This window comes from Camellia sinensis, chromosome 13 (assembly GCF_055761805.1).
Source record: "Camellia sinensis isolate YWXY chromosome 13, ASM5576180v1, whole genome shotgun sequence".
NCBI classification, from domain to species: Eukaryota; Viridiplantae; Streptophyta; class Magnoliopsida; order Ericales; family Theaceae; genus Camellia; species Camellia sinensis.
The window spans coordinates 26,133,580-26,277,758 of NC_138973.1; the positions used below are offsets into that span (position 1 = coordinate 26,133,580).

Below are 144,179 nucleotides of genomic sequence, written 5' to 3' on the forward strand. Positions count from 1 at the left end.
GGTTGAGCCCTTAATGAAAAGTGAAGATGAGCTCAAAAGATGGCCATTTTCAGTTAGGGCCGGAGCTTGAAACCAAAAGGAAGTGAGGCTTAGAAATAGATCAAGAAAAATGGTCAAAAGGGTAAAAGTGTTACTTACCCTTGAAGATTCAAACTTTTGTTGCTTCTTGGATGGATTTGCAGCTTCTTTAGCCTTCAAGAATCCTTCCTTGTTGCTGGAAATGAGATGGTGGTGGTAGAGCTTGGTGGTGTAGAAGGAATGATGGTTAGGGACTTAGGGTTTTTTCAAGAATTGAGAAGGAAGAAGATGGAGTTGGCTATGGAAGCTTGAAGGAGAGTTTTTCTAACCCCAACAAAGAACAAGGTTTGCTTGCTATATAGGCCAAAGAAGGGGTGTAAAGGTGGGGGAAAAGGAGGGTAAAACTCCTCCACAAAATATCCCCCGGATACAGATAATATCTGGGGAATATTGCCCCACAGTTGTAAAGTGCACATTGCAAGGAAGCAGGCCGACCCATTACTTTTGCTGGAGGTGGCCGGCCGGCCACACCCCCTAGCCGGCCGGCTAGGGGTCAAAAGGGTCAATGTGATTTTCTGGCCGGCCAGCTACTGGAGAGGTACCCCTATGTGTGTACAACACAACCATGTGGTTAAAAGTCCAAGAAAGTGGGCCCAAGGGGTTCAACATTGGCTCGGAAAGAGGGGGTCAAAAGGGTCAAGTTGAATTACTGGCCGGCCATGAACTTTTAGTGGCCTCTCATATGTGTACATCACAGATATGTGGTTGAAAGTTCAAGAAAAAAGGTCCAAGGGGTTCAACATTAGCCCGGAAAGAGGGGGTCAAAAGGGTCAGGTGACCTTAATGGCCGGCCACCAAATTTTAGGGGCCTCCCAGATGTGTAGATCACAGATATGTGGTTGAAAGTTGGCAACACTACCCCTAGGGTGTTCAACATTAGCCCGGAAGTTGGAAAAACGGGCGCCGGGAGGCTCTGGAGGAGAGATAACTGGCTGCTGCAACAATTGCTGGCCTCCCACCCTTCAGTGACCTTCCCCGTGATAAAACAGAGGTGCCTACCAAAAATGAGCAAAAACCGATGCAAAACGAATGTTCGGGGGCCAAAACACGCAGCTCGAGATCCCGAAAATGGGCTGTTAAACACCGAAAGTGGCGTTCGGCCACGAAGTGGGTTTCTAGGACCCCAGTGTCCCTCAAAAGGGAGCAAATAGGAAGTATGCCAAAAATCAGAGCAATAGGAGATGGTTAAGCGGTCCCGAACCGAGGCACACGGCCTGACGGCTCCGAAAACCGGGAACCGGGCTCCGAAATGGGCAAAATGGCCTACGGCCACCAAATGTAGCCTACGGACATTGAGAGATGGTCTATGGGACCTCTCCCTCCCCTCAGGAAAAGAAACAGAGAAAACCAAGTCTGGTTCGCAAACCGAGACAAGGCACAGAAGAGGGTTCGGAAGTCTGCAGGCAGGGCTCACGGCCGCGACTCTAAGACTTCTGAACAAGCACGATATGCAACATCACCAAGCGCTCAATCGGTGACGTCTGAGTCTTAAGGTCGGTCAAAAATGGGGTGTCTACAAGGTTGATGAGATGGAAGGGCCACCACAGTCTCCTGAGTCTGACTGGCTGGTGGTACCTCGGGCTGGTTTGTTTCGGTCAGGAAGGCCCTTACAGCTCGTTTCTTGGCCATCTCCTGCTCAGCAGTTAGAGGGATCAAATTGATTTGGGGCAAGGTTGGGTCCGGTTCAGGAGAGGCTTCCAACAAAAAGCCAGTCACCTTGGTCTTTCGCTTACTACTGTGTCTGTACGTCGGTTCAAAATTCAATACCTCGGCCCAACTTCGATTTGGATATCGCAGCGCGGTGCGAAGAACATTCAAGTTGGGGTAGCTGTATTGGGACTTGAGAAAGTTCAAATCTGCATGAAAGAAGATAACAGTTAGTTTGGTTCAGGAAGTGAAAGCCGAAGTAAAGAAAAACATGCAATGAAGCCGAGGTAACCCTACCTGCTACACCTTTGTTCCAATTTATTCTGTGGCCAGGGATCTGGGCTTGTTGGTCCTCAAAATTCCAAATACCCAGAAGAAATCATCATCATTCACGTCTTTATCCAGGGTATTCTTTATTATTTTTTCACGCCGGTGCCTTATTCTTAAATAGTAAACCCAGTCATCTTCGGCCGATCCTATGGAGTATTGATGGAAGAGCTCGGCTAGACCGAGATTAAGGCCAGCCCGTCAGTTTAGCTCGGCAATGCCATTTATTATGCGATAAGAATTGGTGAAAAGTTGGGTAGGGCAGAGCTTGGTTTGTCTAAGAAATTCACAAAGAAGGGGTTCTACAGGGAATCGCAGACCGCACTCTACGATGGAAATAACGTTAAAAGGGACAAAGCCTTGTTTTCCCCAGGGAACGGTGTCTAGTTCGGCAAGTGAAAGGTGGATATCATCCGGAATTTGGTAATCCTTACGGAATTCGGCTGTGGCCCCTGGTGAGTTTACTAAAAACCTATATTTACCCATTGATTATTAAATTATCAATAAATTAGCTGAAAGATTAGCTCAGTCAAGAAAAGGTGCCTAGTAGCTCGGTTGAGCAATCAGAGGAGTGCCTGGCCAACCTAAGTCTGCAAAATAAAAAAGAAAGGTGTTAAGCACTGATCATTAGACTGTGCTACAAAAAACAAGGGCAAGATAAATGAAGTCCTAGATGCTATCAGTTTTTAGCTCAGTTTGAGCAAGGGGCTTTTTAGCCCGGTTGAGCCTTTAGGGCAGCATTCTTAGTTCGGTTTGTACTAAGGAAGTTGGTTTAGCCCCAAGTTGTAGCTCGGTCGGAGGTTAAGGCTTTCTAAGTACGGTATTGCACAAACCTAGTACGGTTTGATTGCTCGGTTAGATGAAGCTAAAGGTACATAACCTATGGAAACTACAAGTATAGTGTGGAGTTATAGTTCGGTTGTTAGGTGCAGCTAGGCATGCAACCGAGGCAAACAAATTTTTAGTTCGGTTGAAATGTAATTTTGGATCAAAATCAGTGTTTCTCAGATTATTCGAGGTTCTACTACATGGATTTTTCCCTGAAAAATAAAAACAAAGATGGAATATGTGTTTTGCAAAAAACATACAAACACACATATTATGTGTTGCAAGCAAGTGTGAAATCAACAAAAAGGAAATCAGTTTGAGCAAACATACCAGTTCAAGGCGAAGGTACTAAAGATGAAAGTAATGGTGGCAGAAAACACGAACTCAGCAAAATGCAGGGTCAAGCAGGAATGGAGACTCAGAGAGAGAGAAGAAGGTGAATAGTACGAGTAAATGATTCAAAAAGTAGGGTTTTGGTGAAAAGCTCAAGTTTTGGGCGAGACTGTTCAAATATCGCGAGGTACGAGGGCAGCGTGACAGCTGCACTAGGCCAATAAGGGTGTGCCACGTGTCCTTGGAATAAGAAGCGGTTCAGTTACAAAGATTGAAGTGACGTTTTTTGACCGGGCATATTAAAGTAGCGCAGTGTGAGTTTAGCTTGGTTGGAAGGCTGAAGTTTCTAGCCCGTTAGAAGGCTAAGGTTTTTTAGCTCGGTTGACAAGCTAAAGCTTTTAGCTCGGCTGGTGACAGGTAATCTCTATCATGCTGCGCAGATGGAATTAAGGGGCAATTGAGAGGGTAATTTATGTGGAAATTGGGCCGAGCTAGGTGATGGGCCGTTCTATGGGCTACAGTGAGAAGGATTGAGTAAAAGGGCCTGAGAGTTAGCCCGGTCCCAGAGAGCCTTACAGTTAGCCCAGTTCCAGAGAACCTTGCAGTTAGCTCGGTCACCACGGTCGGCACGGTGACAGTTAGCTCGGTCAAACCATCTTGAGCCAAGGTATTGTTGGCTTCTGCTTAGGACCTTGCTGTTAGATAGCTCAGTCCAAGCTCATTGTGGATAGCACGGTTTCAGACAACCCAGTTGGAATATGTCAACCGAGGTACAAGCGCAGTGAAAGGAAGAAGCAAGCTAGTTGGAGCTTGGTCTAGTCTGCGGCTTTAGCGTGGCCATGTTATCTCGGTCGTATTGACATCCAACCATGGTAAAACCATCTCACTTGGTTTAAGCAGTGAGGGGGGTGTTGAAGGATAAGCATTATCTTTTAGGAATGTGATTCCTATGAGGAATCTATATGGAGGAATAAGAGTCCTGCTAGGATTGTGCCACACGGAACCTATAAAAGCTCATAACATCACCTATGAAGAGGTAACACAACTTTGATTCTCGAATACACAGAGCTTTTGTTTATTTGTCTATTTTGCTGACTTAGGCATCGGAGAGGTATCCGGCACATACCCGCTGGCTAGCTCACGTTTGTGTTTTCAGGGAATAAAGCGACGACGTTTGGAAGAGCGCGGACTTAATCAACAGGATTATACGAGAAGATTATTTCTTGCTCGCCCACTATCGATGATGAGAGAATCTTCAATTCTCATCAGAAAGACCACAACGGAGCAACTGGAGATGCGCCAGAGCGATTGGGCGAAGTTTTTTTTATTGATTTTTGTGTTATACATTCATTCGTTATTTTATTACCCTCAAAACCACCCAGAGCTTCGATTGTAGTAATTATCTCTCTCTAAATATATATATATATATATATATATATATGATGTATATATGTGTTCAATTTGTTTTTGAAGATCAATATGACATTTCTATCATTCAAACCCTAGAATTCAACCAATTCGAGCTATTTGATCTATATTTGGTTTAAATTTTCAAAAATTTTCATGAACTTTTTTTTGTTTTTTTGGGTCAATTCTGGGCTTTTCTTTCATATACTTATGAAGTACCTCTAAGATTATTTTTAAATAGAAGCAACAGATAAATAGGTGCTAACAAACAATTTTACTGTCACTGAGCCTTACACGACCTTTTGGCTTAATTTGTTTGATATTTATTTTTTGGTATATTGGATTTTTTACCAGTTGAACTGCACTTTGTTTTTGGTTTTGTTTTCTAAATTATGAATTTACTTTTCTTTCTTTTTTTTTTCTTTTTTAGAATTTATGATCGATAAATGTAACTATTGAATGATTGCCTTTATTGCAGTGGATTTTGAGGTTGATAGTGACACCAATGGTGAAATGAATAGTAATAGAGACAGAATCAAATTCACCAATAACGCAGGTCAATCCAAGATCATCATCTCTTTCGTCTTCTAAATACAAAGGTTGTTCTTCATTGTTCTCGAACACACACACACACACACATACACAAGATCTGTGATCTCAAACATACACACACTAGATTTGATGATTTGGTTTTACGATTGTTTTTATCTGTTCAAATTTGAACTTTCAATACATTGTTATTGTTATTGTTGATAATAATGATAATGATGATGAAACAGATAAAATACATATATGAGATTTGATCTATGCAAATCAAATTTTTGCAGCTAAAACAAATAGGGAGAGAAAAAAAAAGATGTGGAGAGAGAAACAAATAGAAAAAGAAAAGAGAAGTAGATAGAGGAATAGATAGAGAGAAACTTTGAAAATGGTGTGAATTTGAACAGATAGAAAAAATAAATTATAATAAAATTTGGACAGATAAGGGTAAACATTTTGAACAAATAGGAAAATTTTTTAACAGATAGTCAATGAAAGTCAACAGATAAAAAAAATCAACAGATAAATTAAGGGGTAAAATTGAAAACAAAATGTCCTTTAAAACTAACAAAATGACTTCTTACTAAACTATTTCACAAATGGTAGATCTTTCACCAACAAAAAAAATCCATTAGAATTAATGCCTTAGACACTCTCTAAATTGGATTTATTATCAATTTATTCTAAATTTTATCAAAACATGAATATCATTAGAGCTTACACACATGGTGTCGGGTCGAGTGATAGATTATTCAAATTTAACTTGAAAATTTAACAATTTTCAAACATGATGAATCGATTCCAAACGAACTAAACATGAGTTAAACTTGAATAGTTTAATTTTTTATAATATATGTAAGTTTATTGAGGCAAATAGTAAGTTTATAATACATGTAAGTTTGATTTTTTTATAATACCTGTTAGTTGATTGAAAAATAACCTTAAACAATTATTAAGTATTTACATAATAAATAATATTAATTTGCATAAAATTATATATATAACACTAACTAATTTTACGTACTCCTTCTGTTCTAAAATATTAGTCTCTTATATGGGTGGGCGCGGGTCAGTTACGGTCATGAAACCTCCAATCCGCCATCCGTTCGTCAGATTGGCGGATTGGAGAAAATCAATTCACAACCGTCCGCTTATCCGGCAAATGTGGATTAAGCAGATTGGCAGATGAATGCGAATCGGTTTGACGGTTTAATTTTATAAATTTTCAACATAATTCAATTTGTACACTTCCTCAATATAAAATGAAAAATAAAAAATAAAAGTATTACAGTCAATGACTTAAAAAATTATTACAATCATTGTATGTCTCATCCAAAGAAAGAAAGTTTGAAATTTTAGAATATTACAATCACTGCATACATCATCCACATATTACAATCACAGCATGCCTCATCCACATAAAGTATTATAATCTATGGTTCTTAACATATATTCAAACCACCAAAATCATTAACAGAGCAGTAGTAGAGATTGTATGCCTCTGTATTGTTAGATATATATCTGTTTTTGAAAACAAAAACCAACCAACATATATCATATTTTTATTTATTATTTTTAGAATTAGATTTAAAAACCAAAAAATATATTCAAGTTCAAAACTCTTTTTGAATAGAATATTTAAACTCCTTTTCAATTGAAAACACAAACAGAATATCTAAATAAATTGAAAACACAAAGTCTTACAAATTACTAGGGTGCTTACGGTTTGGCGGTTTAGTTGTGGTCAAAGGAATCTCAAATCCGCTATTCATCTAAAACTAGGCGGATTGGAAAAAATCAATCCGCAGCCGCCCGCTCATCATCACGCATTCGTCTAAAATGCGGCGGCTCAGTTCAATTCGGTCGGTTTGGGCTGATTGGTATATCCGCTGCTCACCCCTCTCTTATTCCATTTTTTATTGTCTCAAAATAATAGTCCCTTTTCAAAAATTAAGAACTAAAGTAATATAAATTTCTTATTTTACTCTTCTTTTACATTCATTAACATTAATATTTTTGAAGTATAATAATTGTACCACAAAAAAAAATATGAATTTTCCAAAAGTGACTAATATATTGGGACAGATGAAGTAATGATTTTCATATATATAACACTAAAAATTTTGCATCTTAGATCTTTTCACATTAATTTTTATTTTGATATTTCATCAGAAGTAAATATATATTAACTATGGCGGGGCCAAGCCGGTTTAAAAAGGGATTATAAATTTCAAATCGTGAATCAAATCAATTCATAGCCTTCGTTTGGCATGTAAGCTAATTTGTTTTTTTGGCTAAATTAGTCATAAAAAGTCAATAAAATAAAATGTCACATCCAAATCATAATTATTTCACTTTTTTCTCTCACAAAAGTTAAAAAAACTAAAAAGCCCAACCCAAATGAACTTTTTAATCTTGCGGCCTCATTTAGGAACAGGTGATTTTAGTAAGTTTTTGATTTTTTACGAAAAGATGTGCAGAAAAGTAGAGAGAATGATGTGACATCTTATAGTGACTTTTTTGGCTAAAATAGAAGGTTGTCAAATGAGGCTGACAAAAAACCAACTCACTTCCCAAACGAAGCCATAGTAAGCTAGTGGATCAGTGTAGATTGGGTAATTTTAACGGATTGACCAATATTTTATAGGGGCCTACTTTTAGCTTAGGAAGCATGGAAATTAATGTTTACTTTTTAATTATTAATTTTTAAGTTTACAAAAATTGACACCAAATAACCCTAGTGTCTTAGGGTCTGTTTGGTTTGTATTTTGAGATAAATTTTTAAAAACAAAAATTTAGGGAGAGAGTTTAGGAATTTTTTTGATTTGTTTGGTTGTATATTTTGAAAATAGTTTTGAAGTTTGAGAGCTTGGGATGATTTGATATTTTGTTGTAGTTGAGTAAATATGTGTGAGAGAAAAAGTGATTGAGAATGAGAGAGAATAGAGAAAAATTAATTGATTAATATGTAATAGAGAGAAAAGTAATTTGAATTTTTTTTGAAAAATTTTAGGGCAAACTTCACTTTACCTCCCTATAGTTTGAGCCATATTCGGATTACCCTCTTGACATTCGAATGTCACCACATAACTCCCTTGTGGTTGGTGGACTAAAATGTACCGTTCACTTTTCCATCCAAGTTAATTGGCTGTGTAGTTCAAACGCCCATACAAAAAGTAAGTTACATTTTAAGACCAAAATACCCCCAAAACATCTTTAAATTTGCAAAGGCATACCATGGGTCTTCCTCCTTCTCTCTCTAAAATTACAACCCAAAACAAAAACCTAAATTAATTTAAACAACATAATTTCTATCAAAAATTAATGTGTGTATATATATAATCTGTAGCTATATATATGTATATATTCAAATCAACAAACCCAATGTATATATATGTATATATAATTTGTATTCTTATCCAGCCACACTTTCTGCATATAACCCAAATCAACAAACCTCCACAATCAAATTCACAAGGTTACATCTAATTCAACATAAACAAACTAAGGCCTGTTTGGTTTTAATTTTCGAAGTTAGCATCAATCACATTATTAGATCTGAAGGTTTTTTTTTTTCTTGAGCTCATTCTTAAATTGAAAATCAAACCTCATAAATATATAATAGTGAATATATACGTATATATACACTTCATAAAAACATATATTTTTTTATATTTCTTTTAATATAGTTTGATCTTAATCGTCTTAACAGATTTTAGAAATATATATCCCTATATATATATATGCAATTTGCAAGTTTATATATGTGTGTGTGTGCGCGCGCGCGCGTGTTAAAGTTGGTAGCATGAAACTAAATCAAGTGTTTTGTTGAATGTAAGTGGAAATTTGTTGAATGGGTATGAAGGAAGAAGAAAAGAACGAAAAGAAAGAGAGAAAAGAAGGGTATAACACTTTTGGGTATGATGAAGAAGAAGAGAAGGAAGAGCGAGAGAGAGAGAGAGAGAGAAGGGTATAACTGTCAATTTATAACTTACCCTTCTCTCTCTCTCTTTCGCTCTTCCAGAAGTTAATGTGCATTTTAGTCCACCAACCACAAGGAGGGGTTATATGATGATTTCCGAATATGAGTAATCCATATCCGGCCCAAACTACAAGAGAGTAAAGTAAAATTTATCCAAAAATTTATATCTAAACATGTTTTAAAACACAAACTAAATATACCCTTAATTTTTTGCATTTAAATGAATACACAAGCCCACTTAAGTAAATGCAGGAGCTTTTAAATAGATTAAAATATATTTTATTTTTTACACTCACTTTATCTATATTTTAAATTTTATACTTAAAATAAATAAGTAAAGATGGGGATCAGCTAACCCATTGCTAATTACGCGGCGCTGATATTCACCATTTGATGCGTTCAAAATGTACTAGTAAGATCGTTTTCAATGATTTATTCATTTTTTTATCAAATTTAAGTTTGATAAAAATCACTTTACTTGATTTGAGTTTTTTTTAAATATTTTTCAGAAAATTATATTTTCTTGTTTTTCGTATTTTTTTATTTTTATTGAATTTTTTAAAATATTTTAAGCAATATTTTTAATTTTGAGACACACTTAACATAAATACACTTAAAAAATATAATTTTCGTGAATTTTTTTTAAAAAAATTTACTAAATACCAAAAATATAAAAAAAAATTATGAAAATTCAATATATTTTTTGTATTTTTGCGTATTTATTAATTTTTTTAAAAAAAAATTCACAAATATTTTTCTTTTTAGATATATCTAAATAAGGTACATCTAAAAAAAGTAAAAAAAATACTTAAAATTTTAAAAATATTTACTAAAAACAAAAAAAAATAAAAAACAAAAAATTCAATTTTCAAAAAACTTAATTAAAAAAACTCAAACATGGTTTCATTAGATTATTATCAAATCAAGGATATCAAAAATCTTTAACCAAATTGAAGACGCCTGTGAGCTTTCATCAAATTACTGTTCGTAGATGTTAGATTTTCACCACCGGATGTCTCACCAGATGTCCATCTCTAGGTAAAAATTTGTGAAAAAATATAATGGTCGGACGACTAGCCAGACATCCGCTCAGTCGTCTGCCCAATCGATCAATGTTTCGATGAAAGGTCAAATTCTACCGTTGAAGCACTTGATATCAAATGAAATTTTAACTCAAATTTGATAATAATAAAAAAAAATAATAATAAAATAAACAGCTAGAGATGCCCTAATATTTTGATGGATTCATTTTGTAGATTTGTTCAGATTAAAATCTTTTATTCTCATTAGTTCAAATTTTTAAATAGTAAGACGAAAACACAGTGACAACAAAATCAAAAAATAAATTCTTAAATAAATAAATAAATAATGGAAAAAAAGTATTTTCAAATACAAGTTTTTACTTTTTTCTCTCTCTACCATCTTTAGCCACCCTTCGCTGTTGTCAGCACTGATTGTCTTTCGATGACTCCGTTGACTAGCTGATAATCACTGTGACATTTAAAACATCTTTGTATATCAAATAATCTTTTTATATAAATTTACACCGGCTTGTTGAGCCGAGCAAAGCCCAGTAGGGCTCATGGCTTAGGACCTAGCAATGTGAAGACATTTCACACACTTCGACCAAAGCACAAAGTGTTGAGCCGAATGGGGCCATGGGTATCCGACGATGATATTGGACTGGGTTGGAATTACGCTAGGTCAAGGAGCATTTAGCTCAGTATTAGGCCAAATGGGACTGTAAGTATCCGATAATGATATTGGACCAGGCAGGAATTAGGCCAAGTCGAAGAGTATTTAGCTCAGGTGAAGCTTAGCACAGATCCTCAGTTCGTTACTCGATTGCCTTTGGGCTAAGATGAGTGAGGAGTGGCTAAGTGTGCAACGACTACAGGAGTAATTGGGATGAATGCGTTAGCCCAGCCCGATTGTCATTTGAGATTAATTTGTACAAACCTACAGGGTTAGGAAGCTTGAAGATAGGATTTATCCTTACGAAGTAGACTCCTAGCCTTGTTTGTCTAGGGTTATAGGGAGGAGATTGGGTTTGGTAGTGACGAGAAAATTGAGGGGTGTTTGTTTTGAGAGATAGGGAGGGGATTAGTAATCTCTTGGTACTAGTAACGAGGAGGAAGTGAGATTGATAAGGAGGAGATAGAAATGGTATTAGAAAAATAGTGAGAAGATTAGAAATTTTTTTATTTTTTATATATTGGGAATTTTTTTTTAAATATAATGTTTAATTTTTTATATTTTTTTATTTCTTTTATTATTTTATATAAAAATAATTTAACAATTCCTCACTATCAATCCCCTCACTAACAATCCCCTCAATATTAATTCCTTTACTATGAATCTCCTCCATTCTATCTCTGAAAACAAACGAGACCCCTAATGAGTTGTGTTATAAGTGAGAATTATAAACCCACTATAACTCTACTAAGCTAGAAACGTAAAAAAAACCACTTGGTTCATTGAGAACAAAATAATGCAATTCTAGACACTCAGACTTCCAGTGCTCCCCTGATATTGATCCTAAAGCTAACTTAGGCATCGAAAGAGATTTTTCTAACACACAGCTATATACACCCACCGGTAGTGATTTGATCTCCATTTTGGATATTAAACGGTGTCATTCACAAGGATCTGGATTTGAGCTCAATTACGAGGTGTTCACGTGCAGAAAAATTTAAGATTTGTACGATAACTTCTTCTTCTTTTTTTTTTTTTAAATGAGAACTCAGCCAAACAATGTGACTATTTTTATTTTTTTTTCACTATATTATATTTCTTAGAATTTATCAATTCATTGAATCTAGACCGTTGGTAAGGAGTCCGAATCCTCGGCCGCACAACCCTGCAGCCATCCCTGCTGCACCCCAAAACGACGTTATTTTGGGAGAAATTTCAATTTTTTTAAAAAAAAAAAAAAAAAAAAAAAAGACAGAAACCAGAGGGGGGAAGAAGAGGGGAGAAGAAGGGGAAAGGCAGATCTGAGCAAACCAGAAAGGGAGGAGCAGAAGGAAGGCAGCTAGCCTTCACCCACCGCCATCGCCGCCTACCTACTCCTCTCTATCTCTTTCTCCTTCAACATTGAGGCTCCGATCCAGCCCCCCTCCGTCCTCTCTCTCTGCAAAAAAGAGCCAAAAAGATTCAATAACCCACTCATCTCTCTCCTCACTCTTCTTCTCTAATCATGAATCAACAACCCACTCATCTCTCACCTCACTCTTTTTCTCTAATTGTTCTGACCAAAGTTTAGATTATCAACCTGTGAAAGAAAAAAAATTAGAACTAGTTAAAAATTATACAGACACATTCATCAACATTTATTTCTAGTTTGATGCTTAAATTTTAAAATAAAAAACCAATAGAAAAAACCCCAAAATCAGTCGAAAAAATCCCATCCACAAAAAATAGATCCAGTGAGGAGTTAAACTACTTGTTTGAAGGAGGAGGTGTCTGCTTGGACGAAGGTGGTCGAGTACGGGTTGTTGGGTTCGGATTTGGTAATGGGTTTGGGTGGAGGTTGGTGGCTGAGACCATTGCTGCTGCTGCTACTGCTTGTACTGTTGGTGCTATGGCTGTTTGGAGATGGGTTTTGATTTTCTTGGAATTTTGATAGGTTTTCCATTGATTGTCTAAAGAAAAAAGGGTTAAAGAGGAAGAAAAAGTGAGAGGGTTAAAGAGGAAGAACAGGTGAGAGGGAGATGTAACCGGTCGTCCTCTCTCTCTTCTTCCCCCTCTGGTTTCTGTCTTGTTTTTTTTTTTTTTAAATTAAAATTTCTCTTAAAATGACATCGTTTTAGGTGTGCGGTAGGAATAACGACAGGATTGTGCGATTGAAGATTCGGACTCGTTGGTAATATTATAATCCATGTCTTTTGACGGAGTCCGGATCTTCTGCCATACTATCCTGCCGTGGTCCCTGCCGTGGTAAAAAACGACGTCGTTTTTTACCAATTTTTTTTTTTTTTTTTTCTCGCGTTTCTTTTATGTTGCTTCAGAACTCAAAGAGAACCCTAGTGTTGCTTTAGAACTCAATCGGATTGAGAGTAGAGGCCAAACGACGAGGAGAAGAGAGGAGAGGCAGCGGTGAGGCAAGGGGAAACGACGGCGAAACGACGGCGACGAGGTCCGTTCGTCTTCAGGATCATTTTTCTCAGGTCCGTTCGTTATTTTGATTTATGTTGGAATTCCTCATTTTTTCCCAAACAAATTTGATGTTAAAGCAAAAAAAAATTCCCAAAAAAATGAGGAATGAAAATTTTCCTCATTTTTCTCAGGTTCGTTCGTTATTTTGATTTATGTTGGAATGCCTCATTTTTTCCCAAACAAATTTGATGTTAAAGCATGCCGAGTATAACAATGTGTTATTTCTGTTGAATTTTTGATGGATTTGTTGTTGAAACAGATGTGTTATTTCTGTTGAATTTTTGAAAATTTTTGTTGATTTGGTGTTACAGAAGTGTTATTTGTGTTAATCTGTTCAAGATTAGGAACACCTTTGTTAAACTGTTATTTGTGTTAGGAACACCTTTGTTAATCTGTTCAAGATGTGTTATTTGTGTTAGGAACACCTTTGTTCAAGATTAGTATAGTCTCATCATGCTCACCATTTGACTGCTGAATTGTTGATTTGGTGTTACAGATGTGTTATTTGTGTTAATCTGTTCAAGATTAGGAACACCTTTCTTAATCTGTTAATCTGTTCAATTGGAATAATGACATTAATCTGGGTATAGTCTCATCATGCTCACCATTTGACTGCTGAATAATGAGAGATGGTGAGATCTATTTGACTGCTGAATAATGTGAGATGGTGAGATGTGGAATATATTGTGTAATCTGGGATCTCATCATGCTCCTTTCATTTTTTGTTCATTTTTTGTTAATCTGGAATATATTGTGTTAATCTGGGATCTCACCAAATTGAGCATCACTTGATTTTGTTCAATGTTTGAGACTGCTGAATATATTGTGTTGGCCATGAACAGGCACTGTAGGGTTGGCCATGAACACCTTTCTTTTTGTTCACCTTGATTTTGTTCAACTCTAGTGATTCCAGGAAGGTCCACCATTGTAAGATTAGGAACACCTATTTTGTTTGACACAGGCAACTGCCCTGTTTATTCATGTTTTCAATTACCATTGTCATGTTTTCTTCTTTTTTTTTTGACAAACTATTGTTTACATGCATTGCCATTATAGATCAGATATCCAATCCAAGTCCTGCTGTCAAACAATCCAAGTCCTGCTGAGTCATGTACTGGTCTATATTGGTCCAATATTGATCAAACAGTCCTGCTGTCAAACAGTACTTCTCCAAAGAAATTATTTGATCTATATTGGTCCAGACCAAATTCAGGACTCATTCTGTTGCCATATAAAAGGGAAAAAGTTTGATTCATGTCTCTCAAAATGATAGCATACTACCATATGAACTATATTATCATAGCACAGTTCCTCTATCTCACATGCATCTTTGTATGTGACCTTTTTATGATTGGATTTCTTTTGTAGTTACTACCACTTCATTTGATTAATTTTCGCTTGTAGTTTGCAGCTTCTATGCTTCATCTAGGTATATCTCTTGCCCTCATATTATTTGTTTCCTGATTTTTTAAATGAAGTTTAATTTTAGATGGATGATTCATACTCGTTTAGGGAATTATTACATTATAATTTCATGGCTAGTCTTGTTAATTTACAATGAAAGTGAGTTTGGATGTAAACACATATACCAAAATCCATGTTCAAGGTTTATAGAAAAATTTGCATGAAATCATTCACAGATAGCATACAGTAGTGCATGCATACTAAAGATTGATCTAGCTATTTCATTAACTTCTGAAATCTAGCAGCTTAATAATTGTAAGTAGTATAAGATTGGGCAGATACCTAGTTGGTTTCAACTTCTGAATTGCAATTGCTATTGTTATATACTTTAGTAGTCAATTTAGGTTCATGTCATGCAATTTCCATTTTACTAATACATCTGAATTGCAATTGCTATTCTTAATGGACTGATTGTAATTGTGGAAAATGCTCTTACTAGGATCATGTCAATGTCAATGGGTTCAAACATTGATACTGGATATTTGCAAAATCATAGATGCAATTGTGGAAAAAAAACTGCAGTGTTCATATCAGAATCAGAGAAAAATCCAGGGAGGCTGTATTTCAAGTGTGCAACTAGGATGTGCGAGTACTTTGGATGGGGACCGGCTTCGACTGGGAATGCATCAGATATCCAAAGGAAAAGTAAAGCTACTTATCTGAAGAATGAAGATGAGAGAGGCTATGATTATGATGTTGACAAACTCAATCACATTATAAATAGATTGGAACGAGTTGAAGCAAACCAAGAAGCTATGAAACTGTTTATGTTCACAGCCATTGTGTTGATTGGTTTTACCATGCTAATAGCACTACTGAAGTGAATGTAATCTTTTAGTGATGCGCTTAACCTTTTTTTGGTGGATGTATTTGGGTAACCTTAGTGAATGTAACCTTTTTTTTTTTTTTTGGTGGATGTATGTGGGTTTTGAATGTTGTAGACCTGAAACTATGAATGTTGATATGTAAAGTTTAATGGAATTACCTATGTTTGACGAATGTGATGCATCCTTAAACTATGAATGTTGATATGTAAAGCTTAATGGAATTACCTATGTTTGACGAATGTGATGCGTCCTTAAACTATGAATGTTGATATGTAAAGGTTAATGGAATTACCTATGTTTGACGAATGTGATGCGTTTCTGTTTTGTTTCTGTAAATGACATTATAATGTTATGGACAGATCTCATTATTTTATAATGTTGTGGACAGATAGATCTCATTATTTTATAACGTTGTGGACAGATTTCATTATTGTATATTCTTATTATTGGTCAGGTCGTACTTGTTCTTCACCAAATCTGTCGACAACATAAGACAACCAAATCTGTCCACAACATAACCGAATCTGTCCAAAATATTATAAATGTATCCAAATCTGTCCAGAATCCAAATCTGTGCAGACAACACAAAATAACACAAACCAAAACCAAATCTGTCCAAAAAAACAAAAAAAAAATGGTCCAAATCTGTCCAGATCATTCCAAATCTGTCCAGAACTTGATAAACCTTTGCAACACAAAATAACACAACCAAATTTGTCCAACATTTATGACACCAAATCTGTCCAAAACTGTCCACAACATTATAAACCTGTGCAACACAAAATAAGACAACCAAAACTGTCCAAATCTGTCCAGATTATTCGACACATGTCTAGAACAATATAAACCTGTGCAACACAAAATAACACAACCAAATCTGTCCAACATTCATGACACCAAATCTGTCCAAAATAAAAGCAAACTATCCATAGGATGTCCATATCATTCCAAATTTGTCGACAACATTATAAACCTGTGCACTACAAAATAACACAACCAAATCTGTCCAACATTCATGACACCAAATCTGTCCAAAATAAAAGCAAACTATCCATAGGATGTCCATATCATTCCAAATTTGTCGATAACATTATAAACCTGTGCACTACAAAATAACACAACCAAATCTGTCCAACATTCATGACACCAAATCTGTCCAAAATAAAAGAAAACTGTCTAAATATGTCCAGAGCATTATAAATCTGTCCAACACAAAATACATCTGTCCAAAACAAATAAAGATAAAATAAACTTCTCAGGGATGTCCATCTACATGACTGTCAGCAGGACTATGTGACGCTTGCGAGAGATGGACTGCAAAGTTTTCAACACTTGTACCTCGAAGCAACCCCTGAAAAGATGTGTGAGTGGGATACACAGAAGGCATTGACTGAGGCGTGTTATTTCCCTGCAATACACCAAACCATGTATTCAACTTCAATTACAATGTATACTACATTTTAAATGTAAACTATGTCACTAATTATAACTCACATCATATGTACCATACGTAAGAGGAGGACCACTTGTACCACCCATAAGAACTTGAGGTCGAGGTTGAGATGGAGAAATGTAGATATCATGACGATGATCCTAAATTAATACCCATGACGAAAAACAAAAAAAAAAGAAACAAATATTTTAAATTAATAACCAAAATTTTTTAAAAACTAAAGAAACATCATTGAACATTAATATTACCTTATTATAATTAATACCCATGACGAAACGAGGTTGTGATTGAGAAAAATTTACACCAAGACCATGATCCTAAATACAACCAATAGAAACTATGTAAACAAAATATTTAAATAAAAAACATGGTCATTATTTAACATTTTCTTAAAAACTTGCACATAAAAAACTATTACCTGATTAGAATTACTACCCATGATGAAACGCGATTGTGATTGACCTTGGCAAGTATAAATAGCAGCACTGGACTGCATTGCCAGACAAACCAATTAAAGATAACAAGAATTAAATGCCAAGGAACCCAACTTGGGAAGTGTAAACAGTAATAAGGTTGTGATTCACGCATGAATAAAACTACCATCCATGATTCAAAAACTAAATACCTGAATAGAATTACCACCCATGACGAAATGAGGTTGTGATTCACCTTGGGAAGTGTAAACAGTACCACCCGACTACATTGCGAAGCAAACCAAGTACACATAACAACAATTAACCATATAATGAACAAAGTTAATGAAATTAACTCATCAAACTAACCATATGAAGACCACATTACTATTAAATATTACCTGAATAGAATTATTACCCATGCGGAAATGAGGCTGAGATTCACATTGGGAAGTATAATCAGCGCCACCCTACATACAACGAAAAACTTTAATGAAAGTGGGTCATTACTAAAAAAAATCAATGTTTTAGTTTACTAATCTACTGTATTTTAATTGTATGCAATTTTACTAATCTACTGTATTTTAAAACTAACCATATAAATACGACATTACTATTACATAATACCTGAATAGAATTACCACCCATGACGAAATGAGATTGCATCCTTTTCTTCTTTGCAATAGCTTTTTCCATCCCGCCTTTGATCCTCCTTCTCCCCTTAGTAGTTGACTCTCTTTTCTTCAGTCCCTTAGCTTGGATTGGACAATCTACTTCATCACTCTGTGGGCATGCGTTGCTTGACGAATTTCTCAAATCAGTTACCTCCACTTGACCACAACTGTGGAGACTTAATTTGTCTTCAACCATTACACTCAATTCTTCACCTTTTGAAACTAACAACTGATAAGTTTCTTCACTTTCAGCGGCTCTACTCGCTATTGCTCTAAACATGGTCATTAATGACCGATATCGGTCACTTTGATGTAATTTCACATCAGCCGTCATTTCATACCCACGCCTATCTTTCACTCGTTCAGCCCTTGCTTTTTTAGTCCATCGTTTGAGTATATATTGTGGAGGAAGTTCCGTTGCATTGAATACATCTCTAAGCACCTTGACACAATGTCGACATAGTATGCCCTTCACTTCAAACTTCTTGCAACTACAACTCAAAGAACCCCCTCCATCCATTGTCACAATCTTATCTTTTTTTCCATCGACCATTGTTCTTATTGTGAATATGGTCCTCTCACCATCATGAATAGTGCCTATAATGGATGTTTCAATGGACTGCACATACTCATTTTGGAATTCCTCAAATATTGTTTTCGTGTAAATCTCTGCCACTTGCTTTAACATCACAGTTGGAATTGAAACCCTCGGCAATTTTTGGGACAAATTATACTCGGCTTCCAATTCCTTATACCTCTTCTCATAAAGCACCCTCTCAAAATGCATGAAGAACTCCATCAAGTTATGGTCACAATTCAAATAATCCTTCAGAAATGCATTAAAGGATTCACTAAGTTGAGTAGTACTCATTCCAGCTGCCCAAGAATTCCTAATATATGGCCATCCCCATTTCTCCTTCACGCGAAAAGTCTGCTCCAACCAATGATTGTCGAATGCATCATACTTATCAAGCATTTGGTCCCACTGTATTCGGAATTGTTCTTCATCATCAATGTCATGCATAAATTTTGAAAACACAGCCTTGACCCCTACATCATCAAAAACAGAACTTACATGCTTGACAGTATTTTGCATCAAATGCCACGTACAAAGACGATGGTTTGTATCGGGCATGACAATTGGAATGGCCTTAGCCATCGCAGCATCTTGATCTGTGAAAATAGTTTTCGGAGCTTTGTTTGACATTGCCTCCAAAAAAATTTGAAACAACCATGTAAAAGATTCAGCAGTCTCATCATACATCAACGCTGCACCGAATATAACTGTTTCTCGATGATGATTAAATCCAACAAATGATCCAAAAGGTCTATGCTCGTTATTTAGTTTGTAAGTAGTGTCAAATGTGACTACATCACCAAACTGAGCATAGTCCATGATCATTTGAGCATCAGCCCAAAATATATTACTTATCTGCTCATCACAATCTAATTGGACTGCATAAAAAAAAGATGGATTTTCCACAGTTTTCTTACGAAAGTAATGCAACACACTACCCGCTTCCCCATATTCCAAATCTTTTTGTCTCTTCGATCTTAGGTAATTTTTTTGGTCCAATTTGGTGAAACCAAGTGATGCTCTTCCACCAGATTCCCTACCAAATAGTTCATAAGCAGACCTAAGAGGAATTCCAGACTGTGAAGCTAATTCTACTTCAATTGCTTGGGTGGTAGATATTTTTCTTTGGGAAGGCAACATATGAATGCAATCTTGAGGCACAAGATTATGATTATGATGTTCAACAAAATCACAAGCAAGATATTTTCCTGAAATTCTATCCAACTTGATACTAAATCGGGCACCACAACCACATCTTACCTCTTGTCTTGGATTTTTGACAAGTGGATCTCGTTTGTCAATACCCCGACTTCCTTCTTTGTAACATACAAACGTACGTGATGTTATCTCCTTCGTATGTTTGTTCTTGTTTGCATAGGCCTTCCTAATACTAAAACCCAACTTTCCCCCGTACGTATTGTAAAAGTCATATGCGGCTTGTTCAGAGTCAAATGGCATTCCCACTTTCGGCTTCCAACCACAATCATCAACAATATTACTTTCTTCCATTACCTACAATTCATATATATAAACCACATTTATATAAATAAACCACATTTACCTACAATACAAAAATCTAAATTTGAATTAACAGATTTTTCAGGAGCTAATCAGTTGCGTGCTAATTATAGAATGGATGGGGCTGGTGTAGATGACAAAACATCACTGTTTCAGAGTATGACCTTCAGTGATGGTGTTCAGGAACCATGTATTTGGTCATCTCCTGGAGGGATTCATAAAATCAATATAGGGAAACGGATATTCTGCAATAGATCTTTGAATATGACAAGTATTGTTGCGGTTGGTTTTGACATGGATTATACTTTGGCTCAATACAAACCTGAAACTTTTGAGTCTCTTGCATATGAAGGCACTATCAGAAAGCTGGTGTATGATTTGGGATACCCTCAAGTTCATGCATAGCCATGGTTTTGCATAAAAATTGTATGCACAACACACTTATCTTCATGCTCTGCGTAAGTGATTTCAAATGAAACTTGTCGATTCTGATTTTTATCTAAAAATGCCATTATGCTAGACTGACATGTTAGTTTTAGTATAGATTTAAGGACATATAATGGGTACTTTCATTATTTGATTTGATTTTCACCTTATGTCTGTTATTCTATAAAATTTGCTTTTCTTTGTCAACCATGTTTTTTGTATTCATTTAAATAAGTTTGAACCTTATGCCATGATAGGTAATGGTCATACTCAAGTTCCTTTGGTATTTAGTTATCTGTTGTTCTGGCATGGACTTTTGATTGGAAGTACATGGTCAGAGGTTTGGTTCTTGATAAAAAGAGAGGCAACATATTGAAGGTAACTGTTTGGTTCTTGAAGGCAACTGTTCCTTTGGTAAACTTTCTTAGTTGGAAATTTTTCTCATGACTTAATTAAATACATATCAATGAATCAATGTATAACATATGAAATCAGATTCAAATCAATGAATCAATGGGTTCCTTAATCTGAATCAATGGGTTAAAAAATCAATGAGTCAATGAATCAATGGGACAAAATCTGTATCAATGAATCAATGGGTCAAAATCTGTATCAATGAATCAATGGGTTAAAATATATCAATATATATCAATGAATCAATGTATAACATCTGAAATCAGATTCATTGATATATATAAAATCTGAATCAATGAATTGATATATATAAAATCTGAATCAATGAATCAACATATGAAATCTGATTCATTTCATATGTATAACATATGAAATCAGATTCAAATCAATGAATCAATGGGTTCAAATCAATGAATCAATGGGTCCCTTAAAAAATCTGAATAACATTTCAACGGGTTAAAAAATAAAATCTGAATCAATGAATCAATTTATAACATTTCAGATTTCAATGCCTAAAATCAATATAGAACCATCAATGAATCAATATATAACAGCAAGATGATGAAATATACCTCGCTGTCGCCGCAATGTCGCCTTCCCACCATCGCATCGCCGCCGGACTCACCGTCGCCCACGGTCCTTTGCTCGCCATCGCGTTGCTCCTCCATCTCCGCCATCTCTTTCGTCTCTCAGTTCCTCTCTCAGTTCGCGTTAGTTCAGTCGCCTCTTTCAGTCGTCTCTCGCGATAACTCTCTCTCTTCTGCTAGGGTTCAGTCACCTCTCACGATGCCTATATCTCTTTGCTAGGGTTCACTAACTCAGCAAAGGCTAAGAAGACGATACACAGAAAGAGAAAAGAGGGGAAAGAGAAAAGGGGGGAAACAAGGGACTGGGTTTTTGAATTTAAAAAAAAAAAAAAATAAAGTAAATAAAATGGTCGTGGTATACAAAACGACGTCGTTTTGTATACCACGGCAGGAACCACGACAGGATAGTATGGCAAATGATCTGCACTCCTTTTGACGTGGGATCAACTAATGCCAATGACATGACATTTTGAAGTTTCTTTCTTTTCTTTTCTTTTTTTTCCTTATAGTATACTACTCAGTGCTATAGCGCATAAAAACAAGATGCCCACTTTTTGTGCCTAGTTTTGATAATAGCTCATGAATTTGAGGATATATTTTTAATTACACAAACGTTGAAAAGAGTCATAAGTATTATATTGTTAGTGTCAAAAAAAACATATAAAAACTATATCAAAATTTATTGATATGTCTCAAAATATTTTGAGATATGTGAAGATTATATTAAGATTATAAGCCTCCGTTTAGGAAGTGGGTTGATTTTTTAATTTTTTAATTTTTTTTTTGACTATTTTAGTCTGGGCTAAAAAATTTAGTTTGGGAAGGACTTTTTAACTTTTTAACTTTTTAATTTTTTTGATTTTTTTTATGAGAGAAGAGTGTAATGATTATGGGTTGGATGTGATATTTTTGTTTGTTGTGACTAAAATAGCCTATTTTATCTTTTATGACTATTTTAGTCACAAACCAACTTGCCAAACACCCCCTGAACATTTTGTTGTTTTCCTTTCAAAAACAAAAACAAAAACAATACCAAATAATTACATGCCCTCTCCTATTTAAAAGACTTTTATAATGGTGCACAATCAGAACATTTTGACTTTAAGCCCCGTTTGTTTTGGGTACATTGGATGGAAGGGGATTAGGATGAAAATATAATTATTTAATATTGTGTTTGTTTGTAGAGTTGGGAAAATAAATTAGGATGGAAGAAGAAATATAGATGGAGGTCGAAAGGGGAATTGGGATAGAGCAAGTGAAGGTGGTATTAGAAAAATAGTGAGGGCATTAGAAAATTTTTTATTTTTTTATTTTTTATATATTGAATTTTTTTTTAAATATTAATGTTTAATTTTTATATTTTTTTATTTATTTTATTATTTTATATAAAAATAATTTAACAATTTCTACACTAACAACTATCATCAAAACAAACACAATTTACTTAATCTCCTCACTATCAATCCTCTCACTAACAATTCTCTCACTATGAATCATTTCTATTCTACCTCTGAAAACAAACGGGGCCTTATTGTCTTAGAAACGGCTAGTATTCATACAATATAAGTTAGAGAGAGAGAGAGAGAGAGAGCGTTTTATATGCTTATATTCCTTTAGACACTCAATTTAATAAATAAATAGCTATACTATATTTTGATCATGAAAGAGAATCCAAGATCCCCACCACTGAACTACCAACATTTAGTTTGCCAATGATAGTAATACTTCAAACCATATAAAGATTAAATGCAAATATAAGGCATATAGATCTATGCATACATTTATATACATAATACATGTAAAATTGTATATCTGCTTACATTGCTGGAATCATTTTGCACCCTATGTAATCTCTAATCTCTTCAACAACCAAGGCACTCAGTCCCACACATTGTGAAGCATTTACCTTTACATAACAGATATCACTGTCAGATGCATATTCATAACCTTGCATCTCAAGCACTGAAACATTACTTGTGAAAGCATATAAATTTCATTACACAACCAGTCTATAGTAGAGCAGTGATTCTAACTTGTATCTGCACTGAATCGATCATAACAAGAAGCAGCAAACCACAGTAATGATGTAAATCTGTATAGAGAAGACCAAAATGTGATAGTAGACGATCGAACGGTTGGGTCTTTAAGATCGCATAATCATAGTTCGATCATGCACTGAAACCCTTTTGAAGAGAGCTCCGATGACTGGAAGGAATGGTGATGCAAGCTTGCGCTGAAGCCTCAGCCATCTGATCCTTCTGGATTCCAGCATTGCAGATGTTAGCAATGGAGCGCATGTGCTTCATTCCATATTGGGATAGTGATCCACAATGTGTCTCATATGTCCTCACCTGCAAAAGCGGCAAAAATACTTGGGCTATGTTTGGTAGAGGGGAAAACAAAGGAAGGGAAGGGAAAACAAAATGCTTGGTTAGGTAGGAAGAAAAGGGAAGAGAAATTTTCTTTACTGGTTGCAAGAGAAAGTTTGGGAGAAATTTAAAATTTGTTGTACCTCAAGCATTATGTATTGAACCTCAATTCAAATTTAGGATTTCTCTTCAAAGCCAGCATGTTAAAAAACTCTATCAGATCCCTTGTAATTATATAAAGTTTGCCCATCAAAATTGCTTGTATGTACAAAGATTTTATTGAGCAGAGGGAAAAAAAATTTACTTACTTTCCTATATTATTTTATTTTTCTCTCCTACCCAGTCAACCACTACCGATGAGGCTTAGAGGGTGGCCTCTGAATCTTGAGTTTACCATCCTGAGGTGGGTCCAAAGGGCCCCTGCCTAGGACGCATTCTCAGTCATTAAAAAAAGATCAACCAAAGAAGAAAAAATATTTTTTTAAATAAACATAAAAATTCCCTCCTCTTCCCTTCTTTTTCCTCCTACCAAATATACCACCACCTCTATAAATGTTGCTAACATCATTATTGAGAAGCTTTCCCATACAAATCAAATGGGTTCTTTAATGGAGCAAAGTAATATATATATATAGTGATTTAGATAAAATGGGAAAGCATAAATGGTGGTAAAGAGTATGCTGAGAACTGAAATTTACCAGAGTTTTGAGGCAATCCCAGTCATCAACAAGAGGCTGCCCTGCAGGCCTCACAGTTTGAAGCAGCTCTGAACCCTTTTCAATTCCAAACAAAAGCTTTCCGATCATATTCATACTATTGTCTATGTGCATTCTATGTGACATTGCCTCGACAAGCTCCTTCTGAGCTTTAAGTTTTCTGGGAGAGCCTTCTCGAGCCTTTTGGAACTGTCAACATTATAAAAAGTAGAAAACCCAAAGCTGGTCAGATGATGAAAGGAAGAAAGTTCATTGTTCTACAACTTACAGATTTTTAAAAGCATGCATAATAATTCGATATGGTACAGAAAAGGTTGTACAAAACCTTGTGCCAGAAATGTAAAAGATCAGCATCACGCTGGTTAACAGCTTTTGATCTTGAAGATGGTCGCAGGACGTTGTCATCCACAAAAGTGTAGTTATCATTTGCAGGATTTGTGCCCATATACAGGAAAATATGGTCTACGCTAAGGCCTAGATCGCCATATTGCATGACATGAGAACCATAAGCAGAATTGTCATTTGAAGTTCTATCTTTAACCTGCAAAAGCAATGTAGTATAAAATCAATTTGAGGGATTCACAAAAACCCGATACTCCTCTATGCAATATAGATTCATGGTAACAAACATCAACTACTTTCAAACTTCTTTTAAGATGTGTAACGAGCTTTTACTAATTTTTTTCAAGAAGTGTTGTATATCATTAGCTCTTACCAGTTCATACTGCTGCCGCAGAGTTTCTGTCCGCAGGTTGTGGATGTCACTGTTCACAAGGTCAGAATTAATTATCACCTTGCAGAAAATTTAAAATATAGAAATAGTGCATGACGATTTTTATTTTCACATGGTATAACATCTAAATATTGATGATGGGGCCAAGCCAATCAAGGCAGAAGTTGCATGAATGGTGTTGATATAACTCAAGTCAGATGCATACCATCCAGCTACATATTGATGGTTATTTTACTTGTAATATAAAATTATCATTCCTTTGTTTGAGTAGAGTGGAATTGTGAATCAACTCAAAACATGTAAATTGAATTTCTGTGTCAAGTTTCCAACAACTCAGCCAAACCGCAAACAGATAACTACCTTCAATTTCCAGAGCTGTGCATTATTAGTAAGATTACTTATAATATTGGTTATCGTGATCCTCATATTAGTTGGGTGCTTATTTTTTGTTCCTTCCTCAATGACAGAACTCGGAAAATCAGAAAAGTAATGCATACCAGTCCTCCATCCAAGCAACACTATATAAGTCACCCAAACAGGTTTCATATTCTACAGGAGGACTGGGATACTCTCCAGGGCAGTAGGTTCCCCAGCTACTCTCTTCTGCATTGGATGCTGTGGTTGCATATATATTTAAACCTTCAGGAAGCAGACCCTCAAAGATACTCCCAGACTCACAAGCTTCAAGATAAAATACCTGCAATTGTACAAAAAATGGTCCAAATTTTTTTTATTTCACCAAGACTAATGTTAAAATGCATTTAGCAAATGATCGTAAAGTTGTAACTTACCAAGCTTTTGTAGGTCCCAGAAGCATGCTTCTTTTTCAAGACATCAATCAGATTGTCTGCATAGATATAAGGACTGGTAGGCATCCCTGAGAACATATTCACAAGATGAATACCAAGCCGTAAAGAATTAGATAATTATCTAAAAGCCTAAATACACCAAAGATCAAGTTCAATAGAGAAAAATAGTCATCCAAAAACCTTAACCTTCTAAAAATAAGAGTGATAATGACTAGATACACACAAATATAGGGCACCCAATAATTAAATTATATTACATTTTTCTTCTTTTCCAGTGTATTAGCAGACAATTCTGAGTTCACTCCTATGTGCAAAGTACAAAAGACAGATTTCAGGTTTGACATAGTCTAGGACCCCAATACCTAAGCCAGATCTTAACCATAGAAAACTGCTGGCACGGACAGAGCTACATAGGGTCCGCGGGGGGGGGGGGGGGGGGGGGGGGGGCGCATCTTTTTTTGAAAATTACACTTTTACCTCTAATTAGAAAAAAAAAAAAAAAATTCACTTAACTCCCTTTTAATTTTCAAATATGTTTCAAAATCTTTATATCTCATCTTTCTTTTCACTTTCTTTTTAATAAATTCTTCATAATTTACCATTATAAATGTTTAATTTAATCAAAATATTCTCTTATAATTATTTCTCTCCCTCTCATTTCTCTCTTGTTTTTCTCCAAATCTATCTTTTTCTTTTTTTTCTTTTCTCTCCTTTCTTTTTTTTTTTTTTGTATGCATGTTATTACATTTTAAATTGTGGTTATCATCATAACTAAAATAGTAAATAAAAAAAGCTTCGGTTAATTAAAACATATCTAAGGCACATAGTTTTGACATCACGTTGATCTTTGGTCATTCTATCACTAAATGAAAATTGGATTTGGTTAAATTTTGTATTTGTCATCACTAAGACTTAATGGTGCCCCCATGAATTAAAATCCTGGCTCTGCCACTGACTGGCGGTGATCATGATCAAACTTACTGTGTACTTCCAAATAACTTACTTTTACTGTCAAGAAAAATGCAAGGGATCTTTAACAAAATTAATATTTATCATCAAAATTAGAGCCTAGGTGTATATATTAAAATCTTAAATTCCTTGCCTACCAATAACACGGTGAAAAAAGGAAATTTTATTTTCTCTTTTTCCCCCACTTTGCCAGATAAGTATAACAGAGAGGCACCAAAAGAGATTGAAAATGGGAAATTTCTAGACTGGAAAATTCCAAAAGTATCCAGTTTGCAATTTTCTGAATTGATGAGGGGCCAAGATATTTGAAAATCTTGTGGTTCCTTAGTTGCTCAAATATAGATATAGACCAATAATCAATTTAAGCTAGCTGCCAGCGAAATGCAGATCGAAAAGCATTTATGAAACAGCAAGAGAGAGTGCTACTAACCAAGCACCCCAGGACCCCCATGATCCGTGTAATATATGAAAATATGGTCATTTGGACCACTATCCACAACCTTTCCACTGCCCCCTGTAAGTGCAGTTTTGTTTCCAAGAATAACGGCAAAAAAGTTGTTGACAGTAACATCGTCACCAATATAATCCTGGTCACATGAAAATCTACCAAATGAGCGAGAAAGAAGCAAAATTTCATGATTTCACAAGTGGGGTAAGGTATGAAAAGATACAAACCTTTGGCACTCCACCGTATACATCACTACCATGTGGGCTGTTAATGATGACTCCAGGCCTGGGGTTTTCTTCATTGAAAGCAATGTCATCATACATGAAAACCACAATGTTCTCATCTTTAAGCCCACCTTTCTTCAGGAGTTGATAGGCATGACAAACATCAGCCTGAAAAGGAAAAACCAATCAATTAAGGGAAAAACACATATGTAGGAGACAATTTACATTAACCACAAAAATAATCTTCACATCATGTAATATTTTTGAGTACAAACATGCAATCAGATTAAGCTGTAGACAGAAGACATAACACATATGTACATACATATATATGCCGTACAATTCATGGTATTAAACCATGAAATAAATAGAGTTAAGGTTATATTTTGATCCCCTTCACCAGTCTTTAACTTTGGTCTCCCTCTAATTATTCTTAAAAAATATATATATATATATATAAAAATAAATAAACTCTAGCATCCATTACTTTTATTTTTTATTTTTTATAAGCAAGTAATTCATTACTACTTAAAACAACAATCGGTTTCTTCCTCCATTCCACCAACATCATCAACAAACAAATTGATTTTCCGATGAGCTGATTTTTTTTTTTTTTTTTTCCTTTTTATATAAACAACAACCAACTATATGTGCACTCCATACAACAAAATATTACTCAGTAAAGAACACCCATTAAATTACTCCAAAACAGTGGCTGTTGGTTCTTGATACCAAATTAGTACCAATCCTTATTAGGAAGTGGAAAGAATCAGACAAATTTAAACAGTGTTAAGTCAGACAAAAGCATACATAGAAAGCATATAATGGTATAATTAACATAACAACAACATCAGTAACAATGTCTCATTATATTAAATACAGATAGTGCAATGCTATCACCAAATATGCTGTGTAGCAGTATTCAATGGAGGTTCACTAACAAAAGCTATCTATAAAAACCAAGTGGCCATCCAATTAAAAGGAAAAAAACAAAACAACCATCAAGTTTCTAACCATGGGACCCACAAAGAGCTCAACTTTATTCGAGGTCCGTTGAGCATGACTTAAAAGTGGTCCTCCCATATACAATATAATTAATACCCATGATCAGTGATAGTTTAAAAGATCAAACTTCTCTAAATAGATGCTAAATTATCAAAATGCTATGGAAGTAGATTGAATCACTTATTATCTATATTTTTTGCACTTCCAAACATAGGTCTTACCTAATATGGAGTTTTTGTGTTTGAAAATTAAACACTCAGCACCCAAACAAATGTACTAGGTTCAGCCTTATTTATTTAAAATTATGCAAACCCAAAAAATGGAACAAAAGTTTTGGAGTTTTGTTTAAAGCTTCACCACTGAATATTTTCCTCCACACCCAACAGAATTAAATTTCACAGTTTCCACAACAATTTGTCCAATTAGTTTGTAGAAAAAGAAATACAGAAATCTACAAGAACAACATCAACAATACTTCTACTTTTTGTCTGAAATAATGAAGTTCATAATAATTATACCGATTCAAGCTCATTTGATCAAACAAACTGCCTACAAAATCATACATACAGCAAATAAACGTTTAGAATTTTGAATCCTCTGGGTCATGTTCTTCTGGTTCCAAAAGTTTCAGGATAATTCAAAATTTAAAATAAAAAAAGACAGGTTTTTCTTTTCCCACCTTTTCTCAGCAACCAAACAAAACATAACTGGAAATTAAAATAAAAAATAAGACAAACAAACAAACAAAAAAAGTAAGAAAATCACCCAGCTAATATCGAAACATAAGTAACAAAAAAAAAATACTGAAACCAAGTGCTTAAATTATGCATATAAACCATAAATAACCCTGATAATCCCATAATCGAATGTAAAATCAGTAATAAACACCTAAGACTCAAAGATCACAAACACGAACAAAAATTAAGATAGTCACTCCAATTCAAATAAGATTTTTTCTTTTCCCGCCTTTTCTCAGCAACCAAACAAACCGTAACTGGAAACTTAAATCAAAATTAAGACAAACAAACAAAGTAAGAAAATCACCCAGTTAATATCGAAACTCATAAATAACAAAAATAAATAAATACTGAAACCAAATCCTGAAATTATGCATATAAAATATAAATAACACCGATTATCCACATAATCGAGTGTGGAATCAATAATAAACACACAAAAATTAAGATAGTCACTCTAATCAAATAAATTTTTTTTTTCCAGATGATTAAACTCAGATTAGTTGAAAAGCGTGATCACCTGGTGCCTGTAATTCCAGTAACCACTAGATCCCGCAAGAAGAACCGCCCATCTCGTCCCCACGGAATCATCATCGCCGTCGTTGCTATCATCGCCGGAGAAGAATCTGGAAGTTTCCGACGGTAATCTGATCATGTCACGGCCATCGACGGCGATCGAGGTGACGAGAAGGAGGAGGAGCACGTCGGTGGAGAACCGAGTCATGGCGTTTTCCGGCGACTGGTGGTGTGGTGTGGTGTGGTGTGGTGTGGTGGGAGGAGAGTTGGAAGAATGGGTGGGCTACTTAAAGGGTGTGGATGGGTATATGATAGCGAAGATTGTTTGACTTGAATTTAGTAATCGATATAATTCAAGGAATTTTTAAAATTTATAATATAATTAATATGTAAAATAAATAATGATGTCATAATTAATATTAGTTTGTGCATATATCGGTCGAGTTCGGATCTTCGGTCGCACTTCCCTGTGGCACTCTCCTGTCGCCCTCCAAAACGACGTCGTTTTGGAGGGTTTTTTTTTTTTTTTTTTTCTTTTCTTTTTCTTCTTTCTCTTCGGTCTGTGTCTGTGTTTGGTTTGGTTTTTGAAGAAAACCAGAGGAGAGGAGAGGAGAGGGGAGGGGAAGAAGAGAGAGAGGAAGGGAGAATAAGAGTTGAAGCAGGAAGAGGACGGAACCCACCACCATCACCACCGCAGAGGACGGAACCCACCACCATCACCACCACGGCAACTCTCAACTTCCTCCTCCTCTCTCTCATCTTCTCTCTCTCCTCTCTGATCTTACCCCTTTTTTTTTTTACACAGCTTAGATTTTGGGTTTGAAATTTGTTCTTGGGTTTGAGCTTGGATTTTGGGTTTGAAATTTGTTTGTTGAAATCAATTTTTTTTTACCAATTTCAAATCAGATTTTTTTTTCCTGGGTTTGTTGATGATGTTTGTTGAAATCTGATCCCCTGATTTGAAATCTGAAATCTGATTTAATGGGTTTGAAATCATCAACAATCTCTTTTTTTTAAATCTGATTTCATTAAACTGATTTAAGAAATCTGTGTAAAAAAAAATCAGATTTCATCAACAATCCCGTGATTTGTAAAAAAGCTGATTTTTTTTTACCAATTGGGATCAATTTCTGTGTAAAAAAATCTGTTTTTTAAATCTGATTTCTAATCATCAGATTTCATTAAGCTGTGTAAAAAAAAATCCCCTGATTTGAAATCATCAACAATCCCTTTTTTTTTCTAGGTTTGTTGATGATGATGTTTGTTGAAATCTGATTTTTTTTTACAGATTTGAAATCTGAAATCTGATTTAAGAAATTGATGAATTGGGTTTTTTTGAATTTGGATTTTGATGAATTGGTTTTTGTTCCAGATTGCTTCAACTCTTCTTCTCCCTTCCTCTCTCTCTTCTTCCCCTCCCCTCCCCTCTCCTCTCCTCTGGTTTTCTTCAAAAACCAAACCAAACACAGACACAGACCGAAGAGAAAGAAGAAAAAGAAAAGAAAAAAAAAAAACCTCCAAAACGACGTCGTTTTGGAGGGCGACAGGAGAGTGCTACAGGGGAGTGCGACCGAAGATCCGAATTCTATACCGGTCTGACTTTGATTGAAGGGGTTGGATGACGTGGAATGTTGATAGCCGTTGATTGGAGTAGTTTCTTTATGATTGGGCTGTGTAGTGGGTCCTACTACGATAGCCTTTCATTTATTGATACAACCATATTACAATTATTACCATTACCATCTATTATCATTATGTGTTTTTTTTTTTTAACTATATTATCATTAGTTCGCTTGCTTTTGCCCATGATGTGAACCATGATTTATTTATTCATGCATTTTTACATAACTTTATAATAAACAAAAAAAAATTAATATTAAAAAAAATTATAAATATGAATTAGGATAAGAAAACTATTTTTTGGTAGGAATTATATAAGTAATTTATAGTTTATTTTGATTTAAAAATTTATGTTAAATTATTTGGTACAATTTTTATTTATAATTTATTAGGGAGCTTAAATAAACTCAAAAAAGTTGATTTTTCGAAAATCCTCATTTAGCATGTAACACTTTTAGTTTAAAAGTTAAAAAATTATTAAAAAAATTAAAAAAAACCTATAAGCACATTTTTCCGTAAAAAAACTCAAAAGTCATTCAAAATATACAAGTTTTGTTTATCTCATATTTTAATCAAAAGATCAAAAAATTACTAAAATAACATGTTCTCAAAGAAAAAAATGCTTTTAACTTTGGAAAATTGTGATAACTCAATCCGTACTATGCTTAATTATATATGTGATTATGTATTTGATATGAATTTACAAGTTTAAGTATGGAAAATATGTGAATTTTGAAAAATATCTATTAAAAGTAGGAATATCTGTTGTAATTGAAACTTTGAACTGAAATTGAAAACCGTAGAGGCACGATAAACAAAAACTGACTTTATATCTATGATCAGCATGATTTTTAGAGCCTTTAATGAGATTTTGAAAAATTACGATTCATAATAATTAAATTGGAATTTTAAAGCTAAGTCACATATATGTTGGCCTCTTGTGTTCCTTATTGTGCTTAAAAGCTCCATAGTGTGAATTAGAGAGAAAGGAAGAAGAGGAAGCTACAGATTTGAAGGAAATCAAGGGAAAAACCATAGATTTGAACTAAGGTATTGAAAATCACTCACAAACTTTGATTCTAACTTATCTTTGTCAAGAAATCAAAAAGAGATTAGGGGTTTGAGCTAGGGTTTTGAGTTGTATAGTGGTTTGAGCTTAAGGCATGAGATTGAACCATAATCTCTCCATCTTTGTTGATTTAAGTCCATTTTTATGATTGACCCATGAAACAAATCTTAGATGATCTATGGAAACAAGTTTTGTTGTAAGATTATTCATGGTTTATATACTTTGAATTTGTTTATGTAATGTATGAATATGGGAAAAAGATGAGACCATGGAATTGTTGTTGATGCAAGATTGATATGTTTAATGTAGAATTACACTTGTATCATGCTTAGATATCATGTTTTCAAGTTGTTTTTGCATGAATTTGAGCTTGGAAATGAGTTGGAAGGTTTGGCCTTTTTGGCCATTTTCGGACTGTCTGAGTTTGCCCAGATCGCAGAAGCGGCCACGGGCACCGCTCCGCACGAGCGGAACATGAAGAAAAAAAGAAGTTTTGATTCTGTTTCTTGGGCGCACGAGCGGCCGGTTTTTCCGCTCAAACGGATTTGGGCCGCACGAGCGGTGAAGACTTCCACTCATGCAGAACCTCTGTCTCAGCCTAACATCAAAAAGGCATATCTCCTTCATCCAGACTCCGTTTTAAGCAATTATTGAGCCAAAATTCAAGCCCAAGAAGTCTAGTTTCTAATGGTGGTGGTCTCACATCCAATTTCTAAGTACACAAATAGATATGCTCAAATTAGTGAAAGCTACTTATTTTCTTTTAACTATTTCATGCCAATTCCTATCCTAACTTAGTTTCCTTTTGCTTCTTGCTATTTCCTTAAATCTTAAATAAGTAAGCATGATATGTTCAATGAAAAACGTATGAAATTATTTTAGGAAACATTAATTTAAGTCATGAACATTTAGTGTCGTTTAAGGTACATCTTTGGAACATGCTTTGTACGCGGTTCACATGTAGAGAAAATTAGCATTGAACGCTTGAGAGAAATTAAAGAAAAGTGTACGAATTGAAACAAATGATTTTTCGGATGTGTATGCGACATGTTTTGTGTAGGTCGAGCATTGGAGGCAACGCCACAAGACCAAACGCACTGTGAGTAGTAATATAGTACACTTATACTCTTTGTTGCGTATCTTGAATCATGAACGATGATTGGCGCCAACATTATGAATTGATTGGAAATGATGAAACTTCATTGATATTATATGACATGTGCCAAATGATTGAGCCTGAGGCCGCTTGTTAAAATAATTGGGCCCGGAGCCGCTTGTTAAATGATTAGGCCTAAGGCCGCTTGTTAAATAATTGGACTCGAGGCCGTTTGTTAAATAATTGGGCCCGAGGCCGCTTGATAAATGATTGAACCTGAGGCTGCTTGTTATATAATTGGGTCCGAGGCCGCTTGTTATATGATTAGGTCTGAGGCCGCTGGTTATGATTGGGCCCGAGACCACTTGACATATGATTGGGCCCGAGACCGCTTGTTATATGCTTGGGCCTAAGGCCGCTTGGTTTATATGATTATGGATATTGAGAGAACCTTATGATTATTTACTTACATTGTTTTACTGTATTATTACTCATTGAGTTTCACTCACCCAATTTTATATATGTGCATGTAGGTAATCAGCAGCATGGAGCACACCTCTAGAGTCAGCTTCAGGAGCCTTTTGTGACCCAATCGAGTCATGCCTCCGAGACGGAGTTTTGTCTTGGCTCACACCACACTTTGGCCCTATTATGTTTTTGCTTTCATGTCTTGGGTTGTAAACATTATGTACAATTTTCCTCTGGCTCTTATATTTTTGATGGGTATGTATATGTATTATTGTGTTACATGGTTAACTCTATGATTTTGCTCATGATTGGCACAGCTCAATGGACTTCTCTTTATTATATGCTTCCGTTTATGGCCCTATTAGCATGAATATTCTATATGATCGTTTGAGGCCTTCGGTAATCTACGGATTACTGGCCGGTTATAACTCAAACTGTTAGGGGCGGGTTCGGGTCATGACAAAAATGCTATGGACCCCAAATGAATTACCAAATTTTATACCAAATCTCTCACATGGGTGTGATGTGCGTGAGTCCCACACCCATGTAAGAGGTTTGTAAAAAATTTAATAATTTATTTGGCCCCTAACATAACTCTTTAACTTTTAATATTTTATTATTAACTTTTAACTTAAAATAATTTCTACCAAACACTCTATACTATAGAGTAAGGGTGCAACTTATGCGAGCTCAAATCGGGCAACCCGAACCTAATTCGATTTTTTTTAGGGTTTTGACAGGATATTTTTTAAATTCGGTACGGGCTGGGGTAACGGAAATCCGAATTAAATTTGGGTGGGTTTGGGCATAAATGTCAAACAACCCGAACAATCCGAAACTCAAATTTTACATATATAGATATATGAAAATATTAAATATACATATAAATTAGTAGTCATTACATGATATTAAAGTAATTTAGATTATTAAATCATATTGAATATTTATTATATATACAAAATAACATAAAATTTAACTTTTTTTTTTATTTTCACTCATAAATTGTAAATACTACTATAGCAGTATCTCTCTTACATTATATAAATTATTTGTTTTGATGGTATTAATGATTTTTTATATAAAAAAATGTAAATAGAGTCAAATTTTAATAATTTAATAATGTAGTTGCACAAAAAAAAAAATGAAATTCATTTACAATTCGGGTTTAACTTGAGTCATGTTTGGGCAGGCAACCTCAAGGTACAATTTGGGCTTGGGCGGACCTGGGCAAGTCTCAACACAATTTAGATTGAGCTTGGATAACATTCAAATCCGACTGAATCTGCCCGAGTTGCACCACTACTATAAAGAGGGATATGATGATTTTTTTTCTTACTTGTCATCATTATTGTTGTATACAAGTTTTTTACTTTTTTTTTTTTAAATTATTGAAACATGATTTAATTCAACGTGTGAAAGTTATAAGGATTATGAGGTGTTTTGGGAAGTTGATTAAAAGTTAATTTTTTGATTTTTTTGATTTTTTTATCTTTTTGTGTGTAAAAAATATGAGAGGTGATGTGGCCTAAAATGAGTTAAAAGCCAAAAGCTATCTTTTAACCAGCTTCCCAAATGGACTCTATATATATGGGTCTGTTTGGCAACGTTTACGTTTTCAGTTTATATTTAAAACAATTTTATAAACTGATTTTTGTTTATTTTTTGAAAAACATTAACTACAAACGCGTTTGGTAATTGACAAAATGTTTAAAAAAAATTAAAAATATAAAAAAGAGTGAGAAATGGCAAGTGGTGACAAGTGGTGGCGGAAGACGGTGATGGAAAGTGGTGACGGTGGATGGTGGGTAGCGGGTGGTAGCGGGTGGGTGGATGACGGTGGTGGGTGGTGGGTGGTGGCGAGTGGGTGGGGGTGGTGGTGGTGGTGGCGGGTGGTAGGTGGTGGTGGTGGGTGGCGGATGGTGGTTGGTGGGTGGGTGGTGGTGGTGGCGGGTGGGTGGCGGTGGCGGATGGGTGGCGGATGGCGGGTGGTGGTGGTGGTGGGTGGGTGGGTGACGGTGGCGGGTGGTGGGTAGTAGCGAGTGGGTGGTGGTGGCAGGTAGGTGGTGGGTGATGGCGGTGCTGGTGGGTAGTGATGATGGGTGGTGGGTAGTGGTGGCAGTGGGTGGCTGGTGATGGTGGGTGGCTGGTGGTGGTGGGTGGCAAGTGGGTGGTGAGTGGTGGTAGCGGGTAGGTGACAGGTGATGGTAGCGGGCGGTGGATGGTAGTGGCGGGTGATGGGTGGTGGCGGGTGGATGGCAAGTGGGTGGTAGGTGTGGTGGTGGTGGTGGTGGTGGTGGTGGTGGCGGTGGCGAGTGGGTGACAGGTGGGTGGTGGCTGATCGTGGCTGGTGGGTGGTAGTGGCGGATGGCGGGTGGTGGGTGGTGGTGGCGGAAGACGGTGGTGGAAAATGGTGGCTAGTGTTGGGTGGTAAAAAAAAAAAAAACTCAAAACTCAAAACGGAAACACATTTTTTAAGTTTACATTTTTTGGCCAAATTTATAAACTGAGATCACTGATTTATAAATTAAAAATTTACCAAACAAGTTTTTATTTGAGTTTTTAAAATTTTTGTAAATATAAACAGAAAACTGAAAACGTAAGTGTTACCAAACGGCACCTTACGTTTTCAGTTTTCTGTTTATATTGACAAAAATTTTAAAAACTCAAATAAAAACTTGTTTGGTAAAATTTTTGATTTATAAATCAGTGGTCTCAGTTTATAAATTTGGCAAAAAAATGAAAACACAAAAAATGTGTTTCCGTTTTGAGTTTTGAGTTTTTTTTTTTACCACCCAACACTAGCCACCACCCGCCACCATTTTCCACCACCGTCTTCCGCCACCACCACCCACCTACCACCCACTCGCCACCACCACCACCACCACCCACCTGCCCTCCACCCGCCACCCGCCACCACTGCCACCCACCACTACCATCCACCGCCCGCCACCTACTTGCCACCATCACTCACCACCTACCTGCCACCACCATCCACCACCTGCCACCACTAGCCACCTGCAACCCACCCGCCACCACCACCCACCACCACCACCCACTCGCTACTACCTACCACCCGCCACCGTCACCCACCCACCGTCACCACCGCCCGCCACCGTCACCCACCCACCGTCACCACCGCCTGCCACCTACCCGCCATCACCCACTACCACCCGCCATCCGCCACCCACCTGCCACCACCACCCGCCACCACCACCACCACCACCACCCACTCGCTACCACCCACCACCCGTCACCCACCCACCCACCATTACCACCCGCCACTCACCCGTCACCACCACCCACCACCCATCACCACTACCCACTCGCTACCACCCACCACCCGCCACCGTCACCCACCCATCCACCCACCATCACCACCCGCCACCTACCCCCCACCACCATCCACCCACCCGCCACCACCCACCACCCACCCGCCATCCGCCACCCATCTGCCACCACCACCCGCCACCGCCACCACCACCACCACCACCACCCACTCGCTACCACCCACCACCCGCCACCGCCACCACCACCACCACCACCACCCACTCGCTACCACCCACCACCCGCCACAACCACCCACCCACCACCACCAGCTACCCACCACCCACCGTCACCACTTTCCAACACCGTCTTTCGCCGCCACTTGCCATTTCTCACTTTTTTTTTATATTTTTAATTTTTTTTAAACATTTTGTCAATTACCAAACGCGTTTGTAGTTTATGTTTTTCTAAAAATAAATAAAAAATAAACAAAACCAGTTTATAAAATTTTTGTAAATATAAACTAAAAACGTAAACGTTACCAAACACACCCTTAGCTTTTTTATCTTTAATTTTTAAATTAAAAAAAATTGGTGCCATAATTATTATTAAACAACTTTTATTTTTTTTGACTAACAGATTTATTTAGATTTCACCCAATCTGTTTATTATCATACAATATAAAAGTTCAGAGAATAACTTCAAGAATAAGTGTGAAATAAAAAAATTAACTATTAATTCACATTTTAAGGTAATTTATTTTATAAGAATCATATGAATAATCTAGTTCACTGTGAAAAACTTGAGAGAACTAAAAAAATCACGTAACCCAAACTAAATAATTAAAAATATCTCACTGAGCAAATAATAATAATAATTAATAATTAATAATAATAAGTAAAAAATAAAAATATCTCTAGGACCTACTAGTAATATGACATGTTTGTCTGGTAATATCTAAAGGAATCTAAAATACTTCAATTAAATTGTGAATGAGACGAGGGTCAAATCTATTAAGTTTGTTTGGTTTTAATTTTTGAAAATTAATTTTTTTATTTTTTGTGTTTTTTTTTTAATTTTTAGTGAATATTTTTAAAATTTGAAGTTATTTTTTTTAGATGTACCTTATTTAAATGAATCTAAAAAGAAAAATATTTATGAAAAAATATTTTAAAAATTAATAAATACACAAAAATATGAAAAATATACTATATTTTTTATATATTTTTAATATTTAATGAATTTAATGAATTTTTTAAAGATTTTTTTTCACAAAATTATACTTTTTAAGTGTATCTATGTTAGGTGTGTCTAAAAATTAAAAAAAAATTATATAAAATATTAAAAAAATTCAGTGAAAAAAAATATGAAAAATAAAAAAGTAAAATTTTGTGAAAAATGGATTTTGGAAACCAAAACAAAGCATAGTGATGGAATCTATTTGCATAAAACAAAATATATAAATGAGGCTTGAAAATGGATGGTGATGTATAAAGCATAACGTGTCAAAGACAAACTCTTTTGTTTATTTATTTATTTTTAAAAATATTTTTGGCCTTTGGTTATGTGCCATTTGCCAAAGATGAGCTTGGTTTGTCAATTAAATAAAAAATTAATTTTTTAAAATTTTTCAAAAAAATTAGTTTTAAACTTTTCAGACTAGAAGAACCTAATAAAAAAATTTGTTGAATATTTAAAAATGTGATTTTTTTTAGCCTTAATGTAAAATTTATTGTTTTCTAACTTTTTTGTAAAAAATATTTAATCTTCTTTACAATGAATATGAAAAATGAACTTGTCAACTATATTATTATATTTCAAAAATAACTATAGAAAACTAAGAAATATTTTCCCAAACAAACACTAAAATACACTAAAAAAAAGTTAAAATAAATGTGCTTCTTGTAAAAATAAAAAAATTTCTACATATACCCTTAAGGTTCTCTCTTGATAATATAACATCATTTTTATAAAAAATAATTTGTAAGTATTTTCACAAATGGATACTTGATTTATCATACAATTTTTCAATTTTTTCTTTTTGTGTTGGAAAATTTTAAATCTATAAGGATTTTAGTTTAAGCATTTTTGGTATCACTTCCCCCCCACTATTGCTACCTTTCTTTTTCCCATTATCTATAGATAATATAATCCATTCATTTTTTTTTTCCTACCACTTATTTGGATTCCGCTGTTATTGTCACTAGTTTTCTTCTAATCTCCAAGAAAATAAAAAGACAAAAGGGGGAAGGCAAAATGTTGAAAGCAACAATCTTTAATAAACCTTTATATCAAAATCAACTATTAAGAGTCGCGTTATGGCATGCTTATAGCTATTTTGAGAAGACATAAATAAGCATATTTTTTTGCTTATTTTCTTACTTTTTTGGCTTATGTCCAAAACCATTTGGAAAAATGGAAAAAAGCTTCTTTTTTTTTTCAAAATTATTTTTGTATGTTGTCACATCGGGTGTCTCTATTTACACACTATCTTTCATCTCAAGGCACACCATTAATTGATTTAATTTTCATTACAATATTAACCTTATGTAAAATGACCACAAATGACAAAGGGTTATGATACACACCTTTTGTAAATGTAAACAAAGTATAACGCAGCGGAATAAATATTATGGTCATACCTTTCAATCAGAGTCTGAATTGAAGGATCTCGTGGGTAAATCACGTGCTTCCTGAATCTGATCAATCAACCCAGCAATGAGATGATATTACAATAGTGAATATCACCCACACAAACCATAGTGCAAATGACTTTGATCGTTGTTTTGGGGAGAGAGTCAGTATATGGGAAAAACTCAAACATACGTTATTTTTCACTTAATCACCCATATCCCATATATCAGATATATAATCTATTTACTATCTCATTTATCCATATTTGTTATATGAGATAATATCTGATATCTATATCATCTATCCATATCATGATATGATAGATATATATCCTGAGTGGCTATCCAAATAGGTTTGAATTCAAATTCAAAACCCATTTGGATAAGGTTCAAAAGGTTCAGGTTCAAAAGGTTCTAAGGGTCATGTCATATGGGCGCCCAATTTCTAACATCTCCCACTCGGACATGAGTTGGCATGACACTGCCACGTCTCTATCTCAATCTCCCCAAAAAATAAACAATCTCATACTAGCCACTGCACCGTGCGACTACTGAGAACACTTACATGTGGGAGCTCTATACTAGAAACTCAAAATGAGCCAGCATAGAGACATCAACCCAAAAAGAACAGAAATAGTGTCTCATATACCCCAGACCCATCTAATTACATCGGTCCAAAAAACATCTCTAATCCCTCAAAAGAGCATGTTTGACCCTCTCAATTTTTTTTGCAATATATTCACACTCAATTCGCCTCTTATACAGAGCGATGTGAGTTGCTGGCAGTGAATATACAACAGTAGTATAACACTAGATAATCTTCCCTTTGCACTCATGCCATTTAGTTTAGAATTGACCGCTTTCCCAGTGATGTCCCTTAAGGCCGAATCATGCATAACCGCAGACAACATACCAAAGTAGCAAAACATCAACCCTTTACCTTATGACATAGTCAAAAGTCACAAAAGGGTACATAAATGAAAGTCATATCAATAATGACACGTAAGACTCACACAGTGAGGAAGCAGGGATCTATTCTCTCACCTCATTACTCGGTCGCCAAGCACATATAGTATGAATACATGCTACGGTGGAGTAACTCTTCCATAAAGAGTGAAGTCATACTCGATACACCGTACAGATATTAGTCTAGTCGCTTTCTAGCGCCTAACCCGAATTCTCTATTTGCTCGCCTTCTAGGCGCCAAATAAGATCTCGCATCTGGCTAATCATAACAGGCACAACATGGAAAGTGGGTACTAACATCCATGTTTGGTCCTTAACACGACCTCATCTTGGTTATAACCAAGGCGACATACATAGTGGATGATTTAAGCCTCTCTTGGCTCCAAATAAAAATAAACCACCAGTCTCATCCTTGCTTGCTCCCAAACGCCAAGGGCGATTGCTCGTGTGAGTGAGCCAATCTTGCCTACTGACATCATCATCTGCTAATCATTATGACACAAACCATAATAGTGTCAACATCCCATCATCTCAAAATAAGTGATCGATTTTAAAAAAAATTGACCACAGCTTGCGCAATTATAGATTCCAAACATAAGCCTTATCAGCACATCTTGCGATAAGTATATACAACGGAATCCACCATGTGCGCCTCACATGAAGTAATTTAAGATCACTACCTCTTGCGCAATAACCTCTCTAAAGATATTTTGGTGACCAATTTGCGTTCATTCTTAATGCGCCCAACTAGCGCAGATGCGCCCAACTAGCGCATTGAATCTTACAAGGAGCAAATTAATATGCTTATAGTAAAGCATTTTATCTACAGTCTAATGAGTAAGGTTAATGTCTAAACAACTCAGCTGACCATTTACCAAAGATAACACTTATCATGCCGAATACGCCCATATAGCGCACTTTAGGCTCCCACAACAAAGAAAAGATCAAGGAATATTGGTCATCTGTTTCTCCCAAAGACAATCCGAGGCTTCACTCAATAGCTAAGGCTCTGGCTTTTACCGATAGGTAAGTCAATGGGTTTGTAATTTTGCATCTAGAATCATTCTAGGATATTCCTTATGTAAGTCATCGAAGACAAAACATGAATTCTCCCAAAGCAATCCCTAAGGATCGTGCATCTGAGCATATAAATTACATCACCCATGTCCATCATATCTAAAATAGAGGACTGCCCACCCTAGGTGGCGACAACCTTATAAATTCCTAGCTCATAATGACTAAGTAAGGAAAAAACTTCTTTTTGGACCATTGATCATGTCTCAGTGGTCTTCATCGATCATCGTTGGCCTATCATGGCTTGACGAAATCTAAGAACCATTGTTTGGATAACTGTTTTAGGCTGTAAAAGATTTATTGGAACTAGCAACCTTTTTGCGCTCCTAACTTTTCACCATAAAAGCAGAAGGTAAATCCCTACGGATCTACTTATCCAATTCTCTAACGAGAAAGTTGGGTCATAATGTCCACAAATCAATGTTTCGAACTTATGTCAATCATAGCCTAAGTCAAAATAACCTCACTTCCCAGGAGGAAGTCTTCTCATGGTTTACACTTTCCTTAATTGTGCGACTTTTCGGTATCTAGCGAGCTTTATGCCTCAACAATGACTATCCAAATTACGCATAACTTTAGAACAGTTTCGCGTCATAATGGAAAGTCAACCATATTATAGAAAATGGTTAATCCTCAAAGACTTTGTCTTAAACTGCGCAACATTGATCCACTTTCTAAAAGCAGGGGACTAGAGCCTTTGGCATTATCCTAAGCTCTTTATCATCTTGCGGAGCAATCATGAATGTTTCCCTCTCAATAACCCAGTGATGACGTGGAAAATTTTCACATTTGCTACCACGCAACTAAGAATGTAGAGTATTATTCTCTAATGAAGTAATCCATTAGTAGGCACATCGCTCCCACTGTCCCTAGGATATTGGAGATTTCTTTCCATTCTCTACTAGGCTACATAAAAGCGTTATGCTTAGAATTCTCTATCTTATAGAGTTCCAAAACTCTATTCACGTCACCTTTACTAAGAAAACTTTTATGTGACTTTGTTACACTACCACAAAGCTGCTTACCTATATGCACATGACCCGGAGGGTTTACATAATAGCATACAATAATGCGCCACATAACCCTTTGTGTTTACAAGACAGCATACAATAATGCGCTATAGAATCCTAGGTCTTAACTTCGCAATCTTATGAGAAGTAAAATAAAGATAAGTTACTTAACGGTTACAGATCGCCCATAGATGGCTCTCCGCTAATCCATTACTCAAATGGAGTGTAAAATCTGATATGGAGGGCACTTAGTTAGGGATATAGGCAACAAACTAGTGCAATTCCTAATTGGGAAACATTTTGCGCCATTATCCACCTAACATTAACAATACTTAATTCCTTATCTCTACTACACCATTGTGTTGTTGAGTATTAGGAATAATCAATTTTCTAAGCATCCATTTCTCTTCACAGAGTTTTCTAAAATAGCTCAAATAGATACTCGCCACCTTGGTCAAAACTAAAAGCACAAAAGCTGTTATCTAATTGATCTCAACCTCATATGTGCAATGTCAAAAAATCATCTCAAAACTTTTGACTTATGGGAGATCAAATAGTCTTGACTCAGATGCGTATCGTAATCTATAAATGTGTCGAGATTGAGGCTTAGCTATCATACCCTTACACATATCTAGTCACAAAGATCATAGTGGACTAAATGCGCCAATACAAATGACCTTCTACGGTTTTCCTACTTACTTGTGCGCACCCATTGCGACCAAAGTTACACATTCACATGAGAGCAGGATGTCATAAGCGAGTGGGCCCAAGAAGGCCTACTCAAACCATCGTGGCATCATCTCATTAATGTGATTAAGTATAATAAGCCACCGGTTCATGACCAATGTCATAAACTAATTCCAATCATCTTAATGTGTGAGTTCTTGAAGATAAGTTTAAAAGGTTTAGGCCCAACTAGGTAATGACTCAGGACTAATTCATATTCACTAGATCATAAAAGGATGTCATGGAGATATCAAGTGTGCCTAAGTCGCAAATTTAACTAGTAAATGCTAATCCCCTGCACCTTCAAGTCAATTTTATTCTCCATACACTTTAATGCATCTAGTTGAAAGATGACGATACTCCTCTTGCCATATCTATTTCTCGTTTCATAGTTACTTGCAATTAATTCTACTATCCACAAGAAGGAGAGAATAAGCTATCAATCTGTGACAGCTCTTGAAGTAACTTAAGCGGGAATTAGGCTAAAGAGTCTAATTCAATACAATGCTCTCACAAGCGATGCGTCAAATTCTTAGAGTCATAACAACCTTGTCGGCCTTGACCTTTTCATTACTATGCTGCAACGTTTGCACTTAATGGTAAACGTTATTCAAAAACGTTAGCCTAGCTAAGGAATCATACGAAGAAGCCTCTCCTCATGTCTCACACTCAAGTGTGGAAACAGTAATTGTCCAGACTAAGACAAGTCGACAATGTTAATAGATTTTGCAGTCACTAAGCGCTAATCTTTTCACTTAGTGTTAATAGATTTTGCAGCTTCTAAGCGCTAATCTTTTAACTTCACGTGATATTTCAACACACACTATTATAGTGCATGAAATTTTGCTCAATCCATTCCCAATAATTGGATAGAGAACAAAATACTGCTCATACAGGCTACTTGTCTTACACTTGATGACTAATTTATTTAACCTCGCATTTCTTCGATGACGTGACTCTTGAATGTTACTTCATCCAATGATGTAACATTATTTACAAGTCAAATTACAAAGTCAATCCGCGTAACTCAATAGTCAAGATCATATACAGATTTATTGAGGACTTACTAATTTCATAACTCCAAAACTCGCCAACCAAAACTACGTAGCATACTGCTAACCATAACGCACACATTAGTTTTATTGTGCCAAACAAGGCAACAAAATCATGGCGACTTTGAGTCATGTTTCCTTACTTTGGCTCAATTAAGACTTGACCTAAAGTCTCCAAGACTTTTGCTCATCTAAAGAATGAGATTACATTGTTCACATTTGAACATCTTTACTAAGTCTAGGTCAACCAATTGACTTCCATAAGCTAAATCAATTTAGAGAGAAATTCGCATTGGGATTAATTTGATTAGCATAATATAATTTTGCTGCAAAAATCTAAATTAAATAGTGACAATATTACACAAGTCGCAAGATCGAAAATCCGCTATACTCGTAATCATCTCTTGCGTCACAGGTGACAATTATCCAAAATTCAATTTAATTTATGCGTAAAATATTGGTTTTCGGGAGTTAATCTACAAAGATTTCTCTCAACCGAATAACCTCCCACTGACTATGGCATGTCTAAAAGCATGATAAAAATTTTTAATTCCATACAATAGCATCATAATGTAGATTCACAATCGATACATGCTATGTTACATTTAATAACGGAATTTAAAAAAAAAATATTTAATCATGCTTCTTTAATTGCAACATATTAAAAACCCAAAAAATATGTTGTATTCAATATTCAGATTATGCCATAATTAAAGTGTACATCATTTTGAAAATTTCTGGAATTTTTTGAAAATTTCTGGAATTTTAAATAACTAATAAACACACATAAAATTAGAAATAAAAAATCCAGAAACTGGTAAAATGCTACAACTATAACAATAAATAGTAAACCATAACAGTAGTCTACAAAAAAAAAACAGCCACAGAAACTTAATCATGCAACACCAGATGCATTTTAAACCAGAAATAATAAATTATTATTTCAAGAAAAATATTTTTTATTTTTATAAAATTTTCAAAATTTTACAGAAGATAAAAAATTTAATTCTGAGTCTAACGGTACCAACCATGCTTAAAACAAAACTATAATGAATTAATTATGGCAATTTAACGCGATTCAGAATTAAAAACAAAACAAACAGCGCCTAATACATTAGTAGCCAAGCCAGCCGAGCCGGCGGAGGAAAATGGCGCGGCTCAGCGAGCCCAGCTCAACGAGTGGCTCAGTGCGGCTCAGAGCGCGGTTTGGTGCGCGGCTCAGGGCACGGCGCGGGTGCGTGGCGCGGAGGGCGGGTGTGTGGACAGCGCCGCTGACGGCGCGTGCAGGCGCGTCGGCAGGGCATCTGGCACGTGGGAGCGCTTGGCAGTAGCTCACGGCGTTAGGTGGCGCGTGCAGACCACGCGCTGCCTTCCAGGGTGTTTTCTGGTCCGATTTTTGTACTGTCGGACTCTTTTTTTCAAAATAAAACCATTTATGGTATTAAAAAAAGACATTAATGAATATAAAAAAAATATTTATGCTCTTAATCTAATAAAAGTAGATTTTTTTTTCTCTTTTACAAACATTCATGTATATAATGTATACATACATATATATATATATATATATAAATATACACATGATTAAAGGAAACATGAAAATATCTATTAACGTTCTGATACCAATGTAAACAAAGTATAACGCAGCGGAATAAATATTATGGTCATACCTTTCAATCAGAGTTTGAATTGAAGGATCTCGTGGGTAAATCACGTGCTTCCTGAATCTGGTCAATCAACCCAGCAATGGGGTGATATTACAATAGTGAATATCACCTACACAAACCACAATGCAAATGGCTTTGATCGTTGTTTTTGGGAGAGAGTCAGTATATGGGAAAAACTCAAACATACGTTATTTTTCACTTAATCACCCATATCCCATATATCAGATATATAATCTATTTATCTCATTTATCCATATTTGTTATATGAGATAATATCTGATATTTATATCATCTATCCATATCATGATATGATAGATATATATCCTGAGTGGCTATCCAAATAGATTTGAATTCAAATTCAAAACCCATTTGGATAAGGTTCAAAAGGTTCAGGTTCAAAAAGTTCTAAGGGTCATGCCATATGGGCACCCAATTTCTAACAGTAAAATTACTATAAAAGATAATAATGAATACAATACACACCAAGTATCTCAAACGTTACTTCCTCCAACACAATATCGTCACCCTGACCTCTACCCCGACCCTGACCTCGACCTTGAACTTAGCCATGAGCAGGATTTGTTAATGCACGACGTCGTCTCTCTGAGGTAGTGGGTGGAATACGCTAAGGGTCGTCTATTTCTAAAAATGAAACAGAAAACAGTGAAGGATAAGTCCGTTCGGAAGTACAGAATTGGACTATTCAATTTTGTTCGACACTAAAATGTCAACATATTGAATTTATTCGACAGAAACACTCCGGACAAAATGTTAATGTTTGACAGACTAGTGTCGAACGGTTCGTAAAATCAAACTTCCATATATACAATGCCACTGGTTCGCAAAATCAAACATTTATATACAATACTAATGGCAATGGAAAAACGTACATAAAACCCTCAAATCTAAGCAAAATGAGATTTCTTACCTACTTTATCTCCGATGTGGAGTTGTTTCCACCAATGTCTTTGATGAAACAGAGAATAGGTCTTCACCACTGGCATCTTTAATGAAATAGAGAGTGGAGGGGAAGTTCATGGATGGGGTGTGTGAGTAAGTGAGGGTGAGTATGGAATATGCGGGTAGAGAGTGTGAGTAAGGGTAAAGATGGAAAATTGTGGTGTGTATTGAACAAATTTTGTATTTATCAAATTACTAAAGGTGTACCTTGAGATGAAATGTGGTGTGTAAATAGAGGCACCCTGTCACATCAGTAGGCAAACAGGTAGATTGACCATGTTACCCTCATGAAATTATGTGAAATTACAACTTAACCCTAGTACTCTTTCATACACAAAAAGGAATTTTCATAATTTTAAAAGTTAGTTTATTTCCAACTTGCTAAATAATTTTTTGCTCAAATAAGTTGGCTTTTGACTTAAAAAAAAGCCGAAAACCTTTTTTTTTTTTGGTCTTCTAAAAATAGCCTTTAGAGGACTAACATGGTTTTGCATTTGTGACTGTTATGAAAATGATTTTGAAACCTCGTTAATTTCCAACCATAGTGTGCTGAGAAGGTTAGAGTTTAGAGTATTTGGAGAAACTTCAATAAAATAAAAATTCAATTTGGACTATTTGGAAGAAAAATGATTCAGGCCTCGAGAGCGTGAGGCGCGAATGGGGCGAATGAACTCTGTGACGCGCGTGGCTCTCTTTCTCCTTTCATCTCTCTCTCTTATTCAACCCAAAAACAATCTCACTCTCTACTCTTTTCAAACCCAAATCTGGGACTCCCTCTCTCTGTCTATACTCTATTGAAACCCAAACACTATTTCGGTCTAGCAAACAAGAGCAAAATCAGCCAACCCATCGACGGCGGTGGCGGGCTTCCTGCGTTTTCTGGCATCCCTTCTTTGCATTGACACGTTGCACAGTTACCCAAGCCCTAGATCCCCAAATCTCCTCCATTGACAACCAAGGTCAGATTTTTTTTTTTATTATTATTATAAATCATTGCCATTTGATCTCCATGATAAAGCTTAGTGATTAATTTGTTTTTTTTTTTCGTTTTTTTTTTGAAATCCTCTTCATTTAATCCTCATGATGAAAAGCTGTGTGATTTTTCAAAAAACTGTTATGAAATCATACTTGCTGAATAGACTTGCTGAAAATGTTATGAAATCATACTTCATAAAAATCATACTTGCTGAAAATGTTATGAAATCATACTTCATAAAAAAATGTTATGAAATCTTACTTCATAAAATAGACTTGCTGAAATCGTACTTGCTAAAAAGCTGGAGAGGATTTTTGGAAAACAGAACAAAAGTCCTGTGATGAAGAATGTTATGAAAATATACTTGTTGAGTTCTGTCCTGATTTTAAAAGAAAAATCAACTTGTTGAAATGATGAATTGAAGGCATATGTGATAATTGAAAGCAGGTGTGATTCTCTCTACACTTACATTTTGCATTGCAAGTGTATGCTAAAATGCCTCAATGAAATGCTTTGTGAATGGCCAAATTATTGTTTCTAGACTTACATTTTGCCTCAATGAAATGCTTTGTAATTTTGAATAACAATACCAAATTTTTTTGGCTATCATACTTCCAACAGTAAACTTCACCATCAAAACCATATACCTTCTTCATTCCATGGGCCATTTGACATTATGAACAGAGAATTGTATTTTTTATGCTCAATAATGTACTAATTATTTGTTAAATTCCTACTATTAGGAGTAACATGTCGATGGCTTATACCTCCACTGGTTCAAGCAATAAATAGTTGCCTGTTCGAAAATCGAAGTTGTAAATGCGGCAAAAAAGCAGCCATTAAGATATTAGACTCATAGAAAAATCCGAGGAGGCTTTACTTTAAGTGTGCAGATGGCAAGTGCAATTACTTTGCATGGTGGGCGCCTACTACCCAACATGGCAATGCATCAAATATCCAATGGAGGCCTAATCTTATTCATAGGAAGAATGAAGATGAGGGGAGGAATGATTCTAACTGAAACAATGAATCATAGTGTGTACTGGTTTAATGGTGTTAATTTGTTTAATGTTAAAATGAATGTTGTAAACTTATACATTTGGTTTTGTAATGGACGTATGGTTTCGTAGAATGGTTGACGAATGTGGGTATCTTTATGGATTCTATGTGTTGCTGCTGAATGTGTGTTTTTGGGATGCTAATTCATGGTAATATGATTTTTTCAATGAAATATATGAGTACTCTTTTTCTTTCCCCTGAAATACCATATGACATACATATATAAAATTAAGAACCATAAACCATACGTTTATCACATCAAAATAGTGCCCATGAAACATGTTAAAAAATATCCTAAGATACTGACTAAAAGATTGTAAATTTACCACCAATTCAACTAAAAAGCCTAAGAAACCTTGTAACTTATCTTAACATTTCAGCAACCATAAGACATATTCCTAAAGATAAATATTAAAGACTAGTTTAGACATATTCCAAAGGAGCTCTTGTTCATTTTAATCCTTAAGCAGAACTTTAAAGACTAGTTTAGATACTGCCTTGTCTTCTTTTTTAACTGAAATTCTGAAGGATTTAATTTATATATTATGGTGTGATATTTAATTTATATATTATCATAGCTCAGAAATTTATATATTATCATAGCTCAGAAAGATTCAGAAATATATTATCATAGCTACGGAAACAAAGAATAGTTTCTGTAAACATCATAGCTCAGAAAGATTCAGAAATATACTATCAGAAATATATTAATGAATGGCTCATATAGTTGCTGTGTTGAGTGAACTTGTGAAAAAAGTTTCTAGTGTTTCACAGTTCCACAACTAGGACCAGCAACAACTATATATATATAAAGAGAAGAAGTTAAACTATGAAAAAATTCACTAAGAACAAAGTAATACAAAAAAACAAGAAGTAAGAAAACAGTTTTGAACTAAACCAAACTACTATGAAGAAAGAACATTTTTTGTAGTACTGATTTATGTTTTAAAGTGGAACTTGCTGAGAATTCAAGTTTCTATGTATAAAGAACATCTTTATAATTTTTTATGTTGTAACTTTTTAAAGTAAAATTCAATTTTTTTTTTATTCTTGTAACTTAAATTTGAGTAAGAATCTAGCTCACCCCAAAGAATCTAGCTCACCCCATTTTCTAACAACTTTTTGAGTAATTTCTTAAAGCTTGTTCTGAAAAATTCCAATTAGTTGCCTTTCATGATAGTGATCAAATATTCATCTGCAGATAATCTTAAAAAATTGGAAGGAATACACATGTTTCCAAAAAGTCACCAAAATGCTCAAGGATGCACAATCAAATAAAATCAACACAGTAAAGCAACTTTTGATTGGGAAGAGAGGGGGAAACAGTGACATTAATTGAATTGGTTGTCATGAAGAAGAACAAACCACCAAAACTAACTCAGCCGAAAAGAAAAGACTTTATATAGACCACATTTTCTGTCATTCTATAGAGAGAAGAAAAAGAAAAGAAAAAAAAAACAGCAGCCGAAAAGTCCAAAAGTAACTCAGGAGTATATCAGACATGAGAAAAGATTGAAGACAATGATAGATAACAAAAAGTTCAATAATAGCAGGAAAAATTCAATAATTCCCAAGGCTATAGCAGGACTGCAACAACAGTTGTTCAATAATTCCCAAGGCTAAAATAATGGCACTTGTTCAACACCTATTCAACATCCATATCTATAACAAAAATAGATAACAAAACACAGCAGTACACTAGCAGCAACTCAGCAACCATTGTGAAGCCTATAGCAGCACTGCAACAACACATCACTGCAGCACATCAGCATAGAACACAGCAGCACAGCAACACAGAACACAGCAGAACGGAGTCTATAGCAGCACAACACAGCACATCACATGAGCACAGCACAACAGAGTGTATAGTAGCCTATACCAACAAAGCCTATAGCAGCACAACACAGCAGAACCAAGCCTATAGCAGCATAAAACACAGCATTGAACACAACATTGTCAAGCCTATATCCAAAATCACTTTAAACCATATGAGACTTGATTGAAAGTTTACAAAAATAAAGTCTTACAATTACTACTAAAAAACTAGAAATAGAAAGGGGCATTTGGATCCACATCTATATTCAACTCAATAAATTGCGAAGCAATTGGTCCACTTTCACTGCTTATGTTGGTCACCATTCGTGAATGACTAACAGATCCGCTTTCAATATTATCCACCATTTGCATTGGGCTACCTTGTGCCTATTTAATGACAAAGTAAATAATATGAACAAATTTTGTGACCAACATATCTGCAAATGAAAATAAGGAAAAAAAATTCATGTCATATATTTAAAACATACCGGTACATACATACTCTCCTGTGTGCCATCAATACACGGACTCGCTTGCATTCCATCCATAGAAGCAAAATTCAACTTACGACCCTATAGGAACATACATTGGTGAGTGTTTGAAGTAAACAAAATTATGAGATTTACATATCAAACAAAATAAAAAATTTACCTGTACTTTTGATGCCTTTTTATTCTTCCCTTTCAACCGATTTACTATTTCATCCACTTTGCTAACTTTCTGTTTGGTACATGGACGGCCTCTTCGGCGAGCAACCATAGGACTAAGCACCTTGCGAGTCATGCTTGCATTTGTAGAACTACGATCGGCCTGAGTTTTGGGGGAAGTATTAGAAGGTTGGACAGTACTAGTAGAAGGTGGGACACCACTAGTAGAAGGTGGCACATTACTCGCACAACCCGCCTCAACCTGTCTCACTCCATCCTTGATTTCTATTAACCCAAGTTGAATGACTTTGTGCTTAGCATCATCGTTGGAAGTAATTTCTATAATTTCATCCATTGTCTTGTGGTAGTTATCATGCACCTTTGCATTCAGAACAGCCCCATATGTACTGTATGTGGTAGGAATGCATGTGTACCCTCTTTCCAAATCTTTTCTCCATCTCGGCACAATGTATTTATCTGGAACCTCATATGTGGACGTCTCAAGGAGCACACTAAGTGAATGGGCACACATAATGCCCCTAAATTCAAACCACCGACACATACATTGGATGTCACATTCTATGCAATTACAGTAGACAACAAATTCCACTTTCTTCATTTGCTCACCAACTGGAATAGCCTCTTTCACATGATAAGTACAAATTGATCCTTTCTCTTCCACAAGAGTCGCACGACAATACAATAATCGTTTCATTTCTGCTTGAACCTCTTTAAATTTTGCGTTTGTGTATGCTTCACGAAATTGCTTCTCAAAAACATACATCGTTAGGCAATCATACAATTTGTTTCGAGATTTAAAATCTGCTTTGGCCTCTTTCTCTACCTTACTTCTCAAGGCATTGTCATACTGCTCAACAAATTGCTTTAAAGTAGTTTTCGAGTTGACATATCCATCAAAAAATGCATTCATACTCTCACTTTGTTGTGTGGTTGACATACCAGCCCAAAACATGTCTTTCACATAGGCAGGAATCCACCTATGTCGCTCATCATATAATCCCCCCAACCAATCGTTATCATGTAGACCAAACTTTTCAATCATTGCTTGCCATTCTTCATCAAATTCATTTTTTGTGAAAGACTCATAAACTGCCTTTTGCAAAGCAAACTTTATGGATTCATATTCCGAATAGGCTCTCAATTTTTCTGGAATTTTCTTCATTATATGCCATAAACACCAACGATGTCGAGCCTGTGGGAAGACAACTTGTATGGCATTTTGCATAGCTTTGCACTGGTCAGTTATTATAGCATTCGGAGGAGTGTCTGACATGCAACTTAACCAAGCTCTGAATAGCCATACAAATGTCTCGGTGTTCTCATTACATAATAGCCCACAACCAAACAAAATTGACTGCCCATGGTGATTAACTCCTACAAACGGAGCAAACGGCATGTCATATTTGTTTGTCAGATAGGTTGTGTCAAATGTGACAACATCTCCAAATGCGTTATAAGCTGCCCTACTCCTTGCATCTGCCCAAAATAAGTTCCGCAAGCGTCCTTCTCCATCAAAGTCCATTTCAGAGTAGAAGTTCGAATTTTGTTGTTGCATCCTATGAAAATAAAACGCAACTGATTCGACATCTCCTACTCCAAGCCTCAATCTTCTAGCCTTGTCAATGTGATTCCTGGCATCTCGTTCGTCAAATGTTAATGCCTCAAATCCCCCCGCTTCAACAACCATAGAATGAAAATTCCTAGCCACTCCTATCCCTGCCTCATCATTTATTTCTAATCTTCTTTTCACAGGAGTTAGAATTCTCTTATTCATAGCAAAATGCCGTGAGTCACTAGGAACCAAGTCGTGAGTATGCTCCAGCACAACGGTTGTCAACTTATATGTTCCATCCTTTTGTAGACTCCCTCTTAGTTTTGCTTTACAATCATTTTTAGATGACAAAGATGGTTCTAGCGGGTTCACTTCCGATCTTTTTCTTCTCATCCTTGCTCGAGTACATTCAATTCCGAAATATTTTAGTTCCCCATCATTACCAAAATTTTGTGTTCCATAAGCTATAGCAAATCCAAAGTGCTTCGCATATTTTGCATAAAATGCATACACTTCTTGCTTTGAAGTAAAACACATCCCCTGCTTTGGTTCTTCAACTTCACCACTCTCGGGTTCTTCAACTTCCTGACTAGGATTGTTTGAACCTTCCATCCTTTTGTTGCTAAAATGAAGCTTTTAGGTTAACAATTCAAAACATTTGAAACAAGAACTAATCAAAAACATGTGGAAACAGAATTTTGATGGGACAGTAAAAAATTATCACATATAAAATTCAGGATATGTATCGATATCGGCAATACGGTCATATGTCATAACAACTTCATTTTCTACAAAATGGATAACAGATTTTGTTATTTGAACAAGTTTATTTTCATAACATTTTTCATAACAATCCATGGAAAATTCACAATGAAACAAAATAGAGCAAGAAACAAAATGGATAATGGATACATATGTAATGGATACATATTCTGTTCAAATGGAAACATATTCTGTTCAAAATGGATAATGGATACATATTCTGCTAAAGAAAATAATTGATAACATATTCCGTTCAAAAAACATATCTGCATTATCCATTTTGTTAACATATTCTGTTCATTATCCATTTTGTTCAAAAACATATTCTGTTAACATATTCTGATCAAAAAACAAAATTCATAATGGATACATATGTAAACAAAAAACAAAATTCATAATGGGTAACAGATTTTGTTCACGCCATTCGCGCCAATTATATTCGAGGTCTGTAGCAGCTTCGTAAAAATTCACATCATATACACAAGCCTAAGACAAATAATTATCATAACTCATTTCTAACCCAAACTTAACAGGAAACTGAGGCCAAAACAAAACAAAAAAATGTTAAAAAAAGAAATTAATCAAACCAAAAATTGGACAGGGTAGTATGTATGTCCATGATAAAAGTTTCAACATTTATTTTCCTTAGGAAATTAAAAATAATTTTTTGTCACAAGTTCATTCTCTTGTCAAGAATTCATCATAAGAACTTGTTCAATGGGTATGTGCATTTGTAATTTCCTGTTGCTAAGTTTAGGCATCTGCTGCTAACTCATAGGTTGCTAACTCACTAGCTATTGCATCTGCTGCTAATTTATCATAGAAGCATGCTCACATGTTGCTAACAAACAATGTAAAGGGCTTGGTGATAACCAAACAAAATTTTTCTATGTGGACTTTCAACAAACACCTAGAATGCATGAATACAAAACACCAAAATCATGTATCAAACAAATTAAAGCAAAGAAAATTTCATGGACCAAGAAAATTTCACGTAACAAACAAAATCATGGACCAAGAAAATTTCAACCAAGGTAAAGCAAAGAATGTGTTTGAAGCAATACCTCGAATCAGTTGCTTCTTGGCCATTGGAGGCTGAAATTTTCAGAGAAACTGGACGATTTGGAGGCTGCTAGACTGTGGTTGATGCTCAACGATGGTCTTCCTTGTCGTCGGTGGCCACCTAGGTCGTCGTCGTCATCGTTGGGGTCAAGCCCTTGGGTCGTGGTCGTCTGCCTCTCTATCTCCTAGATACGCAGATTTGTTCTCTTCAGTCTTCAAGGCTCGTGAGATGTACACTGAGTGAGGCGCGTGAAATGTACTCAGAGTTTGAACTGCCAGCTCAATTCGAGGCATTCGCGCCTCAGTTTGTCGAGGTCTGTAGCAGCGTTGTTTTACCAATATGAACAGAAAGCCTGTGAATGGACATTCCATTTTTACATATAACAAAAAATGGCAAACAATAAGGGTTGCAGGGATTAAATTTTTTTATTTTTTAAAATAAAAATTTTGTTATAAAAAAATTAAGAGATCAATTTATGTGTCACTAAAAAATCATCTCCAAAAGTAAAAATATGACCTTTAATTGCAACATTTTAGAAATGTCACTAATAAATGTACTTTTAGAAATAAAATAGTTTTGTTCTAAATGTTTTCTTTTTTAAAACAATTTTTAGTTCTAAAAAATAGTAATTCATAACTAAATGTTCAATTTTGTTGCCAAAAAAATGACACTTTTAACAATTAAGATATTTCATTTCTAAAAAATAATTTTATCTATAGATTTTAGTCTCTAAAATTTTAATTTGTTATAATCTTCACTACCTTCGTGTTGAGGAGGGTTTGAATTAACTAACTTTTCGTTACATATTGCTATATGGTTAGGGGCTATTCCTACTTGTAGAGTATAATTTTGTTAATTTTGTTATGAATACAAAAGTTAACTGTAAAATAAAAAACAAAAATATACATAAATGAACAACAATATATCAATATATATAAGACTTTTCTCATGTTCACAATCCAATTTAAGAAAACATTTGGGCATCTATTGTAAGTATAATCTCGATGATTCAAACCGTTCACTTTTTAAAATTCATTGAAAATAATATTCATGTCAAATTAAGATGATTTGATTTCGGTAACTATATGTTTGAATCACATTTACTTTTAAAAAATGAATGGTTATTCTTAAAATTATATTTACTGTCTATATTTTTAAGATAAATGTGATTCAAATATATAGCTATTAAAGTCCAATCATTTTTATTTTTTACATAAATATTCTTCTCAATGAGTACTAAAAGTGAACGGTTTAGATTATCAAGATTGATCTGACAATAGGTTTACTAAATCCAAATACTCTCTCAAGTTAGATTGTGAATATGAGAGAAGGCAAATCTTAATATATATATATATATATATCCTATTTATATTTCATAGGATGAGCCTAAGGTGCCTTATTTATAGTATCTCCAACACTAGTTCTTTTTTTTTTTTTTTCATCAAGCAAAGATTAATATTAAAAGTTTTATTTGATACAAAGCGTTTCAACATTAAATTTTTAATTTTGTCAAACAATCGATTGATCGGGAGAATGACCGAAAAGATGTCCAAGTGGTCGTCCGGCCTAATGTAAATTCTAAATTTTTTTTTTCAATCCGGTCATCCATCCGATTGCCTGACTGATCTTCCATTCAATTGATAAAAGGTTAAATGCTCGTTTAATTTAATAAAAAAGTAAAGCTCCTTTTATTTAATATCAATTTGATGAATCAGTTGAAATATTATTTTCACTAAATTTTTATCAAATGTAAATTTGATAAAAAATTTAAATTTAGACTAGAGATGGTCTTAAGTGTGTCATATAACAATGCAGGAGTAAGCATTAAAACACTTTTGAATAATTGTATGTAATTGTATGTGTGTATAGTTTTTTTTATTGGTCTTTGTTTAATCGAGAAGGTCAACAAAATAAATTTGAGATCGTGTTGAGATTGGATCGTAGTGCTACGGGGGCGAGAAGTCTAGCTTTGCATACGTATAAATTGGAATAAAGCATGAATCTATAGCTTCCCTACACGCAATGTTATAAATTCTTCCATATTGCTTTCATTGCTGCTTGTTCAAGTTTATATATATATATATATATATTTAATTTTCACTTATCATTGTCACGTGTAGAATAGGTTTTTTTAACAAAAATTTACAACAATGATTGAGATCTCTCTTTTTATGGAGAGCCCCTACAACCTCATTTGGATCTCAACTATTGATGGTATGAACCTTCCATATACATGAGTGAATCCCACATATATATTAATGATTGAGATAAAGGGATTGCGGGGCTCCAACAAAAAGGGTGCAAGCATTTTTCAAAAACTTACAAGCATACCATCATTATTGATGTAAAACATTTTCTATTTGGTTTAAGATTCAAATCTTATATTTGAATGTTATGCTTGATTTAAGTTTTTAAAAATTAATTTCAATGTCACATTTGAATATATATTCCAATGCATGTTTGGCAGACGAGTTTTTAAATTTTGAATTTGAGGATTGGGTTTACCCGATCGTTCATCTTGACATCCTTGGAAGTTCGGCCGATTGACCGTCCGGTTGATCATTTTTTTTCTTTTGCAATTGCAACCTGTTATTTGACAACAAAAAACTTATATTTATTTTTGATATTTTTAAAATATAGAAATTATTTTTTTAGACCATTTTTAAAAAAACAATTTTTTTTTCCATCCAAATATACAATCAAAATTAATTTTAAAGCACAAGCTGAATTTTTTTAACAAAAATAAATATATATTTTTAATATTTTAGATAAAAAAAATTTCGGAATTTTTAAAATTTTTTAAATAAAAAAATTATTTTTTTGAATTAAATTTTAAAAAAAGTTTGATTATGAACTTTGAATAGAATTTTCAATAAAATTTTAAATTGTATGTTTGATTATGAGTTATAAGTTTTTGAATTAAGTTTTGAAAATAATCAAACAACTTTTTTTATTTTTAAACTCATTTCAAAAATTCAAAATTCAATTCAAAACTCATAATTAAATTAATTTTTTCTTTTCAAATCATGATTTAACAACTCACAAATTCAAAATATAATTCTATTATCAATTTATGATTTTAAAATTAAACCAAACACTACTTTTATTTCGATCCATGGTTACAAAAATTTTCGTTGACGTTTTTTTTACGGTAATTCGTGAAATTGTTAATTAAGAGTTAAAAATTATAAAATTGACAGTCACCTATAAAATTGATAGTCACCTGCAAAATTTTGAAAGACACTAGTTCCCCTTCGGTTCCAAATTAGACTACAGAGTGTTGTTGAGCTTGTGAAGACTTATCACGGGTCTCATTTTAACAATCTGAGCCGTTCAATGTGTAGAATTCGTCGAGTACTATATGTCTGTAAAAAATCACGTTGATCAAATATCGATAGTTAAGTGATCAAATCAGTTTTGTATAAAAAAAGTTGAAAAAATAAATAATTGCTAGAAAACTGATCCGATGAGATAATTATCGATATCCGATCAACGTGATTTTTTACAAACATATACTATTCGACGGGTTTTATACATTGAATGATTTGCATTATCAAAACGAGATCTATGATAAGTCTTCACAGATCCAACAATACCTTCTAATCCGATCTGTGACCGAAAGAAAGCCAAGCCCGTTTTGAAATCCCCTCTCATGCAGATCTATTAAAATAGAAAGTTTGTATTCATTCTTCAAAAAAGCATGTATTATATACATTTTATAATTTTAAAAAATTATATATCTATATTTTTAGAGTCATAATTTTAAAAAAAGATGTTATAACAAAAAAGAACATGATATATAACTAAAAATCTCATAACAGATAATTAAAGAGTAACATTGATCATTATTAAAAAATGACATAATTAAAGGAGTATATGATACGTCATTTTTAAGTGGTGTGTAGACTAGAATTTCCCCTAAAAAAAGGATATATGATTAATATAAAAGAGTATTATTATTTAAGATCAAAAATTAGATTTACTTTTTAAGTCCAATAATATAACAATATTTATATATCATTTTTCAATATAAAATTTTGGAAAAGAAAAATGATGTGTGTTTGGTTTGAATTTTTTGGGTTAAGTATTTTGAAAATTGAGTTTTTGTTTTTTGTGTTTTTTTTAGTGAATATTTTTAAAATTTTAAGTATTTTTTTATTTTTATTTTTTTAGATTCACCTTACTTAGATATTTTTAAAAAATAAAAAATTTGTTTAAAAAAAATCTTTAAAAATTAATAAATGCATAAAAATATGAAAATGTACTGAATTCTTGTATTTTCTTATTTTTATTTTTAGTATTTAATGAATTTTGAAAAGATTTTTTTTACAAAAATTATATTTTTTTTTATGTATTTATGTTAAGTGTGCCTAAAAATTAAAAAAATTGCTAAAAATATTTTAAAAATTCAGTAAAAATAAAAAAATATTGAACAAAAAAGTAAAATTTTTTGAAAAATATTTTTCAAAAATAAAAAGCAAGCAAATATTTTCACCCTGTTATGAAAATATTGGATAAAACGAAATCGTTTTAAGAACAAACGTCCCATATTTATTCATCTTCCATAATTCGATTGGTGCCCTACTCTCTCTGTGTCTCTCACTCTAGCTGTAGCCATCGCGGACCCGTCGCCACCCGCCGCCTCTACAATCCACCACCGTCTCCGCCGAGCGCCACCGTCTCTCTCTCTCTTGCGGTAAGTCCCTTTTCTCTATCTCACTTGCACACACTCTGTACACGTATATATACCATATACCTAAAGTATATATATATATATATATATATATGTATATGTGTTTCATAACTTTAGTCCACAGAGTTGAAATGAGAGTTTTTTCACTAAGAAGCTAACCAAAAACTAAAATTAAGCTAATAGGATTATTGTATTACACGATTCTCTCTTTGAATTTCATTGTACAGAGGCTCAGATTTTGTTTGATGGAGTTTGGTTTTGTTTCATAATCTGTCACAAAATAGTCTCATATGTTGAGTTTCATTCTGCAGAGTCTGAGACTATGTGCTATATGATCATTGGTTTGGCTTCACAATATGTCACAAAATAATCATCAAGGAAAATCACCTAATTGTATGCTCTGTTAATCTTTGTTCTACGTTGCAAAATACCCGTTTTAAAGGTTTGTGATACAAACTTTCATTAACACATAATCTACAATTTCAAAATTACAAGCTTTTTATGTGATTTTGATATTTTTGAACATTGGTGTGTGCATTGGCAATGTGCCATGTGAGATGCATATGCAAAACCCTTGTTGGCAATCCCAAAAAAAAGAAAAGAAAAAATGATTGAATATTAAAAAAAACTCCTCATCATATCATCCTTATAAAATCTAATCTTATTTTTTGGGTGATAAATTACATTTTTGGCCTCTTAAATATTTTACCGATGTCACTTCAACTAAATTTTGTCTCAATCTGTCCATTCAACCATGTAAAGTGCTTCACTGTCGTTCCTCATTTCACATCTTTTAGGATTTTAAATTGAAACCTAAATTGAAAATTGCATTTAATCGATAAAAAAAATAATTTCAACTATCCATTTTTTAAAAATCATTTTAGTTGTTTTCTCCTAGAAAAATGTATTAGGTAGTGTATAGGTACTTGTGGTTTCTGCTCAAGACTCACTGCAGAGAAGAAATCTTTGCTCTTTTGAAAGTGAAATTGATATTCTTAACTTCAGTGATTGAGCTTCTCACCGAGCATTAACTTTGTGTATTTTTTTTAATTGGTCATTTACTTAATTTTTCTTATAGAATATAGCTGCAAAAGGGGATCTTTCTTATTTTTTATGTTTAAATCATCTATTTGACTAAGTTTAACAAGAATCTAAGACAAATTGTTCATATGCGTACTCCTCACATGCTTATGTGTAAAAGGCGTACAAGATGTACCTAAAGCGCATGTCTTAGATTGTAAGCCTTTGGGAGTAAAGCCTAAAAATCAAATCCTTGAGGTGTTTTTCCTTAGCCTTGCCTCAAGGCGAGCCTTAGTAAAGCCTTTTAAAACTTTGCATACAACAATTCTATTTGTCGGCAACTGTAAACAGTTCTTATTCCAGAATCTGTTGTTCTGGGTATTGTTCCCATTGCAATTCAAGTTGTTCCATGGTGAAACTAACATTGAAGAAGGCTGAAAATGAGATTCCGCAAAAAAATTAAAAAAACAAAATTGATAGGTAACTTCCACCTTTGATTTTGTGGGACAACAAAGGGATCTTATCCTGAACTTGGCCTTTATGTATTGTTTCTGTTAGTTTCAATGTTGTTATGTGCATTTAGAGATACCCTAGGTCATATTTCTGCCCATATATTTGGTGCATCAAATTTCTAATTTTTTTGGTTGCTTTTATTAATTATTCTTGGTAGTTATGGATATGGAGAGTGCACGCCTTGGGGTTTGGATTGTATTATATTCCAAATTTCTTATGCAGCCAGATACTATTTCCATTCTGTAACCAAACCATGCCAACAATTGCCACCTAATTTTGAAATATTCAATTCATAGATTTAGTTGCAGTGCAATACTTTGTTCACTGAGAATCTCTATATAAATACATAATTACCTTTAGCCTTTTGCGTAGCATAGCAAAGGTTTCGGGCAATTATGTTTTTGTTTTTTTATTTTATTTTTTTATAATCATATATCGTACTGGGTTTAAATAGATTGTAGATATTTATGCTTTTCACTTTTGTTAATTTATTTGAACATTATATAATTATAATTGGCTGGAACCTTTGAATCCATTGCAGTTTATCTAGTTACATGGAGAGAGGAGAGAGCATATTGGATGCGATATTTGATGAGGACAACTTGGAAGACGTCCAAGATGTTGAGATGATGGATATAGAAGAAGGAGAGTTAGTGGAGCAGGATTCACAGACTGAATCACGACAAACCATTGGTGGTGATGTTAATGCAATAAACCAAGAACCTAGAGTTAAGAATCACAAACCTAAGAGTAAGAAGAAGAAGAACAAAAAAAAGAAAGGCAATTCAGGGCCAAATGTGACAGATATTAACAGGTTATTGTTCCGTGAAGTTTTTTCCTTGCTATAATCATGAAGAAAAAGTAGTTTGCTTTTTATTGTTTAATATATTTAATCCTTGGTCTTTCAATACAATAGACATTAGAATAATCTTACTCAGGAATTTATGAATTATTGTCCTTTGTAGAGGGGAGATTTTACTTTGGAAACCTAAGCTGTCATATATTATGATGTTTTCTTGATGAGAGAATTCTGCACTTGTCTTATTCATGAAAATAAGAAATTAATAGAAATTTCTTGAGCAGAGTAGATTTAAAGTTGAACTTCATCACTTTCACTACTCAACAAAGCATTTAAGAACTAGTTGGGGCTGGATTATTAACTTTTGTTTTTTTTATTTAAGGCCAATCCAAAGCTAAATCACAAGTCATTTTATGAGTAATATATTTTTTTGTCTTCCATGTATGTTTAGCATCTTGATTGAAGTCATATCCCTTATTGATGTAATCAATTGGTCTTTGTGTGCACATTTGTGAACTATCTTAGCAAGCCTTCTCTTTTTCTACATTAAGTGTCACTTCCATCAAAGAACTATGCTATTGAACACGATCAGCCATCTCTTTCAACAAGCTTAGTAGATCTCTCTCCACTATTGCTACCTCTCCCCAAGGTTGCCGCAACTCTCTCTTCCACCTCTATGGTCCCTTGCAAAATCTTTCCAGATAGCCCCACTCCTACCACCTTAGACCCAACCTTCCATGCTACCTACAAAGGAATATCTTTGCACCATACATCATGCCTCTCCAAAAACCTACTCCATACGGTTCACGTACCTATGGACACCCATCCTCTCTAATCTACACCAAATTTGCAATCAATGGCTTTTTTTCCACCACAGCCCTTCCTCCACATATCTCCACAACCACTACCCTTAGTACAGCTTGATTAAAGTGGTGAAAATGGTGAATTCCCAATCCACCATACTCCATAGTGGAGCACATTGTTTTCCAATCCACAAGATGGACTTTGAATTCCTCCCTCATTCCTCCCCATAGAAAATTTCTTTGTAACTCTTTTTTCATTTTCATTTTCATCGATTATTTGTATTTATTGTTGAAATATTCTGTTGCTTTCGCTTTTCAGAAAGAAAAGGAAGAAAATAAATAAATAAATATTTTGTTTCTTAGCCAAAGAAAGCATCATTTTTGGTCTTTATACCATGTATTCTACTTTGAAGGAAACAAGCTTGTGTTTGGAACTGAATGTATTTATTTTTATGTAATTTGCAGGTTTGTTTTAGATGTTTGTAAACACTTGCGAGAGAGAAAAACGTATCTGGTGTACAATGCTGTTGGTTGCCTTGGTGTATCTGCTTTGAGTGATCTCGTCAAAGAGGTATCATTTCCATTGCATGTAATGTAGTGTTGTATAGTAGTGGTTGTAAGATCTGAAGTCATTGGTAAATATGCAGAAATAAGGGGTTTTACATGATGCAGAGTCATCATTGTAACTAAACTTGTAAAATTTGATATGACATTTTGTGCATGAAATAGTGATTAAGCAGTCAAGTTACCCAGATTCCAGAATCATAATTATTATCACATAATTTAATGTTAGGTGAGAGCTGGCAAAAAGGTTCACATTAAATATTTTCTAACTTGTACATTTGACACACATAATCGATTTAATGCAAATTGCAAAAATTGGTAGCTCAATAACTAATAGGGTATTAGGTGTGACATTTTCTGCATGAAATTCATGAACAAACAGCACTTGTATAATATATATGTGTTCATTTGGTATTGCAGTAACCATGTGAATAACAATGGTTTTAGGGCTTCATGATTTTTCTATGTTACAACAAATTCCCACTGACTTGTTGGGTGCTAAGTTGTCTGCTACAAAAAATGTTTTGTGCTAGTGATCTTAGTTTAATGGTACAGTAGTCATCTCTGCATGGCTCCAGAATGTGCAACTATTCTACTTGGATTTTCACATGCTTATTAGAGCCTATAAGTTGTATACTAAATTCTGTCAGGTATTCAAAACAACCCTTATGGAAGGGTGACATTGCAGCTTGTGTAGGGTTTTGAATGTCACAATTGAAATTACTACGACTGAATTGTGATTTGAGGTAAAGTATAGGGGTGCAAAGTGTAATATACCTTTTCAATTATGTGTGCCAAGACTATTGTTTAATGCCAAGATACCATACCATCTGCCTTACGTTTTTGTTCTGTAAAATAAATCTCAGTGCCCCATTGCAGATTGTTGAATGGTTTCAAATATTTATTTGGTCATTTGTGTTAATTGTTTTTGTTAGGTGCTTTTGTTTGCCTTCGTGCGTGCATGATATGCATTTATGGGAGTCTCTTTTTTATATTGCTTTACTTTTAAGGTGGACTTGGGTGTTCTGCAAACTCTTCTTCATCAAAATTCCTGTTCTTGTTTTTGAAATTGTAGATTTTGCTTTTATCTGTCCCTTGATGAACGTCCTCAGGCTGTTGTCACTGCTAGTCTTGACCTAGTGAGTTATTCAGTGAGTTGGCTTAAAGTTGCTCTGTGAGTACTCGAAGAGATGTTATTCCCTTGTGATCCGTTCCCTCTTCTATCAAGCCCTAATTGGAGGTTTTAGAAACAATGTACCCTTTGGTTTGGTTAGGGGCCATGGAGATCCATTTGGTTTTTGCGCACAAGGTGAGGATTAGTGTCGCAATTATTGGTTCTGGAAAAGCATAGAGCTAACAGTGTTAATGCACTCTATTTAAGGATGTACTGGCTTTCTTATATTCTGATACTCAATATTGTTTCCGTACCCTCGCAGATGTATGTTCCAGAAGCCATTCCATTGCTTCCAGTCTTTGTGGATCTCTAAGCTGATATATCTCTCCTTGCTGAATTACTTCGTTGTTTCCTATTGGTATAGGTTGATGTCAATTGGTTTGGCCTCTTTTGCAGTTTTAAAACTTGGTATGCACATATAGACACAATCCTACGTAAAAGGACATATATCTATATTAATTCCTGTGTAAAAGAAAAAGGAATATAACTCCCCATATCTGATGAAGAATTCAGCCATGTCTGTTCTTCAAAAGAATAACAGAAGTAATTAACGTTTAGACATATATTAGAAATGGAATCTTAAAGAATCTATTTAAGAATTGATTTGAGATGCTAATTTTAAACCCTTAGTGACGTGGGGGGTCTGTGAAATTGGCCTGTTAGGTGGGTTTTTTTGTCTCTCTCTCTCTCTCTCTCTCTCTCTCTCTCTCTCTCTCTTGTTTAATTTGTTTTATCCTCATGTGCATTCACTGCTAAGTTTCATTGAAGATGAAATGACACAGAGACATTGAGACAGTGATTTCTAGAAATGTTGGGACATGGACATGGACATGGCAGGGACACCGCAGCATATTATATTTCACTGCATACTGATATCAACTTCTTTTTTGATATGTCCGTGTACATATTTTTATACAATAGAAATATGTTACTTATTGTTAATTTTACATTAATGATGGCATATTGTGGAAGAATAAGCTAGACAAAAAAATTTTATGCATTGCATACTAGTTGTTTATATGTTATATTTTTTCTGCGCAATTTATGTTATTTACCTAAATAATAAAAACTCCCAGTGCATTTGTTTATAGTAATTTTTTATTATTTTCAGTTAGTTTCCATTTTTCTATTTAGGTGGATGCAATTCAAGCTTGTGGAGGTCAGAAAACTGCGGATGGAAAACGCTTTAGATATGGTGGTGGCATACTATGGAGTGTCCTGAAAGCACGAGACCCAAATGCCTATAGAGAGATAATGAAGAAGGGGAGGGAGTTTGAGGTGTGTTACGATGCTTTCTCTGCATCCGCTATGCACCTTTACCACTTTTGCTTTTCCATATTTCAAATGCATACGTGCATATGCATATTTAATCTTCCAGACTTCATTCGTTTGATAGTCACTTTGCATTATACAACAGATTGATACTGTCCCTCCTGTGCTACTGTTCCATTGAAACAGAAGTCATGGTTTTCAAATTGAAAGAAATGATTTTCATTAATTAGGTATTCATCTTATCATCTCATATATCACTTTAAATTGTAGATCATGTATAGATATGATAAGATACTAAGATCTCTTGAAGTAACCTCCTACCCTGAAAGGGGAAAAAAGTTACTTCCTTTATGTAGTGAACATTCTGCCGGTGTCTTTCAGGCCGTCAAAATGCTGTGTATGGTTCAAGTTTGTTTTGCTGTTTTTATGCCCAATCGTGGCCACTATTGCTTCACACAGCTTGATTCCTCATGTTGTTTGATGCAATTTGCTTCGTGTGGAACTGTAATGCTGTTCTGTGTTCCTTCGCTTGGAAGTTTTGGGTAATTAACTGTTGTGTTGTGTCGTGTTATTTACCGCTTTGCAGAAGCAATTCAGGCAACAAAACATCTGTCAAGGCCAAGTACAGAACAAGAAAGATGCTTCTGAAAGGATGGATAACGCATTCCCGGATCAGACGACAGCCAGCACTTCAGATGGGTCACAGCTAGTAGAACCTCATGTGCAAAACCAACTTGAGCAGTCCAATGCTGAGAGGAAACGTGCATCTGTTCATGATAGAGTGAGGGTACCCGTTACTTATGACGATCTGATTGGAGAGGCGGATTCAAAAGACGAATCAACCTGATCTGGGAAGAACTGCATGTTTCTGTGGTTCGAACAGTTTTGTGAATTTTTGGTTCTCCAATTTAAATTCCTTTCCGGCATTCTCTTTCTCAGCTACCAAGGTAATAGAAGACATATTTTGCCTATTCTCCAAGAAAGGAGGTGTTTGTGTTTGGAACTTTGGATTAGTGAAAGGATTTGCGGAGAGAAAAGAAAAATGACGGGAAAAGTGAATGAAGTAGAATATTTTTTTTCCTTCCCTTTTCCCGTCAACAAATCCCTACATAAATCTATTCTCCAAACAAAGCATAAAGGGTAGGGAGAAGAAAATAAATGAAATGAAAAATCAAAAAGAAAAGGAGAAACTGGTTTATGTTAGTTAGTACATATATGGTTGGTTCTTATTTAAGAATCCCATCGAATTGAATTGAGGCTTTTTGTTTTTTTCATTGTTCTGGGTCTGAGAAATTGAGGCTTTGGGTTACTCTTGATTTTGTGGATGTGTCTGTCATGTATGTCCTGATTGATGAGAGGAATTGGAGAATTTTGAGAAATGAATTCATACAATTAAATAGAAATGTCAAATTATATTATATTGTCAATGTTGAGCTAGCAAGTTTGGCACTTTGTAATGGTGGCAAGTGTGGCACTAAATTTTGCTACACTAAATTATGTATTTTATTTGATATAATTTTGAATTAAATTAATGTTGAAAAATAGCGAATGCGCTAGCATTGATACAATTAAACACAGCACGATTTGTTGGAATGGTTCAAGTGTGTTTTAGTGTTTGATTAAAAAGTTGGATCAAAGGGAAGCCATCTCATAGCAAGTTGTCCTTATGGTGTATTAGTGTCTTGTAGCAGTATGTTTTGGATTTTTAAGAACAGTTGTTGATTGGTCAATTCTCTGATTAAAAATTTTAAATTACAATACTTTGCGGACTATTTTCATTGATAATCATTCATAAGAATAATTTCAAATGCTATATTAAATACAGGAAATTAAGCCAGTGTGGCACCATTTCTTTATCTGCATTAAAGCAATTCATTCATGGATTAGTTGTGAAAGCTTTTTAATTCACTTTTCTAAGCATTCATGCTCCATACAACCCTTTCTGTGATCAATCCTGATTATTTACAAACTATCACATGTATCAAACACTCAATTCAATTTCCATCCAAGGATCGAGACCACAACCTTCACTATTGTAACAGTAAACTCCAGAATTTTATCTCTGGTTCACACATGGATAGAGCGTTAGCTCGTTCTTCTTTTCAAATTTCTTCCATTGTTAGCCATGATTAAAAAAAGCCTCTTGGGAAATATTATTAGAGGCGTAGGCAACATCACCAAATCTTACAAAGAGTAAAAAGTGCCTCAAAAGTAAAATTTGTTTGTGCTCAACAATCTATATGAAGATGAGAGGCTAACTACTCAATCTCAAGCAAGGGTTGTTTGCGTCTTTCTGTAAAAAGAGACAGACTGCGGTGCAGTCATCCCTCTTTGAAAAAGGAAACTTTCTCCTCCATGCTGAAACAGCGGCATCTACCACTGTTCTTGCAGCCGCCGCCTCAGTTCCTGCTGCTGCTACAATGGATGCCACTTCATTGTTGCTCAGCACATCCCACACCTGAAATACCACAATACAAAATAGTTAAGACAATAGCATTTATTTTTTTAAAGAAATAAAAGGGCGAGACAATGCTTGAGAATCCAAACTCCTGATAAAGTGGAGTTTTAAGAGGGCAAGATATATATAGCCTTAAAGACATTAATGGGATACCTTTACTATTGGATCAAACTGTCCTTTTTTGAGAGAGAGAGAGAGAGAAGGGGGGTGTTATAAGGAGATTTGGAACTTTGTTACATGATGCACCAAAATTTTTTCTCATTGGTCTTGTCTTTTTCTTGTTAAAGATGAAGTTATGCCCTACAGTTTTTCTTCCAAGCATATAGAATCTGATCACAAAATCGAACACCACTATCTCAATGGGGTGGGACTAAGTGGGTTTAGAATTTTTTTCTTTTATGCCTTAAAATGCTGTCTAACATGGATTAAGAGGCCAGTCCTAGTGCATGATACTCCCGCCAGTGGAGAATTTCAAGAGGGTCACGCGCAGCCTTACCTCACATGCGGAGAGAGGCTATTTTCGTGACTTGACATGATACACTACATCCTATTTTTGGAAGGTGTTAAGTGTGATTAAAATTAAAATCTCTGGAAAATGGAGTTTACCCCATCAGTGGCAAGAACAAGAAACCTATCACGAGAAGTGAGTTGGAGATAGAAGACTTCAGGGATAGCGATAATGCCATGGTTTTTGAGAAGGAAATCTCCGAAAGCTCTGGACATGGCGAGGCCTGGGGAGTCATCATGGGGCAACCATACTCTCTGTATGTGTGGCTCTTCTCTCATTGCCATTACTCTTCCATTCCTCTTCCTTATCCTATCTGCTTCCACTGCGTGACAAATGATCTGATCAATTCACCATTGAATTACACACTACGTTTTAGAAAGCATATTGTTTTGTGTTTGTGTATTATGAACTTGGCAACAAGTTTTTGGGAATGGACTTGGTATTACAATCTCATGAAGGAAAAATGTGAATTTTTTTATCATGCCCTTGTGTATTTTAAACTTATTTTTCAAATTTAAAGTTATTTCTTAAACATATATTATTTTATGAAGGCGTGTTTTGATAACATGACTTGCTTAAAGGTATGTTTTCAGAACACAACTTCAATTACCTTGTTGTCAAATTCATTGATTTTGTGAAATTATTTGGATTTAGAATGTAAGGTCAAAAAGTGTCTACATTTTGTAAAGTAAATAATTCAAAAAAAAAAAAAAAAAAAAAAAATTCTCACTTGGTAAACCAGGCTTTAAATCAATGGTCAATGGAACAGCCTTGAGTATTCCATCCTCAGTGATTGTCCCCATCACTGCTCTTGAGTCTCCGAGATTAGCAATTACCAGATCTTCCCCCTGTTCAATTTTACAATTACAAGATACACAAAATTTATCTTCCAAGTAAATTTCCCATAATAATAATAATAAAACACAATCACATAGCATAGGACTCTCTTTATTCAAATCTCTCTGTCGCTCTATCCTAATACATTTGTTACTGTGTGATGTGATGAGAATTTCAAGACACGATCATGCAACTGAGAGTGTTGTCCATCTACCCCAACACACTTAGCCGTACTATGTGATAAGAATACCAAGACACAAGAATTTTAAGACATGATTGTGTAGACAGACAGATAGAAGGATTTGGGTACAAAAGATCCTTAACCTAAGCACGGAGAGTTGAGACTTGTTTCGCTTACCTGTTTGATGACGACAACCGCGGTGGTTCCACTGCAAGAGGAGTCCAAACTGTCAAGAAGCTTAATCTCCTTGTCCATCACCTTGAAGGCACTAATACAAGCCTCTTTCCATATGTGAAAACTTTTGTTCGATACTATTTCACCATTTACTCTCTGATTGAGGAGACTAGTAGCATACCCAACTGTATTATTGATCTTTGTGAGTGTGTTCTTTTGGTTTAGCAACAATGAAGGCAAGCGGTTTCTGACCAACTTGCTTACTATGTGACCATTCTTTCCATGGCCGTCGAAAACTCCACATAGAACTCCATCTTCTGTTCCATAGCCCTTGAAAGAGAAAAAAAGTTTCAAGTTAATGCTAAAAACAGGGGAGTAAAGTGTTTAGTATTGTTTTCATTTTCTGTTTTCTGTTTTCAAAACAGAACAAATGAAAACTGATAGCAAAAACTTGTTACAAAAACTGTTTTCAGGAAAATCCTATGATTATAAATCTTAGCAAATCCAGAAAATCTTTTGTTTTCTCAGGAAAACTAATTGTTTGGTATTGTATTCGTTTTCTTCGTTTTTGTTTTTTGTGTTTTCAGGAACAGATTAGAGAAGACCTAATAGCATACTTACCTGGTATAAAATTGCAGCATCTTGGTTTGATGACTTGCTTCCTTGATGAGAATGAAGAGAACCAAGCCTTTGACTTTCATCAGCAGCAAAAGTCTCATCATAGAATACCACATTTTCATTGCAATCCTCAGACTGATGAATTTCTGAAGATGCAATGGATATGCAGATACCCATTCTCAACTGATACAACTCCTCTTATTGTTCTACTATTTAAATCCCAATAACTTGTGAATATAGTCTCCTCATATAAGCACTACATCAGGGACCCCCAAAACCAACTAGGTTGTCCTAGTCAATGATTAAATATTTCATTTCTTATTCTTCCTTGAGGTTACTCCTAGGGTTTTGTCTAGTTAGTTATCTGGTATACGTGGATAAGAGCGCTACATGTTCCTGGAATTAGTTGAGACAAAATCTTATAATTACGTATTATATGTAGGACGGGAATACCTAGGACCAATAATTATCCAATATATTAGGACGGGAATACCTAGGACCAATAATTATCCAATATATTTTTGATGGAGTGACTACATCTAACTGAGGATTATTCAGGGTGAAATCCTATAATTACCTGATATATGTAGGACGGAATATCTAAACTTAATAATTATATAGTATATGTGAGACGAGAGAATTATATGTTCTCAAGAGAGAGAGAGAGGCTCATTAATTACCTAGTATATATGGAATTAGGGAACTACATATACCAGAATTTGTTAAGGTAAATTCCAAACACCTTTGTGAGGGAAAAAAAATAATAATAATAATAAAAAATCAAGGAGGTACATGCAAGTATAAGATATTATGATTAGAAGTGGCTCTCAGTGAGACACACCTTTGTTTCAATAATTCACTGTTTTTTTAATTTGTTGGGTATTACTTTAGACAACCATAAGATTCATTAAAAGGGGCATATGAGGTGTACTAGCCATGTAGGACAAGTAATAACTTAGAAGAACACCATAAACTATCCATATTGGTGGGCTGCCTGCCTCTACATGTGGACAAGGAACCTAACAATGTTCACACTTCTCATTACTTAATGAGAAAGTCTTAAATTTAATGAGAAATTCTTGTGCAAATAAAAATTCCAGAGGGACCCGTTTGATTTTATTTTTGATTTTTGTTTTCACTCTCATATTTTTGAAAACAAATACAATGAGAAGTTCAAAACATCTATCATTTTCATTTTTGTATGAAAATAGTTTAAAATTTAAAAACAACATTTTGATATGTCCTAAAAGTGAGTTATTTTTCCGAAATTATTTACCAAACAAGTGTGTTTTTTAAAAAATGAAAAATAAGAAATATAGTGAACTTTTAAGCAATTCTTGAATAGGTGAATTTAGAGAATTTGTACTTTTAACACAAACAAATGCACGAGGGTTCAACATCAACCAATAGAACCTAATTAAAATTTTTCTTAATTAAATGTGTCTATCTGATGATGAACAACCTACTAGGTGTATGAAAGGTACATTCTAGTTTTATAACATCATGATTTTAATATTAATACTATGTGTGGCCAATGGCTCTAGTTAGCAATGTGTTCAAGTGAAAGCATGAGCAAAAGCAACAAGATAGTTGACCATGACCAACTCGATGCACTTTAAAGAGAAATGAGATTTAAAATTTTGGCAATGCCGGTAAGTTAAGACCCCTTTGGAGGTTTGTTAAAGGTATCAAAAGATGTGAACAGTTTGTCAACCCTTCGCAAAATATAAATTAATAACAATCAAGCATGAGGGGGGTTGTAATAGTATTTTAGGCAGGCATGAGCAAGTTGGGAGAGGGGAGCCAAAACCAATGGTTACTCAAGTAGATTTCTTGAGAACATCTACAGTAGTAGCTCAATGATAAAGAGGCTTGTCTTTAAGTAAATGTTGCGTTGAATATTAATTATTTGATCTTGGATGGAGGGGTTTGTCGCCTGATATTAATTTTGGAGTAACATATTTTTGTACGCGTGACTTGTTACCTTAATTTCTATGTATTTGACTATTTCTTATAATTTTTATGATTATAGTGAAAACTACAATAGTCGTGATCGTAACCTTAGTTTGAGATGAACCACATAAACTTTATGTTCTTCGTGTATGCATTTGATTTATTTTCTTGTGCATTTGTCTGTTTTTATGCTATATGTTTCACCGATCTTAAGTAGATATTATAGATTCTTAAATCTTAGGTTTAACTCGTTTTTATGTTACATTTAATCTTAGTCTATACAGATAATTTGCAAGTATTCGAGATTTTTCCTAGGGCTGAGCAGAGAATCTGTAAAATCCGTAATCCGATCTAATCCAGTAGGTTTGGTTTGATTTTTTGAATCCGTGGTTGGGTTCCGGATTGAAAAATTAAAAATCCGTAATTCACGGATTGGTTTCGGATTGAATGCCACGGTTCCGGATTGGAACCGATTCGGACCGTATACAAATAGTCTATATTTTTATTATACACCCTCCTGCATAATGTCTTCTCTTATTTCATATAAAACATAAATCTAAACCTAAACTTGCATAATATCTTTTTTATTACTTTTGTTTGCTAGTTTTTAGTGTTAATTTGTAATGGTCTAAATACTTATGATGGAACTAGTTTTTTTATGGTTGTTTAAATTTTAGAAAAGTTTGTTGCTATTTTAAAAAGACATATTGCTATTGTGAAACTAATATGGTACTATATTTATATTTTTATGACATTAAAGTGTTATATATATTTTTTTGTTATTTAATTATGTAAATCCGTAGTCTTAAATCGATCTAATCCGTGTTTAAATGGATTGGTTCGGATTGGTTCCACGATTTAAACGGATTGGATGAGTTTCAATTTTTCAGGATTCGTAGATAACAGATTGGTCCTGATTTTACTCTAATCTAGTCCAATCCGAATCATACTCACCCATAATTTTTCCTATGGTGTACTTTGGAGAGGTTCTTCATCAGCCAAAAAAATAAAATAAAAAAAATAAATAATAAATTTTTTGAGGCAAAAAGTCAATCAAATCATCCTGACCTATATAAACTGTGGACTTTCTATATAAATTGGGTGATTGTGACCTCATGTTAAAGTTGACTTTAGTTATGCATTTTTGGCTGGTGTGGGTTCCACCCCTCTACGTGGTCGATCTTCTTGTGATGTGTCATGAGGAAATAAGGAAAGAGGTTGGGACCCATCACTTGCAATGCATTGTGATCTTCTCTGGCTGTCATATGCTTATGAGGGTTGTTGGAGTAAAAAAAAAAAAAAAAAAAAAATGTTTATGGAGGTTGTAGGGGTAAAAAAAAAAGGAATCTGAATCATTTCTGAGAAAATACATATTGGAAAAGAGATTTTCAAAATTGGAAAATATGACATATATAAATATTTATGGGAAATAGAAAAAATAATTATAAATTAATAAAACTTTTGTAATCAGTTGTATCAAACATTTGTATCTAACAGCTTCTGATTTGTAATTAGTTTTTTATTTTTTTTACTGATCTGATATGCATATATATTTTTTTAAATTTTTAAATTTTGATTACGAAACTCACCTTTATCTAAACTTTAGAACTCGAATCCATAACCATATTTGAGATGATCAATATAAGAACAAAAATTCATAGTGAAATTGTTATTAGGAGCATTTAAAAGCAAGGGTTTTTCTAATTTTTGTGAGGCTGGCCAAAGAATAGTTGAAAAAACATTTGGATCATATTAATATATTATTAGCTGAGTTTTATGGCTTCCCAAACAGCCCCTTAGGCAGATAAATGATGCAAGAAGCAATTAATTAGTAGGAAAGTAATGTAAAAAGTTAGTGGGTCAAATGGATTCCTTGGACAAACAGGAAAAAACTTAAAGACTCACATGAAAGGGCAATGTTGTTTCAAAAGCATCCTTTAATTATGTAGTATTATAATGCATCCACATGCTTAATTATATTTTTAATTAGATTTTAAAGTTAAAAAGTAACTACCTATTTCTCAACTTTACAACTGTTGGATTCCACAGGGGAAGATTTTTCAGGTTATTAATCAATGGCATAGATGATCTGAGCTCTTAATGATTTTGAGGAAATGCATATTCAAATGAAGTCTCATAATTGATGTATAAACAATGAAAAAAGCGATCAAATGCATGAAATTCTAACTAATGCAAGTCTGCGAAGATAAGATGGACGCAACCTTATACTCATAAGATAAAGTTAACCCAATTTAGTCCTCATTGAATGGGGATTGAGGAGGAATAGAGACGGCGCCTATCTTAGACATAGGTGGGTAAGACCGCTGCTTAGGACCCTGAGACTTAGGGCCTCTCAAAAAATTTGGCCCTTGTAGTAGGGGCTAAAATAATTTGTTTACTTATTAGGCCTCAAATAAAAAAGGGGCCCAATCGTCAATTATGTAAGTTTAATCTAGCAGTTTTGCAGCTAAAATGTGAGGCTCTGGAAATAGATTGGATATGAACCTAACATTTCACAATATATTATCTAAAATCATATATAGATAATTCTAGATGACATGAAATTAACCGATTTCCATGGCTTTACCAGATGATCATAGCTGCCAAACTGATATATACATATATATATATATATATATATGTATGTATACAAGAAACCATTAACAGCAATTATCTTTACTTTGGTACATTCATTTTGCAAAATCCCTTGAATCGAACTCATTCCTTTGCTTTTTCAGTCTTAGGTGGTGTTTATATTGCTTTCCCAATTCAATAGAACAAAAGCGAATGCTATGACTATGAAAATTAGCCCTTCTATACCATTAGCTTTGTAGAAAGTATTCTGATTTGAAAATGCATTCAGATTTTCCACTACCCAAAAAAACAAATGCACACTATCCATTCAGAAAGAAGCTGCATTGGCTTACACACTGAAAAAAAAGATAAAAATTACAGCAACATATTGCTTAAAAATAAACCTAGGGTATATGAAAACCAATCATCCAGTACAACGAAAACTTCACTGTTAATATTCTCACTGCATGGACAAAACAGTAACATTTTCTTCACCCTGTGCAGAGTCAACTGTGGGCGACTTTTTCACAAGGGACTTGGGAATATCAATGTTGTCTTGCACACACCGTTGCTGAGGATGTGACAAAAGCATACACATGTAACGGAAGAGGACACGTGTCATCCCCTGCCCGCTTTCCAAGATGTAACCCTCGTACTCTGTAACTTGTTCAAGAGCATCCACTAAGGCATCGTAAACCTTCTGGGGACAATTGTCAGGTCCAGGCTTGTCATGAAGGTAGATCACATCGAAAGTGAAGAGTTTCTGGTTTGCGGGCCATTGGTATTGTGGTTGTATGGAGGATCTGCAGTAGATTAGGATCTGAATTGTGACAGAACGAAGTACAGTTGTGTGAGATTCTATAGGAGAAGATGAAATTACAAGGATTAAATCAGACTACAATGCTTTTGGCAGAACTTGGATGTAAGTTCTTGTTTTGGGTAGGTTCTTGCAATCTAAAAGAGAAAAAAAAACATGTGAATTTTTTTTTGAATACATGAGAAAAATAAACAGAAGCACTTCATTGATATCTGGTAAAAGGAAGACAACATTGTGGGTGGCACAAAAACAAAAAAAGAATATTTCTTATCATGAAAAGTTTCGAAGGGAAAAGAATTATTTGGCTTACCCATGAATGGGGTAGAGGCCATGTATATATAATAGATTCATGATACAATTTAGGAAACGATATAAATAAAGAAACAATATTAAATCAGTGCTTGACACAATAACAGATTATATACATAATACTAAAAATAAAAACATTCTATGTACTCTAATTTCTATATTTAACACTTCCTCTCAAGCTGGTGTGAAGATATTCAATAATCGCAGCTTGCAAATGGATGACTGGAAGAAGCCGGGAAAAACACAACAACTAGTCTAAAATAAATGCTACCGAACAAATCTAGTAGTCCACTAAATAAAAAAGACCAAAAAGTGCTTAATACATCAACACCACATCCTAGAAGGAGGGGAGGGGGGAAAGAGTAGGGATTGAACTGCCCTGGTAGAGCTGCCAAAGCATCTATGGCTAGGAAACACCCTGGTTGGCATCCAACAAGACCCTGGTCGGCATCAGAGGCTGAAACTAATGTCGGGAGCTAGTTTATGGTCGTGCCGGACCATTGTAGAAACTAGTCGGAAATACTGTTGGAGACAGTTTAAGGTCATGCTGACCGTTGTAGGAACTGATCGGAACCAATGTCGGGATAGTTTACAGGGTCATGCTAGACCATTGTAGGAATTAACTGGAATCAATGTCGGGACAGTTTAAGGGGTCATGTCAGACCGTTGTAGAGAATAACCGGAATCAATGTCGAGATAGTTTAAAGGGATCATGCCGGACCGATATAGAGAATTAGATGATGAACCAGCAAGCGTGGCACACATATAACTTATGACGTGGTGCTGAATGATAATGGCAACAAATGACTGAGTGCGCCAAGGGATGGCTTATTAGAAAGTGCGCCGGGGGCGGCTTTGGTGGTGCGCCAATGGGGTGACTTAGATTATGTGCTAGCCGGGGCGGCTTAGGTGGTTCACATGGTGTATCACCATCCTTACCATAATATAGGTATAATACCCCCCCTCAAACTCAAATAGATTTGACGATAAAAATCTATTTGAGGTTAAAATAGAGGAAAAGACAAAGTGGAACAGAAACACACAAAAAAAATGGATTGTAAGTAAAAAAAATATGATAGAGATATTTGGGATAGGAATAAACTAGTGGATATAGGAAGAGATCACCACAAAGTGATACTGAAAAAAAATATGGCAGTAAAATGGGTTGAGGTCCGGCGGGCGGCCAAGGCAAGACTGTCGCCCGCCCATGAAGCAAGATTACTAGGTACTTAACCTAACTCTAATACCAAAAAAAATGAAAAGAATTATTTGACTTACTCATGAATGAGGTAGATGCCATGTATATATAATAGATTCATGATACAATTTAGGAAACGATATAAATAAAGAAACAATACTAAATCAATAATTGACACAACCACAGATTATATACATAATACTAAAAATAAAAAGATTCTATATACTCTAATTTCTATATTTAACAATAATCTGGTAAAATGGCAAGAATGCAGGAGTATTTTGATCATCTGGAGTTGGTAAAAAAAAGCTCACCAGGTGATAACAACACCACTCATAAACTGTAAGTGTTTAAAATGACAATGTCATTATGTCAACAAAGGGAGAGGGAAACAGGTTGTAGCTCAATTAAACTCAACAAGGAAAGCTCTAATCCCAACAACTTGAAGCCAGAGATCCAAAAAGTCCATTTTGTGCAGCAAGTTCTAGTAGGTCATGTCCTTAGCTATATCTTCTTCTGAAGTCAGATCTTCCACTATGGTGCTTTCAAGAAAATGATCATAAAAGACAAGTAGTGGTACATGCAAACCTACACTACGAACTCATAAACTCACACCCACGAAAAGAAACGAAGAAGACAAGTAGTAGCCTCGACAGAAATTAAAGAAACGAAGAAGACATAATGTGTCATTGCCTTCCTCTACTCAAATTTTTTAATACTGTTATCCTAGTTGTTCATTTATCGTTCCTTTCCATAAATTTTACTGCTACCACTTTCCATCTCTCTTCTCATTTCTTTCAACAACATAGCAAGAGCAAGGGACAACCCAACATGATTCCTCAGTAAATTTAAAATAAGAAAAATATAATCTCAAAAGACCATGAAATTAAAAAATGAAGAACATGTAGAAGCTTTCATTTGGTAGAAAGTGAAAGGGCAAGCCGTTTCAGTTCGTTTTGATATACACATGCTTATATCTATGTACATAATTGTGATGATTTGAATAAACACTCCTTTCTAACTCAAGCTAAATGTTACATACCACGAACAATGGGTAAAAAAAAGTAAAGTATTTTGAAGAGTAGGTTGGGATGGGAGAAATGGCAGGGGTTGGTGGCCTGTGGTGGTTATTGGTGGAAGTTTTGATACAGAAACAAAAGTGATATGGTAAATCTGTGTAGAATGGTGATAGAAATGATCAAGGTGGGATTGTAATATAATTTTTCCCCTTTAATCATCACTGGCATTGAAAATGATGAAAAAACAGTGGCCAAAAGTAGATGATGATAATGATAAAATTAAGGTATGGTGGTTGGTGTAAGCAGTAGCAATAGTGAGATGTGTTTTGGTTGAGATGTGATGGTGGTATACCTGATGGACACTGGCTGCCCATGGTGGGTCGTTTTGATGACACTGGGCTTTTTGCTTGATATAACAAGGGCAGGAGAAGGAGATCAACCATCAATCCTCTAGGGCGTGACCAAAGAAGCCCCTACCCATTGAGAAATTGAACAAGAGTGGCCTAGATGGGCCCAACAAAGAGGGGGCACTGCCCACGGGAGAACGCAAGCACTTCCTCAAGACAAGCTTGAGCTAGCCTGACCCTAACCCCACCAGTGTCTTAACGAACAAAAGTCAGGAGCAACGATGATTAGAAATCGTGTCACTCACGTGGGAGTGAACTCCCACCAGCTAGGCTGCCACCCTTGGTGGTGATGATAGTAGGCTATGCATGTATATTGCTGTGATGATTCAGACAACGATATTCAAATGGCCAATAATTCCATGGTAGCTAATGGCAATGGGTAGGTCAGTGGTGGCGTTTGTTAGGGTGCATCACAATGCAGAGGAGGACAACATAGGATGATGAGTTTTAATTTAGCGAGTCAAGGCGGAGTCAACTCTACCAAAACAGGTTAAATGTGATAAAATAATGAATACGTTTTAGTGCAAAAATTATCATTTTATTACATGTTAACACTGTCTACCCAACAACTGTGAAAAGAGGGTTCAATGTCATTTCATTTCAAAAACAATGGGAGAGGTTCCTATGATTGTCAGAAATCTCAAGGTCAAAGTGTGTTAGTTTAATTTAATTTATACATTTTTTCTTATGAAAGAATTTCAAAAAAGGAAAGAAAAAGTGTTCACCCAAATTGAAATAAGTGGACGGGTGAGAAAGCTAGGGAAATTGAGGATACCGGTTTAAACTGTATTATAGTGGTAAGGATAGACGCAGGAATGGGGTAGGAATCTTAATTGCCAAGGGTCTTGTGGAGAATTGAGTGGCGATCATTAGGAAAGGGGATAGGATTATGTTAGTTAAACTAGTTATTGGAGGGAATATAGTGAACGTTATTAGTGCATACGCCCCTCAAGTAGGATTAGATAATTAGACTTAGAGGGATCTTTGGGAACAAATGGATGAGATCTTACAGGAGATACCCGTATGAGAGAACCTGGTTATAGGTGAAGATTTTAATGGCCATGTAGGTATAGATAAACTAGACTATGAAAGGGTGCATAGTGGATACGGTTTTGGTGACAGAAATGAGGCTGGAGAGAGTATCTTAGATTTTGCGTTGGCTTCTGACCTAATGGTGGCCAATACTATGTATAAGAAGAGGGAGGAGCATTTGATAACCTTTAAGAGTGGGTCAGTTAAGCGCGGGTCAGTTAAGAGCCAAAGAGATTACTTCTTAGTGAGAAAAGTGGACTGCCTAAAATGTAATGATTGTAAGGTGATTCCTGGAAAGAGCCTGACCTCTCAACATAGGATTTTGATACAAGATTTATGTTTTAGAGGGCAATACCAAGCTAGGAAGGATGGTGAGCGTCGTAGGACGAGATGGTGGGACCTAAAAGGAGATAAATTAGAAATATTTAATAATAGAATGGATAAGGAAGGTACTTGGGACTTGAAAGATGATGCAAACACTATGTGAAACTCAATGGGCAATTGTATGAGGAGAATCTCAAGAAAAGTGCTTGGAGAGTCGAAAGGAACGAGACCCAGCTCTAGGGAAACTTGGTGGTGGAGGGAAGAGATTCAAGCGGTAGTTAAGGCAAAAAAAGAGTGCTTTAAAAGTGGCAAAATGATAGAATTGAAGAAAATCTTAAGAGCTATAGATTGGCTAATAAGGAGGTCAAGAAAGTAGTGAGAAAGTCTAAGTTGAAACCTTATGATGACCTATACACCAGACTAGATAGTAAGGAGGGAGAGAAGAAGGTATACAAATTTGCTAAGATACGGGAGAGGAAAACAAGAGATTTTAGTCAAGTTAAGTGCATCAAGAGTGAAAATTCTAAGGTATTGGTGAAGGATGAAGAGAGTAAGGAAAGATAGAAGAACTTTTTTGAGAAACTATTAAATGAGAAACATGGAGGTACGGCAATAGGAGAAGAAATAACCAGTAATATGATGGCCCTGTTTGGTAGAACTTATTTCTAGCTTATTTCAGCTTTTAGCTTAATTTAAGCTATTTTGATGTGTTTGGTTCAACTTAAAAATACAGCTTATAGCTTTTTGTAAGTCAAAAATCAACTTATTCTTTTAGTGGGGGAGGAGAAGCTTAATTTATAAGTCAAAAATCAGCTTATGTTCACAGTTATAAGCTATAAGCTATAATCACTTTCCCACAGCTCTACCAAACGGGGCCGATAAACCAAGACTATAGGTTCTATCGCAAGATTAGGAACTTTGAAGTGGAGATTGCACTTAAGAAGGAACATGCCAGATGGGTGGAAGAAGAGAATTTTAGTGTCAATCTATAAGAATAAAGGAGATGTCTAGAATTGTAGCAACTATAGAGAAATCAAGCTAATATGTCATATAATGAAAGTGTGAGAGAGGGTGATAGAACGCCGATAGCGAGATATAACAGAGGTGTCAGAGAATTAATTTGGGTTTATGAGCAATGGAAGCAATCTATCTTTTGAGGAGAGTAATAGAAAAGTATAGAGAAAAGAAAAAAGACATTCATATGGTGTATATTGACCTTAAGAAAGCATATGATAGAGTGCTCCGAAATATAATATGGTAGGTGTTAGCGAAAAAAGAGGTGACAAAAGGTTACATTGATGTGATTAGGGACATGTATGAAGAGGTGGTGACCACTATTAGATTGCCTGCTGGAGAGACAAATGAATTTCCTATCACTGTAGGGTTACACCAAGGATCTACCTTAAGTCCTTATCTTTTTGCTTTAGCTATGGATGAGTTGACGAGAAATATCCACGATGACGTGCCATGGTGTATGCTTTTTGCAACGATATAGTGCTAGTGGATGAGACTAGAGAAGAAGTTAATACAAAGTTGAAGATTTGGAGAAAAACTTTTGAATCTAAAGGATTCCGGATAAGCAAAACTAAGACAAAGTACATGGAGTGTAAATTTAGTAACAGTAACAGTAACAGTAACAACGAAAGCAGAGGAGAAGTGAAGATCGAGAACCAGGAACTGTTTAAGAATGGACATTTTTGTTATTTAGGGTCGATTATCACAATAGCGGGGGAGATTGATGCGGATGTGGCCCATAGGATTAAGGCGGGATTGTGTAAGTGGAGAAGTGCATCTGGAGTACTGTGCGATAAACGAATATCCACTAGACTTATAGGTAAGTTCTATAGAACGGCTATTAGACCAGCGATGTTGTATAGGACGAAGTGTTGGGCAACCAAGAAACAACATGTAGATAGGATGAGTGTGGCTAGAATGAGAATGCTAAGGTGGATGTGTGGCAAGACTAAACAAGACAGAATTAAGAATGAGTGTATTCGGGAATGGGCAGGAGTAGCACCGATAGAAGATTAGTTAAGAGAGAATCGATTGAGATGGTTTAGTCATATTCAACGGAGACCAGCAAAGGCAGTAGTGAAGAGATGCGATACTGTAACGGTAGATGAAACTGGTAAGGGACAGGGTAGGCCTAGATTAACGTTGGTTAGCATTATAAATAGAGATATTAATCTACTTAATTCGACTAATGAAATGACCTTTGATAGGGCCGCGTGAAGAAGAAGGATTCATGTAGCCGACCCCATTTAATGAGACTTAAAACTTGGCCTGGCTTGGTTTGGTTTGGTTATGAATAATTGTGCGATGAAATTCATTGGCTGAAGTAATACATGTGTGGGAACCCATGATTCACTAATGGAGTGTGCCAGAAAAGAAACATAAATGCAAAATGATATTAGATGGAATCAAAATATAGAAAGAGGAACAAGAAATCGAGTAAAAGATTTCCCATATTAAAGCTGGTACCAGAAGAAAAGGATGTGCAACCTTAATTTCTTCTACTGTTCCCCACTTGGCCTTCTCAAAGTTAAGATTAAGTTATGGAACCTTATTTTGGAAAGTGTCAGAAATACACACTTCAATCTCTCATGCATATTGTTTAATTAATTTGCACCCACAAACACCAAACTCTTAAGTATTAACTTTCTCGAAGTACCAAATCTTCTTTCTAACAGAATTCTATACAACAAATAAACAAAAGACATTATAAAACTAGAAATAAATGCACGAACAGATACAAATAAGAGTGTGACCAAGCATCACTCACCACTCTGAGAATTCGATTTTGTGCACGGGATTTCTTTGCTTCATGAGCTGCAATTCGAAATAACTGAGTGAGATCTGCATGACCAGAGGATGAATCAACTGACAACCCCCGAAAAGCAGCCATTGCAGAGTCAACTTCACTGCTGAACTCTTTCCGAAGCTTCATAATATTGAGGAAAGAAAAAACATTATTTAAAAAATCACTGAATTACTGTTTGATCAGTAAACATATATAACTGAATTTATTACAAAGTCCTCTACTAAATTGTTTGATAAGTCTAAGTGACAAAAGATACAAATCAAAAGTTCAAAGTGAATGATTTTACAAGAAGGTATAACAATCACAGTTGAAGATTTTCTCCCTTTGTTCGTCATTTTATTGCACTACAATCTACAATTGTTGTGATCATTGCACACATCCACACAAATTTAACACCTGCACTTCTCCCTTCACATTATTGTGGCAATTCGACAATTTATAACTGACACTGTAATAGACAATGATCAATTCATAACCAAATTAATCAAATTATTCACATAATAGCCAGCTACACATAATAATAAATTATTCACATAATAGCCAGCTACACATAATAATCAAAATTTAAACAATTACCATTATATTTACTTCAAATAAATGCCCTAGGGAACAATAAAAAAAATTGGAAATTCAACTAAACCAGACTAAGTTTGTGTTCAATTAGGGCTGTGTTTTGGATAGGGATTTAAAAAAGGAAAGGGAATAAGTGGTTGAAATGTGACAACTATATTTCATTCACATTTCTCCAACTTTTCCCTTAACCCTTTTCAAAACTCAAATCCATAATCCAAAGACAGCTCAGTGGGTCGGGCTACCTGAATCATTTTTCGCCATTCTCTCTCAAAGGCTATATGCTAGGCTAAATTAAATAAATTCAATTTTTTATTTTTTATTCTTAACTAAAGCATCCCAATCAGCAATTCAACCAATCCAAACAAATTCAAAGCAGCTAATACCCAGATAAGAAACATTATTACAACTAAAATTCTTTTTCTTGGTAATTCCACAACTACGCACAAAACAAAAATTGAAGCGAAAAAGAGCAATAAAAAAGGGAAAATGAAAGGAAAATAGAGGGTACCCAGGAAGCAGATTTGGAGAGAGAAGCGAAGGCGAAGCGGTGGTCGGGGTTGATAGAGAGCTTGGCATTGATGAAGAGGATGATGGATTGCTTGATGGAGTCGAGTCTGGTGATGGGTCGGCCATTGGGGCCTGTAACTTTCATTTCAACGAGTGATTCGGAGTCTGAATCGATGCAGAAGAGTATGTCTTCGCTTGAGTATCGACATGGTTGTAGTGTGTAGCGACCTTGTGGTGTACAACTCTGTCCCTCTATTCGCTGCATCTCTCTCTCTCTCTCTCTCTCTCTCTCTCAGGCACTTCACTTCGACGTTCTCACGGCGTTTTTGCTCTGCTTGTGTATGTATTTTACCTAGTACCCTTTTAGAAAAAAAAAATTGTTTTTACCACTTTTTTTTGGTCGTATAGAATTTGTCCAATTTAGGGTGGGTTTTATTATTATTATTATTATTATTTTATCAAAAAAAGAGGTGTTCCTTGTAATGTTATAGTCAGGTTTATCTCAATTCAAAGGAAAGGGGCCACTATGGGGGTAAACGTAGAATATATCAACTCTCAACATAGAAGATAGACTGAACAAAATTTTTACTAAATTTAAGTAAAAAAGTCAATTTTTCATTCTGATACGAACAACTCTAACTGTTTACTATAGCGTTCATCAAACAGAGAGGATCGTCGAGGGGTCGACTGGTAAGAGCAAATTTGAAGTTTTTGCCTTCATTTCTGTTGCTTCAAAAAAATGTTAAGGTAGTCAACCGGGGGTCGACCGGGTGGTCAACCCCGTAGTGTAAAATTTTCACAAATTTCTGCTTTAAAAGGGTCATCTGGCCGGACGTCCGGTGGGTTCAACTCAATGGCTATACACAATGAATTGGTGAAAGGGACAAGCCGTTCTTAGTTTGGTGAAACGTTTGCTGATTTCTCAATTTAATACTGTTTTTGGTGCAACCGTTAGAGTACAAAAAACACCATTGTTTCATCAAATTTAAATTTGATGTTGGGTTTGGTGAACGATTGGAGATGGCCTTATTAGCAGAATATAACATAATCAGTTTCACCAAATAAATAAGGTGTTAGTTACATCTCATAAATCATTTTTTTAAGATTTTTTTTTAAAAAGCTAAAATATAAAGTAGAAAAAAATAGTATTTGAGAAATATTTTTTTACTTTTTATAAAAAAAAAGTGTAAAAGTAAAGAAAAGGGGGATGCACCAATAAATCCCAAATTAATAACTTATGCACTGTTTAGTCCTAAAAGTTTTCTTATAGACTGAAAGGTCCCATTACAATGTTAATAACATCAGATACAATGTTAATAACATCAGAGTCATGTTACAAATATTGGATTTCAAACATCTAATGTTCATCAAATTTCAATAATGTTTGAAAATATAGGATGAAAAACATATAATATTCATCAGATTTCAATAAATTTTGAAATTATAGAATGAAACATCAGATCATTTACATCATTCACATCATGTTGATGTAAAAATGGGACTAAATGGAGCATAAGAAAATTTTTAGGACTAAATGGTTCAACGTTTCAAAAACTAGGACTTATGGGTAAATTTTCCTAGAGAAATTTTTTAAACTTTTATATATAATTTTTAAAATTTTGTTGACTATATTAAGTTAATCTATTATCAAAGGCATACTTAATTCTAAAAAAAATTAATATTAGGAAAAGTTTCAATCCAATGTAAGTTTTTGAAAAAAATTGCAATTAAATGATAAATTTTATACATATTAATAATTAAATTTATAAATTTTTTCATCATTCTTAATTTTTTTTGATAGCACAACTAATAAGTATTTTCTCTTAATTTTATTAGTAAATGGAGGAAAAAAAATCCTAATTCAATCGAGACCCATTTTTGTTGTCCCATCATTTAGAATAAAGAAAATTATCATTTTGAAGAAATTTTTAAAAATTATTGAAAAAAATTATAATTATAATTAATATTTATAATGTTTATTATTTTTTTATAAATATGTTCTTCTGACAACGTTAATGTGTAATTCTCTTTTAGAATATAATATTGGAGTAATTTCACAAACAAGGCCAAGATTGATTTTTATAAGGGTTTAAGTTTGGTCGGTTTGACTTTTAAATATTAAGTTAATTATATCAAAATTACTCAACTATTAATGAATATCATTTTATTTCTTATTTATAAACTCATACAAATTAATCTTCATTTTCATCCTTTTTAGACCATTTTAAAAAAATAATATTTTTGTATAATTTTTATAATTGATCAATTTATATGAATTCATAAATGAGGAGTAAATTAATACTTGTGAATAATTAAGGAGTCTTTATTTAAATATTATAGGAAAATTTATATGTCAGTGAGATTTTAAAAAATTATTTATAAATTGATAAAAAAATTATAATTTTACTTTTTAATATTTATAAATTTTTTTTACTAATTTAAAAATATTTTTTCAAATACTTACTTATGTTAACATACTATTTTAGTTAAAAAATTACTATAAAACCTAAAGAGGAACAAATTTTCAAGTCTCAAAACCATTAATAGGGGTGTGTGCCGTATAGTGTAGCATTGGCAGTTTGAGAGTGAAATTATAAATTAAATGGCGAATTAGTAGATTGGTAAATTGCTGTTTGAACAGTTTTGGGTGGATTAAAGAATATTATAATCAATTCTCAAGTCTTTACATAAAATATAACACTAGTTTGTATAATATTTTTTTTATATATAACACAAATTAATTTTATATAATATTTTTCATATATAACTATTAATTTATAATAAATTTCACATATTAAATATATTTTACACTAATTTTTATTTTGATATTTCATTATAGGTTAAAAATATGTATTATATGTATTAACTATAGCGAAATTGAGCGGTTTCAAAGACAAATTATAAAATTTTAAAGTTTAAACCACAATTAATGGATATAGCGATACAGATTAATGCAAATTAGTGTAGTTTTAATCAATTGAGTGGCATTTTACACAATCCTAACCACTAGTACATATTTTTATAAAAAGTCAAAAAAATTATTAAATTAAAAAAAATATTTGAAAGTATCCAAAATTTTTAAAATTTTTACCTATAATAATATATCAAGATAAATATTAATTTTTAGTTTATCACACTCCATGTTTCATTCCCTTCCTACATGATGATTGTGGATAAATTTGTAGTTACTCCTAAATTGATCAGCTCCAAACAAATCCGAAACATCTGTTATGTCGGTTCAAATTTACCCGTTTTTCTTCGATACGAAAAACCATCTGGGCCCATTTCCAGTTGCTACTTTAGCAAGCAAAAGCGATTCTGATTTCTTCTATCTCTGCGATTCTCTGAGAGAGAGAGAGAGAGAGAGAGAGAGATGGCTTGCTTGCACGACCATAGTTGCGAAGATCACGATTGTTCGGCTGATTTTTCTCTCTACAAACACGTAGACCTCTCCAAGGTTAAAATTTCTATGCATTTATTCCGTTTACACCGCTTTTGTTATTTTATTTTATTTATTTTTTATTACTGCGAAGTATAACTGCTATTTAGTGACAGCTTTCGATTTGATTTGTCAATTTTGGGCAAAACCCTAAGTTTGATTTTTCATATGAGGCTCCAAAACGTAAAATCTACGTGTGTACACGTGTTTCAACAATGACCCATTGATTCAAATTGTTTTGATCTTGCTCTCTCTGTTGTGCCCTGTAAATTCTATTGTTCAATTGTGTTCTGTTGTTCCAGATTATATCATTTGACAATGACCCATTGACTCAAATTGCAAACTTTGAATTCCTGATGCTCAGTTAGTGCTTGTTTTGTGTTTAGTGATTGTTTGGGAAGTGGGGTTTTTAGTGGTTTTTTTTGGCTAAAATATAAAAGGGGTACCCAGTGCACAAAGCTGGTCTGGGGAAGGGTTGATGTACGCAGCCTTACCTCCGCAAGCGGAGAGGCTGTCTCTGTGTTTTTTGGGCTAAAATATGAGCAGAAAAAAATGTAAGTGTTTGATAATGATTTTTTTTATGGGAAGACGTGCAAAAGTAAAGAGAATAGGGAGAAATCTTTGATTTTTTTTTAAAAAAAATAAAAATAAAATTGGCTTTTTAATATTTTGGCTAATTTAGCCGCTTCCCAAATGTAACCTTAGTACCTGGATTGACTGTTGAAAGGAACAAGGAGCTGCAAGCCTTACGTGCCAATTTTCACATCCTATAGTGCTTGGGAATTAATGTTTCACTCACACACACATATATATAAACACAGGCCTCAAATAAAGCAATATGAAATGTCTCTTTCTCTTTGTGTGTGCACGTGCGAGGGGTGCAACTTATGCCTATGCTTACATTTTTTAACATTTCATTTATTATCTCATAATTTTTATATGTTCTAGAGTTCTTACTCATTGATTAACTCAATAGCACTTTTAAGTTAGCTACTCTTTGAGGATATGTCAAACATAATTCCTGTTTTGATGTGCCACAGGTTTCTGCTTTGAATGAGGCTGTTCCAGGAAGTGTCAAGTCAGTTTTTAAAGCTTGGGAACAACGGTTAAATATTTCAGAGGTAGGTTTTGTGTGAGGATCAAAATCTGTTATTTCCTTTTCTTTTAATTGGGCTGATAAATGATCTATATAATAGCCCTTGGACCTTTATTTTTATTCTGTTTTTCATTATGTATTTGAATATACTGAATCATGTTCTATTAATATTCTGTTGCAGTTTTGAGGATATTGATTTGGACATTAACTTTTCTTCTATTTTTCACATGGTTTGTCGAAACGTACAAGCAGTTAGTTTTTCTTAGTGATTTATGTCTTGGCCACACTGGCATTATTTGCAGTCTCAAAATAAATGTAAAATCTTATTTAATTTGTAGTTGTATGCTCTTGTTTGAACAAAACCAACATCTGGTAACTAGTGTTGGCAAAAGTGTGCTTTAAAGCACAAAGCACAACAATAAAAAGCGCTTTTAGAAGTTCGCACAATTACAAAAGGACGCTTAAAGTTAAAGAATGCTTTTTAATAACCTTGTAGTGCACTTTTTTGACATTGTGGCCTCCCAAAGATTGTGTTGCTGTGCGAAGAAACATGGGGTGTTGGATGCCGCACAAATTGTGAGTGAGGTCAAAATTACCATAACATGACCTCATGTTTCCATCATAGATAACCTCCTTTATTTACATGAATATATGAAGCATCGTTATAATCTTTCATTGCTTAAACTTCATGCACTCGTATCAGTACTTTGGGAGAGATGCATTTTTCCTTAATTGTTTGGTCTTTTGTATACTTTTAACGGTTTTCAGTGGATTATTTACTTGTGCAGAAAGTAAAAAAAATAAAAATAAAATAAAAAAATAAATAAAAAAAAAAAAAATTATACATGTTTTTTACTTTTTTAACTACCTTAACCTTCTTCCTCTTGTAAAATTGTCTGCTTGATCTAAACTATGATGTACTTTGTAACTACCTAAATGTTTCTTTTACTCATTAACTGATTAACGTGCATCATAGTTACTTTTCCTTTGTGGATTTTCAACATTATCAGCTTATTTATTTATGAATATAAACAAACTGCTCTATCCATATATAGCATAGTAGACATCAATTTATCTTAAGGTACTGCCACTTTTCACTCGATACTTTCTGCCATTCTTGTTTTTATGTATTTTTTTATTTATTTCAAAATTTAGAGTATTCTTCTATGTCCTTTGGTGTGTGCATGTATCTATAGATATATGTGTGTGTTTTTGGTTTGCATGTATTTGGTTTGAGGGATAGTCTAGGAAGCACGGATATGGATATGGGTACGATACGATACGGATACGGCGATACGGCAAAATTTGAAAAATAAGGATACAAGTACAGCGGGGATATGTTCGTAAAAAATATTATTTTTACAATTTTAGTAATGTAGTATGCATCCAAATAAAACCTAAAGCAAAAGACAACTTAATAAAAAAGAAAGATTCCTATAAAGCCAAGAGTCTTCAAGGTCAATAGTTTCAACTTGTTCCCCTTCATCAGTGAATATCACAGTTTCCAAATCTGGTTCATCAAGAGAAATAATTGCAATTTCAAGTAAGCCTGCACCCTCCAATGAATCAAAAACATCTCCACCAACATCCTATAACTTGGTTTCTTTTTCAATGTACTGTCGACTTCTCCTTGATAGGAGATGAAGATTGTTGTGCACAAAAACCAAATCTTTAGCATGTTGTGGTGTCATTTTGTTTCTTTTCATGGAGTGAATAAAGGAGTAGGTGCTCTAATTCCTTTCACAGCATGATGAGGAACATGGCTGGCCAAGCAATTTTAATGCTAAAGGTTGAAGCATAGAAGCAGGAGACCCATGTGTAAACCACCAAATAAGTGGATCCAATACTCCTCTATCAATCTTTGAGTCAAAATCTCCAAACATATCCAAACCTCCTAAAAACTTGGCATATTCCACATTTACAACCCTTCTCTCCTCTAAATTTGGAAAGTATTTCTTGAAGCTCTTGTTTCTCATACTTGAAATTTCTTCATCCCTATGAGGAGGGGCACGATTGGGATTTTCATTAAGCCACGTTGAACTATAATACCTAGATTACAACATTAGAAAGTTTCAAAATTAAATTATGTTATTCATATTAAAAGACAAATGTGAACAAAGAAATTTAATTAGTAAGAGTATGGATTAAGTTATTACTTCGGATTCAAAGAATGTGCAAGGCAATGAAGAAGAGTGTTACTTTTGGCCCGCCTCTCAACTAGTATATTGTGCACAACGGAATAAAATATTGATTCCTCATGATCTAGTTTCCCTTCATGCTTAAAGATGCTTGCCTTCACCTTTTCAATTTTGGTGTCCCACATTTTATAGACTAAGTGAAGGCATGGTTTACTCCATACCAAGATTGGCTTCTCGCCAATCTTGGGTTAAGTGCTTGCATATGATTGTGCTTCCTTTATGGTGCCAACCTAATTGGGATTGTGAAGGTTAGCTATGATGCTTGTGCACTTCCTTGATTTGTTGATTTATCTTTGCTTGTAATTTGTTTTTTTCATCAATAAATTTTTTTCCTTTGCTGATCAAAAAAAAAAAAAAGTGAAGGCATGGTTTGTTAGTGTCACAAAATCTAAGCATCTCATAGATAGGCAATGTAAAAAACAAAATGTAATCAATCTTATCCCACCACACATCATTCAATAATTTTTCCTTCAAAGATGCTGCTTTCCCAACATCATCTTCTTTGTAAGAAACCCACTGTTCACTAATAACCATTGATTAGAGGCCATGCTTTATAAGCTTAAACCTTTTGAGCATGACAATAGTAGATGCAAAACGTGTGTTCGCAACAGCAAGTAACTTCAAGGGTACGAATTCATTGAAAATAGCTAGCTGCATGGGATGGTTCATGATAAAGTTTTTGATAAACATCACATCATCAACACAAAGTGTGATCTAGTGACATTCATCATAAGCAAAAACAATACCCCCTGTTTCCTTTGGAGCACAAATATTCTTAAGAGCAAGATTCAGTGTGTGAATTACACATGGTGTTCAAAAGATATTCGGCTACTTACTTTCAATGAGTAAACCGGCTGCACTACACACGAGAGCATTATCTGTAATGACTTGAATGACATTCTGATGTCCAACTTCTTCAATTGCTTGACTAATTAAGTTGGAAATAAAAAATTTGTCTTTGTGCTCGCCTTCACAATTAACAGCTTTCAAGAACATTGCCCTAGCTTCTGATGCTCCCATAAAATTAATAAGGGGCCGTCTTTGAGAATCAGTCCATCCATCTAAAACAATACTCAACCCCTTTTCCTTCCATGATGCTCTAGTTAGCTCCTACAACCTCTCTACATTAGCCATTTCCTTTTGAGGCAATGTAGTCCTTAACAAGTTATAACCAAGTGGTACATAACCAGGAATTGGATTGTTGGCAGCAAATTGAAAAGCACTAACATAATATGGGTTCCTTGATAATGAAAAGATAACCCCGCTGAATAAAACATGCGAGCAATCTCATAATGCAATTATTCCTACATAACAGGGTTGAATGCCTTTTCTAGAGCAGAAGTTTCAGTAGCCTTTCTTTTTCTTGACTCATACCCCTCCATCCTAAATCTTCCAGTATTTGAAGGCCCTGAACCTATTGAAGTAGATTGGCAAGTGAAAGGTGGTAAAGGAACTTTTTTAGACAGCCATCTTTAACCTCTTCTCGGCTTCTTCAATTTTCCTATGCATTTCAGCAAGATGTTGAGGAGTCACCTTGGGGTACACTCTAATCCCATGGCCAGAAAGTTTTAACAAATGTGCCTTGACCCTAAAGTATGACCCCTTGTACTCATTTTGACAGTAATTGCATTTAAACTTGATATTACCACCTCCATCTCCTATTTTTTTCATTTTTGTAACATAACACCAAAGAGGAGCATGATCATCTTCTTCCATTGGTGTACCACTTGTTGAACCTAAACTTCTTGTACCCGAACTCATTTTCTAAAATTTATAAATTTGGTAAAGAAATAAAACAAAACAAAACATTAATGTAGTTATCTTTTGACATGAACATCAAAAAAAAAAATTCAGCAATTCAATAAAATTTCAGCAATTCCACCAATATGGCATCACTTATAACAACCATAATGCAATTCAAATTAAGGGGGGAAAAAATTTACCCTTTCAATGATCAAAAAAAAAAAAAAAACCTCACAAGGCTCGTTGATGTTGTTGTCTTTTGAGAAAATAAAAAGTGGGTACTAGTAGCTTAGCTTAAGCTTAGTTGCAAAAAAAAGAAAAAAAAATTAAGAAATTCAAAGGGGTTAGTTTAGTACAGTGAAAGGGAGAGAGTGTGAGATTGAGCGAGAGGGAGAGAGTGATAGAGAGAGAGTGAGATCGAGCGAGAGAGAGGGACTGAGATTGAGTGACACAGACAGAAAAGTGAGAGAATGAGAGTGAGCGAGCGAGCAAGAGAGAGAACGAGAGCGAGAGCGAGAGAGGACGAACCTTGATCAAAAACTCCTCCTCCTTGCTGTTGTTCGCGAATTGCGATAGAAACGATAAAGACGACAATGACTCTTGCTGCTGTTCGAGTTGTTGCTGCTTCGAGGTTGAGCTAAGCTAGGGTTTTTTTTTTGTTTTATTTTAGATAACTTTTGTTATTTTACATTATAAGTTGGTAAAATTATTTTTTCACCCTGCCGTATCCCGAAAGTATCCCTGAAGTATCCTCGTGTATCTTAAACATATCCAAAATTCAAAAAATTAAAAAAAAAATTGGGATATTTCTTTGCCATATCCTCTGTTATTAGAATCTTACGATTCGCGATTTGATTCGCAATTTTTTCAATATCGATTCGAATCTATGGGTGAATCTATTTTAGAAGTGAATCTCTAGTGAATCGCATGATTTACAATCGATTCACGATTCGATTCACTTTTTACGATCCATGCAATTTTTGAAATCATTGTGCCCGACATATTTTTGACTCTTTTTTTGTTCATCTTTTTTAGTGAAAATGACGTAATACAACTTCTAGTAGCGTTTAATACCAAAATAACTAACGTATATACATGATTTGTTGTTATTTTAGTGATCATGGAGTTTTTAATAGGATCCAATCAGATTCAATCAAACCCAACATATTTTTATCCTTTTTTTTTTTTTTCCCTTTAAAAAATCATAATATATCTTCTAAAGATGTTTAAGATTAAAGTTACACTATGAATTATTTATTGCTAGTTTATTAAATTGAATATTACATGTGTAAGATCAGTTATACCTTTTAAACTGTTTTAGGCTTTAAAATACAAGATTCTAAATAATTTTTTCTTATTATTTGTTCACTGTTACTTAGAAAAGTATGTATACTTATTGTCCAAATATCAATATTGTTGTTAATTATTGTTACTTTAGAAATTGATAGTTTGTCTATTTGGTTATTATCTTTATTAAGAATGATAAGAAATATCTAAAAAAGAAAGAAAGGTAAGATGGTGATCTTACATAGGAACTTTTCTTAACTTCTTACCTATTAAATTACGTGATTATCATTCAAAATAACATTTTCATAGATTTAAGTCTAAATATTTTATATTCACAAGATATATTTAATATCTAAATGTGTAGATATATGTTTTTAATTAATTTAGAAAAAGTGACCGAATCTTTACGATTCACGATTCGATTCAATTCGCAATTCGGTATGAGGTCATTTCAATTCACGATACGAATCCCCGATTTGACAACTATGGCCGTATCTGATATGTATCCCGTTGTATCGGACGCCTATCTGTATCTGATACGTATCCGACACGTACGGGGGACATTTCAGAGTACCCGTGCTTCATAGGGGATAGTGTATTACATGATGAGGGCCAGCCTTCCATAATTGTAAACTCTTGATGGTAGTCTATTGCAACTCGCTTAATTGGTCTTCTTTCCTGTAACAGGGTCACTTGGAGAGCAATGAGGGTGATCCTGAGTTACTGGTTTTCATCCCGTAAGTAGCAACTGCTGTTTCTGCACTAGTTTTTTCCCCCTTTACATGAGAAGTCATGCTGACTCGAACTTTATTAGGCTAGTTTATTTGGGACTTGCATAGCTTTTTACTATTTTCTGCTCCTTTTTTATTTTGGACCTTCACTGTGCTGGTATATTTGTACTTGTTCCCAAGATTTCATACATCCTCAAATCTGTCTTATATTATTGCTTTTGTGTTCATCCATCTTGGAATCATGATTATCATTCCTGAATAAGTTATCTGACCTTCTAAGGTATTTCTGCTGTTCTTGGTTGCTTATGGAGTGACTTCATTGTTATTTATTACCTCAGCAAAGTAGTTTTATTTTTGGATCAAATGACAATTGAGGCATTTTACCACTGTATGTGTGAGGCACAATAATGATTGCTTTATTTTTTGTCATGGCCTCACTTTTGTAAAATATTTCTTTTTTTTTTTTTTTTTTTTTTGGATAAATATTTCTATCTACAGGTTCACAAACTAGATGTAAATAAAACCTGTAGTTATAACAGAAATGTTTTGAAGGAGGGTTAAAAGGTGTGGGTGTTGGCTTTTTTTGTCTCTTGAGAGGGAAATCAGAGCACTTTTGAGGATGCCGAGTTGGGGGATTCATAGACTTAAATCGGCTTTTTTTTTGTTTTCATTATTGGTTGGAAGGGAAGCTTTGTGACACCTTTTTTTTTTTTCTTTTTGTATGCACTTGTGTATACAGGCTGCACTTTTTTTTGTTTCCTTATAATGAAATGACTTATTTACTTTTTCATATATTTGTATACACACTAACCTTCCCACAGTTCAACATTGCATGCTTAACTGAATCCTCAAAACCGATTGAATTGAAAGCCTTTGTTTCTTGTTGCTTGCATGTGAAATACAGAAATTGATAGTCACGATGTAGTTTTGCATGAATTCAGCTAGCATCTTATGCTTGATGATATTGTCTTTGCTTGAAACTGTTTAGCCTAACAGTTGTCTTGTCTTCCTGAATCATTGATGACATCGTTTTTTCTTTGTGGTAATAGATTTACATCAGATTTTAACTGAATCCTCAAAACCGATTGAATTGAAAGCCTCTGTTTCTTGTTGCTTGACATGTGAAATACAGAAATTGATAGTCACGATGTAGTTTTGCATGAATGCAGCTAGCATCTTATGCTTGCTGAATATTGTCTTTGCTTGAAACTGTTTAGCCTAACAATTGTCTTGTTTTCCTGAATCATTGATGACATCGTTTTTTCTTTGTCATGTGGTAATAGATTTACATCAGATGTTAAAATCAAGAGCATTTCAGTTGTTGGTGGCGCTGATGGAACAAGTCCTTCCAAGATGAGGGCGTAAGTTTATCTTTATTAGTCCTCCTACTGTGAGGTCAATATGTTGCTACTTGCATGCTATAAATATTAACCAACCCGACTTTCTTTTTGCCGAAGAAAAGGATCTTGTGACCCTAGACTCCTACAGTACTAAAAGTTTTATTTTTGTGAGGAGACCAGCTCCTTTTTCTTTTCTTTTTTTAACTTCAAGCTTTTAATTATTCTATTTATCTGTAGTTAGGGCATTTTTTTATCACCTTCAGTAGCAGGAAAACCAACTCTCTTTGTGACAACAATGGCTAGGCCCTCCCTTATGCTATTTTTAATTATTTGGCTGGATTTTGAAAAAAGAACCCTATCTTTTGTAGGATAGTCTTTTTCAGTGGGATGTGTGCTGTCATTAACATTTCATGTATGGCTTGAAGTAAAAAATTTCCTAACAAATGTAGGTTCATCAATCGGGAAGGTATTGACTTTTCTGATGCTCAAAATATGCAATCCATTCAGGTACGGATTCATCTAAGCTTGCTGGAGATTTTAAGCTTAGCACTATCAACTTCTGCCTGAAAATTTGTTCATTGTTTTCAGGAGTGGGATTTGGTGGAGAATTTGCAAGGAGTTTTAGAGTACCAGACAAAGTAATTGTTCCTGCCACTGTTTTAGTTGTATACCCCTTGACGAATTCATAATAGTATTTCATTTTGGTTTATCCATGTGATAAGTTTTTATCTCAGTCTGTCTCTCATACATTTCCCTGAAAATTCAATCTTTTCATTTTTAGTGGTTTTTATTGGTTAATTATTAACTCAATGCATTTTTTAAAGTTAGGGAACATTTCTTTGGCACATGATTTTTGCTGCATTATCTGATTATTTTTGACGGTATATCTATATATTCATTCAGATATTCTAGATTCCAAGGTGTGGGAAATCTCACCTTGCATTTTCCTGAAAATTTTGGTGGTGATGCTACTCAGATACATTACATTGGCTTAAAGGGTGAAGCTACACAGGTAATTCACTGAAAATTTTACAATTCCATGGATTTGTGGCTGATTTACATGAGATATTTTCTTCTCCATGAATTAACAGTTGAAGAGGGATGTTGTTGCAACAATTGTTTATGAGCTCATGCCCAATCCTTCTGACCACAAGTAAGTATTCTTTCCCTTGGCTAAAGGTTTTGAATACTTGATTGTCCATTTGATGCATAATATTCATCAGAATTTTGCGTGGACAACAAAAATTGCAACCAAACAATAGAATGTGAGTCCCATGGCTGAATAATGCCAATCCTATGTTATAATCTGCCTAATTAAACAAGGTCCTTAATGTCTAGATAGTTTTGTTGATGCCATGTGAAATTCTGAAATATATTTCTCAATGTGTATATGATGAGATTACGAGGTGAATGCATTATGCTCGTAGTTAGCTCTTTCTATCCATTAAATCAATGGTGGGCTTGTATGCAGGACGAAGGCTGAAGGTGGAGGCGGCCTTTCACATGTGTAATGAAGATTAAAAATAAAAGCAGCGGGCTCTTCATATAAAGTAGCGTATCCCTTGTGTACATTTGGCCACTGGATATTAACATAATCCTTTTTCATCCTCATTCTGGAACTGTCTGTTTCTCTTTGCACCTGAACGATTAGTACCCCTTTTTTCCTTTTGGGCAAAGGGCCTACTCTTAAATGAATTACATGATGTTACTCAAGATGATATCCAACTGCTCTTGAAAAATTTTCGGTTAATGGGATATTACAGTTTGTTAGATTTAATACTCTGAACAAGGTTAATGTAACATTTTTAACTTGTGCATGGTTTGTTTCATTGTTTTTGTTTTTGCATGTGTGAACTGAGAGGGGACAGGTAAGAATGTGTTTTGCTCTAGCAAGTACCGGGCATTACATATGTGCTAAATTCTCTTCTTCAACTTCGAATTTGCAGTTCAGGCAATATTTTTGTCCCAAATTTATTGTCATTTTTACAATTGGTAGGAAGGGATAGAGAAGGGAAACTGCACTTTAGATTCGAAAACAGTTGTCTCGTCGGCTTGGATCGTTTAGGCCAATTCTCTCTGGGCACAAACCAGTCCACTTCTATAATTTCATTTAATGATGTTAGGATCACAATTCACGCAAATAGCATCTTCAATCCTAGCCTGTATTTGGTTTATAAATTTAGTGAACAAAAAAAAAAAAAAGATAATTATTTTATTTATTTATTTATTTTATGGAGAATCATTTTCTTCAATTTGGTGAGGTATTTGAGAGTAAAGAGAACATGGGAAGGAATGTATACTAAATTTTCTTAATGTTGCATGACATTTCCTACCTTTCTCCAGTTTCCAACCATTTTTGACAAAACTCTAGCCTTTTATTTTATTTAAACAATAAAGAATAGACTTTGAAGCAGTATTTATAATAATGTCACCACGTACAAATAAAAGATGCATATGAATTTTAAAATGTACTTAAATTTAACTTGTAATGAATTAAATTGAGTTGAATAAGTATGTTCCTTAAGCTCAATTTAAAAAGCTTAACAAGTTTTAAAGTTATTTGACTTAATTATTTTTTGAGTCAATTTTGAAGGAAATATAATAGCTTAGTTCTTCGTGATACAAAATTTATCAAAACTAGTGGAGTTCAAATTGTTTCGAAGATTTTTAAAATTTTAAAATATATTTAAATTTAATTTATTTAGAAAATGATTTTGAATGAATTTTTAACAAATGACAGTCAAATAATTTTTAAATAATTAAATTTAACAATCTATAACAATGCTTATAGATGTATTTCAAATCTATTGATCCACTAATTTTAGTCATCGCATTTAAAAATTTTAAATTTTTTTTTTAAAAAATATTTAAAATTTATATACAAGAATTGATTTGCCTAATGTGGCTCGTCTTTTCGGGCCGATTGTGCCCTCCACTTCCCTCTTGTTTATCGTATTGAACAATTGTCTCATGTGATAACTACTATTACTTATTTTGTCTATATTACACAATTGTCCTCAATACTACAATTATTAGTTTGTACAAAAGAGTTAATTTCACTAATGCCATAACTTTTATGGTATTTACTTAAGGATTGGGCTTAGGGATCTGTAGGGCCTAACAGGGATCTCGTTTTTATGATTTAAATCATTTATTTTGTAACATATTTTATGTACATCATCTATAAAAATAAGCTGATTTAATAATTATAATATTTTTATTTTATTATATTTTACATCAAAAATAGATGGTTTTTTTTTTTTTAAAAAAAATGTACTTCTCATTCATTTTTTTGAAAACACATGCAATAAAATAAAAACATTACGATTATCCAATCAACCTGATCTTTTTGAAGATAATATACACAAAGAGCCATACAAAATGAAAAATTCATATCTTCGAAATAGGGTCCATGGTAGGCCCCATGAGTCCCTAAAGTTCTCTCAAGTTGAGATTTTTTTGTTTATTGAGATATAAGTATGAAAGTAGTTAAATCATTTACTTAATCTTTTATTTTCTCTATTTAATCCTTTATATTTGAATATTAAAATCATACATAAATTTTATACTGTGATAAATAAACATTAGACTAAATTTTTTTTTTATCTTAATCTTAACTTAATGTCTTTACTTAAATTGTCAATTTTGAGGTGACACTTTTAAGAGTAAAAGGTAGTATGTAGTTGTGGTCCTTTCGAACCTATAAAATTGAGTTGCTAATTGGTATATCTTAATACCAAATTTGGCATAATAAAAAGAAGATGTCAATTTTTTTTTTTCATTATTTTAATGTAGGGACTTATAAAAGAGTTTAAAAAAATTTAAAGCAAAAAAAAATCTCCATTTTACTTATTGACATATGAAGGCTTATTTGTTTAAATTGTAAGAGATTCTTCTAATGGTATACATGTTAGAATATATGTAATGATGTTCCAAATCCTTAACCCAAAGTCAATTTTAATTATACATCATAAAATGTAAAATAAAATAATAAAAAAGAACTCCAATTATGTGCTAAATCTTCAAAATAAAATTCGCTGAAGTTAAATTTGATGTCCAATTTGTCACTTCAGTAGTGACAATCATGATCACTAATTTTTTGTTTTTTAAAAATAGATCAAGTGTGTCAAAATAACACAGGACTATTGGTGTGATTTTGTTTTTTCTTTTCTTTTTTTCCTTTTTTCTTTCTTTCTGGGGCACTATAGCAAACCAAAAAATAATTTTGGCAAAGTTATTTTGACTTTCAACACCATTGCACCACCCCCAAACAACCCAACTAGCACAACCACCACTACCTCGACTACCATTAATATAACTATTAATGCATTGGTTTTAAGGCTGCAATTAAGCATAGAAAAATATTTTGTGTGGAAAATATTTTATGCATCTGTCAAAAAAAATAGAAGGTCAATCTATTTTTTTCTCATTTAAGTCTATGAAAAATAATCTTATTTTTGGATAATAATCTTGAATAACATGGATAAATTAGAATGAAGGTGAAATGCAATGCAATTTTTCTTTTTTTTAACCTCTACAAAATAATCATGGGTGTCGGGTGATAAATTCATTTTTGGATTTTCTTTGCCCAGAAGCTCAGGCATTGAAACATATTAGGTCCATAAGGACAACTTCATGCAAAATGACCACATTATTCATCTTTATATGTATATATATATAGTATACATGGTGGAATACAAAACCAAACCCAACCCTCCTCTTTCTCTCACTTGTCTCTCTTCATCTCCTTCTCTCTCTCTTCTTCTCTCTTCGATGGTCCGCCATCTCTAAAGATCTAAGATCTGAAACACATCTGAGGTAGTCTTTTCTGTCGTCGATCCTCCATTTCCGACGATCTCTCTCATCTTTTCTCCAGCAATCTGCCATCTCTGACGATCTAAGATTTGAAACATATCTAAGTTGATCCTCTGTGCCGTCAATCTGCCATCATCTGTCACAACCTAAACTTGGTACCCGGAGGTTCGGTATCGCAACAAGACAATAACTGAAGTCATAACAAATTAATAGTGCAACAGAGTAAAATAAAAGATAACCAAAACTTTATTTAATTATAAACATATACATTGGAACTTCTATTCATTTACATTGTCAGAGCTGAACTATGACTATAAAGTGTCTTGTGCCCACCCCACACACTGGTCCTGACACGCCACCTAAAAGTGGTTAATAACTATAAGTACATGGCAGAGCGATAAATATTATGCTGAAAGTATTAGGATATAAAAATCACCATTGATAATTACTTGGGTTAAACAGAGATTTGTTTGATAGAAATCATTTTGAATAACAAATATATAATATAGAAATCATATAAACAAAATAATTATAACCACGGTACAGAACAAAACAAAACAGATGTATGGACTTAAGAGGTGGCTCGTATGAATTCTAGAGGTGACTCTTACAATAGTGTAACACTTAACACTTGCTCCATACCAGAGAATAGAATAGAACAGAACAGATTCAAGAGGTGACTCATACGAATTCTAGAGGTGGCTCCCACAATAGTATAGCATTTCGCTCCGCGCAGCACTTTGCTCCACACCAGAAATCAGAAGGTCAGTGGATCCATGACAATAAAGGGTTACTTAAAGTAACAATAGAACAGAGTAGAGATTCATATAAAGTGACAATACAGAGTGCCAATGGATATTAAAGTCCCCCAAGACATGGGACCCTATGGTGGTACTTAGTACTTACAAAATAATTGTTCAAAAACACATTTAATAAATAATTTTATCCATGGATTTTTCTTTGTAAGCAAATAGGGTTCAGTTAACAAATAATATATTTTAAAAACTAACATAATTTGTAAAATAGATCTTTCATAATATAGTTTATGGTAGCTTAAAATATAATAAAACTCACCTTAAATTAATATAAGTTGCAAAACAGATTTTATATAAAACAGTTTATGGTAGCTCAAATTATAATAAAATTCACCTCAAACCTGATTATTTACTCTCACTTCTGACTTTGGCTCACTCTCTTAGATACCCCTTGTTTATTATCCTTGTGATTTTATTATCATACCACTCATCTATTTATAGGTGAGAAAATCCTTATGCAGCACTGTCCAGCACACCATGGCCCCGTTTGTTTTGGGCTATAGGGAGGGTATTGGGACTAGTAATACCAAGGTATTACTAAAGTCCCTGTTTGTTTGCAGAGAAAGGGTTGGGACTATTAGTCCCTTGGTATTGCTAATACCCTTGGAAGGGGGATTGGTAAGGAGGAGGTAGAGATGGTATTAGAAAATAGTGAGGGGATTAGAAATTTTTTTATTTTTTATATATTGGGAATTTTTTTTTAAATATAATGTTTAATTTTTTATATTTTTTTATTTGTTTTATTATTTTATATAAAAATAATTTAACAATTCCTCATTATTAATCCCCTCACTATCAATCCCCTCACTATTAATCCCCTCACTATCAATCCCCTCACTAACAATCCCCTCACTATTAATCCCCTCACTATCAATCCCCTCCATTCTATCTCCCAAAACAAACGGGCCCATGTGAGAAACCACATGGCTCACGGTTCCCATGAGGTTTGTTGAAGCACTATGCACAAGTTTCTTATATTCTATTATGGCCCAAAAATGTTATAATTATATTTACTGTATTTGGTTTGAGTTTTCTGGATTAAGTTTTTTGAAAATTAACTTTTTTGGTTTTTGTGTTTTTTTATTTTTAGTAAATATTTTTTAAATTTTAGACATTTTTTTTTACTTTTTTAGATGCACCTTACTTAGATGTATTTAAAAAGTAAAAAAATTGTGAAAAAATATTTTAAAAAATTAATAAATACATAAAAATACAAAAAATGTACTGAATTCTTATATTTTTTTGTATTTTTGGTATTTAGTGAATTTTTAAAAGATTTTTTTTACAATTTTTTTACTTTTTAGGTGTATTTGTGTTAGATGTGTCTAAATAGTAAAAAATTGCTTAAAATATTAAAAAAAATCAGTAAAAACAAAAAAATACGGAAAATAAGAAAGTGAAATTTTCTGAAAAGTGTTTTGAAAAACTGAAAACCAAGCAAGATGATTATTTTTTTTCAAAGATTAAATATATATATTTTAGAGTGTCACATTACCGACAATCCACCATCTCAGATCTCAGAAACATAGACAATCCGCCACCTCTCTCACATGCGGAGGGCCTGTAATAGAGGTCTTGAGTTTAAGAGGTATCACGATGAAGCCAAGGTACATCATCAGATTCACCCTCCTTTCTCCTCTATATATGTATATCTTTGCTCGTTTTCAGGTTTTTCCGTCTCCAACTTGCTGGAAAAATGCAAATTCTCCAGCACTGACCTCTTTGTTTCTCTCTCTCTCTCTCTCTCTCTCTATATATATATATATATATGTATGTATGTATGTATGTATTTCTTGTTCATGAAGGTTTTGAATATGTTTTATTACTGAGAAAATGGAGAGAAAAAAAGTATTTTTTATTTTTCACTATTTCATCCTCTTTGATTTTGTTTGAAATAAAATAATAAATGATATATTCAAGACTACAAAAGCAATCTGGTACATACATTAAGGACATGAGATTAATATTTTTTTATGAAGGGAACTTTTGAGAAGAAATTCATAAGATAAAATGAACATGACAATGTTAAAAAAAATGATAGTCAATTCTTAAAATTAAGAATGAGAAATAGTTCGATTTCATTGTATAGTTTGACTAGATCTCTCTCTGCAACTTTCTCTCTTTCTCTCTCTGATTTTTTTATTATTATTATTTAACTTTATATCAGTTGTTGTTGTTGATGACGACGAAGAAATAGATTGCAACAGAATATATTAATTTTTTTTTTTTTGGCTTTTGTTTTTGTGTTGAATAGATGAGGAGGAGAGAAAGAAAGATTTGAATAGATAGAAAAAAATAATTTTTGAACATATAGGGTTTGGTTTGGCTTGGTATTGCAACAGATAACTCTCTCTAGTAATTGCATAGATAACTCTCTCTAATTTATAGATAGGCACACACAGATTTAAAAAAATAAATAAAATAAGATTGTTGTTCAACATATCAGTCTCTATTTCTTCTATGTATATCACAGTTTAAACAAAATAAAAATAAAAGAATTAAACAGATAGAAAAAAATAGGCTTGTGAAATTCAACAGATAAGAAAAATAGGCTTTGTGAAATTCAACAGGAGCCAAAAATTTAACAGATAAGAGAAAAAATTGAATAGATAGCCAAAAAATTTGAATAGATAGATAAAAAATTGGAACAAATAGTAAATATTTTGAACAAATAACAAAAAAAATTTGAATTAATAGTCAATAAAGGTCAATAGATAATAAAAATCATCAGATAAATTAAGGGGCAAAATTGAAAACAAAATGTCATTCAAAATAAAATAAAAATGTACTTTTTACCAAACTATTTTATAAATGATGGACCTCTCACTAATAAAAAATATATACTGAACTTAATGACTTACAATATCCTTAGATTGGATTTATCACCAATTTATTCAATAATCATTCCATTATATATTTTTTATCACTAAAACAAACACTAACTTGAAGTTTTTTAAAAAAAAAAAACAAAATTATAATTTTAAAAAAATTCAAGGGCAAATTACAAATGATTAAGCTTCTTTAATGTTTATATATCAACATTAGAGAATTTGAGAGGGCATAGAACCCACCATAGGTCTCCTTTCAATGATTCGAATTGTAACTTTTTAGGATTTATTGATTAAAATATTCATGTAAAATTTTAAAATAATTGAATATCGGTAGCTATATGTTTGATTCATATTTGTTTAAAAAAATATACGAAAGATATAATTTCAAAAACAATCATCAATTTTGAATAGCCGAAATCAGTTTCAAAATGAGCTTACAAAGCCTAAATGTTCTCTCAAACATGAGATTACAAAGCCTAAATGTTCTCTCAAACATGAGATGACAAAAAGAAGCCAAACTCAATTACAAATACACCTTTTTAGATTTACTTAAAATACGGATTGTCCCTTATAATTTTAAAAATTATAAATATCATTTTTATTAAATTTTTTTATTTAACAATATTAACCAAATAAAAAAAGAAAATCCTAAAAACTCTCATGTACAACAATAAAATAACTTGAATTGTTAATTGAAATATATGTATAATATTATTAAAAATTATTAATTAACCTAATGATTTATTAATAAAAATGATTATTTGTTATGCAATTACAATTTTTAAAGGGCAAAGTGTAATTTCTACAACTACAGAAGACCATCTATATTTTCTATATTTTAAATGAAAAAATATATTTTCAATTATTAGCGGTGCTTTGATTTTGAAGGCTTGTTCTTTTCTTCCCAAATTGCCCTTTCAACGGTGGCTTATGAAATTGGCTTCCCAAATTATCTTTTGCACATGGCTCATAAAAGCTGCCACAACTAGGGTGTTTGTTTGAGTTTTTTTGAGCCAACTAATTACTTCTAACTTGGAAAAGTTATTTTACATTGTTTGGTTAAATTTATTTCAAACAGTTTCTGATTCTAACAATTTATTTTAACTCAAAAAAGATGATTATGAGAAGTTGCTCACCTTTTGCTTCTGATTATCAATTTCTGCTGTGGACATGTTAATTTACGGTTATACTCTTAGCTTTTTTTATTTTTTATTTTTTTAAAATAGAAAATAAAAACCCAAATGGATTATAAATAATAATTATTATTATTATTTATAAAAAATGTAGACAAATAGTAATAATAAAAAATAAAAGTTAATTGAAAAAGTTATTTCACTGCTTATTTAACAAATACTACTCAATAACTCAAATGTATGATCTAACAGTTATACCAAACAAATTAATAACTTTTGATTAAATTATAATTTATAATCTGTTAAGTTACAATTTATAATCTATTTTAATAGTTATACCAAATGGGCAACGTGGGCTGAGTTCATGACAAAAAAAAAAAAGAGTTCGTGACCAAAAAAAAAAAATGGAGCCTACTTTACTGTTATGTGGAAACTTTGACTGTGATGCTATCTTCCAGGGTGTTTTTTAAATTATAATCACCGTGTTTGTTTTTAGTTCTTTAAAAAAAATTATTTTCTTATTTTCTATATTTTTTTTGTTTTTATTAAATTTTTTTAATATTTTAAGTAAATTTTTTTTAAAATTTTTTAAACACACCTAATATAAATATACTTAAAAATTATAATTTTTTTGAATTTTTTTAAAAAATTCATTAAATACAAAAATTTAATATATTTTTCGTATTTTTGTGTATTTATTAATTTTTTAAAATAATTTTTCACAAATATTTTACTTTTTAGATATATCTAAGTAAGGTGCATCTAAAAAAGTAAAAAAATGCTTAAAATTTTAAAAATATTCACTAAAAACAAAAAAAAAAACACGAAAAACAAAAAAAATAATTTTCAAAAAACTAAAACTAAACACTGAATATTGCTAATGATAATTATTTTGGGAAATTTTCATGAGAGTGGTATTTATAAAAATTAATTACAAATAGATGAAAAAGTTTATAATTTTACTTTTTAAAATTTGTAATGTTTATCATTAATTTGAAAATATTTTTTTACATATACACTGATTTGAAATTACCCTTTATATTTTACATCATCATTTTGTTGATAACGTATAACTGAAAAAATAATTAAGAAATCAAAAATCTTAAAAAGGTTCAAACAGGGGGTCCCACTACAAGGCTCATAATATATTTTGAACATGTTGTAGATTATTTCTTGACTCTTTACATTTTGAAAATTTTCCACGAAGACCCAACTTTGAAGAATCACTCCAAGGGTCGACATCAATAATTGGCGCTCCAGCAAAAGAAGACAAAATTCATGGAAGATAAGGATTCTCCTAAGATATCAGAAAAATGCACGCCAAGAAAAGACAAAAAAGATTTTACAAATATTTTGTGTCTGTAATTATTTGAGTCTGTTAGTGATAAGGATTTTCCTTCACTCACTACTTTAATAAAGTGGTTATTTCTTATCCTGCTTTATTAAAGAAAAACTATAAAAATCTTTATACGTGTCTTGTAATAAATTATAGTGTCAAAATTTTGTCAAAAAATGAGGATTGAATGATATGCGATGGGGCTCAAAGCAGTACCCGATATCATTATTCTAATATTTTATTGATAAGATTTTATCCATAATAATAACTTACGTCCAAATCTATGCATTTATGGCATAGATATTATTATATGAATCTAGATAGTCTAGGTAGGAGTCTATGGTCTAAGAAAAATAGGCTTTAGACCATTTTGTTTTCTTTGCCAAAACTTTTGACGTAATGATTTTTTGAACTTGTATGTATCAACTTTGTGTATAAATTGGCATGTTTGCCAACGGATGAAGCAGAATGAAAAACACCCCTTCACTCTGCATTGTAAAAATTTCCAACCCCTCTCAAAAAACCTCTACGTGTATTAAGTTTTTCAGAGTTCCAGAGTCTGTAATATAATCTTTGTAAGTATATTTCTTATTAATATGAAGTGTGAGTAGTTTATCTTTTTCCTTAATTATTTCAAAAGGGTAACTCTTCTATTCTAAAAATTTATTTTCTTTTTGGAAAAACTAAGTTTATGGAATGCTTGTTTACTCATTAATATTACATGCTTTGAACCTTCATAGTATCTGCTATTTTCTATTTTGTTACAGAGTGACCTTAGCTGAAGAGCCCGTGTGAGCCGTGGTTAGGCGTTGGAGGGCAAATTGTAAGCAGAAAGGGAAAGGTAAAATTTAGAAAATAAAAATATACTATGTTGAATGAGGCTTAGCTTCAAAGTGGGAGTACATGTAACGAAAATAAACATTGTCTAAAAATAATTTTTACCAAAGAAAAAGAATTTTAGAATAAAAGGAGAGCAACCTGAGTAGAAATATTAAGGAAATATTGTCCATAAAAGAAATTTAAAAAATCAAAACTTTATGCCCTTAGAAGATAAACTTAGGATTAAAATCAAAATTAGTACTGAACTCATACAAGAATTAGAAGATAAAATATTAAGATATCAGTTTCTTTTATCATTAGCTTTTGGCAGCTCTTTAGAAAATTACAGTTTAAAAATTTCTCAGATAAATAAACAGCTAACTGTAAAACAAGAAGCCTTAAAATTAGCCATACAACAGTTGGAAGACCTTTTAGTATAACTGTAGAATTAATTAGATAATTCTCAGCCCAATTTTAAAATAGTGGTAGACCACTAACTCATCCCCTAAAAAATTGGTATCAGAGTAGTGTTCGGTTTTAGGACAGTTTAAGTTAGTTTATACACTTTGGTTATGGTAATAGAGTAGTTTTTATTTTTGAAAATTTTAGTTATAAATTTCATATCATAGTAGTTTGTAATAATTTTAAAGTATGAGCTAATTTTGTGTATGAAAAGAGTAGAGTATCTAGATTTAGAACTCAGCAACCATAACCGTCGCCTTAGCATAAATAAAAATAATTTCCGTTGTAATTTTGAAGAGACTTTTACACATCAGCTTCATAGTGAATATAATCCTCAGCTAAATAGTATCATAGATTATCAGATTAATTTTACAAAAAATATTAAAAAGGACATAGATAAAATTAGTAATCTTCTTATTTCATCTATAGATCATCTCCGTAATAATCGTAGTATAATTAAAGATCAAGATAAAAAATTAGATTATATCCAAGATCAGTGTAGTTCTATCCTACAAAAAAGAATAGATTTAAATTTAGAAAAATTTCCTACTAAGCTAGAAATAGAAACATTAATTTCAGCTACAAATCAAATAGCTAAACAAATAGAACAAATTAATCAAATTCAAGATAATTTAAAACAAAAATTAGAAATTTTAGAACAACTTGTAAGGTCTTAGTTTATGAGTAGTGATAAGAAAGCTAATAGAGATTACCAGACTATTTTAAAACGAGTATAAGATTTTCATAATAACCCAGAAGGAATCAGTAGCTATCAAGGAATAAATCAGTCAGATAAAATAACAGTAAGACAAAATAATATAGAAATTCTATTTTTAATTAGAGTGTGTGAAAAATTTGAATATCTATTAGAACAACTACACAGCTTAGAAAATCGTATAGCTTCTTTAGAAAAAATAATACTTCAAAAAGGAAAAGGAGTAGAAGGATAAACTAATAGACCCCAATCTCAGGTAATTGAAGAGGATATAGCCAGATATTTTGAAAAGCTTAAATTACCAAGAAAATCCACCTGTAGAATTTACAGAAAATAAAAATGTTTAAACAGCTAATAAAAGGAAATAGTAGTAAAAAGCGTAATGAAGATGAAGATGTTAAAGTGGAAGAATTTATAGATGTAGAACAGCAAATAGAAAAATTTAAAAAGAAAAGTTAAAGTTAATTCTAGCTAAATATGTGTATAAGCTAGGTAAGATTCATAAAAAACAATATTTATTTAAACACTATGGTGAACAGATGATTAGTGTAACTCAAGAAGATGAGAAAATAGAGCTAAATTTAATAGAAAGAGAAAGCTATAAATATGCAGTAAATGAACACCTTAAAATGACTTATTTAGGATTAGTAGTGGTAGGAGTTAAGGCTTTAACCAGAGAAAATTTAGGAACTAAAGTGTTTGTATGTCTTTATGATGATAGGTTTAATGATGTCGGACAGAGTATTTTAGGTAGCTATGAACTAGATATGAATTCAAAAGGAGGAATAGTTTATTTTACACCAGATTTTTTACTACCAACCTCGACCTTTCATAAAAAGATAAAAATAGGAATAAAGAGTAGAGGATATAAAATGAAAAAGGGAGAAAAGAATTTATTAGTTTGCACAGGATTTTTAGGTTTAGCAGTCTCAGAAAACAATACTCACTATAGACTTACAAATGATCAGATAGTTAAATTATTAGGCGCAAAAGTAATAAAAGCATTACCAGCTAAAAAATTTAATTCTGAAGATAATGCAGCACTAGATTGGAAACTAGGAGATTTTCTAGGACAAAAGAGATTAGCCCCTCAAGATAATTTATTATACCAAACAGTAGATGGAAATTATGCAGTAAGATTTACTCAGTATACTTATGTAGCACCAGAAAAATCTGAAGATGATGAATTTAGTAGTATAGATAGAGAAGAAAATCAAGATAATCGTAGTGAAATAAATCAGCTTTACGTAATGACAGAAGAAAAAACTATATCACAAAATAAGATATATAATATTGATAAGATAGATTTAGAAAAATTTACCCTAGAAGACATAAATAAAATACTAGATGCTACATATTATGAATACTTAGCCAGAGGAGATACCCATGACGAAGCAGTGTCATTTTTGGATCAGGAATTTCATACGGAATATGTAGATGATATCATAGAAAATAATATACATCCTAGCAAAATATTTAGAATACCAGAACAATCTAACCTAGAAGATACTTTTTATATAAATACAGAAAGCTCAGGAACCAATAACCCACAGCCAACTGTAGAAGATCCAATAGAACCAATGCATTATGCAGTAGGAGGAAGAAGACCATTAGCTAGTTCAGGACGTAGTCACGCAGACCCAAATAAAAGCTATAAGTTTCATGGAAAGCGTAGACAACTAGATATGAGTATACAATTACAGCCAGTCAATAATCAAGGAACCCTTTTAGATTTTGCTAGATTCGACCCTCAGATATGGCAGGAAGTAATAGAAAGATGGGAAAAAGATGCAGTAAAAGCATGGATGACTAGTCCCTATGAATCAACGGATATGTGGGAATATATGGAGACACTTCTAGGAGATTCAGCTTATAATATTTATTTAACTTTCAAAGGGAAATATGAAGAAACAATTAAACAGCTCAAAGAATTAGGAAATAACCCGTGGAATTTTACAAATTTTATTAAAGAAATACTTATAGGATATGATCCTTCTAGAGGAAATGATTCCGCTCAAAGCGTAGCATTAACTGAGTTAGACCAAATAACATTAGGAAGTTGGAAATATATTGTACCTTTTAGTAGAGAATACTTAGCCATAGCAGCAAGAACTGGAAAAAGTTTTGATGAAGAAATAGGAAATAAATATTTTAGAAAATTACCAGGAGAATTAGGAAGAGAGATAGAAAACAAATGGTCAATTTATTATGCAAGTTTACTAGCAAAAATAGCCATAGGAGAATTAAGAATAAGAGGAACTTTAGGAATAGGACCTAGAATAGTTTTTACATTTTATAAGCTCAGAGAAAAATGTATAGAAGTTAAAATACAGAAAGACTTGAAAAAACAAAGTTACGGCTTTTGTAGCAGTGTAATATATACTCCTTAGCAATATGAAGATGAATATAATAGGAAAAAATACAAAAAATATGGAAAATATAGAAAAGAAAAATATTGGAAGAAAAAATATAGAAAACCATGGAAAAAATAAAAATTCGTTAGAAAAAGTAGAACTTTTAATAGGACAAATTATAAGAAATTACCCAGAGAAGAAAAAGATAAAAGAAAACAAAGATATGTTAGAAAATTCAACAGTAAAAAATGCAATTGTTTTATATGTGGAGAACCCAATCATTTTGTAAAAAACTACCCAAAAAGACAAAGAGCAAATACTAATAAACAGATAGAAAGACTACATATTACAGAAATATAGTTAGCATAACTAGTGATGATTCAGAAGTATATAGCATAGTCAGCAATTATGAATATCAAATAGAAGCCATAAGTTCAGATAGTGATTCAGAAAGTGATACGAATATAGATAATCTTTTAGGACAACTCAACCAAGAAATAGGACTAACTCCTTCCCAAGATACTTTCTTTATGATGGAATGTAATGCAGATACTGAATGTCAGCATAACTTTCAAATAGGATTAGGATTTGATACCACTAGATGCAGCTATTGTAATTGGTTTCCAGCTAAAGATAAACGAGCTCAATGTTTATTATACAGTATAACCTATTGTATAGTCTGTCTAGAAAAATTAAATACGACACATAAGATAGCATTAGGAAATACTAAAGAAGATCATAGTCTAGAAAGCAGAGAATTACATTTAACAATTAGAGAATTAGAACTACAAGTAAGAGAACTTAAGGTACAAATACACGAGATAGAAACTAAGACTAGTTTTGACATAGAATGTTTAGAACTAGAGAATAGACAGCTTAAACAGCAGCTAGAACAATTTCACATTAAGTACCCTTTAAAAGACAAACTGATTGAAGAACATATGAATTCATTAGAATTAGTCAACCTAGTTGATTCTCAACCCTTTAGTCAATACTCTAAAGCCCAACCAGATACTACATCTTTACCATTCAATTATCCAGTTATACCTAAACCAAATTTAGTTGAAATCTCATGTGTAATCAAGTTTGCAGCAAAAACCCTTAGTATAGATGCCATGATAGATACGGGAGCTAGTAAATCATATATTGAACAACAAGTAGTTCCACCAGGATGGAGCACAACTTTAACAACCCCAGCTTTAGTTAGTATAGCCGACGGCACTAAATAGACATACATACATTGCATCATTGAAGCACAGATTAGTTTTCATCATCTAGGTTCTCAAGATCAGCATATAGAATGGTTTCCTTTACCTCAAGTTTGGATTGGAAATACCCGACAGAATCATCATTTCATCTTAGGACTTAATTTCATACTTAGTTTACAAGGTGGCATGTTTCTCAGTCAATACAACATTAGTTTCTTCAAGCGAACTGTACATACCCCAATAGCATATGCCCTTAGCACCATCGCCCATTCCTCCGAGTTGCGTGTGAAGCGTGGTGGTACCATAGGAGTAGATTCAGTTCCCGCTAATTTTTTATTTCCAAGTAGAAATATTTTTCCCGACCTAGCCCAAAAGTATATACCTAATGAGATAGCAAATACTTCTTTAGAAAATTTAGATATAGAAAATTATGATTTAGAAAAAATTGATTATAAGGGAGATTATTGGAACCTAGAAGATTTTAAACAACTAGCTAACTTAGAATTAATTTTTGCAAAAATAGGAAAAATAAAGAAAAAAACCAATATACAGAAGAATAGAAAATGATTTAGATGAGATAATAAGATTAGCTGAAACAACAGAAATTTTAGGAGAACAACCCATGAAATATTGGGAAAGAAATAAAATTTTAGCCAGTCTAGATATAAAAAATAAAGATTATAGGATTACCTCAGCACAAATAGATCATACACCAGCAGACATAGAAGAATTTAGAACACAGATTAAGGAATTACTAGATTTAGGAGTAATTAGACCCAGCAATAGCCTGCACAGGAACGCAGCATTTATGGTTAGAAATCATGCAGAGATAAAAAAAGGAAAAGCTAGAATGATTATAAATTATAAAAGATTAAATGATAATACAGAAGATGATAAATATAATATACCAGATAAAGACCAACTCATAAATAGAATACAGACAGCAAAGATATTTAGCAAATTTGATTGTAAGTTAGGTTTTTGGCATATAAAAATGGAAAAGGAAAGCATACCATGGACAGCCTTCTGCTGCCCTCAAGGACATTATGAGTGGCTAGTTATGCCTTTTGGATTAAAAAATGCACCTTCCATATTTCAGCGTAAAATGGATAGTATATTTAATAAATATAGTTTATACTGGTATATATAGATGATATATTAGCGTTCAGTCTAGAAAAAAATAGTCACATAGATCATTTGTATATAACATTAGAGGAATTCATAAATAATGGAATAATAATTAGCAAGAAAAAGATGGTATTAAATATACCTTATGTAGAATTTTTAGGAATGGAGCTAGGAGATGGAAAAATTAGGTTACAACCTCATATTGTCAAGAAAATTTTAGACTATCCAGATAAATTAGAAGATACAAAACAACTTCAATCTTTTTTAGGAATTTTAAATTATGCACGAATGTATATTCCTAACCTTAGTAAAATAATAGGACCCCTTTATAGTAAGACCACACCCACAGGACAGAAATATTTCAATCAACAAGATATAGCTCTAGTAAGAAAAATAAAAGACATTTGTAAAAATCTACCAGACCTACAACTTCCCTTAGAATCATAATACATAGTTGTAGAAACAGACGCAAGTCAATTAGGATGGGGAACAATATTATTAGCTAAACCTAGTAAATATGACAGTAAAAATAAAGAACGCATTTGTAGATACAGTTCTGGAAAATTTAAAGAAAAAGATACAACTATGACCAGCTTAGATTTTAAAATATTAGGAGTAGTATACGCAATAAATAAATTTAGATTATTTTTGCACAAACCTTTTACAATTAGGACAGATTGTGAAGCCATAGTTAGATTTCATAACAAACTAAACGAGCGTAAATTAAGTACTAGAAGATGGGCAAAATTTTTAGACTGTATAGTAGGACAAGGATATAAAGTAGAATTTGAGCATATTAAAGGAAGTGATAATAGGTTAACAGATTGGTTAAGTAGAAAAATTTATTTAGAAAAAGAAGATAACCAGTTTAATTTTGTGCAGATAATGGAGAACAGCAAGACCATGAATTTTAGGGGATTTTCTCTTCTCATTCATGAATGCAGAACCAAGTTCAGACCTTTAACAGGGATTGAGTTAGACCCAGTTCAACAGTGTCTTTTAGATAACCTTTGGAATAATCAGAACCACCCAGCTAAACGCCTTTCAGCCTTAAACTTTCTCAGTATATATTTTTCAAAAATCCAAAACAAGCCTTTGTCTAAAAGTTTTTCTTTCTATGTAGTAGCTAAAGGAACCAAGCCTAGTATTTACCATGATTGGACAGAAGTAGAACCCTTAGTTAAATATTTTCCCACACCTCAGTTTAAAGGATTTTATGATTTTGAGTCAGCCAGTACCTATGCCCGAAGACAAATAGGGACCAGTTACTTTATTAGTCAGATAGCAAAAGATTACTTGGACACATTGAGCAGGATGCCAACCATTCTTGCTACCAGTGGAGTTCCAACTAACCAGATATTTGGAAGCAGTAGTACAGGCAGTAGTAGTTCTAACCCTCAGATAGATTCTCAGAATCCTCTCCAGATGTGCAGACACTGTGAAGGCCTTTCCAGAAATTTCAAGAAAATTATGGATACAGGCAAAAAGGTCAGTGAAGAGCTAGACCAGCTCCGAGACGAAGAAAAATAATTGAGAGCAACCGTTCGAACCCTAACCAACCAGCTTAAAAAATTAGCTCCAGAAAGAACACCTACCTCCTTACCTAGCCTAGAAATCAAACAACTCACCAGTGAGGAATTTGACCAATTGAGTGCTAGAATGTATTTCTTCAGGCATTCTATCATTCGATCCTTTTGTGAGAAAAGCCAAATAATGGAAGACCTAAAACCCTATATTTACACCTTAGCAGAAGATAACAGAAATAACGAGTTAGTCATTATTCAGCAATTCCTTCAAGATTTCTCCATAGCAAGAGTTGACTGTCCTGGCCTAGCTTATCAATGGACCTATACCTATGAAGATGAAGAGCAGCCCTGTTTAGACGAAGAAAAATGCAATAAGAGGTCAGAACATTTTGGTAGATGTCAGTATAACCTAGACTTCAGCATTTGCCTTTGCCAAATAAATCTAGCTACTTTCGAACCATTGGAGATAGAAATCAGGGGCGAAACTCGTTATCTAACAGCCCCAAAATTATTAGATTACGGCTTTGTCTCCAGACTAATTTTCACAGATCCAGATCAGACAGATAGCTTTGGACATAAGCTTGCTCATACAGTACTGTGCGTAATGGAAGAGCATCATCCGTATGTGGAAGCTTTGATAGATAGCAAACTACCAGAATGGAAGGGAATATGGTGCAATCTAGCTAAACACAAAATGTACCTCAGAGGAACCTCTACATTCCCAGGATACCCAGGACTTCTCAATAGGAGACCCTGGCCATGCAGAAGATTTCCACTCAAAGACCAGCTCAATAAATGGAGAAAATTTGCCAGCAATTCATTATTAGCATATAATGGAAATTATGGACATCTAGTCTGTGAAGATAGACATCAGAAGATACATTGTAATTTAGCCATCCCAGGATATCCATTCAGCAAAGAGACATTTGTCGATGAAAGTCAGTACCCTAACTATCAGTATGGCGTCTCTCATGAATCACCGGTGATGGGAGAGAATGATCAAGAATGGTACGATGAACCACCCATGGGAGATGGGGATGACTTTTACGACCAACTCTCAGCAACAGACCTGGACGACCTAGCAGACAGAATGTATGGGTAAAAAAAAAAAAACAGGGGTCCCATTACAAGACTCATAATATATTTTGAACATGTTGTAGTGGGACCCCCTATTTTTTTTTTTTTTACCCATACATTCTGTCTGCTAGGTCGTCTAGGTCTGCTGTTGAGAGTTGGTCGTAAAAGTCATCCCCATCTCCCATGGGTGGTTCATCGTACCATTCTTGATCATTATCTCCCATCACCGGTGATTCATGAGAGACGCCATACTGATAGTTAGGGTACTGACTTTCATCGACAAATGTCTCTTGCTGAATGGATATCCTGGGATGGCTAAATTACAATGTATCTTCTGATGTCTATCTTCACAGACTAGATGTCCATAATTTCCATTATATGCTAATAATGAATTGCTGGCAAATTTTCTCCATTTATTGAGCTGGTCTTTGAGTGGAAATCTTCTGCATGGCCAGGGTCTCCTATTGAGAAGTCCTGGGTATCCTGGGAATGTAGAGGTTCCTCTGAGGTACATTTTGTGTTTAGCTGGATTGTACCATATTCCCTTCCATTCTGGTAGTTTGCTATCTATCAAAGCTTCCACATTACGGATGATGTTCTTCCATTACGCACAGTACTGCATGAGCAAGCTTATGTCCAAAGCTATCTGTCTGATCTAGATCTGTGAAAATTAGTCTGGAGACAAAGCCGTAATCTAACAATTTTGGGGCTGTTAGATAACGAGTTTCACCCCTGATTTCTATCTCCAATGGTTCGAAAGTAGCTAGATTTATTTGGCAAAGGCAAATGCTGAAGTCTACGTTACACTGACATCTACTAAAATGTTCTGACCTCTTATTGCATTTTTCTTCGTCTAAACAGGGCTGCTCTTCATCTTCATAGGTATAGGTCCATTGATAAGCTAGGCCAGGGCAGTCAACTCTTGCTATGGAGAGATCTTGAAGGAATTGCTGAATAATGACTAGCTCGTTATTTCTGCTATTTTCGGCTAATGTGTAAATATAGGGTTTTAGGTCTTCCATTACTTGGCTTTTCTCACAAAAGGATCGAATGATAGAATGCCTGAAGAAATACATTCTAGCACTCAATTGGTCAAATTCCTCACTGGTGAGTTGTTTGATTTCTAGGCTAGGTAAGGAGGTAGGTGTTCTTTCTGGAGCTAATTTTTTAAGCTGGTTGGTTAGGGTTCGAACGGTTGCTCTCAATTGTTTTTCTTCGTCTCGGAGCTGGTCTAGCTCTTCACTGACCTTTTTGCCTGTATCCATAATTTTCTTGAAATTTCTAGAAAGGCCTTCACAGTGTCTACACATCTGGAGAGGATTCTGAGAATCTATCTGAGGGTTAGAACTACTACTGCCTGTACTACTGCTTCCAAATATCTGGTTAGCTGGAACTCCACTGGTAGCAAGAATGGTTGGCATCCTGCTCAATGTGTCCAGGTAATCTTTTGCTATCTGACTAATAAAGTAACTGGTCCCTATTTGTCTTCGGGCATAGGTACTGGCTGACTCAAAATCATAAAATCCTTTAAACTGAGGTGTGGGAAAATATTTAACTAAGGGTTCTACTTCTGTCCAATCATGGTAAATACCAGGCTTGGCTCCTTTAGCTACTACATAGAAAGAAAATTTTTTAGACAAAGGCTTGTTTTGAATTTTTGAAAAATATATACTGAGAGAGTTTAGGGCTGAAAGGCATTTAGATGGGTGGTTCTGACTATTCCAAAGGTTATCTAAAAGACACTGTTGAACTGGGTCTAACTCAATCCCTGTTAAAGGTCTGAACTTGGTTCTGCCTTCATGAATGGGAAGAGAAAATTCCCCAAAATTCATGGTCTTGCTGTTCTCCATTATCTGCACAAAAATTAAACTGGTTATCTTCTTTTTCTAAATAAATTTTTCTACTTAACCAATCTGTTAACCTATTATCACTTCCTTTAATATGCTCAAATTCTACTTTATATCCTTGTCCTACTATACAGTCTAAAAATTTTGCCCATCTTCTAGTACTTAATTTACGCTCGTTTAGTTTGTTATGAAATCTAACTATGGCTTCACAATATGTCCTAATTGTAAAAGGTTTGTGCAAAAATAATCTAAATTTATTTATTGCGTATACTACTCCTAATATTTCAAAATCTAAGCTGGTCATAGTTGTATCTTTTTCTCTAAATTTTCCAGAACTGTATCTACAAATGCGTTCTTTATTTTTACTGTCATATTTACTAGGTTTAGCTAATAATATTGTTCCCCATCCTAATTGACTTGCGTCTGTTTCTACAACTATGTATTATGATTCTAAGGGAAGTTGTAGGTCTGGTAGATTTTTACAAATGTCTTTTATTTTTCTTACTAGAGCTATATCTTGCTGATTGAAATATTTCTGTCATGTGGGTGTGGTCTTACTATAAAGGGGTCCTATTATTTTACTAAGGTTAGGAATATACAGTCGTGCATAATTTAAAATTCCTAAAAAAGATTGAAGTTGTTTTGTATCTTCTAATTTATCTGGATAGTCTAAAATTTTCTTGACTATATGAGGTTGTAACCTAATTTTTCCATCTCCTAGCTCCATTCCTAAAAATTCTATGTAAGGTTTATTTAATACCATCTTTTTCTTGCTAATTATTATTCCATTATTTATGAATTCCTCTAATGTTATATACAAATGATCTATGTGACTATTTTTATCTAGACTGAACACTAATATGTCATCTATATATACCAGTATAAAACTATATTTATTAAATATACTATCCATTTTACGCTGAAATATGGAAAGTGCATTTTTTAATCCAAAAGGCATAACTAGCCACTCATAATGTCCTTGAGGGCAGTAGAAGGCTGTCCATGGTATGCTTTCCTTTTCCATTTTTATCTGCCAAAATCCTAACTTACAATCAAATTTGCTAAATATCTTTGCTGTCTATATTCTATTTATGAGTTGGTCTTTATCTGGTATATTATATTTATCATCTTCTGTATTATCATTTAATCTTTTATAATTTATAACCATTCTAGCTTTTCCTCTTTTTATCTCTGCATGATTTCTAACCATAAATGCTGCGCTCCTGTGCGGGCTATTGCTGGGTCTAATTACTCATAAATCTAGTAATTCCTTAATCTGTGTTCTAAATTCTTCTATGTCTGCTGGTGTATGATCTATTTGTGCTGAGGTAATCCTATAATCTTTATTTTTTATATCTAGACTGGCTAAAATTTTATTTCTTTCCTAATATTTCATGGGCTATTGTCCTAAAATTTCTGTTGTTTCAGCTAATCTTATTATCTCATCTAAATCATTTTCTGTTCTTCTGTATATTGGTTTTTTCTTTATTTTTCCTATTTTTACAAAAATTAATTCTAAGTTAACTGGTTGTTTAAAATCTTCTAGGTTCCAATAATCTCCCTCATAATCAATTTCTTCTAAATCATAATTTTCTATATCTAAATTTTCTAAAGAAGTATTTGCTATCTCATTAGGTATATACTTTTGGGCTAGGTCGGGAAAAATATTTCTACTTGGAAATAAAAAACTAGCGGGAACTGAATCTACTCCTATGGTACCACCACGCTTCACACGCAACTCGGAGGAATGGGCGATGGTGCTAAGGGCATATGCTGTTGGGGTATGTGCAGTTCGCTTGAAGAAACTAATGTTGTGTTGACTGAGAAACATGCCACCTTGTAAACTAAGTTTGAAATTAAGTCCTAAGATGAAAGGATGATTTTGTCGAGTATTTCCAATCCAAACCTGAGGTAAAGGAAACCATTCTATATGCTGATCTTGAGAACCTAGATGATGAAAACTAATTTGTGCTCCATTGATGCAATGCGTGTATGTCTGTTTAGTGCCGTCGGCTGTACTAACTAAAGCTGGGGTTGTTAAAGTTGTGCTCCATCTTGGTGGAACTACTTGTTATTCAATATATGATTTACTAGCTCCCGTATCTATCATGGCATCTATACTAAGGGTTTTTGCTGCAAACTTGATTACACATGAGATTTCAACTAAATTTGGTTTAGGTATAACCGGATAATTGAATGGTAAAGATGTAGTATCTGGTTGGGCTTTAGAGTATTGACTAAAGGGTTGAGAATCAACTAGGTTGACTAATTCTAATGAATTCATATGTTCTTCAATCAGTTTGTCTTTTAAAGGGTACTTATTGTGAAATTGTTCTAGCTGCTGTTTAAGCTGTCTATTCTCTAGTTCTAAACATTCTATGTCAAAACTAGTCTTAGTTTCTATCTCGTGTATTTGTACCTTAAGTTCTCTTACTTGTAGTTCTAATTCTCTAATTGTTAAATGTAATTCTCTGCTTTCTAGACTATGATCTTCTTTAGTATTTCCTAATGCTATCTTATGTGTCGTATTTAATTTTTCTAGACAGACTATACAATAGGTTATACTGTATAATAAACATTGAGCTCGTTTATCTTTAGCTGGAAACCAATTACAATAGCTGCATCTAGTGGTATCAAATCCTAATCCTATTTGAAAGTTATGCTGACATTCAGTATCTGCATTACATTCCATCATAAAGAAAGTATCTTGGGAAGGAGTTAGTCCTATTTCTTGGTTGAGTTGTCCTAAAAGATTATCTATATTCGTATCACTTTCTGAATCACTATCTGAACTTATGGCTTCTATTTGATATTCATAATTGCTGACTATGCTATATACTTCTGAATCATCACTAGTTATGCTAATTATATCTTCTTCTAAGTCTTCTATAATATGTAGTCTTTCTATCTGTTTATTAGTATTTGGTCTTTGTCTTTTTGGGCAGTTTTCTGCAAAATGATTAGGTTCTCCACATATAAAACAATTGCATTTTTTACCGTTGGATTTTCTAATATATCTTTGTTTTCTTTTATCTTTTTCTTCTCTAGGTAATTTCTTATAATTTGTCCTATTAAAAGTTCTACTTTTTCAAATGAATTTTTGTTTTTTCCATGGTTTTCTATATTTTTTCTTCCAATATTTTTCTTTTCTATATTTTTCATATTTTTTGTATTTTTTCCTATTATATTCATCTTCATATTGCTGAGGAGTATATATTACACTGCTACAAAAGCCGTAACTTTGTTTTTTCAAGTCTTTCTGTATTTTAATTTCTATACATTTTTCTCTGAGCTTATAAAATGTAAAAACTATTCTAGGTCCTATTCCTAAAGTTCCTCTTATTCTTAATTCTCCTGTGGCTATTTTTGTTGGTAAACTTGCATAATAAATTGACCATTTGTTTTCTATCTCTCTTCCTAATTCTCCTGGTAATTTTCTAAAATATTTATTTCCTATTTCTTCATCAAAACTTTTTCCAGTTCTTGCTGCTATGGCTAAGTATTCTCTACTAAAAGGTACAATATATTTCCAACTTCCTAATATTATTTGGTCTAACTCAGTTAATGCTACGCTTTGAGCGGAATCATTTCCTCTAGAAGGATCATATCCTATAAGTATTTCTTTAATAAAATTTGTAAAATTCCACGGGTTATTTCCTAATTCTTTGAGCTGTTTAATTGTTTCTTCATATTTCCCTTTAAAAGTTAAATAAATATTATAAGCTGAATCTCCTAGAAGTGTCTCCATATATTCCCACATATCCGTTGATTCAAAGGGACTAGTCATCCATGCTTTTACTGCATCTTTTTCCCATCTTTCTATTACTTCCTGCCATATCTGAGGGTCGAATCTAGCTAAATCTAAAAGGGTTCCTTGATTATTGACTGGCTGTAATTGTATACTCATATTTAGTTGTCTACGCTTTCCATGAAACTTATAGCTTTTATTTGGGTCTGCGTGACTACGTCCTGAACTGGCTAATGGTCTTCTTCCTCCTACTGCATAATGCATTGGTTCTATTGGATCTTCTACAGTTGGCTGTGGGTTATTGGTTCCTAAGCTTTCTGTATTCATATAAAAAGTATCTTCTAGGTTAGATTGTTCTGGTATTCTAAATATTTTGCTAGGATGTATATTATCTTCTATGATATCATCTACATATTCCGTATGAAATTCCTGATCCAAAAATGACACTGCTTCGTCATGGGTATCTCCTCTGGCTAAGTATTCATAATATGTAGCATCTAGTATTTTATTTATGTCTTCTAGGGTAAATTTTTCTAAATCTATCTTATCAATATTATATATCTTATTTTGTGACATAGTTTTTTCTTCTGTCATTACGTAAAGCTGATTTATTTCACTACGATTATCTTGATTTTCTTCCCTATCTATACTACTAAATTCATCATCTTCAAATTTTTTTGGTGCTACATAAGTATACTGAGTAAATCTTACTGCATAATTTCCATCTGCTGTTTGGTATAATAAATTATCTTGAGGGGCTAATCTCTTTTGTCCTAGAAAATCTCCTAGTTTCCAATCTAGTGTTGCATTATCTTCAGAATTAAATTTTTTAGCTGGTAATGCTTTTATTCCTTTTGCGCCTAATAATTTAACTATCTGATCATTTGTAAGTCTATAGTGAGTATTGTTTTCTGAGACTGCTAAACCTAAAAATCCTGTGCAAACTAATAAATTCTTTTCTCCCTTTTTCATTTTATATCCTTTACTCTTTATTCCTATTTTTATTTTTTTATGAAAGGTCGAGGTTGGTAGTAAAAAATCTGGTGTAAAATAAACTATTCCTCATTTTGAATTCATATCTAGTTCATAGCTACCTAAAATACTCTGTCCGACATCATTAAACCTATCATCATAGAGACATACAAACACTTTAGTTCCTAAATTTTCTCTGGTTAAAAGCCTTAACTCCTACCACTACTAATCCTAAATGAGTCATTTTAAGGTGTTCATTTACTGCATATTTATAGCTTTCTCTTTCTATTAAATTTAGCTCTATTTTCTCATCTTCTTGAGTTACACTAATCATCTGTTCACCATAGTGTTTAAATAAATATTGTTTTTTATGAATCGTACCTAGCTTATACACATATTTAGCTGGAATTAACTCTAACTTTTCTTTTTAAAATTTTTCTATTTGCTGTTCTACATCTATAAATTCTTCGACTTTAACATCTTCATCTTCATTACGCCTTTTACTACTACTTCCTTTTATTAGCTGTTTAAACATTTTTATTTTCTGTAAATTCTACAGGTGGATTTTCTTGGTAATTTAAGCTTTTCAAAATATCTGGCTATATCCTCTTCAATTACCTGAGATTGGGGTCTATTAGTTTGTCCTTCTACTCCTTTTCCTTTTTGAAGTATTATTTTTTCTAAAGAAGCTAGACGATTTTCTAAGCTATGTAGTTGTTCTGATAGATATTCAAATTTTTCACACACTCTAATTAAAAATAGAATTTCTATATTATTTTGTCTTACTGTTATTTTATCTGACTGATTTATTCCTTGATAGCTACTGATTCCTTCTGGGTTATTATGAAAATCTTCTGCTCGTTTTAAAATAGTCTGGTAATCTCTATTAGCTTTCTTATCACTACTCATAAACTAAGACCTTACAAGTTGTTCTAAAATTTCTAATTTTTGTTTTAAATTATGTTGAATTTGTTTAATTTGTTCTATTTGTTTAGCTATTTGATTTGTAGCTGAAATTAATATTTTTATTTCTAGCTTAGTAGGAAATTTTTCTAAATTTAAATCTATTCTTTTTTGTAGGATAGAACTACACTGATCTTGGATATAATCTAATTTTTTATCTTGATCTTTAATTATACTACGATTATTACGGAGATGATCTATAGATGAAATAAGAAGATTACTAATTTTATCTATGTCCTTTTTAATATTTTCTGTAAAATTAATCTAATAATCTATGATACTATTTAGCTGAGGATTATGTTCACTATGAAGTTGATGTGTAAAAGTCTCTTTAAAATTACAACGGAAATTATTTTTATTTATGCTAAGGCGACAGTTATGGCTGCTGAGTTCTAAATCTAGATACTCTACTCTTTTCATACACAAAATTAACTCTTACTTTAAAATTATTACAAGCTACTATGATATGAAATTTATAACTAAAATTTTCAAAAATAAAAACTACTCTATTACCATAAGCAAAATGCATAAACTAACTTAAACTGTCCTAAAACCGAACACTGTTCTGATACTAATTTTTTAGGGGGATGAGTTAGTGGTCTACCACTATTTTAAAATTGGGCTGAGAATTATCTAATTAATTCTATAGTTATACTAAAAGGTCTTCCAGCTGTTGTATGGCTAATTTTAAGGCTTCTTGTTTTACAATTAGCTGTTTATTTATCTGAGAAATTTTTAAACTGTAATTTTCTAAAGAGCTGCCAGAAGCTAATGATAAAAGAAACTGATATCTTGATATTTGATCTTCTAATTCTTGTATGAGTTCAGTACTAATTTTGATTTTAATCCTAAGTTTATCTTCTAAGGGCATAAAGTTTTGATTTTTTAAATTTCTTTTATGGACAATATTTCCTTAATATTTCTAATCAGGTTGGTCTCCTTTTATTCTAAAATTCTTTTTCTTTGGTAAAAACTATTTTTAGGCAATGTTTTTTTTCATTACATGTACTCCCACCTTGAAGCTAAGCCTCGTTCAACATAGTATATTTTTATTTTCTAAATTTTACCTTTCCCTTTCTGCCTATAATTTGCCCTCCAACGCCTAACCACGGCTCACACAGGCTCTTCAGCTAAGGTCACTCAGTAACAAAATAGAAAATAGCAGATACTACGAAGGTTCAAAGCATGTAATATTAATGAGCAAACAAGCCTTCCATAAACTTAGTTTTTCCAAAAAGAAAATAAATTTTTAGAATAGAAGAGCTACCCTTTTGAAATATTTAAGGAAAAAGATAAACTACTCACACTTCATATTAATAAGAAATATACTTACAAAGATTACATTACAGACTTTGGAACTCTGAAAAACTTAATACACGTAGTGGTTTTTTGAGAGGGGTTGGAAATTTTTACAATGCAAAGTGAAGGGGTGTTTTTCATTCTGCTTCATCCGTTGGCAAACATGCCAATTTATACACAAAGTTGATACATACAAGTCCAAAAAATCATTACGTCAAAAGTTTTGGCAAAGAAAACAAAAAGGTCTAAAGCCTATTTTTCCTAGACCATAGACTCCTACCTAGACTATCTAGATTCATATAATAATATCTATGCCATAAATGCATAGATTTGGACGTAAGTTATTATTATGGATAAAATCTTATCAATAAAAGATTAGGATAATGATATCGGGTACTGCTTTGGGCCCCATCGCATATCATTCAATCCTCATTTTTTGACAAAATTTTGACACTATAATTTATTACAAGACACGTATAAAGATTTTCACAGCTTTTCTTTAATAAAGCAGGATAAGAAATATCCACGTATAAAGATTTTCACAGCTTTTCTTTAATAAAGCAGGATAAGAAATATCCACTTTATTAAAGTAGTGAGTGAAGGAAAATCATTATCACTAACAGACTCAAATAATTACAGACACAAAATATTTGTAAAATCTTTTTTGTCTTTTCTTGGCGTGCATTTTTCTGATATCTGAGGAGAATCCTTATCTTCCATGGATTTTGTCATCTTTTGCTGGAGCGCCAATTATTGATGTTGACCCTTGGAGTGATTCTTCAAAGTTGGGTCTTTGTGGAAAATTTTCAAAATGTAAAGAGTCAAGAAATAATCTACAACATGTTCAAAATATATTATGAGTCTTGTAGTGGGACCCCCTGTTTTTTTTTTTAAAAAAAAAATTTTTTGATACAATTAAAGTAGTATTTGATAAAATCAAAAATTAAGTACTGAAAACTAATTTTTAAGTTAAGAATCTCTTTCGTGGCTTGAACTTTTTTTTTCCTATTTTGCCCTCAACTTATATTTCTATTTTCTTTTGTCCTTTATTAGTTGGTGGAATAACCTTGAGTGAAGAATTTTTAGAAATTATGTAAGGTTTTTGGGTCAATTATGGGTTTTGAATTTCCTATTTTGTCCTTGGCTTGTTTTTTAACTCTCCATTTTGCCATTTCTTGATTTCTTTCTTTTGTGTGTGTGTGTGTGTGTGTGTGTGTGTTTTTTTTTTAGGGTTATTTTGAAAAAATCAGCTTTCATAGAAGCATCCTTTTTAGGTAATTATATTTGCACACCAAACAAATTCTCAGTACACATCACAAATGGTGTTCGGATATAAACTTTAAAAATTAATAATTTCATTATATTTCACTAAATTTAATGATATTCGGCCTTTATATCAATTAATTAAGTATTATTTGATATTATTATCTCAAATTAAGATTTTTATTCTCGGAATTGAATAGAGTAGAAGATTAAACAAATCAAACGTTTATATTATCGGGTTCGCCAGGCATATCATCCATAAAAAAATTCAAATGAATTGGATATATTTTGAATTGTTTAAAAGAACCTCATGCTATTTTTTTTAAATAAGAGACTTTTTTATCCAACAATTGGAGAAAAAAAGGAAAAATATGAAAAATTTTATTTACACATCATACAAACTCTCAAAGGAAAAAAAAATATTAGGAAAAAAATATCAAAGTAAAAAACATTTGATTTTTCAAAACTACCCCTTTTGAGTAGTTATAAATATATTAAAAAATTGAAAAGATAAGAACAATAGTGAAAAAATATTTTCAAATTTAAATGTAATGATTACATATCCTCTTAAAAAGTTGAAATCTCTAAAATGACCAATAAATTAGGAAGATACATATGAATAATATTATAGAACATACCAAATAATTATTCTTTAACCTCTATTATTGAATTAAAATAAAATTATTATTCTTTAACCTCTGTCAAATGATTATTCCATTATGTTTTTCTTTCATCCAACAAATACTACCTTAAAATAAAAAGACAAATTTTAATAAAAAAAATAATCAACTCGCTTGTGCCTTGCACAGGCCTACCTACGTAGTGTATATATATATATATATATAAGAAAATCTTTGGCTTATTCTTTTTATTCCTATTTTATCCCTAGTGCATTCACAATGAATGTGTTAAAAATATGTGTTAAAGTGTGTTATATGACAAAAAGTGATAAAAGCGGGATCCAAAAATGTGTGTTAAGAGTTTGTTAATTTAGTAAGTGAATGGTAATACAATGGATGAGTTAAGAATATATATATATATATATATATATGGGACCCACTTTTATGCCAACTCTCTTTCCCCCTCTCTCCTTTTCTCTCTTCTTGTGCTGCCAACTCTGCCACAACAGAGTTGGGCCCCCACCCTATTGCCCCCTTCTCTCTCTCGTTGGTCAAAAGGCTAGCCGCAGTTAACACATATAATAACATCTGACACCATCTGACACCACTAATGAACAATTTAATAGTTCCATTGTGTAGACAAAAATTAAAATCACTAGCCAAAAAGATAGCATCTGACACTAACATCCCAACTTGTAAGAACCCACATTTTTCATCTTAATCATGTTCATGAGCATTTGTATGAGTATGACTTGTTAAGCTTGCATGTGCATGTTGTGACTTGATTTGCTTTAGCAAGTGAAATCTGTGCCTTGACTTGAAGCCTTGTGATTTGTCTAAGTATAGTGTACCTGTCTTGTTCCTTCCTTGATGTAAAAACTTAGGTCACGCCTTGCCTCTAGCCGATGTTATTCCAAGCCGAGGTCACCCTTAGTCTAGTAGTAGCATCTTGGAACCCCTTGTTGACCTCAGTCCTTGCCTCGACCACGTTAGCCGAGATGTTACCTTGCACCCCAGTGATCTCGTCCTGGAGCGGTATGACCTAGGCCGAGGTGTGGCGCATCTAGGCCAAGATGTGGCACAGCTTAGTCAAGTGTTGTCCTTCCTAGCCGAGGTCATTGTCACCTTAGTTGCCGAAGTCCTTGTTAGCCAATGTCACCCCTTGCCGAAGTGTCATTCTGTGTAGCTTGTTAGATACGCCTTGTTGTCAGCCGATGTCATTGCCCTGTCAGAGAGCCCATACCGTTTTGCTTGTTGAACAACCTTCCACCATGCCTTGTCTGGTCTGTCAGGCACATTTTCAGGTAAAACCCAATCAGCCGCCGCCACGTGTCTCAGCAGAGGGTTAACCCCAGAACCGGGTATAGAAAACTATCATTTGGTGTCATAACCTTGTCTTGTAGAGAGAGAAGCTCTAGGAGGAAGAAAGAGTTTTAGAGTGAGGAAGTAGATCTTCAAGCTTGATTTCTAGAGATCCAACCGTTAGATCCGCATTCTAAGGTTAGATTCTTGATCTACTCGTAATGTTCTTTATGATTATGTTATTGCATTGCATGATTGAAAATGATCTGTAAGCCATGCATCGTTTTGAAGCTCGATTTTAGAAAGAGAAAATGACATTCATGTGTTCTTCAAGAAAGTCTTGTTTTGATCCGAAAGCTTCATGCCTAGATCCATGTTTTTGTGTTTGTTCTTGCATGATTTTCAAAGTATGGGTACCCAGGTCCATGTTTTCAAACTCATAGCACGAAAACCTCAGATTTGTGATGACAGATTATGATCAAACATTCGTATTTTTCATGTTTTCACACCCATGTTCTTCATGTTCATCAGCAGAGGGGAACCCAGAGTTTCCCGACCTCTTTTCCTTGTATGTGGCCCTCGGAAACACACCTCGGCTTAGACCTGGTTGGTGCCCAGTCGGTTTTCCAAAAATCATTTGCATGCATGTTAGACTTGTTTTGAGGAAATATGTTCAAGTACGCTTTGCAATGTGATTGTAGGACTGGACCTTGCTTGACCCCGACGTTTGAAGAATTATGTGAGTGGTATTTCTAATAAAGCTATGTTACACTTGTTTTGATAAATCTTGTTTTGCCTTGTTTTGAAAAGTACTTGATCTAGCATGAATGACTATCCCTATTTTGTATATCAAATGCTATCTTGTTTTGATGACTCGTCTTGACAGTCCTTAGTGCTAGAGGACTCTAAACTTTCGCAGCACAGCTTGTCTTGACAGTCCTTAGTGCGAGAGGACTCTAAACTTTCGCAGCACAGCTTGTCTTGACAGTCCTTAGTGCTAGAGGACTCTAAACTTTCGCAGCACAGCTTGTCTTGACAGTCCTTAGTGCTAGAGGACTCTAAACTTTCGCAGCACAGCTTGTCTTGACAGTCCTTAGTGCTAGAGGACTCTAAACTTTCGCAGCACAGCTTGTCTTGACAGTCCTTAGTGCTAGAGGACTCTAAACTTTCGCAGCACTCTTGTCTTGAAAGTCCTTAGTTGCAGGGGACTATAATGCAACTGCACTCTTGTCTTGATGTGTCATCACCCCTTGAAATAAGTAGATGTTATTAACATCCAAGGAACTTGAAAGCCGGCAAATGAACTTGACTTTTACCTTGATTGTAAAGTATGCTATGTATCGTTTGTAAGAGATCTTGGATATCAATCATGCAAAACCTTTATTTCTAATATCATTCACTGAGTATCCAAGCTCACCCTCTCTATATATATGTAGGTGATGAACAAGAAGGCATTGAGGCCTAGACGTGATTGCCGATGTGTTTTGGGTGCATTGCCGACATGTTTTGGATTAGCATTTTTGCACCATCTTGAAGATCATGCTTCTCGGCTTATGTTTCTTTTGTTTGTTTTGGCATATGTCGGCTTGAGAAGCCTTTTGGTCAGGATGTATTTTGGTATCTCATTCTTGTTGTATCTAAATTGTAAGACTTGTAAAGATGTTTGATGTATGACATTCCATTGGACTTATGCACGGCTCTCATGGACTATTTAGATTTTGTATATGTATATATATATATTGCTTCCGCACTTGTAAGCCCCATATTTTATACTCTGATTGTGTGTGATTTTTGTAAGACGGCCTTCGGTAACCTCGGGTTACTGGCCATCACGGCACCAAACTACTAGGGGCGGTTTGGGGGCGTGACAGATTGGTATCAGAGCACAAGATCCTTGTAGTACGTTAATCACACACCTTGAGTCCTAGAGAGCCTAGGATTTCCCCTAGAATGATGTTAGGAATTGCATCATATTGCTTGCTACTTGACTATGTGTGCATCATTTTGGCCTAGACGCTCGTTACTTGCGTATGTGTTATTTGTTTACTTGTTTTAAAGTCTCATCTTGCATTCCCCCTAGCATCATGAGGAGAGGTAGACCCCCAGTTGGCCGAGATCGTTCAGAAGACAGGTTGGAGAGGTTGGAAAGGTTAGTCGAAGGCTTGGTTCGTGAGCAGAGACAACCTAGGCCACAAGATACTGGTACCACTTCTACGCATGCCGAACAGACGAATGGCCGATATGCAGCTCCACCCCCTCCAGCGCCACAAGTGCCTCCACAGCAAGCTTTGTATGGGAACGACACGATAACTCTAATCAGAGAGTTCAAGAAGATGAAACCGCCGAGATTTCAGGGAGGTATAGAACCGATGAAAGCCGAGGCATGGGTTTTAGAGATGGAGAAGTTGTTTGAAGTTTTCCCCAGTACAGACGCCCAGAAGGTATCTCTAGCAGCATTCACATTAGACGACGATGCTCGTAGGTGGTGGATGATGGTCCGAGAAAGCAATCCGGGTTTGACGTGGGCAAAATTTTTGGAGTTGTTCTACAACAAGCATTTCCCCCTTAGCGTCCGAGACCGAAAGACCACGGAGTTTCAGAATCTGATCCAAGGGAACAAGACAGTCGCAGAATACGATCGTGCCTTTACTGAACTGGCGAGATATGCGCCTCATATGGTTGACGACGAATACCGAAAGGCGAGGAAGTTCGAAAGTGGGTTGCGTGGACCGATACAAGATCGGGTCAATATGCTCAATATGCCGACGTACGCCGGAGTACTGGACAAGGCCATCCTGGCTGAAGCTAATTTAAACCGATACCAGAGTTCAAGTGAGGGTCAGAGGAAGAGACAGAATTATGATAGTCGCCGAGTTCCGTTCAATGCCAAGAAGAGAATGAGCACAGACAGTTCCAGCAACTCAAATCAAGAGGGTAACGTTAAGCCGATGTGCGCGAGTTGTGGAAAGCTACATTTCGGGGTTTGCCGTTGGGCAACAGGAGCTTGTTATGAGTGCGGCGAGATAGGCCATCGCGTGAAGGACTGCCCGAAAGCAAGGACCGATGATGGGAGGAGGAATGGAAGCGCCTCAGGCTCTGCACAAAAGAATAACGTCGGGGGAATACAGGCGAGGCAAGGCAGAGTTTTTGCATTAGTACCGGGAGACGCCCAGAATGCCGAGGCGGTAGTGTCAGGTACCCTCTCAATTTGTTCTCAAGATGCATACGTATTGATTGATTCGGGTTCTACGCATTCATTTGTGTCCACTATATTCGCCGAGAAGTTGGATAGAGAATTAGAACCCCTTGATTATGTATTATCTGTGTCTACTCCATCTGGGAGAAATATGATTGTTACATCCATTTATAGGGCGTGTATTGCTACGATTGGGAGTGTAGAATTGTTAGTTGATTTGATGCCATTAAACATGACTCACTTCGATGTTATATTGGGAATGGATTGGTTAGTGGCGAATCATGCATCCATTAATTGTGTTACTAAGAACGTCACATTGAAGACCCCAAGCCAAGCCGAGGTCATTTTCCAGGGTAAAGGAGTAGTACCCCCACCTTACTTAATCTCATCCATGAAGGCCTACAAGTTGATCCAAAAAGGATGTAAGGGTTATTTATGCAGTATACTAAGTGATCTGAATGGAAATGTTGAGTTAGCCGACATACCCGTTGTTGAGGAATTCCCCGACGTCTTTCCGGATGAGTTGCCTGGCCACCTTGTCGATAGAGAAATAGAGTTTACTGTGGACGTCCTGCCAGGAACGCAACCTATCTCCAAAACACCCTACAGAATGGCTCCAGCCGAACTTAGAGAACTGAAATCGCAATTACAGGAATTGTTGGATAAGGGATTCGTCAGGCCGAGCACTTCACCGTGGGGAGCACCCGTTCTATTTGTTAAGAAAAAGGACGGCACCCTTCGTCTTTGCATTGACTACAGAGAACTTAATAAGGTGACCATTAAGAACAAATACCCATTGCCAAGAATCGATGATTTGCTTGATCAACTACGAGGAGCACGAGTCTTTTCCAAGATTGACCTTAGGTCAGGCTACCACCAGTTGAAGGTTAAAGCCGAGGACATTGAGAAAACCGCTTTTCGGACAAGATATGGTCACTACGAATTTTTGGTAATGCCCTTCGGAGTAACCAATGCCCCAGCAGCATTCATGGACTTGATGAACAGAGTCTTTAAGCCATACCTAGATGAGTTTGTCATTATTTTTATCGACGACATATTGATCTATTCTGGGAGTGCGAGCGAGCACGAGAAGCATCTGAGACTTGCCCTGCAGACCTTGAGAGATAAGAAGTTGTACGCCAAGTTAAGTAAATGCGAGTTCTGGCTTTCCAGCATTTCATTTCTAGGGCATGTGATTAATGAAGACGGTATATCAGTTGACCCCAGTAAAATTGAAGCCATTGTGAATTGGCCGACGCCGACCAACGTGTCTGAGGTTCGTAGTTTCCTGGGTTTGGCAGGTTATTACAGAAAGTTTGTGAAGGATTTCTCGAGGATTGCAGTGCCTTTGACACAACTAACCAAGAAGGGAGCAACTTATGAATGGACCAATGAAAGAGAATCAGCTTTCCAGGAACTGAAGACGAGGTTAGTTACAGCACCGGTTCTGGTACTACCATCAGCTAATGAAGAATTTCAGATTTACAGCGATGCTTCACACAAAGGTTTGGGTTGCGTTTTAATGCAAAAAGGTAAAACCATAGCGTACGCGTCTCGTCAGTTGAAGCCCAATGAAAAGAATTATCCTACCCATGACCTGGAGTTAGCTGCCGTGGTTTTTGCTTTGAAGATCTGGCGTCATTACCTGTACGGAACATCTTGCCAAGTTTTCACCGACCACAAGAGTCTGAAGTACTTGTTCACCCAGAAAGAGTTAAATATGAGGCAGAGAAGATGGCTCGAGCTGTTGAAAGACTATGACATGCAGATTCAGTATCACCCAGGTAAGGCAAACTCCGTAGCCGACGCATTAAGCAGGAAGCTGGTCGGAAGTTTGGCGTGTCTGGCAACAGTCTCAGCGGAACCGACCATCGTTGAGGAAGTAAAGACCAGGCAGGTGGAAGATAAGTTCCTAAAAAGGGTAATCGATGAATTTGTCTCCAAGCCGAGGCCAGGGTACACAGTGGAAAATCAGGTGCTTAGGTTCGAAGGAAGATTGTGTGTAGCCGATGTACCAGAGTTGAAAAGGAAGATTTTGCAAGAGGCCCATAACTCCAAGTTTGCCATTCATCCAGGGAGCACCAAGATGTATCAAGACGTAAAGCGGACCTTTTGGTGGCCAAACATGAAGAGAGAAATAGCTGAGTTTGTGTTTCAGTGTCTGAGTTGTCAGCAAGTGAAGGCAGAACACCAGAGACCGGCAGGACTTCTCCAACCCTTGTCAATTCCTGAGTGGAAATGGGAGCACATCTCCATGGATTTCGTAGTGGGTTTGCCGAGGACTCAAAGAGGTATGGATTCCATTTGGGTTATAGTTGACAGGTTCACTAAGTCAGCTCACTTTTTGCCTGTCAAGACTACATTCAATGCCGACCGACTTGCCGAATTGTACGTAAACGAGATCGTTAGGCTTCATGGTGTGCCGATGTCCATTGTGTCAGACCGAGACCCGAAGTTCATTTCTAGATTTTGGCAGAGTCTACAAGGAGCCTTGGGAACAGAGTTGAGATTTGGCACAGCCTTTCACCCCCAGACTGACGGGCAGACAGAAAGAATGATTCAGACACTCGAAGACATGCTCAGGTTGTGCGTGTTGGATTTTCAGGGGAGTTGGGAATCGCATTTGCCATTGATAGAGTTCGCGTACAACAACAGTTATCAAGCCAGCATAGGCATGGCGCCGTATGAAGCTCTGTATGGAAGAGAGTGCAGATCGCCGATATGTTGGACTGAAGTAGGAGACAAAGCTCTAATTGGCCCCGAGTTGGTTCAGATGACAACTGAGAAGATCAAACTCATTCAGCAGAGGATTAAAACCGCACAGAGTCGACAGAAGAGTTATGCCGACCAAAGAAGGAGGGAGTTAGAATTTGAAATTGGGGATCACGTGTTTTTGAAAGTTTCGCCGATGACAGGAGTTTCGAGATTTGGGAAGAAGGGTAAACTTGCACCTCGATATATTGGGCCATTTGAAATTCTTGAGAGGATCAACACCGTTGCTTACAGACTTGCTTTGCCACCAGATTTGAGTCGAGTCCACAATGTGTTCCATGTTTCGATGTTGAGGAAATATATCCGAGACCCACTGCATGTAATAGATTATTCCGGAGTTGTGGTTAATGAAGACTTGGGCTACGAAGAGAAGCCGATGAGAATTATCGACAGACAAGTGAGACAGTTGAGAAACAAGTCGATATCAATGGTGAAAATCGAATGGGAGAAGCATTATGGCGGGGAGGCCACATGGGAAAAGGAAGAGGAGATGAAAATCTGTCACCCGGAATTATTCATAGGTCAAGGTAACTTAAGTTTGGGGACCAAACTTCCTTAAGGAGGGTAGACTGTAAGAACCCACATTTTTCATCTTAATCATGTTCATGAGCATTTGTATGAGTATGACTTGTTAAGCTTGCATGTGCATGTTGTGACTTGATTTGCTTTAGCAAGTGAAATCTGTGCCTTGACTTGAAGCCTTGTGATTTGTCTAAGTATAGTGTACCTGTCTTGTTCCTTCCTTGATGTAAAAACTTAGGTCACGCCTTGCCTCTAGCCGATGTTATTCCAAGCCGAGGTCACCCTTAGTCTAGTAGTAGCATCTTGGAACCCCTTGTTGACCTCAGTCCTTGCCTCGACCACGTTAGCCGAGATGTTACCTTGCACCCCAGTGATCTCGTCCTGGAGCGGTATGACCTAGGCCGAGGTGTGGCGCATCTAGGCCAAGATGTGGCACAGCTTAGTCAAGTGTTGTCCTTCCTAGCCGAGGTCATTGTCACCTTAGTTGCCGAAGTCCTTGTTAGCCAATGTCACCCCTTGCCGAAGTGTCATTCTGTGTAGCTTGTTAGATACGCCTTGTTGTCAGCCGATGTCATTGCCCTGTCAGAGAGCCCATACCGTTTTGCTTGTTGAACAACCTTCCACCATGCCTTGTCTGGTCTGTCAGGCACCTTTTCAGGTAAAACCCAATCAGCCGCCGCCACGTGTCTCAGCAGAGGGTTAACCCCAGAACCGGGTATAGAAAACTATCATTTGGTGTCATAACCTTGTCTTGTAGAGAGAGAAGCTCTAGGAGGAAGAAAGAGTTTTAGAGTGAGGAAGTAGATCTTCAAGCTTGATTTCTAGAGATCCAACCGTTAGATCCGCATTCTAAGGTTAGATTCTTGATCTACTCGTAATGTTCTTTATGATTATGTTATTGCATTGCATGATTGAAAATGATCTGTAAGCCATGCATCGTTTTGAAGCTCGATTTTAGAAAGAGAAAATGACATTCATGTGTTCTTCAAGAAAGTCTTGTTTTGATCCGAAAGCTTCATGCCTAGATCCATGTTTTTGTGTTTGTTCTTGCATGATTTTCAAAGTATGGGTACCCAGGTCCATGTTTTCAAACTCATAGCACGAAAACCTCAGATTTGTGATGACAGATTATGATCAAACATTCGTATTTTTCATGTTTTCACACCCATGTTCTTCATGTTCATCAGCAGAGGGGAACCCAGAGTTTCCCGACCTCTTTTCCTTGTATGTGGCCCTCGGAAACACACCTCGGCTTAGACCTGGTTGGTGCCCAGTCGGTTTTCCAAAAATCATTTGCATGCATGTTAGACTTGTTTTGAGGAAATATGTTCAAGTACGCTTTGCAATGTGATTGTAGGACTGGACCTTGCTTGACCCCGACGTTTGAAGAATTATGTGAGTGGTATTTCTAATAAAGCTATGTTACACTTGTTTTGATAAATCTTGTTTTGCCTTGTTTTGAAAAGTACTTGATCTAGCATGAATGACTATCCCTATTTTGTATATCAAATGCTATCTTGTTTTGATGACTCGTCTTGACAGTCCTTAGTGCTAGAGGACTCTAAACTTTCGCAGCACAGCTTGTCTTGACAGTCCTTAGTGCTAGAGGACTCTAAACTTTCGCAGTACAGCTTGTCTTGACAGTCCTTAGTGCTAGAGGACTCTAAACTTTCGCAGCACAGCTTGTCTTGACAGTCCTTAGTGCTAGAGGACTCTAAACTTTCGCAGCACAGCTTGTCTTGACAGTCCTTAGTGCTAGAGGACTCTAAACTTTCGCAGCACTCTTGTCTTGAAAGTCCTTAGTTGCAGGGGACTATAATGCAACTGCACTCTTGTCTTGATGTGTCATCACCCCTTGAAATAAGTAGATGTTATTAACATCCAAGGAACTTGAAAGCCGGCAAATGAACTTGACTTTTACCTTGATTGTAAAGTATGCTATGTATCGTTTGTAAGAGATCTTGGATATCAATCATGCAAAACCTTTATTTCTAATATCATTCACTGAGTATCCAAGCTCACCCTCTCTATATATATGTAGGTGATGAACAAGAAGGCATTGAGGCCTAGACGTGATTGCCGATGTGTTTTGGGTGCATTGCCGACATGTTTTGGATTAGCATTTTTGCACCATCTTGAAGATCATGCTTCTCGGCTTATGTTTCTTTTGTTTGTTTTGGCATATGTCGGCTTGAGAAGCCTTTTGGTCAGGATGTATTTTGGTATCTCATTCTTGTTGTATCTAAATTGTAAGACTTGTAAAGATGTTTGATGTATGACATTCCATTGGACTTATGCACGGCTCTCATGGACTATTTAGATTTTGTATATGTATATATATATATTGCTTCCGCACTTGTAAGCCCCATATTTTATACTCTGATTGTGTGTGATTTTTGTAAGACGGCCTTCGGTAACCTCGGGTTACTGGCCATCACGGCACCAAACTACTAGGGGCGGTTTGGGGGCGTGACACAACTAGCAGTTCTACTGCAGATGCTCTTAGCTTATTTTGGAACTGCTATTTTACCCTTTAGTTTGGTTGGTGAAACAATTTGGATGTTTCCTTTTGGAAATTATCTAATAAATTTTGGTTGCTTTGGTTGAGATGGTTGTCTTGGGTTGCCTATTTTGCCCTTAGCTTGTTGTTAAATTTACTATTTTACCCTTTTATTTTGTATAATTTACTAATAGTGTACTAATTTGAGTGAAATTTGGTTCGTAATTACATAAACATTCTTAGTAAATTATGAAATATAAATATTTTTATTTTTTAACAAATTACAAATATACCCATAAGGTTTGCTTAAAATATAAATTAGTCCTATAATACTACAAATTACAACTATCGTTTGTTATAAATTTTAATTTAACACAGTAATTAGAAGAAAAAAAACTACTCTCTTATGCAATAATAAATTATCAAAATTTTCATTGAAAAATATTTCTCATATCATTAAAAATTATTAATTGACTTAATGCTTTATTTATTAACAAAATGGTTAAGTGAAAGATATTTTTCATATCATAAAAATTATTAATGGACTTAATAATTTATTTATTAATAAATTTGGTCATTTGTTATGCAAGTATAATTATTTCTTAATAAGATGGGTCATTTGTATATATATATATATATATATATGTATTCTCTTATGTTTCTTTATTAGTTCAGTTTTTTTTAGATGGGGGATTTATCTTATCTCTTTTGTACTAAAATGTATATTTTATTTTATTTATCTTTGTGTCTCCACACCTTCTGCAATAATTTCGATCATTTTAGTCTTACAGAAAGAGAAACGAGTATAATTATGTTAAAATAATAGGACTTACAATACTTTTTCTAATTGCTATTATTTATAATACAATTTATATAATTCTCTCATATATCTAATGATTTATTTTATTCAATTTCATAAAATAAAATTCTTATTTTTAAAAATTATCAAAATATAAAATTTAAATATATTATAATAATAGCCTGTGCCTTTGCATGGGATTTTATAAACTAGTATATATATAAAAACGAATTATTTGTATTTTGTCTAAACTTTGTAAACTAGTATACATATAAGGGGAGCTTCTATTTGCACACACTCTTTCCACTCTTTGCATATCATTCTCAATACATACACCTAAAAAATTAATCCCAAATTATTTTGCTTACTGCACACACCTTTTATTCCACATCTACCCTCATGCGCGCGCGCGCGCGCGCACACACACACACCCAGACCCAGACCCCTAAACCCGTCTCTCCGAACAATTTTGCACACACCCATTCCACTGTCAGCTCCATCTTTCTTACACGTCCATCTCTCATAGTCTACCTTTCGTCTCCAAAAGTTGCATCCATTCATTGAAGACATCTCATTAAAGTATTGAAGACATCTCATTGAAGCATTGAAGGAATTCTTCACATTTGGAGAACTTACGTAAGTAAAAGTTTACTTATTTCAGTCCTCATTCTTATTTCATTTGTAATGTAGGGTTTGTTTTTACCATTTTCGAAGCAAACAAATGCATAGCCCACCGAAATGAGCAATTTGTTCCTCATTCGAAATTGGTTTTCCAAAAATAAACAACTTGTTCGAAAGTAGAATTCCGAAAATTATCATTTATTTCAACAGTAGAATTCTGAATTTTTTTCATTTTTTTGACATTCAACTTCCGAATATGTTTAATTCGGACAACATTCAACTTCCAAAATGAATTTGGTTTTTTGGTTTTCAACTTCCAAACATAATAGATATTTGCGGTTTTCAACTTTCGAACGGTTTTGTTTTGTTTTTTTTTTTCCCCTCTCTTTTGTATATTCTTTTTACAATTGTATACTCATCAAATATTTTAATTTTTGTAGATAATATGGATTCTAAATGTCAACAACGTGTCCCACATACTGCTTCAAATAGACGACGTCGTGAATTGGATGTTGACCATGAATAGGGACGAGGGCGTGTGTCACAACCCAAACCCGCCCCTATAGGTTTAGCATCGTAACCGGCCAGTAATCCTTGGATTATCGAAGGCCTCTGAACAGATTAACAAGATTAAGGGGCTAGCGGAAGCAAATACATATATATAGTTGTCCAATGAGCTGTGCTGACTTATATGAAATAGAATATTTAAAACTTTATATACATAACCGGTAGTCAACCATACATTATACCCACACACATTACAGTACTTTAAGTACAGCCAACGACATCAAATCAAGTCTTATATAAACAGAAACCACAAAACTAAAACACAGGACACTTCGGGAACCTCCACGTGAGGCACAATGGTTGGCTGACAACGGAACACAGATCCAGACAAAAGCCTTCAGACTCGAACTCCAGAATGCTCACCTATAATATATATATATATATATATATACAAACAGTGAGCTAAAGCCCAGTGAATAACATTAAGGTAAAGGGGTTAATGAACGTAATCCGAACATATCATGAGCGAAAAACAGATCATAGCATAATCATCCTCATATCAGAACATAATAATGGTACACCTCATAGAACACATCACAGAACGTCTTCCGACTAGAGTAATCGGTTTCGGATACTGATTAAACACATATCACCATAATGAAGTGGCTAACGAGATCTCGTAAACTTGTATGTCATGGACTCGCATTTTCATGCCGTCCCCCATGACTTGGGACTATCTATGGATGCCATAATAGATTTCAAACATGGAATATTCGTTCACGAAAATAGATATCATTTCAGAAATCATAGCTTATCACATTTCATTTGGAACATAAATCATATGAACGTATCTTTACGATAACGTTACTCACAATGGTTCCAGTAAGCGGTCAATCAATCCTCGAGTCTTGACCTACAATCACAAAATACATAACACAAGCATGTCTTATCATTACACATTCAAGTGGCCAACATGGCTAGCTTTCTCACTTTAATTGCCCATTCATTCCATGCTACATAACTTGTTCATATTGCCCATATACTTGGATTCAACACATATTTTCTAATTCATTTACTTATGCTATTTCTTAGCTTATTAATCTTTAACGGCTCATAAATCATGCCTAAGAATGCCCATAAAGAGATGAGAGTGAAGATATGTACTTAAAACATCTTTTGAAAACATGTTGAAAATAAGTTGGTGGCTAGAGCCAGCTTTTCTTGGCTAGAGCCAGCAGAAGGCAAAAACAGAGCTCGCTCGAGCCAGGACTTATTCGCTCGAGCCAGCTTTTGCAGAGTTCAAAATTCTGAGAGCTCGAAATGTTGGCTCGAGCCACCCCTTCTTCGCTCGAGCCAACTGTAAATTTCTGGGCAGTAAGCTTAACAAAAATGGCTTCCAAACCACCTTCAAACCTTGGGTCTTGCATGATTTGATCAAACACACAAAAATAGCTTTAGAAAACTTCAATACAAGACCCTTGAAACATCTTTTACTCAAAAACTCATCAATTCTTAAAAGATTTGAGCCAAAACTTCTTCATGCAATATTTTTCAACTTTTCCATGGTTTTTCAAAACATGCAAATGGTGACCAACAAACTCGTGAATTCTAGAACCATGGACAAGATTAAAGCTCACATGCATGCAAGGACTTCAAAACTCTAACAAAAAAATGATGGAACCAAAAGGTTAATCCCCAAGGATGCACATGCAAGACATCTACAAGCCCAAAGACCCATTTCACTTGCTAATTTCATGAAATTAGTTCAAAGGTGAGTTGAAATCATGATGCATGGGAGTTAACTGCAAAATTTAAACATAGAATCCTTATCCAAAGCTTGTTCCCAAATTATGAGAGGTGAATCTTCTCTTCTTCTTCTTCAAACTTTTGAGCTTTCTCACTCTAAAGCCAAACTCTCTCTCTTTCTAGCTTGAATTCTCTCAGTATAAGGACTCAAATAAGCAGAAAGGAATGGTACAAACATTCTCACACTCGGCTGAACAAACACAACTCACACTCTCACATTTTGAATACACTACACATGCACACACATGCACTACCCCAACATACCCACAAGGATTTAATCCTCTACATTCAACACCACCAAGGCCTAGCACACCTTACTCTTTAATCACATCTTGGATCACTTATAGGTTTAGATTAAGCACCAATCTTGCATTATTTAATCACACATAAGTAACCTTAATTTATTCAAGTTAGACCGAAATTCAATTAATCCAAAATAGTTCCCATCAAGGTTCATTTAATCACATGTGATTTATATCAAACCGAATCAATTTTTAACAAAACTTTTCAGATGTTTCTAAAAATTCTAATTAGTCAATCCATGTGCTCAATTCGGTTTTTGAAAGCATTTAGGCTAACAATTTCAGATTCAAAGTAGAAATCATGACAAATAAATAATTTTCAAATCAGATAGATATGCACAAATTACTACAAAGCACTTATCACAATCAATAATAACACATAATTCCATTATAAACACTTAGTTAGCATTCTTAATTACGAATTAGTAGCTAATTACGGACCGGGGTTGTTACAGTGTGGGGAAGGATGAGGTCGAGGTCGAGGTTGAGGTCGTGGTCGAGGTCGTGATCCAGTTTCGGTAGAATATGATATCCCCAGTGCCAGTCAAAGTCGAAACCGAAGCCAAAGATGAGTTCAAGGTGATGATATGCCTGACATTGCCGTAGAGGATCCCCCTTTACTCGATTCTCCTACTGTCCAGGAAGAGGACCTTACTCATGTTTTTCTAGGCAGACCGACTCATGTTATTCGCCAGTTGACGAATTTTTTGTGGTGTTTTTGTCAGCTGACATTGTTATATACATCTTTTAATGACATTATAAAAGATGTTTTGTTATGAGAATAGAATGGTAACAATGATCGATGACATTGTAAATTATATTTTGTTATTAGAATGGAATGGTAACAATGGTCGATAACATTCAATCCATGCCATAGAACACATCAACATCAAAAAACACATCCATTAATTTCTTCCATAGTTCTAACATTATCAAATGCATACATGTGTCATTCGACATCAACAACATCAAATGTCTCTCGAGTAGCTACAGTACCATAGTCTGATGTTTTGATTACAACGACCAAACCATTTATCTTTCCAACTTCACGTACCCAGTTGAGCAATTCATTATTACTTTTGAATACCTACAAAGTCAAATAAATATTATCAAACATTTACATTTGTTGAGCAATTCAAAACACAATTATTATAATTTCGTAGAGTGAACTTGCTCAGTTGTGAATTGAGTAGTGTAATCTAACATACTATTCGCGCAAACCTGACTTCCTTGAGTTGAGACATATTCCTGCATGTGTTTGTATAACATTACAAATTTGAAATGGCATTATAAAGACAAATTTACAATTTGAAACTGCAAATCTAGTATGTAATTTATGAATTTGGAATATAAAATGAAAAAAAATTACTTCATTCGGAAGTACAGTGTCGAAAAAAATGATATTGTTCGAATGTAGTTGTCCGAATTATTTTTATCGGTTCAGAAGTTGAATGTTGAACACTTTACATTATTTCGGACGACAATTTCTGAAATTAAATAATTGTTTCGGTAGTAAACTATTGAATAAATTGATATATTTCGACTCTGATTTTTCGAAAAACGCTGAAAAAAAACAAAAACAACTTTTACATAGCAAAACTAACATTTCCTTGACTATCTTTCTCATAAACATTTATCTGCTTCTGAAAATCTGAATTTTTGGAAGTGAAATCTTCCATAACAATGATGAATGAATATGAGGTTTAGTGTGTAAATTAATGAAAGCTAAGAATCAAGAATGAGGGTGTTTAGTGTGTAAACTAATGAATGGAAGCTAACAATGAAGGGTTTCAAAAGATGAGGATAGAATGTGGAGGTTTAGCAAACTGAGTATGGCAGAATGGAGTAGTTACAATAGACTTGTAGAGCTTCAACAACTTCAACATGAGTCTGGATGTGGACTGACAAATTGTGCTTATTTAAATTGTGTGTGATGTCCATAATAGTAATTTCACTTAAAAATAAAATTGTAATAAAAGGAAAAATTATTTATAAGTCCTATTAGGGAGACTTATGTTACATATGGTCCTACTAAAAAACTTACGTTCCCATAAGTCCTGTGGGAAGTTTGTTGACACATTGACCCTCAATATTAGTTGTTTATATCATAAATAATAGTAAAATCATGTATAGGAAATTGAATATTACCATAAATCATATCTATATAAACGTAATGTAACACCTATGATTTATGGTAACATGCAATTTCCTATCTAGGTGTCACGTTACGTTTATGAAGGTGTCATGTTACGTTACGTTT

The 144,179-nt window shown here is 34.2% G+C and overlaps 7 protein-coding genes and 2 long non-coding RNA genes across 11 annotated transcripts; 3 read left to right on the top strand and 6 right to left on the bottom strand.

The window, feature by feature from the left end:
• The first annotated feature begins 13,027 nt into the window (after nt 1–13,027).
• Nucleotides 13,028–15,763, top strand: LOC114282288 (uncharacterized). The gene is made up of 2 exons (XR_014348564.1): nt 13,028–13,311; nt 15,204–15,763. It is a non-coding gene; the product is annotated as an uncharacterized LOC114282288 (long non-coding RNA).
• Nucleotides 15,764–17,654: 1,891 nt separating this feature from the next.
• Nucleotides 17,655–21,743, bottom strand: LOC114282293 (protein FAR1-RELATED SEQUENCE 5-like). Its single transcript, XM_082900355.1, has 4 exons — nt 21,639–21,743; nt 18,085–20,220; nt 17,859–17,927; nt 17,655–17,741 (listed from the first exon to the last, which is right to left on the bottom strand). Exons 1-4 carry the CDS (start codon nt 21,741–21,743, stop codon nt 17,655–17,657), a joined length of 2,397 nt encoding a protein of 798 aa, XP_082756481.1.
• A 1,652-nt stretch (nt 21,744–23,395) lies between these two features.
• Nucleotides 23,396–30,529, bottom strand: LOC114277704 (vacuolar-processing enzyme). Its single transcript, XM_028219650.2, has 9 exons — nt 30,184–30,529; nt 27,925–28,089; nt 27,680–27,836; nt 26,263–26,348; nt 25,969–26,168; nt 25,454–25,502; nt 25,064–25,279; nt 24,721–24,927; nt 23,396–24,004 (listed from the first exon to the last, which is right to left on the bottom strand). Exons 1-9 carry the CDS (start codon nt 30,385–30,387, stop codon nt 23,822–23,824), a joined length of 1,467 nt encoding a protein of 488 aa, XP_028075451.2. The 5' UTR covers nt 30,388–30,529; the 3' UTR covers nt 23,396–23,821.
• Nucleotides 30,530–51,575: 21,046 nt separating this feature from the next.
• On the bottom strand, nt 51,576–52,211 carry LOC145806560 (uncharacterized). Its single transcript, XR_014349884.1, has 3 exons — nt 52,133–52,211; nt 51,847–52,021; nt 51,576–51,737 (listed from the first exon to the last, which is right to left on the bottom strand). It is a non-coding gene; the product is annotated as an uncharacterized LOC145806560 (long non-coding RNA).
• Nucleotides 52,212–52,281: 70 nt separating this feature from the next.
• LOC114280259 (protein FAR1-RELATED SEQUENCE 5-like) lies at nt 52,282–54,466 on the bottom strand. Its single transcript, XM_082900356.1, has 2 exons — nt 52,406–54,466; nt 52,282–52,314 (listed from the first exon to the last, which is right to left on the bottom strand). Exons 1-2 carry the CDS (start codon nt 54,464–54,466, stop codon nt 52,282–52,284), a joined length of 2,094 nt encoding a protein of 697 aa, XP_082756482.1.
• A 5,762-nt stretch (nt 54,467–60,228) lies between these two features.
• On the top strand, nt 60,229–67,935 carry LOC114277707 (phosphorylated adapter RNA export-like protein). Of its 2 annotated transcripts, XM_028219653.2 has the most exons (6): nt 60,259–60,375; nt 60,684–60,814; nt 62,447–62,719; nt 63,973–64,078; nt 66,380–66,523; nt 67,104–67,935. In XM_028219653.2, exons 3-6 carry the CDS (start codon nt 62,460–62,462, stop codon nt 67,362–67,364), a joined length of 771 nt encoding a protein of 256 aa, XP_028075454.2. In that variant the 5' UTR covers nt 60,259–60,375; nt 60,684–60,814; nt 62,447–62,459; the 3' UTR covers nt 67,365–67,935. The 2 variants fall into 2 exon arrangements, with proteins under 2 accessions (XP_028075453.2, XP_028075454.2); XM_028219652.2 differs by lacking the exon at nt 60,684–60,814 and having other exon boundaries at nt 60,229–60,375.
• A 580-nt stretch (nt 67,936–68,515) lies between these two features.
• LOC114277706 (putative protein phosphatase 2C 72) lies at nt 68,516–72,174 on the bottom strand. The gene is made up of 6 exons (XM_082901773.1): nt 71,787–72,174; nt 71,297–71,746; nt 70,679–71,005; nt 70,214–70,331; nt 69,582–69,805; nt 68,516–68,975 (listed from the first exon to the last, which is right to left on the bottom strand). Exons 2-6 carry the CDS (start codon nt 71,468–71,470, stop codon nt 68,772–68,774), a joined length of 1,047 nt encoding a protein of 348 aa, XP_082757899.1. The 5' UTR covers nt 71,471–71,746; nt 71,787–72,174; the 3' UTR covers nt 68,516–68,771.
• Nucleotides 72,175–76,073: 3,899 nt separating this feature from the next.
• On the bottom strand, nt 76,074–85,231 carry LOC114277709 (uncharacterized). Its single transcript, XM_028219656.2, has 3 exons — nt 84,829–85,231; nt 83,709–83,867; nt 76,074–76,640 (listed from the first exon to the last, which is right to left on the bottom strand). Exons 1-3 carry the CDS (start codon nt 85,090–85,092, stop codon nt 76,281–76,283), a joined length of 783 nt encoding a protein of 260 aa, XP_028075457.1. The 5' UTR covers nt 85,093–85,231; the 3' UTR covers nt 76,074–76,280.
• A 2,711-nt stretch (nt 85,232–87,942) lies between these two features.
• LOC114277710 (PITH domain protein (DUF1000)) lies at nt 87,943–98,478 on the top strand. Of its 2 annotated transcripts, XM_082901775.1 has the most exons (10): nt 87,953–88,284; nt 89,307–89,387; nt 95,278–95,327; nt 96,605–96,682; nt 97,111–97,168; nt 97,250–97,299; nt 97,565–97,673; nt 97,753–97,814; nt 97,885–97,926; nt 98,133–98,478. In XM_082901775.1, exons 1-10 carry the CDS (start codon nt 88,201–88,203, stop codon nt 98,170–98,172), a joined length of 654 nt encoding a protein of 217 aa, XP_082757901.1. In that variant the 5' UTR covers nt 87,953–88,200; the 3' UTR covers nt 98,173–98,478. The 2 variants fall into 2 exon arrangements, with proteins under 2 accessions (XP_028075459.2, XP_082757901.1); XM_028219658.2 differs by lacking the exon at nt 97,885–97,926 and having other exon boundaries at nt 87,943–88,284.
• Nucleotides 98,479–144,179: the final 45,701 nt, after the last annotated feature.

Bases quoted from the DNA above. Each gene is read 5' to 3' on its own strand.
- LOC114277707 (XM_028219652.2), top strand. From the start codon at position 62,460: ATGGAGAGAGGAGAGAGCATATTGGATGCGATATTTGATGAGGACAAC. The intron at 62,720-63,972 runs GTTATTGTTCCG...TGTAATTTGCAG, and splicing joins AATGTGACAGATATTAACAG to GTTTGTTTTAGATGTTTGTA. The intron at 64,079-66,379 runs GTATCATTTCCA...TTTTCTATTTAG, and splicing joins TGAGTGATCTCGTCAAAGAG to GTGGATGCAATTCAAGCTTG.
- LOC114277709 (XM_028219656.2), bottom strand. From the start codon at position 85,092: ATGCAGCGAATAGAGGGACAGAGTTGTACACCACAAGGTCGCTACACA. The intron at 83,868-84,828 runs GTACCCTCTATT...AATATTATGAAG, and splicing joins TCTCCAAATCTGCTTCCTGG to CTTCGGAAAGAGTTCAGCAG. The intron at 76,641-83,708 runs GTGAGTGATGCT...GTCACAATTCAG, and splicing joins AAAATCGAATTCTCAGAGTG to ATCCTAATCTACTGCAGATC.
- LOC114277704 (XM_028219650.2), bottom strand. From the start codon at position 30,387: ATGACTCGGTTCTCCACCGACGTGCTCCTCCTCCTTCTCGTCACCTCG. The intron at 26,349-27,679 runs GTTAGTAGCACT...ATATGTTCTCAG, and splicing joins TGGGGGTCCTGGGGTGCTTG to GGATGCCTACCAGTCCTTAT. The intron at 25,280-25,453 runs GTAAGAGCTAAT...TTGCTTTTGCAG, and splicing joins TGCGGCAGCAGTATGAACTG to GTTAAAGATAGAACTTCAAA.
- LOC114280259 (XM_082900356.1), bottom strand. From the start codon at position 54,466: ATGGAAGGTTCAAACAATCCTAGTCAGGAAGTTGAAGAACCCGAGAGT. The intron at 52,315-52,405 runs GTGCTTAGTCCT...ATCGGTTGAAAG, and splicing joins ATGCAAGCATGACTCGCAAG to GGAAGAATAAAAAGGCATCA.
- LOC114277710 (XM_082901775.1), top strand. From the start codon at position 88,201: ATGGCTTGCTTGCACGACCATAGTTGCGAAGATCACGATTGTTCGGCT. The intron at 97,300-97,564 runs GTAATTGTTCCT...ATATTCATTCAG, and splicing joins GTTTTAGAGTACCAGACAAA to ATATTCTAGATTCCAAGGTG. The intron at 97,674-97,752 runs GTAATTCACTGA...ATGAATTAACAG, and splicing joins TAAAGGGTGAAGCTACACAG to TTGAAGAGGGATGTTGTTGC.
- LOC114277706 (XM_082901773.1), bottom strand. From the start codon at position 71,470: ATGGGTATCTGCATATCCATTGCATCTTCAGAAATTCATCAGTCTGAG. The intron at 71,006-71,296 runs GTAAGTATGCTA...TTCTCTTTCAAG, and splicing joins ATGCTGCAATTTTATACCAG to GGCTATGGAACAGAAGATGG. The intron at 70,332-70,678 runs GTAAGCGAAACA...AAAATTGAACAG, and splicing joins CGGTTGTCGTCATCAAACAG to GGGGAAGATCTGGTAATTGC.
- LOC114282293 (XM_082900355.1), bottom strand. From the start codon at position 21,743: ATGGCGGAGATGGAGGAGCAACGCGATGGCGAGCAAAGGACCGTGGGC. The intron at 20,221-21,638 runs GTATATTTCATC...TATGAATTGTAG, and splicing joins GACATTGCGGCGACAGCGAG to GTAATGGAAGAAAGTAATAT. The intron at 17,742-17,858 runs GTAATATTTAAT...TTCGCAATGTAG, and splicing joins TGGGTAATAATTCTATTCAG to TCGGGTGGTACTGTTTACAC.